This window comes from Echeneis naucrates, chromosome 12 (assembly GCF_900963305.1).
Source record: "Echeneis naucrates chromosome 12, fEcheNa1.1, whole genome shotgun sequence".
Classification (NCBI taxonomy): Eukaryota; Metazoa; Chordata; class Actinopteri; order Carangiformes; family Echeneidae; genus Echeneis; species Echeneis naucrates.
Window position 1 is genome coordinate 14,250,523 of NC_042522.1, and position 142,834 is coordinate 14,393,356.

The window sequence follows — 142,834 nt, forward strand, 5'->3', positions numbered from 1 at the left end:
CTGAGTGATCGATGGCCTTCAATATTTTTGGTTTCTCTCCTTTGGAGGGAAATGGGTTCGAACTGTGGAGGCCCTCTTACAGCAGGTGGCACTGCATTACATGACATAAATGGATATGAAGCCTTTGTGCCAGCATTGGTAATGACATTAGTGGTGTTACAGGTGGCGCTCAAATTGTTCTTTTTATTTCAGTTAAATAGATTTATCGCTTTCTTTGCTACCAGCCCCTTTCCAATGTCAGTCGGTCCATCGTTAATGAGGCCAGACTCAAAGAAATCAAGTTTCAAAGTGACACTGTCAGGTTCTTTTGGTGGTTTTATTTCATCAGCACCAGTCGGGTTTGAAACTACACCCACCCACACATCACACACACACGCACACACACACACACACACACACACACACACATCACACACACAGCAATTACTGTGTAGCCACTGATGACACCGGAAGAGACTGACATTTTGATGTGTCTTTATTCATGTAAGCCTCCATCTTTATGCACGGCTGGTCACTGTGATGCCCCAGACTGTGTCCTCCTCCTCTCAGACATGCTGTAATGTCCTCACACATCTGTGGTCAACGTCAACACAAGAATTAAAAGATTTTAACACATGAGAAGGGCCCGGAAACCCATTCAGAAAGGAAGAAGGGCAAATCCCTCTCTCAAACAATATCTATCAAAACTTTTCGTCAACACATATTGAAGTACAACCAACATGACTCATGTTATGTTATTTTCCTCCATGATGATTCACTGAGTCAACTCTGTCAACACTGAGTCAAATACAACTTGATGAAGGAATAAATGTGTTATTTTCTGCTCACAATCATTTTGTTTTTTGAATGAAACGGAAATATAATCTTCAGTCATTTGAATTTTTTTCTGGTGTGCTCATTTGTGACGCGAGGTGTCAGCATATTATTATGGATTATTCAAGTCTGATTGATGCTGCTGACGACAGAAACGTTGTAATTGCTTGACGTACTTGTCTCTAGACGTGGCACGAAAGTTCCACTTTGCTCTGCAGCTGAAAACCGTGCAATGATTTACAGCAACAATCCAATCATCCTCTATCATCGAAATGATCTATGATGTCCAAGTGTGTCTGAGAAAATGAGCCCACCATAACGATCCGTAGGAGTCCAGCTGACAGTGAGATAAATTGTACTGTTTTGCTTACACCCTTGGCCTCCCCGACCTAAAAGAGTCTACAGTGTGACTGATTAGTGCAGCATACAGTAGAGTGCTTTCTTAGATAAGCTGGTCTATGATAGAACAGATCAAAAAGATCTTTGTTATTGATAGTAAGAAAATATACATACTGTGGTTTCATGCGGATAGAAACGGTCATTTGAAATCCATATTTCGCTATAATCACTTATTGCGAGGTACTTTGTGTCAAATCTGTGTGATCGTACAACAGGAACTATTTCAACAGACATTAACAATGCATATTCTGTCACTCACTTTCGTTTTGTTTCTCAAGATTGAATTATCATCGGTAGACTCTAACCTCATGATATCCAGCAACAGCTGTGGAAACACCACTGTGTGTCAATGGCCAGTATAAAACATCCTGCTGTGTGATCTGGATGTCTAACCAGACCAAGGCAGGATAACAGGATTTCTGCATACATTAGTCTGAGTAAAAGTCGATGCTACATTGCTATTAGTGTGGACTCCCTCAGGTCCTGTAATTGAGCCTGTGGGCTGCTGAACTGCCACTGCATCATACTGAGCCTGGAGCTGACAGCACAGACAGTAATGAGCCGGGCGTGTCTTCTGTAGCAAGTGATGAACGACAAGGGGGCACAAAGGCTCTGCTCTCCCTAACATCGGACTGGCATCACAATGAAACAACAGCGACACTGGGATTGAACACACAACATGTATTGGAAAATGTAAATGAAAAAAATGTCTTTGAAAATGCATAGACTTGTTTGAGATGCAAGAGTGGTGAAACGGAGGGGTTGTGGAGAGCAAACGTCTCGCGTTAAAATTATTAGTAAGACGTTTTTGTGTTTCAAAGCAAAAGCAATGCTGATAAAAATCTCTGCAGAAGCTCTATAGAAGTCTGTGGCACAGCTTCTCAGTGGATTTCAACGTTTTGCTGATGAATCTATGGCCTCAGTCTCACATATAAATGCGAACAGTAGTACAAACATTACACTACAGGCGGTGCAGGTGGTTCAGTGATTAGGGTGCATGCCACATTATTGCAGCGTCCCGCGTTTGATTCCAGCCCACGACCTATGCTCCAGGTTATTCCCCTCCATCCCTGTTTCCCATTGGCCTCTCCGCTACTTACTAATTGAAAAAAGGCATAAAAGACCAGCCAAAAAAAAAAGTAAATAAATAACAAATAAATAGATAAGTAAATAAATATATGTATAACAAACATCGACACCAGTAACTGTGCAGGAAAGCAGTAATACAATTTTGGTAACATCAACTCTGTTGAGGCGTGACACACACGGTGTACTACAGGATGTTGAGGTTGTCTGACACACCTGCGGCTCAGACGCTGGGTTTAGTTTAGCTGCGCCTGAGTTCGTTCAGACACCGCAATCAGGCCAGTTTATCATGCAACTGTGTTTCCCCTGCAGGTTCTCATTTTTCTGAGCCCATGCTAAACCACAACTAAGATGCTAAGTGAAGGAGCACTAGCATCATGAGGTTTGGAACTCAGCACAGGAAATACTTGGCTCCTGTCTCCTTTCTTCTCTCTTATTCTTCTTTGTAGTGTCGCGTGAGTTGCACTGTGGTAATGCTGCTCGAGATAATTTTCTTCTTATGTTCTATGTGAACCACGAAACACCTCATCATGTCACAGGATCTGTTCTATATAGGCAGCTGGTGTGCTCAAGAAATTACCCGCATTGGAGGAATTCCTTGAAATGTTAAAACCAACTATTTCAATCTTTTCAGATTTTAACTGGCATACAAGATAAAATAAATAAAGTACAATTTGATTGCGCATGTTGACAGTTGGGACAAATTTCACCTATTAATAATAATATCTGAAGCTTGTACGTCAAAAGTCCAGATTAATGATTATTTCGTATTGATAACTACTCTCTAATAAGGCACTTGTACAGCTTTATAGATGAACCAATTTAAAAGGAACAATTTAAGAGCTGTCAGGCGGTGAGTAAATTACAAAGTAATTATTTATCCTATTTTCTGTTGTTGATATAGATGTCTAAACAAACCCTCATAAGGTGTTCATTTCATTCATTACATTACAACAGTGTACTTCATTAGAATGAACTATTATTCAAGACATAACATAAATTGGTACCATATGGGAATGACATTAATTCTGCTTGGCGACCAATAGATTATCCATATTTAGAGCTGCAGTATATAAACATAGGAAGAATAGTTGGTGAGAGTTATTAATAATGTTGTTGATAATCAGAATTGTCCTGATTGTCGGTAGAAATAAATGGTAAGGTCGATGTTCGGCTACCCAAAACTTGTTCTTATTAAAACGCCTTAAATTAAATGCATCAATGGATTTTTCATTGTAATGCATTACTCACTACAATGAATGTAGCTGTCTGCTACCACTAGGTTATAAGGACAGAAAGTGTTTTTGTTGTTGTTGTTTATTTTGCATGTGAAGAGTAAAATCCAGTGTGTTGTGACGGTTTGACTGACTATGCGCCACCATGGCTCTAGAATTAATTACTTTTTCAATTTGAACTGAATTTACAAAGCAAAATAAAACGTGTTGTAGTGAGCAGCAGTGATCAGTTGTGTGTTTTCTGTTTATAATCACACTGCCTCTAATTGGTCGTTCAGCTGATTGTAAAGAGCTCACTGCACCTACACACTGCTGTGGGCAACCTAGAGCTGCTGGAGCTACGTAATCTGTGTGTGTGTGTGTGTGTGTGTGTGTGTGTGTTGCAAACAGACTGACATCTCTCGCATCAGCATCACGGGGTTTCATCGCTTCCTGTCCACCTCTGAAGTGGAGGAGGTGTCTCCTGTCAAACCTGTGGAGCTGCTTCTACCTGCCTGTCTCTCCCCCCGCCTGTCTGTCTCTCCCCTTGCCTGTCTCTCCTCCTGTCTCTCCCCCTGCCTGTCTCTCCGTCTGTCTCTCCCCCTGCCTGTCTCTCCTCCTGTCTCTCCCCCTGCCTGTCTCTCTGCCTGTCTCTCCTCCTGTCTCTCTCTCTGCCTGTCTCTCCCCCTGCCTGTCTCTCTGCCAGTCTCTCCTCCTGTCTCTCTCTCCCCCTGCCTGTCTCTCCTCCTGTCTCTCACCCTGCCTGTCTGTCTCTCCTCCTGTCTCTCACCCTGTCTGTCTCTCTCTCCCCCTGCCTGTCTCTCCTCCTGTCTCTCACCCTGCCTGTCTGTCTCTCCTCCTGTCTCTCCCCCTGCCTGTCTCTCTGCCTGTCTGTCTCTCACCCTGTCTGTCTCTCTCTCCCCCTGCCTGTCTCTCCTCCTGTCTCTCTGCCTGTCTCTCCTCCTGTCTCTCTCTCCCCCTGTCTCTCTCTCCCCCTGCCTGTCTGTCTCCCCCCCTGCCTGTCTCTCCTCCTGTCTCTCTCTCCCCCTGCCTGTCTCTCCTCCTGTCTCTCCTCCTGCCTGTCTGTCTCTCCCCCTGCCTGTCTCTCTGCCTGTCTGTCTCTCTCTCCCCCTGCCTGTCTCTCCTCCTGTCTGTCTCTCTCTCCCCCTGCCTGTCTCTCCTCCTGTCCGTCTCTCTCTCCCCCTGCCTGTCTCTCCTCCTGTCTCTCTCTCCCCCTCCCTGTCTCTCTCTCCCCCTGTCTCTCTCTCTCCTCCTGTCTCTCTCTCTCCTCCTGTCTCTCTCTCCCCCTGCCTGTCTCTCTCTCCCCCTCCCTGTCTCTCTCTCCCCCTGCCTGTCTCTCCTCCTGTCTCTCTCTCCTCCTGTCTCTCTCTCTCCTCCTGTCTCTCTCTCCCCCTGCCTGTCTCTCCTCCTGTCTCTCTCTCCCCCTGCCTGTCTCTCCTCCTGTCTCTCTCTCCCCCTGCCTGTCTCTCCTCCTGTCTCTCTCTCCCCCTGCCTGTCTCTCCCCTCAGACTGTACTACACACACCGCCCTCAGTAGTAGTTGTAGTTGTAGACATCAGACCGGCTCTACTCGCTCTTTGGGGGGATCATCCCGGAAGGATCATCATAATCTCGCCTCAGAGGAAGTTGAAGCAAACAGGTGCGTTTTCATTTCTGCCTTTCTTTCTTTCTTTCTAAAACGATCCATCTTAGGATGTGAGCTGCTGATTTTCTTTATCGCACGCTGTCATAGATCAGGTCGGTCTCCTCCGTTTATTCCCTTCTTCCCTTTTTATTTGAAATTGATAGTAAATCCATTCATGGATTCCCGGCTGGGCTCGAACCGATTCCTACAGGTGGGCTTTCAGCATCAGCAGATCAGAGCCGCTTAAACAGCATTATAGCGCAGCACTGTGCACATTTAACACGGTGACATCGGCTGGACAAACCTGTCACACAGACACATTAGGGCGGTGGCATCGCTTTCTGTTGTGTGGTTGTGTGTCTGTGTGTGTGTGTGTGTGTCACTCCTTTTAATACCGAGCGCCGTGTTCACCTCCACACAGCTGCCCGCCTGTCTGTGTGAGTTATCTGGGAGCCGATCGAGCAGCCATGGACGCCTTCATGAAGGGTTTCTCCAAAGCCAAGGATGGGGTCGTGGCAGCGGCGGAAAAAACCAAGCAGGGAGTGACTGGAGCGGCTGAGATGACGAAAGATGGGGTTATGTTTGTAGGTGGGTGCTGAAGATACATCTGACTGATTCTCCTTTTATTCAACGAGACAGAGAGCTTGGAAAAGTTAGATTATTCTCATCATCATCATCATCTGCTTCATTCTTATTTTTGAATAACTGAGCTCCACCTGCAATTTCTTTTCAGGTACTAAAACAAAGGATGGAGTCACAACAGGTAGGCATCCGTTCCCCTACAATCCCTCACAACCTAAATTTAGACATTTTAGCCCCACAAGTAGATCTTTGAGGCTAGATCCTCTGGTGGTCAATAAGAGAGATGTACTGTAACTCTGCAGGTGAGTAAATGTCATTTTTCACCTCCTGACTCAACACAACCAACTCCCGGTGGGCCTGCATGCAGGCCATCAGGCCATGCCATTTCTCACAGCTACATAACAAGCAGAGGAGCCGGGGGACGTTATGTTAGCTGTGTTTTTAAGAAAAATGTTGCAAAATGCTGTATAGAGGCCTCTAAATCTTAGGGGGGGGGGGGGTTAAGGACGATGGTTTCTCTCAGAAGGAGCAACTAAACACAGATATTTTTTGGCCGAAATCAAATTGATCCAATTATTTGCAAGAAAAAAAAAAGGAGAGATTCCAAAAAATGAATGAAGAAATAAGGATTATTTGAGGCCCTGATATCTAGGTTAGAAAACACCTACACAAGACATCCGACCAGCAGTCAAATACAGCATTGCTTGTGATGGAAAACTGAATATGTGAAGAATATCAATGTTGATTGATATTTTTTGCTGCTGATGTAACCAAGACTGTGAACTAAATTTGAGAATCTCTACAGTATAGCTGTTAGACGCAAGATTTATAGGAAATTCAGTGGAATAAAATGTGAAACTAGACACATTGCCATGTAAATCACAAATGAGCTGACAAAGCAACACTCAGACAATACAGGGAAGGGTGAAACTAGAAAGAAAACGCCTCCGGGCAGTTCCTGAGGTCTTCCACTTTACCAAATGATATCAGGTGGTGATCCTGCTTTAAATATTTCTGTTGGGTGTTTCAAGAAAAGGCACCAAAGTGTTTGACAACACCTATAACTCGGCAGAGCCTCCACCTTTTTTTGAGGTTTTTGCAAAAAAAGCAAAATGACAGCAAATATTTTTGGAAGCTATTTAGCACGTTCTGATGTTTTATGTAGATTCATCCCAGCGCTGCATGAAGATAAAACCAAGTTAAAGTATCAGAATACGACTACTGAGCAGCACCACATTATGTTTCCATCTGATCACAAAGGTTTGAAATCCGCTACTGTGAGATCTGTGTTAGGTTTATGTTTCCATACAAGCCATTCCTCACAGGTATTGTAACTCTAAAGGGACGCGCCCTCTTAAATGGTCCCTCCTTTTGTCCCTTCAGTTGCAGGTAAAACTGTGTCTGGAGTGTCTCAGGTGGGAGGAGCCATGGTTACTGGGGTAACAGCCGTGGCCCAGAAAACCGTGGAAGGTGCAGGCAACATCGTGGCTGCCACCGGACTGGTCAAAAAGGATCCAGCCAAACAAGTAAGACAGATGGTGATGAATGAAATCCATTTTTTTGTTGGACGTATGATTTGTGTTCAGATTGGATTTAAAATGTTGTTCGATGGGGCAGTTTTGATGATGGGAACGCTTCACACAACAGTGTTCTCCAGTAATCCCTTCGTACATTACCCCCTGATGTTTCTCTTATAGTGTGATTAAACTCAAGCTGCATTTGTGTAACTTCAGGACACTGACAAATAGAGTCGTTAGCCTGAGCTGGTTTTAGAGACATTGCTAACCTTGCTTTCACATCATACAAACAATATTTGCTGATTTTATTATATTACGTATTTACAATTTGCAAAATGAAACATCCGGCACACCATATGCTCGGGTCTTTGGTCCACATCTGGGCTGATTGCGGCTGTCATGCTGCAATGTTGGCTGGCAGCCAGATAGAACTCAGAGTCTGTATGTGGACCAGACTTGGACTGAGAACCCGGGAATATATCAACAGGTCTATGTTTGCTATCTAGCTCCTTTAAATGGAGTGTGTTAGTGTTATTATTGGAGAAGACGATCCATCTTGACAACCCAAAGGAAGTGAAGGTTCTATAGATGAACCTGTGCAGGGATCATTACCTTTTCAACAACTGGGAGAGTTCATCTATGGCAGCGTCCTGATGTATTACAGGACTATTTGTTGCCATTAATTCTGACAGAATTGTCATTCACCGTCAACGCAACTGGGCCATGAAAGAGAGATTGCAAATGCTAGCTAGCCCGCCTACAGTGCAGGAAGAACACAGTACTCGGTCTGAAGGAACCAATGATGGTTCGGCAAGCGTTAAAAACAACATGCAAAAGAAGGAACATCTGTTGGGAATCAGTGCTAATATTAGCAAGCTAGCATCTTATAACACGTAGCCTACATAGTAGGCTATACAGGCCTGTGACACGATCCAATAGTCCGGCACCATGAAAATTGACATTGTATTTGGCCGTCGTGTTCACAAAGTCAGCCGTCACGTATCAGTCTACTGTTGGGACGGAAAACATCCACCCAAAGACTGGACACTTAAACTTTTTCAGCACAAATATATTGATAAAATATCTGTGCAGGCCTATAACCACACTGTGGGACACACTCTTTGGAAATGGTGTGCAGCACACCACATCCCTCCATTTCACAGCACTGGCTGCGAATTATTACTCTTCATAGTGCCAAAATGGCCTCCTGACCTTGAATCATTTGTCATCACTTCTCACATCTGCTGTGCATCTTTCCTCTTTCAAATGAAAGCCGTTACACGTTGACAGCTTGTCTCGGATTGTTCATCAGTCAGTCTGGCCATCATTTGTCCAAAACAGGAGGAAAAGGCAGTTTACTGTAAAATACTATTTACTGCTGCGACACACACAAATGAAAAATGATTCCTCCTTCCTGTTTTCATTTGGTTCTTTTGGTCTGTATTTTGCTGTCAGCATCTTTCTATTTCGCTCTCGCCTTGTGCTTGGCTGTCGATGTCAATGGCTTTATAATCAGATTTTTGTTGTTATAGTCAGGGTTTTAGCTAAGTGTGCTCTGGAAATGTGGAGCTGAAACAATGAACAAGTGCAAGATAGATTAAATCAGCGACAATACTGATGATTTTTAGGGCACCGTATATCCATTATTAAACGTAGAGACATGTTTTGTCTTTTTTCACCCGTAGAACTGCAGAGTTATGTTTTTTAAAGTAGGTCTTTTCTGATTAGCACCAACCGAAAAAAGTAATGTTTACTTCATGAACACTTTTTACATTTAGATTCACAAAGACCTGTTGTGTGAATGTGTCATGAGGAAGGGAACATCACTTCTTCTTCTGCATTAATTACACCCTCCAACGTGTCAATAGGTTGCCTGTTCGTGTTTTCTTTTTCTTTAATGGGAACATTTTTCATTTGTCATCAAACCTTAATAGCTGCACCTGCCTGTACTTCCTATCCTGGCACACATCTGTATTAATAAGGTGTTAAATTTGGATTTAATGCTGAGGAGAGGACAACATTTGCCTGTAATTATTCTCTTCTCTCATAACGTCACCATCAGTAGCAGGAAATGATAAGCCAATCAAGTATTTCCCAGAGCAACGTAAACACTTTGTTGAATGTTTTGCTGTGATGCTAAAGCTCGCATCCCTTAATTAGTGATGAAACATAGGGGAATGCTTAACAACACACACACAGCTCTGTTTTAATTGGCTGTGATTAGTGAAAAGTGCAATATAAAAAAGTGAAGATACCAAAGAAATGATGTATGTTCCTGCCTGTGGCAACAAATAACAGCGAAGGAGACGTTTCGCATCATCTTTCACTCAAGCAAACAGTTTCTGTGTTGCTGGAAAGAGGAGTGCGCTTTATTTCATTTTCAAAAGATGAAAATCTCTCACAAATATCCAGTCAAATTATTTTATCTACGGTTGCAGTTGTGTTTTCAGGCAGAAGGATCATTATTTGTGGTATAGAACATGAAGGATAAAATAGGAATGGAGTTCCACCTGGAATGTGATCAGGCTCATTACGACGACTGGCAACAAGCCGAAAGCCGTCAAGACAGCCAGATGGACAAACAGAGACTTTGTGGACTGCCTTATGGAAAGATGGAGGACTGACAGACAGATTTAATATAAAAAAATCTTGCTATTCCCGGCAAGAGATTGACAGGCAGACAGCAGCAGATTGTCCTCATTTAACCACTATTCCCATGTGGCTCAGCCATTAAATATCATTAATATTCGATTTTATTTAAAAATTGATGCCAGGTCGAGAGAGCTCATCCAAGATTGTCTCCTGTGACACAGACACACAAACACACACGCACACATGCCAGCAGATAGAGGACAGCGGCATGCTGAGTCTTGATTAATCTCTTCATCTGCGCGTTTCAACAATTCATCACCTGCTGATGAATCATATCAGGAGGCACAAATGCCAGGAAGGTAGAAGGAGAGGAGAACGACATTGAGAAAATGGAGAAGACAGAGTGGTGGGCAGCAGGAGGAGGATGTATGACAGAAAATAGTCTCAGCAAACACTTCTTATTGCTCAATTCTTCTCTGCAACATGCAATAAAAGAGAATGCTGTATTTCATTTCCCCCGGGAAGCCATTTCTGCTTGAAAATTGCCCCGAAACAACAGCGTAATTGCAGGTGAGGTACTGCTGTGATTTCGCTTTGTAAAGATTATGGTTTGCAGGTTGGATTTGTCCTAAAACAACCACAAACTTTAAAATTTTGGTCAAAGTTTAATCTGACCACAGTGAAAACAGAAGGTTTTGTCTGTTTGCAGACTGTGTTCCATAAACACATGTGCATCTAGCTGTGCTGGATGAACAGATGGGATGCTTGATGGGCGGCGTTAAACGAAAACAGCAGGAGAAGTAGGTGCAATAACTGGGTTTAAGGTTATGTCAGCTGCGACTGTGTCCACTCCTCATTAAGGAAGGTTATTTTGGTGGCACACTGTAATCAAAGCCTCCTCTGAGCTTGGCCAGAGAGACATCAGCCACCTCCCTCAGTAGGCCTTCATGCCTCCTCTGTGTCTCCGCAGTCCGCTCACTCAAAACGACCACCGATCATAAAAACCACTATGAAATGAGTGCAAGCACTGTTTTAATGTATAAGGCAAAGAAGCAGACATGGGGTCAGTTCTGGGTCGTTCCAATTCTAACTGGGGTTTTTCTTTTTCTTCTACTGAATTTAGCAAGCCGATCATCTGCACCTTGTGCTTCTCCCTGCGTTCATATAGTGACTCACTGTAACCTCGGATCTGATAGCCTCCTGTTTTAATGCAGAACACAACAACATTGTCAAGCGTCAATTTCCACAAACTTCAAATAATCCATGGCTTGGTTAGTGTCAGGGTAATATTATAGTTTATTTTAAAATAGATGTTACATCCATGGTTCATTTTTCCAGAGAGATCTCAGGAATAGTTTTCCAGTTTTATGTTTGAGTTATGAATCTGATGGCACCAAATGTTCCATCTTTTTTTGTCGACACAAGATTGTTGAAAAAGGCTTCCCAAACGGAAAAGCAATAACAGAGAAAAGAAAGAACGGGTGTGAAATAAGAGTGAAATACTTAGTATGTGCACAATAACAAGCGCTTATTAACACTTTTCATTGTGTCTTCCGTTCAATCGAAAGCCTGTATAACTGCACGTATTAAAGTAACTCCTCTCTTCTGGACTCAACAGCCTCTCCCCTTTCTTCTGTTGTTTGTTTCCACATGACACATTCACACATTCACCCTTTGTGTGGTTTTACAGAGCGATGATGCCTCGGCAGTAGATAACGTGGCAGAGTCACCGGTTGATACTGACCCTGCTGATGCCACAGAGGTAAGACTTGCTTTAGACAGACGTTTATTTAATGAGGAAAATTAGCACACCTTCAGCTTCAGCATTTTAGTGTGAAAATGAATATGTAGGTTGTGTTTGGTTACAATAGGGATTTAAAGGTCCATCACCTGTTGTGAGATAATGGGGAGAGTAACTTAATTTCTTAAAATATCCCACTAACTTATGGCTGGTGCTTTTATGTTTACGTCATTGTTAGCTTGTCACTTCAAACCAGATTTGAGAATTTATGAATCTCATTAAACATGAGTCGTCAAAAATATTCCAAGAAGATTAAATTTGATGTACAAATTCTCTAAAAAGGATTTTGTCTATGCAGTATCTTTACTAACCATATGTAAATTAACAAACGCTGGGCCTTGACAAAATATTATTACGCTTAGTTGAATAGCCCTCTATTGAAACTAAGTCAGCTACAGTGATTATACGATAGTGAAGCATTAGAGAAGCACAGGAACACACATTTTAGAAATAAATAACTGAATAGTGCTTTTATCATCATATGCACTGGTTTATAGTTTCTGAGGGCTGATATTGAAATGCTGTAAGATGTTTCATCGAAGGTTTTTGCAGCTTCTATTAGAGGACAGTGAATTCACAGCCACCTCTCGTCCTTCTCTCAGGAGGACACCGATGACTAAACTAAGATCTTCACAGTCAAAGATCAATGACCGAAACATTCCACGTTGCTCTGCCAAGTCCCGTTGTGCCTCGTTTTAGTCCTCTATGGAGTCTGTGCCCAGCGTCTGTGGATGTGTGTATGTATGTATGTGTGCGTGTGTGCGTGTGTGTTGTTATGTATGTCTGTACAGCAGTATATGTGTAAATGTAGAGAAGCAGAGGTGTGTACATACGTGTGTGTTTGTGCCTTCAGTCCTGAAAAGGGCCTCAGGTGTGTGCTGCCCTGACCGGCTGTCATTTACAGTGACTCCCTCCCACTGAGAAGGCCACCTGGTCACATGTGTGCATGTGTTTGTGTCTATATGCCAACTTTCCTCTGTAAACTCTGTGGTTATGTCAATAACTCAAACATGGAAATATACCACAACCTACCACTTCGAACACCTAAGTGTCTCTATGTAAATGAACAATTTACAGTGATCTGGTTGAAATTGATATTCTCTATTTTTGTCTGTATACTGTCATTGTTTTTGGTGACTATAAAGTGCTCCGAGCTGTTTGTGCATTTGTATTGTGTTTTTTAAGTTATCACTGCTATGAAAAATGTATCTCATACTGAGTGGACTTTTGAAAACCAAGAGCATGTAAACCACTATTCAGCTGAAATGCTGTGGTATGGATTTATTTGGATTTAAGTGTTGAATAAAATATGTGAAAAGAGAGTGTGACTGCTGAATTTGCTCGTTTGGATTTATTTTAATTAATTTATATTAAGGTGAGTCAGTTAGACTTTTTTAAAAACAAGCTAGAAAACCTAAATGAAACATAATAAAAATATAAATGTTATATATTATTAAATGGTATTTTTCAGTTTTGTAAAATTTGTAAATCCTCTCAATCTTAATTACAAGTAAAAATCACAGAGGAGCTCAACACATTTAATTAAAGCTCATACTGTTATAATAACACCAACAAGAATGTGTTTGTGCGTGTAATGCTGCATGTGTCACCTGGTGTGAAACAATAATCTGGGGGGGGGGGGGGGGGGGGGGGGGGGGCAACAGAGGACAACATGTGCCTTTGCACCAATAATAACTTCCTGCTTTAAGGATTTTGATTTGAGTAATATACAGATGGATGATTAGATGTGCTATTATTTTTGGTACATTCTCATCAGAGAAAAATGTGTTTTTAGGGATTTGGTTTAAGGGATTAATTCTGCCTGGGGCCACAATGTTTTGACAATAAGGCATATTGGCATTGAGTATGCGCTGTACACAGCTGTACAGATACCAGCCGTATGATGTGTGTAGTAAGACAGAAAGGGGAGAGACAAACATGCACTTACCGAGGTCCGTCCTCGCCTGCAGCTCCTTCAGTATGTCTTCTCAGACAGTTCTGCTTCATTAACATCACGACCAGCAAATGTATCAACAGCTTCTTCCTGACAGACGTCCACATCATCCCACCACCTGTGATATGACACACTCCACATCTCTCTACAGCTGATGTAAAGATTTTCTTTAGATTGTGCAATATGCACATCTAGCATTTTAACCCAAGACAAATCCGGCACAAAAGGCACACAAAAATATTCTACTCATTACTTAATTCACTCAAAATCTTTCTATTCCTTGGTTATTGCTGTATACATATTTTTTTCCATCCACTGTTGTTCACAGCCACACGTCCACAGATGTTTCCTGGAACATCCAAACAGTCTCAAAGTAGCTAGTAGCAGCACTCTCTCCTTGATGTTCTTCATGGTTTCCTGCAGAGAGCAGCTGTGATGACAACACAGGTTTATTTTTAACAGAAAAGTCCTGATGTGGTTTGATTGTTAATTCCCAGCTCAGCAGCAGCTTCAGTAAGGACAGTGACCGTATCCACTACGCTGAGGTGTTTACCAAAGATTATAATGTGGACCCAAAGCTCTGAATGTTGCTCCACAAGATGAGTTTGATACTCTGTACACGTTTGAATCTGCAGAGAATTCATTCATGCTGGGGTGAAAAATGGCGCAAGACTTGGATGAGCATGTGAGGACTGTCACACGTAAGAAACAGCTAGAAGGGATAAGCCCTGATATCGTCACTGAGGCTGCAACAAGTGACGTTTCATTTGTTAAAAAAAAAAAAGAGAGAGAGGGAGGGAAACATAACAGAACTCTGAGTCCACTCTCTCTCACAACAAGCATGAACTGAATATCACAATAGCACGTATTGTTCTATATGTCTAAGTGCCAGACCTTTAAATTTAGGTTGGGACTATTTTAGCACTGAATAAACCTTTGAGATGATTGTTGTGTAATGAGACCTTAACAGAATGTTTTGTTCTGGGCAGCAGACGCCGCATTGAAAACCTCAGATCTTTTAGAACAAATGACTAAACCAAACAATCTTTAACCAGTTCTTCCTGTCAGATCAGTCCAACAGTGCACGTACTTTGTGTGTGCCTTCTTGCGTGCTTCCTGTTTGATTTGTGGATGATGGAAGGTGCTCATATTCTCATAAGGTGAAATATTTGACCTCATTTCTAAAATCGTCCAGAATAAGAGGAGCTAAAGATTTTTTTCTTTGGCTGTAATTTTTTAAATCTCTATAAAGCATATTGACTGAACATAAGACAACATTAAAGATAAAGGTCTTTATTTTTCCTGTTTTTTAAGCCCGGTTTAACGACGGATCCTGGTAGGAAAAAGGGAATAGAAAGCACATACTCACTGCTTTCTTGACTGACACATCCAAAAACAGTATCCACAGTCACGTCAAACGCCCACATCACAATATCTGACAAATTGGTGTGTAATCCTGACAGCTACTTCTCAAACAGTATAAAATGTGTGACAACAAGTTAAATTTGTCTTCATGATATGTATATATATTAAAAAAACATCCCAGTTCCTCTAATTTCAACCTTCATCAGGCTGCAGTCCATTTAAGAAGGAACAGATAATGGAGACAAATTCTGCACCTCACTTCCTCTTCTTTCTCTTTAAGGCCTTCCACTCTCCCTCCTGAGTGGCTAAGCTGCCAAAAAGCTCCTTGACCTTCCTCTTTCTCTCTGCGTCTCTGCAAAACACAATGAGGAAAAGGTTAGAGGCTTTTACCAACAACAATCTCACTTCACTTTCACATGACAGTTTTCATTTTTTCCACACCTGTTCATGACTTCATTGAGTTTCTCTCGGGCCAAGAAGCGCGAGTCCTTCCTGATCTCCCTCAGAGCACCCTTGAACTCCTTCTTGTATTTGTGTTTCAGTCGTTCCTGCTCTCTCTCCTCTCTGTTGCTGCCGCGCTTCTTTCCATAGTCCAACCTAATACATTTCAAAGATTTTTAAGACGCTTGCACTATCGGTAAACATTTCACATTTCAAACAGAAAACATTTGACTTTAGCGGTGAAAAACAGTCTTTTCATTAAATTTGCTAACTACATACACTTCAACAATCTTGGGTGTGAGCAGCTTCAGAGGAATAGGCTTCTTCTTTTCAAAAACCAGCCGACTGTGAGTCACAGTGGCAACACCGATGGCCTCCAGGATCTCTCCATGAAGTTCCTGCAACAAAGAAAAACAAATAGTACAAACAGCAAATATCATACAGGGAGAGACAGACTTTATCAACCTCACATGACACCAACCTGCAGAGGCTCTGGTAATGATTGAGCTGAAAGATGTTTGGAAAGCAGTGTTCTGATAGGCTGAAAGATGTGCTGAAAGGATATGAGGTCTTTGTAGAGCAGGCAGCATCGCTTCACCAAGTCAAGGCAGGTAAACAAGCACATCAACCTGTGAAACATGTCCCACAAATGGAGTGCATCAAGTGCAGGCTTCAAACATATTGATTTGTTTTGTCATAAAATGTTGGAAATCATAGTCAGAGGATCAAAATTATACTTGATGACATTACATCCCAACAACAAGAAGATAAGCGTCCCCTGATATCCTGCTGCTCGCTGTTACTGCATCAGTTAATTTTTTTATGTTCAAACACATGAAATCATCTTTACACATTTAGACACACTTTTGCTTTAAGTGCACACTCACTCTGCCCCCTCCCTGAGGCATGTTGTAGCTCCCTGGCAGTAATTACACATCTACTACACTCTTCACACACTGTCAGTGTGTGTTCGTGCATCACTGTACTGCCTGAAGGAACACAGAAATTAGAATATAGCGAGGCATCTGTGCGAGGGACAGGAAACTCAATGGTCATGTAGCAGAGACCAGACTGAGTCAGGCTATGGATATTTAAGGTATTAGAGGGCTTTAGCGCATCATTATAGTTAAATCATTATGACTAATTATGAATTTTTGTAATGGATATAACCTTATTTTTGTGACTCATTTTATTTACAACTGTAGCACAATTACAAATTAAATGTGTGACATGAAATGTTGTTTCAAACATAAGCACTCTTGAGTCCACGTTAGTTTTCAGGTATTAATTTTAGTCAAGTACAAGTAGAGATGTAATTTTTACAAAGTGTGCACAAGCATCGTCCGCTGAAGCCTGTTTGCAAGCTTTGCTATGTGCCCACACACCAGCTGCTGCGTGAAACCACAGTGGCAATGGTACAGAATCACACATGTAGATCGATCAGCTCTGAACCATAGTCTCTCTACAGGTAAACAGGATGGTTATAGGGGAGATCTTTACTCCGTGTATGTTTTCATGCTTCAATATTGTCTTTACAGAGAAACAAACAAGCTTGTCTTTCATCACTTCCGCTAATTTATCAATATTTTGCTTCTTGCAATTTCACCTTATTCTATTCTGAACAACGAGAAGCTGTGAGCTCCCTCCCCGTCTTCCTACTGTGTTTTTAATTGTCTGCAGGCAAGTGTTTACTCCCGTTGTCATGTGATATTGTTACATAGGTGCATTCTTCTGCTGTTTCTGAATGCCAAAATTCTAGAGGTCACAAGTATGTATGTAAACAAGATTTTTGCAATCATTTTGGAGCAAAAACTTCTTTAAATAAACTTAGCAGACATCACTGCACTGAGATAACAAGATCAATTTATAGTTTAGGGGTGACACCTGATTATTTCCCTCTATGTATATACCCACATACCCACACTACTACCTGTGTTGGTCTCTGTCCATCTCATTTTTGTGTACCAGGTTTTGGGTAGCAGACAGTGGAAGCTCTTTCTTGCTCCAGTTCTTGCAGGAGTCAGAGTCTGACACCACAAGCAGATCAGTGTTCTTCCCTGATGGCCTGAAAGGTGGCACCACGGTGTAGCCTGGAACACAATGTCCAAGTCCAGCAGATCAGTTTCACCTTACGAACTCTGAAACAAAACTGGTAGTTTTGTGCAATTGTGCTGTGACATGTGAATGTGTTGCTACCTAGAGAGGTCTTGTCCTTCACGGCCAGATGTAACGTTCCGGTCAGGAAGTTGATGAGCTCAGGGAGGAAGCGTTTTGAAAACGAGACATACTCCAAGGCCAGACAGCACAGCACTAAACCTGAAGTTACATCCTGTAGCGATCTCACTGGACACTGATGAACAAATCATAGCCAAAAAGATTTACCATTATCTTCACACTGCTTTTGTAAACAGAAAATAATGATATTGAGTATATGAGTACTAGTATTGAGTACTTAAATGTCTGAAGGTTATATTAAGAAGCACAAAAGGAATAATGACGAATGCAATTTGTGTGTAAATTTTAAATATTGAAAAAAGTGACATTTAAAAAAGGCCAATAATGAAGCAATACAGACACACACACACACACACACACACAAAGAAAGAGGGGGGATGCTAGAACATCCAAACAAAACAAAAAACAGCTTTGACAACAGACACAATGTACAGTATGTACAGTAAATAGGATGTACCTTGGTAAGACCCTGGCTCATATAAAGCAGTGCTGGAGTTGTAACTGGGTGTCTGAAATCTGAGGTAGGAAACAGCAGGGCTGTCACCTTCAGGTAGATGAGCTTCAAACACACAAAAAGTATTAAAAGGGATTAGTGTGTGAATATGTGTATTATTACAACTTTTTTCTATTCACAGCGAATAATCCATACCATGTCCAAAGTTGGGAAAGCAGCACGTCCTTTGACCTCAAGCACCTCCTCCATGCTGTGACCAGCATCTCCGAGGATGGTCTGCATCGCCTTACAGGCTGCTTCAGGGAACATCTGACAGAGCGCATACAACTCTCTAGAGATAAATTAAGACAACATCAATGAGAACTGAAGCAACACCTGGCTTCAGTTACTAAATATCTATATTTTTACACATGAAAGAAACTTTGCAAACTCACGGTATGAGTTTATCTATGGTGATGAGTTCAGGGGGAGTTCTGTTTGCCAGCTCTCCAATGTACTCCAACAGAAAGCCAAAGAGTTTCTGTAACAAACAGATGAAATTCTAAGGTCACACCACTGAAACTGATTTGAAAACTGCCACACCTCTTCATTAAAATAAACCCTTTCCCTCATTGTACCTGCAGTTTGAGCTTATTGCCAACAGCCAAACTAGGGTGATTGCACTTCTGAGTTCTTGCCACGATGAGTCGCTGATTGTCAGGGTTGTGGCCACAGAGCAAAGCTTTCAGGTCGCTGTAGGTCTCTGGAGCTGGAAAAACACAGGAAATAGTAGATTATAATGATGTGTAGGGAGGCTGATGTGGATTTAAAAAAATAATAAATAAATAAATAAACCTCAGCTTCATTCAAGATAAAAAAAACTTAAACTGGATTTACTGGATTTACCAGTAAATGTGTATGGGAGCTCTGCTTTCGCTGCCTCCTGCTGAGCCTTCACCTCCTCTTTGCTCAGACTCTTCTTTGATTTTACACTTGTGTCTTCATTCTCCTGTTTGCTTTCCCCATCCTCGCTTTCCTGCTCAGATTCCAGGTCAGAGTGGCCATCTTCTTCCTCTTCGTCCTCTTCCTCTCCTTCTTCTTCTTCTTCATCCTCTTCCTGCCCGCCCTCTCCCTCCACTTCATCCTCTTCTTCTCCATCATCTTCATCTTGCTCCTCTGCTTCTGATTCATCATCCTCACCACTCTCCTCCTCTTCATCTACATCTTCAGACTCCTCCTCAATGTTCCATTTTCCATCCTTGACATAAAAGATAAATGAATTACATTTTTTCTGCATGGAAGGAAAATATCTCAAATATTGAGTAAAAATGCACACTATGTTGTCTCATACCTGATATGACAGTGTCTTCTTGTCTTCTTTATCCAAGATGAAGCCATCATTGAGGTCATCAGCAGAGATGTGGATCTGACTCTGTGCATTGTCCCCAACTTCATCTCCCATCATCCTCCTCAGTCGGTCAGCCTGGACAGAGTACAGAGCAAAAGAAATGAATGATGACACACAGCATTAAAACATAGTGAAATTTTATTTTTATGGCAGAAATATTTTCAGGGGTAAACTTCCATTGCGAACATACCTCGAGCTTCTGCAGCTTCTCCCTCTCTTCCTTGGCGAGCTCCTCCAGGGTTTTCATCCTCTCTGAGGGCTGAGCCTTCATCTCAAAACCGAGCTCTCTGACCATGATGTCGTACTCATCCAGCTGGATCCCCAGAGAGAGAGAGAGAAAGCAAAATAAGAACAAATAAATACCAAGCTCTCGGATCGATAAAAAGAAACATTCAGCTGGTGGACTAGTTTATCTCTACCTTGGGCTTCTCCTCCTGTTTGTCTGAATGTTCAACTTTTGGGCTCTTTTTCACCATGAGTGCTTGGATGCCCTTCCACTCCTGATCCAGCTTCTCAGTCAGCTCCTGCGCCTCTTCTCTCTGCACCTGCCGTTCCCGCTAATGAAGAACCCAGGTATTAATCATCTGGACCATGACAAACTCCCACCACCATAAGTATTATCCAGGAAACAGTCATCAGGCTTAGTGATTAAAATGAGATTTCAGCAAGATGAATAGTTCAGTTTACTTACTAACACATACCAACTAATTACCCTCAATGAAAAGGTCAATGTGAACTTAAGCCAGAAGATAAAAAGTCTCCTTTGTGAGGGAGCATTGCCAGCTCACCTTCTCCTGCTTGGACTTCTGGATGAGCTCTTCAATGAGTTCCTGTCTGGATTTGGCCCTCTGGTTTCCATCCTCCTCCTGCCGCTCCCCTGATGTTTTCTTTCTGAGGAGCCCCCCCCCTCCGCCTCCGAAGTGGGATGCAGTCAGCTCAGCTAAGTGACAACGACAAAGTTTTTCAAATTTTTTATGCAGCTCCGGCCTCAACAATATGACTTAGCAAATACAGCTCTAGACTGGGATTCATAAAAAACAGAAAGCCTTCATTCTCATGAAACTGTGTTTTAATTATACAAACTATTATATATTCATAAATTCCATTTCTGTTTTCCCTTTGGCCTGGAATTACTTCAGTACAAAGTCATCAGTATAAAAAAAAAGAACAAGCATTACACAAACATTTTGATTTAACTTTCATTTACTTAATGAAAAGTCAATTTGGCATTCAGGCTTGAATAATACGCACCTGACAAAAGTCCTTTCTCATCTGATTCATCATCGCTATTTACTATGTCATTGAATTTCTCAATTTCAGCCAGTGACTGGCCATAATGTGTCAGCTCTTCCTCCTCGTTCAGATTGTACACATCCTTCTTATCATGGGCCCGCTGAAATAAATGCAAAGTTAGTACAGGCCCAGGATTAAATCGGAGACGTTAGTCACGCAGCAAGGCACACAACTTTATGTCTTTTTTACCAGTAGCTGTTGTCTTAGCCATGAAGAAGAGGTGCACAAAATCTTTGCATAGTCTTAGTCGTTTCTGCGTTTGCTTTGAATTCACTTTGGAGCCGTAGCCTTCTGAAATTGTACAAAGTGAACATGTCAAAATATCACTGACCTGTCTCTCCATTGCAAACCTCTTCAGAATTTTGTCTTCTGGTGCCATCTTGGTGTCATACTCTCCAAATCGTCTGTCAATGAATTTATTGGCCTTGTTCTTGTGTTTGTATTCCTTCAGAAGGGTCTCTTTTCTCTACAGATAAAAAAAAAAAGAACCACCATGCCTGTTATTCCTATTCAAACAATCATACTCTCACACAGAGATATAACATACTGTAAACACGAACAAAATTTCACTGTCAAATATTCACGTCTTTTAAATGATCTTATAAATTAACATGAAGTTGTTAATATGCATATAAAGTTAAATTAAAACGAGGGGGTAAATTCAGATACTTCTGGAAGTTTTAAGGGACTAACCCTCACCCTTGAAATACACATTGTATGTATTTCTGCATGTAACATCTGAGTAAAAGCAGCTATCTGAAATGTGAAGTGTTCTGTTGTGAGCGAATGGCTGTGTTGTGAAGCTGCAAAGTAATCTTTTTTCTTTTACCTTATTATCAGCTTTGGATCGAGACACACCAGGCAGGCCAACATCATGCTTGGATTTTCTCCCCAGGATATCAAATTTCTTCCTGTTAATTTTCACCTCGAAGGGATTGTTCTTGATCTCCGTGGAGGTCTTGGTCTTGCGAACCTTATCGGCAAGACTCCTCTTCTTTGGTGCCTTCCCCATCTGTGGTACAGAAGAAGACTAATGAGATCACAACACTGATCAGAAATTACTGTATTATCATGCAATTCACAATGACAATTTATTACAATCACTTTCTCTAATTAACAGGCTATAATTATACATTACTATGAGTGTGTACCCATCACATACTATAGTGTAGTTATGGCTCCATCAACAGTATGCACTCAATTTGTTTTACTGAGTTTGCTTTTCTAATACTTTCTAAATAATAATAGAATTTTACTTTTTAATGTTGGCTTTATCTGCTCTTTTGTTTTTTGTGAGTTATTGACGTCTGAGTGGCTGAAAAGAATCAGATCACGTGTTTTTAATAGAGCTGCTGAATCAGGTTAAATAACAAATAGCATCCCTCCTAGCTAACATTAGCTGAGGTAGCTTTTTATCGGTCACCACAGATGTCTGGGTCTGCTGTCGGCTCAAAGACAAAAGTATGAACTTTAAAAACAAAATGTATTCATTAATCCTGAAGAGCTGATTTGAGGTTTTCATCCTTAATTGTGAAGAGACATTTTCTAAACACAGTATCAAACCTCTGCTGTTCGCCTTTCAGTCGAGTTCAGGAGCGCTCTTATTAAATCCGGGCGGCAGTAAACATAAAGTACCGAAGTTCTGCCAGCGATGAATTTAACAAATAATGCTTGGATCTTTTTCTATCCACGTTGTTTTCACCGAGTTTCCATTTCCAGCGTGCACACACTGAGGTCAAAGTTCAAATCAGACGAGAAGAAAGCAGCTACTTCCGGTGAGATCATCCCTACAGCGCCCCCTGTCGCTTTTCCTCCGTCTACTTCTGTGTTTGCAGGATTTTACAGCACCTTTCTTCAAACATGTCACATTGCTGCCACCTAAAGTTTAATCCTCCCTCAGTATTCAACTATTTTGCTCTGGAGGCCATATTTCCTTGAGCTATTCCTAAACACTTGTGTTTTTGTTGCTCTGTAAGATACAAAAAATTATCTGAATTAACAATGTTTTGTATTCTCATAGCAAACCTCAACCCTGCTTTGAACAAACTGCCATTAAAGACTGATTACGCAGGGATGGAAATGAAAAATAAATGATGTGCTAACAGGGCTTTTTGTGTTTATTGCTTTTGCAGTAAAAACTGAAACATATCAGATTGAATTTAAAAACACACTTATTACAACTGACTTGTTAAAGGATCTTTTTCATCATAAACACATGCACATTTAACATAACTGATTGTAGGGTCCAAATCGCTTGTACACACAATGTTGTTCAGAAGCTGTTCAAACATTCTATTGGGGTTAAATTTCTGCAAAATTAAGAAAATGTTTTTGGAGCATTTCAGAAGGGTTGTGTGTGTAAGAATATCTGGATTTACTGGGAGCAGGCTCCATCTTTGTTGCAGTGTGCCCAAGTGGGACATCAAGCTGGTCAAAGTTTGAAAAAGAGCTCTACCAAAAAAAAGCAGAGGTGAAAGCCACTGTTGTGGTTTACTATATTTAATGTGGCAAAATATAATTTCATGGGCTTCTTTTCCTCTGGGTTTGAAATTTATTTATTTCTTTTTTTTGTAATCCAACAATTGCTCTTTGTGCTGGTTGGGCCTTATTTGGCCCACGGGGCATCAATGTGAAGTAACTTGTGGCTCGCAAAGCTTTCCCTGCAGCTTCTCCAACACTGAATACATATTTATACAACCATACAGCTCCAAAAATAATACAATCACACAGTACTGGTTTTCAAGGTAGTGTTTTTTTTTTTTTTAATTCATGGTTGTAAAATAGGCAGAACCATGAGAAAAGAGAGGTGGAAGTATTAAGTCTGTCAATGGTATAATGAGACATTTAAAATAGAAGTAGCTCAGACAAATAACAAATCAATGTTGCAGTGGGATAAAAAAAAAAAAAAAAAGATATAAATGTACGTTAGGTTGAAATAAAATGTGCGAATACACGGACCTTAGTATTATCATTAACACACTAAAGCTAAAATAAAAGAAATAAAATAAAGTGGGTAGTTACAGCCATTTAAAGGACACACTTTAAGCTTTACACATGCAGTCCTTCAAGACTTAGACATTCTTTTCTTATATGTAGCTCTGTAGGTAAATCACCTGCAGTAGACAAAGCCTAAGGTTTTTAAGCATTTCAGATTAGGTGAAGCTTCCTGTCAGTGTTTCCTTTTGGTCCAACGCTTGTTAGACAGACGATGATGAACTGAAACAGGATGAGTAAACACAAATTAGGAAGCAATACGTGAAGATGGCCTTGGTATTAATGCCCTGCAACCTGAAGCACAGCTCTGTAATGAATACAAATCAATAACATAACAAAAATGTAATTGCTTCTTCAGTGTGTATTGTGTTTTTTCTGAAACTGAAGAACCCTAGGCGTTTGCTCAGAGAAAATCCAGGCTGAAGGTTGTGTAATATGAGTGATCGTGCAGCTTTGCAGCAGGTATATTATCGTTTACATGTTCCATGACGACTGTATCTAGTTCTATGACAGACCGTAACTACCTACAAGCAACATGTGGTGCGAGTTCCCATAAGTGGTTTATAAGAGTGGAGTTTCACAGTGCTCTCTCACAACAAGTCATCATGGCTCAATCTTCTTTGTGAGAAAAAGCAGAACAGTTAAAAAACACACAAAAAAAAAACTAAACAAAAGAATTGATAATATGTAATCTCACACAAGCCATAGCATAGCATGTCCTTCTGTCCATCTTTCACAGCTACAGAGCACGATCAAAGGGCAAATGCAAAATAAAGCCAAGAACAAATAATCCCAATAAATGAATGCTGACATTTTGTTTGTTTGTTTACACATTCCTTCATATTGACTACTTGCAGCCAGTAGCAAAGACATTATCAACCCCTGGGATTGATCAGCAAGCACAAGCCTAGCTTCCACTTTCAGGGATGACTCACCCGATCAGCCAATATGCAGCACTGCAGGCGAGTCTTTTTAATGAAGTGGTGTGAGGGCGATTAAATCAAATTTCAAAAACACGGCTATGATGGGGCTTCGATACTAATGATTTAATCAAAATCTTGGATTATGGAGATATTGATGTGTATGAATGCATTTTCATAGCTAAATGACACAGAAAATATCCCAACTGCACTGGCCTCCTACCACATAATTACAGGGGCGCACAGCTTCAGAGGTAAAATTAGCAATATGCAATTTGTAGTTGTTACTGTCAGAATTTACCACTGCTTACATGAGACGGTACAAGCTTCTCCTTCTGCATTCGCTGCATTTTAAAAGACACTTTGACAATTTGATACAATCCCAATACATTCTAGTGGTTACAACAGTTTAGTAATAATCTTTTTTTTTTTTTTTTTATGAGTATGTTAAACCCTAAAACCTCACATCAAGCATGTGGGCCTAGTAATAGACATGCACAAAAGGCCAGATGGAGTGGACAGGACTGAATGCATCACTCGCTCATAACTAAAAGCCTCTAATAATTAAAAACCTTTATGCAATCATTTTTACACTGTATACAAAATTGGCACACACTAACGAGGAAAAATAGGTTAATAAGCCAGCGACAAATGATATCAAAAACAAACAAAAAGCGTAGCTGTGTGAAACTGTGGCTTGCTCGAAGGGTGCAATGACAGCAGACAAATAGCAAAAACGGAAAAGAGGCAGAGGGCAGCCTTGAGGACCGATCCAACATTCTCCAATCTAGGACTCTGTCTTTTTTTTGTTTTTCTTTAGAAAGGAAGGAGTGCGGAACTTCTTTTTCTTTTTAGAGGGTGACTTGCTCGGAGATTCGTCGCCCTCCAGGTCACCAGCATCAACAGGCTCCTCCCCCTCAGCTGCGTCTGTGCTGGCAGGGACAGAGGCGGAGTCTTCCGTAGGAAGTGCTGGGGCATCTGAGGGGTCGTCGGGTGTTAAATCTGGAAGGGTCTGTCTCAGGGTGGCTGCGTCGCTCTCATCCTTATAGGTTTGTTCAGGCAAAGATTCTGGTGGGAGGAGATGGTGAGAGTTATTGATCTTGGAGGACAAAATGATGGATCTGCGCTGCTGATCATACACATTAGTAAGGAAACTACAACTTAACGACTGGGTAAGCCAGACCAATCCACATGATTTTCAACCTAAAGCTTTGACTTATTCATGGAAATGGGATTCTTTAGTTTATACTACTGAGACTCAGGTACATGACTCTGTTCCATACCTCAGTTCTTGACTTTAAGAAACGCAAAAATTTAATAATATACTCTATAACATACTCTACTGTTCAAAGGACAAAATTCGACGTGATCATCTCCACACACAATGTTCCTCCTAAAGAGAACCAAGCAGAGAACACTTCACAAAACAGACTCTACTTGAGTAACAGGCCTAACACCCTAACATGCACTTTGCCTCTGATAAACCAAGATGCTTTTTAAAATTTTGACATTACATAAAGAAACTGCGAACTTTCTCTTTACGACTCATTGCCTTTTCCTCTTGCTTCATACTGAAGGAATTACCAAAATAATAATAATAAAATAAAAAAAATAAAAAAATCCAAGACATTGCTCTTATTAGTCATTATTACCCCTTTTTCTAAAATTGTGATTGATCTTACTCTCCCTACTCTGACAGACCAAAGCTGGGGCACAGCATTTTTGTTTTACCTTCATTTAAACAGGGAAATCTTAACGAGTGCAGTTCCCTTGTTCATTTGCACCCTGTGTACAAACAAAAAAAAGTGAAAGTCGAAAAGATGGTTGCAGTGTTTTCAGAGATTTTAGTGCCACAACCACACAGTGAGGTTACATAAGAAGTCAGCGGCTGGAAAACTATAAATATATTCAAATTTGAAGCGATTCTCAAGCAGCAAAATGGAGTTAGTTTGGACTGCTCGTCTTTTTAAAACCAAAATATAAAAAGCAAAAATTCACTTAATTAACCAATATTGCTTTTTTATATTTGATTACAGTCAGACTAGTAAAAACAAAGTTGTTTTGTTTTTTTTTTAGTACAAGCTCTGGTTTCTAGTTAGGCTTTTCTAGTATCAATCTACCTCCTCATCCATCCTCAATGGCCCACTTTGCATTCACACCACTGGTACAGGCTCAAACTGTGCAGTAAAGCACAAAACAACTACAGCTGTGTTCATTTCTAATGTCACTCACATGCTGCAAAGACTAGCGTGGGAAAGAAAAGAAACCCTTTTGTCAAGACCCAAGAAAAGCCTTAATTGTGACATCTCTCATGCCTGTCAGAACAGAGATGAGCCCAAAAAACAAAGACAATCCGATAACATGGAGACTGAACACCACACAGCCAAGCTTTAGGCTTCAACCATCTTTGAAGCTAAATCGACAGCATGTCTCAGCAAAGCCAATCAAAAGCAACACCCATATTAAAGCACTGATGTACCTGGTAAAGGACTCGTCTGGAAGACAAACAAGACATTTTCAAAAACATTATTTAGATTTCTCCATGAGAGAAAAATATACAAAGTTGTAGAGCATTGATAGAATGTGCACATGTGCCAGAGACGTCGGTTAGTTTGGTTGTGAATCGTAGGCAGGAAGAAGAGTGTTATCTATCACAGAAGGTTTGGTAGGTTGTGAGGTTTACTTCAGAAACATCCTCCATTTTTGTTTCAACCAGGTCACTAACATTACAACCAAATAACAGTGTAAAAATTTCCTATAATGCCATCATCATTTTAAAAATGATTAAAAAGAAATTATGATGATTGGTGGCAAATGGATAAGATGAAAAAAAATGGAGGAGCCCTGAAATAACCCCCATCAACAAAGAGACAGATTTAGGAGAGTTCACAGAGTCGAGTTAAGACCGACTGGACAGTCTCAAACCCTGGCAGGCGGGTTAGTTCAGACCACAGAGCAGCTTTGCTACAGAAGCCATGCAGAAGAAAGAAAAAGGGTCAATGACCAAACACAGTCGTGGAGGGTGATGGGTAATCAGGGGGATGGTGAGGAGGTGGAACCGTACGTACTTACTATGGCAACAGGTACTCTTTTGTATTTCCATCTCCTGATTGTAATCGCAGCCACAAAGAAGAAAAAGCACAAGTAGAAACAAATGTCTATGCAGATCAAACCACAGGCACTGTGTTAAAATAAAAAAAAGGAAATAAAAACGTGGAAGAGAGAGAGGAGAAAAAAAACCACCAGAAGAAATTTGAAAATAAATAAATAAAAGAATGGTTGGTAGCCATTCTTAGTACACCCCAAATGATGGAGAATGGAAGTGGAGGGGTCAAGGAGATACTGTACATAGAGACATGTTATATCACACCATTTGAGATATTAGATTACACCTTCGATCAAAACTGCCTCCCCTTCTTCCCTCATGCTGACAGTCACTTAACTTTCTACAGATTGTAACTCGTATAGAAAACCCTGATGTGCAATAAAGCCAATTACTGTTTGTATAAGCATAAAGGCATCTTTAGGGCCAGGTCTAGTATCATCGTGGATGATACTTATGCCACAGGTGTAATCCAACGGTAATAAAGGCCAAGAGGGAGAAAATAAAACTCAAAGAACAAAAATAGACTGAATGGTCTGCATTGGGGTCCTTCAAAGTTCTTAAAACATATCTTCCATATGCCACTGATTATCAAAATGTTTCCTGGTCTTGTTAAAATTTTCAGACCCTGGATTTATCACTCTCTTATGTCGTGAACCTGATGAAATACTAAAAACCTCTTGGCCTGTTATTACAGAACACACAGTACAGCATCTGTAGTAGTATTATTAAAAGACCACACCAACAGACCCCGAGACAGACAGGCAGATGTATAGACATAGCATTCCCACTGCAGACTCAATCCACCCAGCCAGAAGACTGAGGGAACCCATGCTGTAGGCTGAGTCAATAAGTCAAACACTTCAGGCTAACCTACCTTCCTCTACTCTGACTGGGGTGCTGGGTGGTGTTGAGGTGGGTTTCTGCTCTTTGGACTCCTCCTCAGGTTCTACTAGTTGGTCTGAGTCTGTAAGAAAACCAGCAATTGAATTAATCACTAAGAATCAATATGGATTATAAAATCAAAAGGCAAACTGATTTAAATGATTTGAAATATTTTGCAAGGCTAAAAATCTCTTTTTATATTCATTTTAATTTAGTCTCACAGAAACCCTGCAGAATTTTGCAACACAAAGAAAAAGGAGAACAGCACAAGAATCAAACCAGGGAGGAAGCTTTAATCAGGAGAACACTGCAAACCCTTTCTGAGAAATCCCAGTAAAAGTCAACCTTAGATAAAGTATCCCAAAGAGACTAATAAACCAACGCTATCAATAGTTTGAATGGAGATCAGATGTATGAGAGGGAGAGTGGGCATGACTGGGCAAAAAAAAGAAAAAAAAAAGAAGATATTTTCAGGACAGGTTAGCAAGAGGAGAAGGGGCACGCTGTTATTCATGTCCTCATATGGGACAGCCTGATTGGATGACTGACCTCAGATACAGCTTCCTCAAAGGTTAGCACAACACTCCACTGCACAAGCGTTTGTTTGTTAATTCTTTTCTTAAAGAGTTGAGGAGTGAGCATCCTGAAAGAGAGGGGATGGCTTTGAATCTCAAAAGGAGCTCTTCCTCCTCAGCTCCTCGTCCAATCAATCTGCAGAAATTTATCTGATGCCTTTGGACAAGACATCAGAGAGGGGTCGGGGGGCAAAATAATCAAGCAAAGGCTTCAGAAATTGAACTGTGGGTAGGGAGAGTGCTTGCCAATGGTTAAAAAAAAAAAAAAAAAAAGGCAGCAAACTCCACACCCCCAGAAAAAAGAGGAAGACACAGCAGGCAGGGATCCCCAGACTCCCAGTGCAGCGGTATGAAGTGAGGCGGACCAGGGCTGAGCAGGGGAGGAGGGAAGCGGGCGGCCATAGTTTAGGTATGACCGTTGCTTCACCTGGTGTACCTGAAGCCTGATCTGCCTTAGCAGCCTCTACGGCTGATGACTCGTTGAGGGCCCGCAGAACGGCACAGTGAAACTCCTTCTGTGGGGAATCTGGAGCTGAAAAAACCTCGTCCACAGTCGAAAAAACATCATCTGCGATAGTCCCTGCAGAGTCAGTGCCTGCCCGAGTTGGGCCAAGAGAAGAGGAGACCTGCTCGGAGGCTGGTGTGGCCGCTGGAGGCAGGACTTTCTCTAAGATGGGCGAGCCACTTGTAGACTGCAGAGGTCTGGAGACAGAGGCTTGACCGCTCAGTAGCACTTCAGACTCAGGGCAGGATATGGTGGAGGCTGATCCCTCACTACTAGTGCCTCGCCTCTGCACTGTGAAGTCGTGTATGTGTTTGTGTGGAGAGATAACATCACAGTTTGGCTAATATGAAGTTTTTTTTTTTGTTTTCAAATATTGTAGCAAGGAATGTCTTCTGTTTAACACTTCATTGCAAGTTGGTTTTTCATCCTATAATTTTTTAACTCTTACCTATACCATATAATTTGCCCCTTTGACAGGATATTATTTTATTTTATTATTTTTTATTATTTATTTTATTTTAAATTTCTTGAAAGAAAAAAAAAAAAAAATCAAAACCTAATACCATTCAAAACTTTCAGAGCAATGCCATTGCAAAGAGAGTTTTGAACGCATATTTTTGTTTGCTCCACGACTTTCTTCATCTTTACCTTCAGGACCTTTCTGTTTCTGCTCCACCTCCTTGCGATACGCCTCCAGCTCCTGGTCAGTGAGTTTGGTAAAGGGGTTGGGACCCTGCTTGCTGACAATAACCTTGGGCTGGTACTCCTTCTCAATGATGGCCTTGGACGCAGTCACTAGCTCCCCCTTCAGGACAGACAGAGCAAAGGTGGAGGAAGATGAGAGTGCTGCAAAATGGACATAAGTTATTCTAGTAAGCATATGGAAGGATTCATATAGTGACAACTAGCCGAAGTGTGAAATGCTTGCCGTAAATCTCATATCTTAAAAACTTGAAAGATATATCTACTATGCAGCAAAAGCAGAAGTACAAGCTGTAGATGAATGAACAGGTCTACAGAGAACCAGCTAGAACCAACAGGCCATTTCAAAACCCGAACCCAAAAAGCAAACCTTTTAACATAGAATAAAAATTGACTTATAATAGGATATAAAAGGCGTTTTCCCTTCCCTTCTTTAAAATAAGGGAACTCCATTAAAGCCAAGAACTGACACATATGAAGCCAACTGTACATTCATTACCAAGCATAGACCAAATAGTCAAAGTGAAGCAAATAAAAACATTAATACAGTGAACTATTACTTTAAAAGCACATTACTATTTATTAGTTCACTTCACTTCAATGTATTTTTACTTTTAACTGTATGCAATAGATGCTGTAAACACCCCCTCCAATGGATCTAGTGTCTCTCCACCTCCACAGATTTTGAAACCATCGTGTAAAAAAAAAAAAAAAAAAAAAAAAATCTCATATCTGGCACAAACACAGATTAAACATGTAGAAAATATGGTGTCGCATGACCATACACACGAGAGAAAACTGCCTCATCCTATTGGTACTATCATCTGTGCAGGCCAAAATATCTGGCGCCTATGTGCAGGCTCAGAGGAATGACTGCAGGATGGTATGAAGTACAGGTGAATAGTATTGTGACTGGAGCAGTAAGTACCTTTCTAATTGATTTAGCAGGACTATAGGACCCCTCGGACACATCAAGGCCATCAATAGTGTCTGTACAGTCAGACAGAGGGGCGTCCTGCAATAGTAAACCCAGTGAGGTGGGGGAGGGGAACAACCCAGCTCTTAAAAACACCAGCACATTCAAATTAGCAGATATGCAGTCTGTCAGGCAGGTGCAAATGTGTGCAGACTTTCACAAACACATCAGGCAAACATCGCCTCTCACACGAACACAAAGGTGGAAAATACCCCTGAAAATGTCATTCAATGAGAAATACTATTACACAAGTGTTACTCAAAAGAAGGGGTGTTGAAAAGTGTTGTACAAGTAGCTACTTTGGGCAACAGATATTTAACAACCCCATCTTTATCAGTACAAGTGCATACTGATACATTTCCAAAATGTCAAGTCCAAAGCGACTCATTCTCAGAATATTAAGAAGTGAGGCTCAGGGAATGAGCAGCACAACTGTATCCTTTGACTTGTCTTCTCTAAAGTACTTTTCTAACCTTCTGTGTGAGAGTCAGTGATTGGCTGGTTGGTTACTTTCCACCTCTGCATATACACACACACACACACACACACATACAATACATACTAACGCACTGGATATGCATGCAGAGAGGTGAATACTGGAAGGAGATGGGGAACTGTGGTAAGCATAGCAGTGATGGAGCAAAAGGCCAGAGGCATGCGCTGTAGAGACAAGCTATTCCCAAAAGGAGGAGGGGGCTGTACAGTATGTAGTTTCTATAATTTGATTTTTAGCAAAACAGCAGCTAAGCAAGGATTCTTTTGGTTGTATAGCAAGCATGCTCGCATAGTTTTGGGTATTCCTAAAACTAGATTACCGGCTCTACCCCTTAAAAATGATCAACAGCTCCATTTTAATTAACCTTTGTTCTGCTCCACATGACATTTAAAAACGGAGCACCTCTACAAAGGAAATGTAAACCATGCAAAGAACTCAAACACTTTAGCCAACATGACCAGTCGTCTAATGTTGAGACAGGTAACAGCCTCAACTCTGAACATAAAAGATTGACTGATTAAAAAAAACATAAGAAAATGAAGGAAAAAAATGTATGGTGATGGAGACAACCTGAGCTGGCAGGTCTGGAGAGGAGAGTGAGTTTACCTCTCCCACATACTACTCACCTGCCAGATTGACATTCTCTGTGGTTAAAGAATAATGTCACGGTTATAAAGTGATGGAGAACATGTGCTTGCTCTCCATTGTTAGTGGTGAAGTTGCTCAATCTGAGACTGAGATCAGATTATATTTTACATTGTGTCTGATTTCTGTCCTGTCATCACTGCTCAGTGTCAGGGACAACTTCACACACCATATTCACACTGCGTTTTGGTTTCAGGGGCGAGTCCAGACCTGGACAGAATACTAACAGATTTTTTTTTTTTTTTTTTTTTAGCTCAATAGGGGAGACCAAACTACACAAACTAATATATTTCATCAGCTTGAGATACATATTCGTCTCCAGGTCAGGAAAGCTTTAGCAGGGATGTGCTGACTTCACAGACTGACCTGGGTAAAGGTGCGTTCCACCACAGTGCTGGCACAAAGAACCTGAGATTGGGGCCCTGCTGTTTTTATGTCCTGCAGGTTCTGCTCCCGGATCTGAAGTTAATTCAAAATAATTATGTAATTAAAATGATTTGATGTGCAGAGTACCAATAATAACAAAACCAACCAAGAAACTGGATAAATACAAATATAAATGAAAAACTGCAATACCTTATTTCTCATTTCCAGGACTTCCTTTGGGTTGGTGTTCAATGGGATGAACTGATTGGCTACAGCAGCCTGGCGGAGGCCGTCTTCCTTTGTCCACTGTAAACACCAGACGCCATGTTAAAAAAAAACTACTAAAACCAGATTAATCGACTCACATAAGAACCCAGGCACACAAATAGATCCAGACAAAATACTATGCAGGCTTCACAATACAGGAGTCATGCTGAACTGAAATGGATGAATATAAAAAGGTTTAAATATAAAAAGTGAACCAATGATGATGAGGCACATTTAGGAAAATATGTGTCACTCATAAATAAAGTTAACCTGCACTAATGACAAAATTATCTTAGAGCCTAGAATGAATGCAACAGATCCTCAATTATCTTTATCATTAGGACTGTCAGGGTACATTAGGAGTACATTTTTGTGTCTGTGTGTTTTCACAGTAAACTCAGACTCAAAAAGCTGAAATATAAAAATTAAGCCCTTGGAGACTCCGGCGATGATGCTCTTGGTGAAATAAATTTGGGGTGCTGTACATTTCAGACAAAATGCAGAAATCAGAAATATTTTATTGCTCTCCAATTAATATCTGGTAAATTTATAGCTGTGTTCTGTAATTGAATAATGTCTTAGCAAATTTCTTGTGTGCTGTGTTTTATAAAAGTACTGATCAGGGTTCATGATTTTATTGGCAGCTTAGAAGAAAGCCTTGTATGACCAACAAAAACAACAGGCCTCTAGCAACAACCACCACAGCATTTCCTAAAATTAAGGAGGCTGGTGCTCTCCAAAAGATTTCAGCTGAAAATATGTAATGATCTAAATGAAACTGCTCCACAATATCTCTACTTTTGAGATGACCTGCACCGGCAATGCCCTGTCAAGAAGAATCATGTGCGTGACAATATTTGTCATCATCATTGATATACTGTTAGAATTAAAAGTAAACAAAGAGAGCACACAAGAGGTCAACTGAAAACATCACAGAATGGAAAGAAACAAAAACTAGGTGAACTAAGTGAATAGGTAAGGGAGGGGGGAGGTGAGGGGTGGGTGCTGGTGAGAGGTGAGGGGGGAGTGGCTGGGTGGGTGATTGAGACGATGAGGCTGGCTTACGAAGCGAGGGTGGCAGTGAGGGGTGAGCTGGCATCACCAAAGTCATTTTCCCAGGCTGATACACAACAACAAGGACGACAGAGATAAGAGAGAAACACACCCGAAGACAATCGTCCACACTGGGACCCCCCCCCCCAAGAAAAAGCTACAATATAAGACAAGAGTTTATTGGTCCTGCTGAGGATGAAACCTTTCTGTTGTCTTGTTAAATATGTTATTCTCAATGTGAATGAATATCCCATCTACTGTTCATAAACCTGGTAATGCTCAGCATGATTGAGGGAAGAAACAAAAGTCTGCACCATTTTCTGACGCCAAATTCAATGAGCAGCAGTGTGAATACACAAATCAAATCTTCAGCTTCCATGCAAAATACTTCATCTTCACAAACTAAGCATGTCATTTGCTGTGGTAAGCGTGAGCTCATGGCTTCATTCCCACGTTCACTCGAAGCCTGGCTGGTAAGCTGCCAGACCAGGGGCTAGATGAGGAAGGGTTTCTGGATGGAAGCAGCTGGGTTGGGTTGGTTGAGTATGAGATGAACATGTAAACACGTTATACTCACTGAGATTGAGTCTCACAACACAACATTTCCTACTTTCCCAACAGGAGATAATTGATTCAAAGGTCAGGTCAAATTTCATGGCTTTGGTTTCTTTTCTTTTCCTTTTTCTTTTATACAAAATGCACTCATGCAGGCCTTGAGGTATTGAAAAAACATTTTCAGACAAACTGAAAATGAAACCAAAGAAGCCAAAAAAAATAGAGGGAACAGAAACACAACTGAGAGCAGTTGCAGGTGTTTGATAAAAAAATAAATTAAAGTTAGAAAGGCAGGCTGCATAACTCTTAAGCTAAGAAGGCTTCTACTTTGTTGTAATGATCTTAGTAATTGTTTCATGGTTATCAAAAGGTCTATAATGTATCTACCATTACTTTTCAGGTCTAGCTAGATGTGCTATTCCCTCAAATCTCACTCAACTTACTTTTTCTTGATCCACCCGACTCACTTTGAGCAACAAAGTTAGCTGACTTGCAGAGACAAAAACTAAAGAGCATGTATTACAACGTGAGCAACAATGTGGTTGGCAGTAACATCATATTGTCTATCCACGTTCACCTGCCCACACTTGAGGACTCATGCCACACCCCTGCTGCTCGCTCCTCTGGGAAAAACATCAACACCAACAATGCATTTCACTACTACACATGCAGTGGGGCATGCTGTGGGCAGCTGGCCTGGCATCATGAAGCGTGAGGAGCCCAAGAAGGACAAAAGAGCAGAGAGTTAACGGTGAAAGTAATTAACCAAGCCTTAGAAAGCTGGGTTAATAGGACATCTGAAACTGCACTGTGCAAAAGGTTAAAGGTAAAGATCCCCTATTTTTAGGCTTCAGGAAATAGTGATCAGAATAAAAAGCTTTCAACTTTCAGATAAACCTTTCCTCCTCGTCTCCTGGACCTCAGGATGCCGACCACCTACCCATTTCCACCAACAAGGTAGCTGTAAAATCTATACTATGAACAATAAGGTAGGCACAGACCAAGCAGTTGGTTATACAGCTTGGCACGCAGACACCGGACGAGAGAGACTGCAGCAAGGGTTTGACGTGATCGTGTGTTATGTTCGTCCACACCTTAGGCTTCAACTTGGGGCTGCTGCCATCGGGCCCGTCCTCGTAGGGCTCATCGGGCCGGCCACTAGCATTGAGCCAGCGGGTCTTGTCACGCTGGCCGCGCTGGAAGCTGTGTTTCAGCGGGGAGCGAGCACCTGAGTCACTGTCCTCCCCGTATGAGTAACCACCATGGGCAGAGGACGCGATCTCCACATCACTGTACTTTTTACCTTTGTCTCGCAGGGCCGGGCAGCGGTAAGGATAGCCCGTCCTGTAGCCCTGGAAGACAAGAACACAGGGGGTTTAGACCGATGAATGAAAAAGGAGAATAAAAAGAGGGATCTTGTACTTACTGATGAAACCATTAGTAACAATTTCATCTGTGTACTTATTGTCTTTGTAAACACAGTAAACAGTACATTTTCGATTCAAAACATTTTGTTTCATAATTTTTGCTTCAATTTATAGGTGTACAAAGGATGAATAAATAAATAAATGAATGAATGAATGAATGAATGTGGTGACTTGAGCATAGTTGGCACGGTTCAATTCCTGGTGGGGGCACCTGAACATGTCTAGGTTAATAAAAGTTTAGGTGGATTTGATATTTCCAAAATTGTGGAACGTGTGCTTGTATGTTTTATTGTTATGTTTTTGCTTAAATGCGTGCAAGCATTAAAGTTTTCACTGACTCTGGGTTAAATTTGCATTAAATGCTAAAAACCAAATTCTCAAAAATGAACCCCCCCACCCCAAAAAAAAAAACCCCACAAATATGGGAAAAAATTAAACAGATTTTATTGGGCTTTAGGTAAAAACCAAAATGTGTCCAAATCTAAACGAGGAGGCGGAATCTCTCTTTCCTCCATTTTTTTCCTCCTTGTTTTGGTGCTTACCACGCACGCGTATGTTCCAGAACTGGCTCCGTGGTGACGTCAGGACGTCCCACATACAAAATGGAGGCAGACAGCCTGCTGATTTGTTTTATTTATTCTTTTTAATTGATTTTGGGACATTTATTTCTATGAATCTTATATTAATTTTTGGCACACCCCTGGTAAACAGGAATACAGATGTTAAGTCATCCAACATATGAAGTTATATTATAGTCCCAGTCTCCTGGACAAGTTTTCCCCCCTTTCTTTGTACGCACCAAGTTGTCGAGCATTCTCATGAGAGCCTCAAACTCCTGCTCCCCGACTTGCCACTTGGGGTGTGTAGATGACCCATCCCCAGCTGGCTCAGGGACCCTTGGACGTGACTTGTATTTCTTTGGGTCCAGCATTACCAGATTATCTGGCCCTCCAGCGCTGGCCAGTGTTCGCACCTGGAAAAAATTAGTGGGGTGGTACAGACAGAGAGAGTACACACAGATCCAGAATACAGAAGGAAAAGAAAATGTGGACATGTGTTGACATACAAACATCCAAGATAATGCACACAGACAATAATGAAGACAGTGAACATAAAGGAAGATGCAGAGACACAGAAGACAGAAGCAATTTGTTATGAAAAATACATATGTATTTGTGGCTGCTTGGTATGTTGGCTGTTTTATGTTTGTATTGAAGGAACTAAAGTTTAGCAATGACCATCATCTCAACTTCAATTCCATATTGGAAGAAAGGTTGCTTGCTTGTAAGTCATTTAACTTACAACCGCGTTCTCTCTGCAGAAATGATGTGACCTACCTGAATCTCACAGGCAGTGACCAAGTTGTGGATGTAATAGAAAGCTTCCTCCACTGTTTCACCAACAGAAACCAAACCATGGTTCCTCAGGATGAGCACCTGGGACAGAGGAAAAATAGAAAAATGAGAAGAACAGTTAACAAACCATAATTACATCAGAGTTGTATGTCTTCGCCACTCAGATTAACGTCAAGTTACATCCTTGCTTATAAATGGTCTTATAAATTGTCAACCGTTTGTTTTATGAATTCCTGAGTTATGGTTAAAAATGTATTGTTAGTGGAAACCATGAATTCATATTTACTTGTAGTCATCATGTCATTACAACATTTGACCATTAACCAGCAAATTCTCACACACACACACACACACACACACACACACACACACACACACACACACACACACAAATGTTACCTTGCTGTTCGGCCCCAAGTTCCTCTGTATTAGAGTGCTCTCTTCCTCATCCACCAATATACCATGGTAATCATGATAGGCCACCTCGCCCAGAGACAGAGCCTCAGGTGAGATGGGCAACAGGCCACATTTCATGGCTGACACCTGCAACCAAAAAAAACAGGGCCAAAGACCAGAAGACAATGATGTGCCTGCTTCTGTGAAAGTATTTGATATATAGTTGTGTGTATTTGAAAGCACTTACTGCAGCACCCGCAGGTGTGTGTATATGTATAACACACTTGACATCGGGCCGTGCAGCATAGATAGCAGAGTGGAGCGTGAAGCCAGCCTGGTTGACTCCGAGGTTGGTGCTTCCCCGGTCCACTATCTCACCTTGGAGGTTTATCTTCACCTGAGAGGCGGGTGGCAGACAAAGTGTTGGTCAAAGTGATTTAAAGGTTACGGTTTTTAAGTGAGCTAATGTAAAGGAAAAAAGAGGAACCGTTTCATTCACTGAGAAAATTATGAAGAGTTGATCTTCTATTAGGAGTCAGCAAAGATTCTTACCAGGCTAGATGCAGTGACTTCACTATACAGGAGCCCAAAAGGGACAATAAGGAAACGCTCTTCGTCTGAATTCACCCTGACCTACAAGAGAAGAAAACATTCACATTAGATTTCACCGTTGGATGGATTCTGGGAAGCAATTGAGCTAAGTTGGCCATTTTATAAATACTAAATGAAGTCCTTTATGGCTCATTTCAACCACCCGGCATGCCCACAGAAACTCAGTTTACAATACATTCTTCTATTTCAGTGGATCAGACATCAATCTAAAAGGTTTATTGTGACTTTTATCCTTATTCTACTTGCTGAAGAAAAATCAGCTGCCGTGGTCCGTTGTATTGTAAAGGATCTTACTGTCAGGTGGTTGTAGATGAGCTCCGACCAGCCAAACAAGTCAGCCAAGCGATAGAAAGCAGCCAGCTTGCATCGGAGTAGCTTCTCGCCCTTGTCGTAAGAGATGGAGTCTGAGCCTCGCAGATCATTCACAGGAGTCACCATGCCCAAACCTGAGATGAGGAGATGAAACAGACAGGAGCTTCCAGTGATTGCAGAAATGAATGCAATACAGTTCTCTATGTACAGCAAAATAACTAGCACTCCCGATTGTTTGACAAATGTGAAAAAATATTCCACTTGCAGGAAACAACAATTAGATGGAGTCTGCCTACGGAAATACAACTGCACTCTTTGTCGGTTAAAACAGTCAGGCTCGCCATCTTGGACAGCCACGTACTGCAAAAATAGCAGGAGACTCAGTTGAGTCTCCTGCAAAAGTAGCAGGAGACTCAGTTGTGAGAAGATGCCTTATACAAACTTTTTACACTTTGGCAGTAGAAATCAAGTGGGAATTTGTTCAAATCCCAGAGGAGACAATCAAAACAAAAGCTAAATTTCTTTTGAATAATGTGTGTCCTTTTAGTTTGTTTTTAAGAATAGGAAAAAAAGCACTAAAAGTTACACATCGAGTTTGGTGTGAGCCATATCACCCAGCCCTAACACTGCATTACTCATTGTGAGCAAAGATGTAGTATGGCTTTGTCAAAATGTCACACACTAAATTCTCTTCTCTGCTTACTCATGTTGAGTGCTGCCATGCCTCCCTGTGGAGCAGCGGGATACATGGAAGGCATGCTGGTGGTCATGAAGTCTGCAATCTGCTGCAGAGCCAACAGGCTTGTGGGCGTCTTCCCCTTCTTCAGCTGATCCTGGATCATTGTCTCCAGCTCCTCACAAAATGCCTGCCAGCCATCAATGTGGACAGAGAAACAGAAAAATATGTTTTGCAAAAATGTGGCAAAAAACTAGCAGGCACAAATGCCCAAAACATGAACAAAAGGCATATCTTTGCCATTTATTTTAATGTTATTACCACACTTTTGTAATTTAGATATTTTAAAGCTGTCACAATATTTTTTTTTTTCCCCCACTTTCACATGAAATTTGTTGTGTTCTTGTGCACTATTCAGGGACCAGTTTTTCAGAACAGTGCTTTACAATAATACAATAGACCTTTACACAGTGCAGTTCTCTGTCCTGAGCATTCAGCTCTGTCACACTGCTGGTGGAGAATAAACTAGATTCATCATGTGATGTTGAGGACTACAGTCCTTAGACTAAAACAAGCCTATTCACTTTTGAAAAGGCTGGTTATGGCAGCAATTATGACCAATGCAATTGTGAAATAAAAAACACTGAATCTGCAAACATGAAGAAAAAATATCCACCAACCGGGCTCTGCAGTATCATGGAGACCCTCTTCTTCTGCTCCATCATGTTGAAGTCCTGCCGCAGGTCAGGCGCCATGTTCCTCTCCCTCTGGTACTCCGGGCTGCTCTCATCCACCCGGTCGAAGTACCGCTCCTTGTGGGGGGCTGTGGTGGGAGGGGGGGCCGTCACTACTCCAGCACCTGACTCACCGTTCATCCTGGGCTGTCCTGTGAAAATGAAGAAAGACTTCACTTATTGACATATAAGTCACAAATAAGCTTAAAAACAATCATCACATCTCTGTGTGTGTTTCTAAATTCATGATCAGGTTTCATCTGTCTTACCGTGTCTCAGCTGATCACATCTATTAGAAAGCTAACACTTGTAAAGAAGTCAGTATTTATCATTCAGTAATCATGAAATAATATTAATATTGTAAAATGAGACATTATTTTCCTGCCAATGTACGAAAGAGTGAGAAAGTTGTTCCTGGCAAATGGTGAGAAAATAAACTTGTCAGTTGACAGTCCAGAAAGCTAATCAGACTGACCACACTTCCTGCCATGGTCAGTGGTCATGTGACGTCCGTTCCCAGCACAGAAAGGTTTCAATTGATTTCCACCAACAGTTTCCTGGGCACAGCATCACTCAGCTGTCAAAGGCTGAGCACATGAAAAGAAAACAAACACTGGAAATATAGACTCAGGTCTCTTTACCTTTCAGCCTAAAAACATTAGAGAGAAGTGATTTTTTTAACCACTTCCCTGGACCCTCTAGTACTTTATTGACTAAATGATTAACTAGATAATCAACAAAATAAATAAATACTAAAAATAAGTGGGTTAAAATGCTCATATTTTAACCCACTTTCATTAAAATTACTGCCCCAAAACAGTTAAGTGACAACAACTAGGAGAGATTTGGAGCCATAAAGAGAAGATAGAGACAGATTTTCAATAGATCAATGCCCATCCAGCTGGCTCAGTGTATGTGAGGATAAATAACCTCCACCTGTCTCTCAGAAGAACAGACTACACAAGCTCTGGCTCTGAAGGACGCTGACAGACCTTTCAGTGTGGGGAAATGTGTGTGCAAGCATGCATGAGTAATGCAGGGGTGCTCTGGCAGAAACTGATGCAGCCCATTAGGCCACATCAATACAAATGTTCAGCCAAAACTGCCATGACAACTGCAGACCAAACCCAAAGCATCCAGTATCACACTGAGAGCTGACGGAATCCCTCTCCGTTTCTGTCTGCTTTTATGGGTGTTGTGAGTCTTTCCACAGAATAAAACCCGACATTTTCACAAATCTCCGGTCACCTGCTCCGATCAAGTTTCCCCTGTGTTCATGCTGTTTGGCTAATGCTGGGCAGACAATGCCATATTCTACAATCAACGAATGAGCAAATCCAGTGATGGAGATAAAATGATCCCAAACAAATAAACACTGAAGGGTGTGTTAACTTTTGTAATCGACCACAGACAACATTTAAACAACAATGGGTCTTAATTTTTGTATCGACATCTGTGTTATAGTAATTAGGAAAGAAAAATCTTACACTGCAATAGAAAACAAAAGAAAATAAACACAGGCAAGGCAGCTTGCTCTCTTTGCAACGACTCAGAAGAAACCTCGGTTGCTGTCTCTCGCTTTATTAGGACATCAGTTACTGACAGAAGAATGGACATGAGCAATTAAATCTGGTGCCAAACATGCTCATTAACGAGCAAGAGGGAGTCCCTGTCCATGGCCTGGTATTGATACAACTGTCCCTTCAAAAGTTAAGATAAACAAAAACCTACCAAATGCACATCCCTAAAAGTCTCAATAAAGAGGTTTTACTTTTCCCACAAATTTGACATAGTACATGGCATTACACAGGGGTTTTCAGCTGACTGACAAGAAAAAGGAGCTTCCTCCCTTTGGTTTGACTTGTTTATGCTGTCTTGTTTTGTTTACTGAGAGAAGCACTGAGGCAAAACAAACATGTCTTCTGCTGACAACAGGCCAAATGCAAGCAAAGAACAAACTCACTGAAGGATTAAATGCTCATGCCCATCTTCCACCTGACCTTTTCCATTTACTGTAGAGAATATATTAATACAGAAATCCATTTATGTGGATCATTTTTAACTATTATCAAATTAGAAACTGTTAACATTTGTTTTAAGCATTAGACAGCGATGTCGTGAACTTATTAACATTTTCAACATTGATTAAAGTTTCATTAGTTTTCCTATTAAATTTATTGGGTTGTTTTTTTTTTTGTCAATAGAACAATGCTTATGCTCAAAGAAATGCATCAGTACATGTCTTGTCCAACCCAACAGATATAACTCAAAGATATTTTTTGCACAAGAAGACTGAAACCATTGCAGAATAAATAATAATAAGTGCAGATGATCTTCTTGGTAACTTATTTATTCATTGACGCTTTAGATCTGAAGCCATTGTAGAGATTATGTGGTTTACATGATAACATGGACATTTTCTGGAGATGTCCACTATTTCTACTTCTACACAAAAGCAATACACAAGTCTTAGGTAGGTAGGTAAAGTGATGTATTGCAGTTTCCTCTAGAGCTCAGAATTGAGGTTCAAGATGAGTGCTAATCTTGCTTACTCACTAATACTCTTCTCTGTGTGCAGTAAAGCACTGCAGGGATGGTGTAACAGGATCCGTTAGTTTGCCGGACATGAGTCCAACACTGCAGAGCTCACTGCCACAAAAACTGCATACACCTGCAAATAGATGATGAATGAACTATAAGTGTTGTAGTATAAGAAAGATAAGAGGAGTAGTTGATGGACAAGCAGACAAAGGATGAAGATGATACAGGCTGCATTCACTAAGAACTGATCTTAAGCTGATCATTTCCACCGTCATGTACGGAAGCGTTTGCTTGAATGAACTCATCTCCAGCTGCACTCTGCCTCATAAAAAATGTCAAGTAACTCCCTCCATTCGTTCAAAGCTACACATCCCACTGACATCAGGGACGTCTTTTTCTGCTGTATATAAACAAAGTGTTCAGAGTTGTTTGTTTCTTCTGAACGATGCAATAATAATGCTCATATATGCAGGAAGCCCCCCGACGTCATCGACCACAGACGCCCCCGTCTCACCAGAACCCCCAATTCTCATCACTCTCCCTCAGAAATGTAGGTGCAGGGGCTCGGCTAGCCTCCGCTCCTGTTCAAGAGTGCAATCACTATGGAAACCAAACCATTTCCATGGCAACACGGGACAGCCTTTCAGAGATTAGTGTTATGTAAGAACAGCTGTAGGCCAGCATCTCATTGCAAGCCAGTCACAAGTCTCATGTGCAAGTCATTTTACATTAGATTCAAACATCTCATAGACTTTAGGCAAGTCTTATTTTTGCATTTTTTAAACTTTCAATATAGACTGATTTTTTTTTTCCCTTCAAATGGCATTGAATTTCTATGATCCATGGAACTAAGTAATATTTAGTAATGTGATTTCCCGGGGTTCATCAAAATAACACTTGCTCTGTTATCCAGATACAAACCGAAGGCTCAGCTCGAGACATGTCACTGTGCATCAGAAGTATCATCTGGCATCAGTAAGATAGCGTCATAATGTATTAGGGTGAATCATGTCAAGCAGAAAGTGCTCAGCTCCTCCACTTGAACCTGCTGCTGTTGGGACGGGGTATGAATAAACCAAAGAAAAAAAGTTCAACAAACGTGCCAATAGAACATCTTGTGGGGTTTTTTTTTCCCCCCTCGCTAAAGTAAAATTCCTTCCTTGGAAAGTATCACATACTCGATCAGTGGATACATGGGTGTTGTCTGAAGCTGCAACTTATAAACCACCCTGCGAAAGTCTGTTCTGGCCAGACCTCAGGGCCTTTCGAGTCGGAGACAACATCCGGCTTCTCCGAGCTCCGGCTGATGGCTCTCATCAACCAGTCTCTAATCTTTCAGCAGCAGCAGCAAAATCACTGTTTGAGCCTCATCTATTAGGAGGCTACTATAATTTCTGCTATGACAAACCAAATGAAGACTTCAAACACTCACTGAGGACTGCCTGTATATTGAGGGCCACTGATATGCAGAAGGTGTGATAGTGTGCACATTAAAAGCAGCTATTTCTGCCTCAGTATTCACTCTGGATGTGCAAACCCCTTAGACTGTGTGCAGGGTTTTCTTCATCTCCAAGTAACAGAATGGTGTTGTGATCAGGAATCAAGTGTCACATTCATAAAGGAAAGCATTTTGATTGGTCATTATAATAATTGAGCATTTTTATGGTTGGATGATAAAAATAAATAACAGCCAAACACTCGAACCTGTTACACCATCTCCCGCAGGACACTACATTTTATGTGCTCTTTCTACCACCTGCTATAAATTTGCTGGCCAACAACAGCCAGTTAGAAATTTCTTAATTTCACCAAAGGTTGTATTGGTCATAGGTAACTACTGAGCTTAATTGAAAAAGATAGAAGCCGCAGTGTGAGAATGGAGAGTATCTTAAATACCACAGACACCAACATGGAATGCTAACATTTTCTAAACGCAGCCAAAGACAAAGCACAGCTGATGATGATGGGGAAATAATTTCTGTTTTACATATATTGTTTTGGACCAAAATTTCATTTTAACTTGCCAAATATTGTTACATCCTAACCTGTAGGAAAATAGACGGCAAATGAATGAAACAACTGACAAATCAAGGTTATCCATAACCTAAATGCTGACCAGGGTAATGAACATATATAACCCTTATAAAGGCAATGAACAGAATACTGATTCTTCTGTGCTGAACTTACGACACCACTAATACAGAAGTTTCCATTCTTTATGAAGCCATCTATGACACAATGATGGGAGGAGAAGGAGGCAGCAACTCTGAAGGGAGCGGAGCATCACAGTCTCTGCTTTCTTCCAACACAGCAATTCTCGTTAAACTGCTCGGCATGTTGTGCATATTTCAATTTTATCATTATTCTCTTTTGAAAGACGGAAGCTTTCACTAAAGAAACTTCATTTTCTGCATGACTAAGCTCTATGAAAAAAAAAGATCAATACGGTTCCATCCAAAAACATGTCAACCAAGCAATTGCCTGTGAAAAGATCATTGTATACATAAAAAAAACAACAACAAACAAAAAAAACAAGATTGCCACACAGTCTGCTGGTCTTTCTGTAACAGTCTCAGTGTAGTCTCTGTTTTCAGACATTCAAGAGGAGCACTTAGCTCAGGCTCTTTATATCTCTGAGCAAGATGCCTATCATTTCTGGGTAGGAGGAATCCATGAGCAACTGCTCTTTAGTGTGTGTTTCACAGACCTCTACTGCTACTACTACTGACTAGTAGAAATGCCTTCGCACTACCCTGTGCATGGTGTTATCTTTGGTGCAACACTGCACAAACTACTCAACAATATTTAATTGCTAACATATTTCCACAAATGTTAGGCAAGGCTCACAACTGGCGAGACTCCTCCTGGGAAAGGTATTATCTGTCACCAGGTTGAGTTAGCATGTTAGTACAGCAGTCTGGGGTTTATCTGGCTGTCACATGTCATATGGGGCAGAGTGTCTGAAACAACAACAATGCCCCTCCCTGTACAGCTTCCTCTAGTCTCAGACTCCAGCGTGTCCTGTCATGTGCATCTGTGTAGCATTATACTGGCTCAATATTTGTCCCAAACATAACTACATATACTGATATGATGTTTAGTGACCTCCGTAGAGGGAGCTCAAGTTCAAGAACAACTGTTTTTACATATTTAACTTTTTAAAAAAGCCTCCTAAAGACCAGCTAACTGATTACATATGGGGAGGAAGGAAGCAGGGAGTGAAATAGAGAGAAAAAGACTTGAAATGAGGAACACATTTTCAGCTGCAGTGCAGTAACGGGTGTGGGTGTGGCGAGTGGGAGTAAAACAAACACAGAGCTTTGGATGTAGAGTGAGTGTACATGTATGATTGTAGTAGTGTGGAGCATGTCGAGAGGGGCAACGCAGCAAGACTGACGGAGCCAAGCTGCCTCCTCCTATGGGGGTTTCACTCATTCTAACAGATTACCAAATCCAGGGAGTGACCTTCCCCTAAAACACAAACAGACACACACAATTTATCCTTGCAGTTTGGCTTTGTTAATCTTCATACTGTGCACTTTAGAATATAAGCCAAAGGCATTTTGTTTATCCCCATCAGTTGGGGTATGAAAATAAACAGCAAATTCTCAGTCAACAGCACAATGATGTACATTAAAAAGTTCCACATTAATTTCAAATCTCCTTCCTCTAAGATTATTTGATTATAGACCAATCGGCATATTAGTCATTCTACTACACCAATCCTTAAGGCTGTTAGAAAATACCGAAAACCAATGACAATCACCAGCCCAAATCCTACAGTTAAATAATTATCTGATTCAGACATGTTTGTCTGTCACAACAGAACAGAAATTTTACTGTAATACAACGTAGAGTATCATTGTGGAGTAAATTCTAATATTTAAGAAACTTTAAGCAGATAATTTTTGAATGTTTGCTTAATGAAGGACTATATACATTTATTGATAATTTAAAGGACTATAAAGGCAAACTGTATGTTAAGATGTCCAAGTTGTTTTTATCTCGTAATTTTTTCCTGTCTAAATTGTGCTTTAAGTTAAAATGATAAAATGTGGTCATTGTTTTTTCCCCGTCTCATCTTGAGCTGATTCACAGAACTCTTAATAAATAAATAAATAAATAAACAAACAAACAAACAAACATGCGGGGCTTGGATGATGTCTGACTTCAGACAGGATGAAATCCCCGACCGGAGGCAGCATCCATCTGGGGAACTGGATCAGCCTGAGCAGCTCAACAGTCCGCTAATAAACGGCTGCAGCGGTGCAACCAGTGCAGCGCAAAATAATGCAACCAGGGCCCGAGTCGGCCGGCAGCAGGCTAACACACCGAGCACGAAGTGTGCGTGTCTTTGTGTGTCCGGACTGTTTTTAAACACACACAGGAAACCGTCTGTGCAGAGGTGACGCCATTACAAAAACACACACAGCCGTTTGTATAGTTATAAAATATAACGAATATATATAATTAATATATAAAAACGTGCTGGGCCGGGACCAAACAGGAGCAAAACAGAGAGACTGTGGCACAGCACAGCACAACACAACACAACACACATCTGGGCCTTGTTGCATCGGACAAACACTGCGGCTAAAGACGCAAACAGTGCGGCTCATTTCGGAGCTTACCCTCTCCTTGACGACGTGGTAAAACGTAAGATGGTGCTCGGTGAAAGCTAAGCGGAGGTTCCCACGGAGCTGGACCCGGAGCCTGCTGAGCTCAGAGCGGGTTTATCTCCGACGCTCGTCTGCCCCGCGCGGCCGCTCCGCCCATCCGCCATCAACCCGCTTGGGTGCGGCAAACGGGCTAATCCGCGGCCTCTGATTGGCCCTCGAGGGGGCGGCACGTGACACCGTCGGGAAGCGTGATTGGTTGAGAAGGCTTTGAGCCCGCCCCTCAGACGGGGCCTGTGGGTTTATTGCTAAAATCTAATGCAATGAAGCTGAGCTGAAGATCAGCTTACTGTCATACACATGAAGCTGTCCCAAATGATGATCAAATGAACTACACTGTTTGAGACAGTAACAACAATACAACATGTGTCTTCAGTCGTTTTTTTTTATTGTTTGTAAGAAAGCATCACAGAGCCAAAGGTTGTTTGGACGTATCTTTGAGGACTGATGTTGAAAGGTACATTACAATTAACTAGCTAGAATACGTTTGTTCTGATTTGTTTTGTTTTTCATTGTTAGCTTTGTGAGAATACACAAAAGCCAAAATTTGAATTGAGTTTAGCCAAATCATCACAACAGCCAGTTGTTGATTTGTCATGATCAATAAATGGGAAAAATAGGTTACACCTGTTCTGAGTGATACTCTCTTTTGGAAATCCAGGTAATTTGTTAGCCCTGCACAAAGTCTCATGGCCAACCTGTGCTTCATCTCATGGTGAGACGATGTTGCTGATCCATCAAAAATTAGGTCATTTAAAGACAAGTGCAAAAGCAAAAGGTTGTGGTGTAAATAAAAAAAGGAATTTCTTATCAAACTGAAGTTCATGTTCCATGTGTAAACTTTTTATTTTCTGATCCATTATTTTTTTTTAGAAACCTGAAAGAAACTGGTTGGAAGCTAATATTTGATTAGGATCTATGCGAGTCCTCTTAAATCTTATTAGGGAATGTCTTTGACAAACGAATAGATTTCTGACGAATGAAATCGTCTGTTTATATTATATTATACACTTATTATATAACTGCACAAATGGGCACATTGATGGATTTCATTCAATGCAAGGATGACTTGGTTGGTGTTCACCACAAGATGGTGCTGCTTTGACACGCTATTTGCAACACTGACTGCTATGAAATGGAAGCTATGGATTAACCAACCTGCCCAGAATTTATACAGTTTGGTGTCAAATTATTGGCACATAAAACTAAAGTTAATGCAACAGTCCTCCTATGAATTATACCCTCACCATGACGGTAATGCTCAGTTGTTGTTAGGTAATAACTGTTTGCGTGGTTTTATAATTGCAACTGTTTCTAATAGTTTGTGCAGCCCATTTACTTATAAATGATCAGAAACATGTCTCTGTATAATGCAATAAAGTTCAACAGCACCACAATGTGCAGTGTCCAAAAAGATCATACAGCTGAATAAGCTTGCAGTTGAAATAGGCTAATGGTTAAGTTCCAGTAAAAGAAATGGCCATGCATTTACCTAAAGAAGGAAGGGTTGAACGTCAAAGTGGCAAGGAAAGGTCATTCAAAGATCACAGCATAAATGAGATGCATATACAACTCTTGTCTTTTTCCACTTTTGTATGTTTGTGAACATGTCTGCTATGTACAGAGAAGGATGTCCTGACACCGCCCCTCAGGAACTATTTCTATTCAGTGGGATTTAAACCAGCTGCTCAACAACAATTTCAGCAGGTGCCTGAAGAAAAAAACATATTCAAACGTCTGCTGCGACCAGTTAAGATATTTCTGCATGTTAAATTTTGGTTTCTTCAGAATACAATAAATGCAATGGTTGCATAAAGGAAACATCACAGCTCATTTCGGTATATAAAAACAGCATCAGCTCTATTTAATATCTCTTTATTGCTGTCAACTCTTGATTCCTCAGAACTACATATTAAAAGTATTCTCTAGTTTCTGTGTACATCAAAAACTAGTGCCAACTTTTGGCAATATTCAAAGTGGGATAGTTAATGTTCCAAACTCCTGAGTTTATCATATGCTTTTCATTTGAGATGGCCTCCGGCCCTGACCTCTGACTCTTTTACTTTTAATCCTGTCCCGTACCAGTCAACTCACATGCACTCAACCCTTGAGTGATCTCAGACCAGGGTTGGCCCTTCCACTGTTGTGAATAATTGTGGCCTGCCCTGTAGCATGGATACACCAGCTCGGGACTCTAAATATATCCAACTGGTGTGTCTGAAGAGTTCAGGCATGAAGATCATATACTTACACTTGAAATCCACACCTCACTCTATTACTTCCTCATCCATTGTGCGTGCGTGTGTGTATGTTTCTGTCCATGTTACACTTTCATTTTGTGCATTAATCCAATAATCTTGTCTGGAGTCGTATTAAGATAAGGTTCACTGTAAACGTGTCACGTTGTGTCCATGTTTTCTACAAAAATCGACAATTTCAGAATTAAAATGTCAGTGTTACACCGAGCAACAGTCAATCAGCTGCTAAAAAGTAACACTTGTGTCTCCATGACAGAGAGATGGGAATAAGAAGAGGTGTACCGACAGGAAAAAAAATACCTATATGGGCAAAGAAATGCATTATATAAAAACTAGATGAGTAAATAAAATGTATTTAGAAATACAGGCCTGGCTAAGTGGCAACAAATCATTTGAGCTCCAGTATTATGTTTGGGTTTCAGCACACATTCCTCGGTCACCTGTTTTCTCTTAGCAGCACATGTCACGAAGTGAGTGAAGATAAACCCAGCTGCTTTTCGTATTCATTTCAGGCAGCACTTATCGTCTTCTTTTAACTGGAGCCAGCCCTCAACTCCAAGCTCTCAAATCATTGGGGGGCAGATATGGATATAAACAAATGGTAGTGTAGCTGACGATGCCTGGGAGTACTGGCATAGGGGTACGGCCTCATTCTTCCTCATCCTCATGGACATCAATACACAGAATAGACTTTTTCAAACTAAATTGGCAGGTAAAGCAGCAACTATCTCTGTGGCAGCGCTGTCTTTCACCAGCAGCAATCTGTCTTTCACTCAAAGATGGTATTGTATTCAGTCTGCAGTGCCGTGGAAAGTCCCACTCCCTCCTCCTCTGCCCTACACAATGAGACAAGGGTCAGTCTGTCTTTCCTCCGCTGTGTTTTTGATTCACTTCTCCTTTAGGAAAATGTTGTACAACCTTTGACCTCCAGCAATGACCTTTTATATCCACTAGCTCCACCTATAGAGTCCCCTTCGTCCAGGGTTTCAAAGTAACTGACTACTCACCAGGGCTGTGGCTAGAAAACTCAGAGGACACTGAGATCAAGTCTTCTGCGGTCCTGCATCACTGTTGGAAATCTGGGCATTTAAATAACATAAAAAAAAAATGAAAGTATGATTACATACACACTATATGTTTTTATATTTTCCAGATTAAAATAATGACTTGGACCAAATTTGGACTCAAGACTTGGAATCACAAAATCAAGGCTGTGACCTTTTGTTCATGTGAAATACAAAGAAGGTCACTGACGAAATAAACATGCCAAACAGCATTTTTCTTTTATGGTTTCAGTTGGTATGGTATGTGTAGTCATTTCTTAAACCTCAAAATTTAAGATCAGGATTTTCATTTAGTCAACATGTTTAAAAAAAAGAAAGAAAGTAGACCTCATGCAGGATGTAGAAGAACTAATTTCCTACAGTTTAATGGCATTGGGTAGTTTTCCATAGAAATGCATCATTCTTTATGAGCTTATGTTTTGGATGAGAGTGATGCAATCAGTCAGGAATGGAGTAAACAGTAACCTGCAATATTTGCCCTTCAATTGTAAAGGAGCAGAAGTATAAAGAGTTTCAACCCTAATCCTAATCCTAAAGTAAACAAGGAAATAGTTTTCCTTTTTACCACATTAGTTTAGGTATTTGTAAATAACCTGATAAATGCACAATATTGCAACAGGTCTAGTGTTCTGTGGCCAGATAAAAAGAAAAAAGAAAAGTATACAAAAGTCACTGCTATGAATTAGTTTCAACAGGTCTTTGGAAAATGCACGCTTTTATTGATCTACTTTTCTATTTCTATTTATTTAGTTTACACTCACGAATTCAGGCTTCCATAATTCAAAGTTTCAAATTCAAACTCAAGTCTTTACAAACAAACAAACAAACCTGATCTTCATTTATAGGATAAGTAGGAAGTCCTGCCTTTCATGGAAGTAGGGTAGTAATAGTAGTTTAATCTCTAACAATGAATTACTATTTATTTGTTCATATTAAATATACCAATGACCTAAATTAGCGACAAATGCATTGGACATGGAAATGATAATAATAATAATAATAACAATAATAAATGAAGTTACACTGAAGCCCACCCCTCCCTCACATGAGCCCTCCCCCTGTCTGTTGATATCAGAGCCCGGAGCGGTTTGAATCCAGTCTGTGGCTCCGGCCGCCGCCATGCTGAGCTGAAGGAGGGCTGCAAACCAAACTCTGATCTCCGCACACACCGTGGAACAAAGAGGAAACCATCACATTAACCTCCCACAGTGAGTAGCTGTGCACACTTTAACTCACGAGGCTGCCGCAGAGACAAAAGTGCGACATTTTTGGTTTTATTCCGCTGCTCGGACTCCGCTCTTCAGGCTCAGCTGCACTTGTTGCACCGAGACACGACGAGAGAAAAAAAAACTGGGGGAACAATAAAGAAATAAATACTCGGTGCTCGTTTTCTCCTTCTCGTTGTTTTGGCGCTCTTCTTGCACTTTGCCACAGCCCGAAAAGTTACAACGAAGCTCTGACTCTCGACGTTTCAATGCTCAACTTCGGAAAAATAAGGTGAAAAAGTTGCGCTGTTGAACCCCCGCAGCCGCTGTCACCGTCCTTAGGGCGCAAAATAACTCGTGAATATAATATTACGTGCAGCAGACGTGCTCGCACAAATCTTTTTAAAGATTAAACTCTCCCCGACTGCACTTTCAAAATGCCATTCTGGCGAAGCAGGGGTCATTCAGGGGTTTCTACCATTGCATGCATAAATCAACGAGCTCTTTCATTGCAACAACAAAAGAGCTTTATTGACAGCAGAGCGCATATCGACACAACCACAAGAGCTGCAACGTGCAAACCTGCAGTGCATAACAGCTCACTGTTATGTCTCGGAAGGTGTGTGTGGTGTGTTTTTTTTTTTTTTGGGGGGGGGGGGTCGGTGTTGCAGTTCTGCAGGCATCTTGTTCCTGGAGAAGGAGGCTCCTGGGGGTTGCAGTTCTGCAGGCATCTTGTTCCTGGAGAAGGAGGCTCCTGGGGGTTGCAGCTGGGGTCCATCAGTGCTTTGTCATGAACTGTTTACTTTCATGCATGTTTAGTCTTGGTTTGGCTGGATGGGGAAAATAAGAAGTTATGGGCCCACTGGCTGTCCGCCTTGCTGCTTGCACTCTGGCTTGGTGCACTGAACCTCAGTGTGACTTTCTTGGCTCTTTGCTGCGTAATTCAAAGTACACGCATCATCACCCTGTTACTGCTCTCGACCTTTTTTGACTCTGGAATTTAATACTTCTGAGACGCAGGTTGAAAGGCGACGTCTTCACCGATGCCAATAATTCTGCTCGTGATTTGAGTTAAAGCAGTTATCTGGGGCCAGTCAACAAATGGCACCATTTTCAGTTTTTTGTATAAATTAGATGTTTTAGTCATTTGTCAATAAGTTGTTTTGCTCTGAAAACGGGGACAAATGGGACGACTACAGATGGCTTCTTTTGATCAACCAACAGGCCCAATCCATTTTAAAAGGAATTTCACAATTTTTAGATATTTCAAAGAATAAACATTCTCCTTACTGTTAGGAAATGCACTTCATTGTATGCAGGCTTAGTTTACTTTGCATAACAACTGTGGAATTTTGGAGCATGCCAGATATTTAGATTGTCCCTAAAGACAGCTGTTGGGTTTTCTAAATCAGTTTTCCCGCAGCTTCATTGTTGACATTAGCCATCTTGTCTCCCTTAACATTTCACTTAAGTGCGTGGGATATGCCAATGCTTTCTGCACGGCCCCAATAAGTAATTCTTCTGCCTCATCTGATTTGATTCCACAGGTCCTCTGCTGGGTCACTTCGGGTATCGGCTCTAGTTGGGGGACATCCACCCGGATCTTGTCAGTGTGATGGGCTTATGGGCTAGCTGGCGCTTAAGTACACGCGGTCAAGCCAGACTCATGTCAGTCAGACCCTCGGGGGAGCGCCAGAGAACTAGCCAGAACAGGATATTGCTGTGATCATTCACCGGCAGCAGACAAATCATTAAACCACTGCATGCTGTTGAGCCGTTCAGGCATCATTGTCTGTCACACAAACTTTCCCTCAGGTTAGAGGTTGTGTTTGTGTTGCAAAATTGTCATTACAGCAGGTTTTGAAATTGCCGTTAGAAAGAAGGGTGACTCTATTTTACATGAAACTGCAGTTATGAAGCAGAGCAGAGTTTGGGAGTGATGGGGGTCTTCTTTTTTTTTTTTTTTTTTTCCAAGGTCTTTCCAGCATTCAAATTGTTGCCTTAGATGGTTTTAGATGAAATAGAACTTCATTTTCTCCTGAAAGAAAGTCAAATGGTCAGGTGCTTCCATTCACACACCATAAAAACAGAGAAGTAAAAGACAACAAGAACATTTTGGCGATTTTCTGTGACGTTTATGCAGCATGTCTTGGCCTTAGCTCCTCTTTATATGAGAAAATCTTGCACACACAAAGCTTTCCCAAGACTCCCCCATTTTAAGAGGTCCTGGGAAAGCTGTGTGAAATTAATATAAATTCTATTTATGGAGAAACCAGTTTTCTCTAAGTCTTTTTTTTTCTCCTCTCCATGTCCATTGAAAGCACGGGATTCACATGTGCTCAGTGAAATCACACAGAATGCTTTTGCTTGTTAATGACATTTACCCATGGAAACCCTACATTGATAATCAATTTAGAATGAGTGGAAAACAGGAATCCAATCATAAAGCCTGTGGGTGAAGGCAAGCTTTGTTTTAAACCTGAACTTTGCAGAAATGGTGCTTGTTTTGGATATGAAGGGTTAGTTATTTGGATGACTTTTAGGGGTGCAGAACCAAGCTTTTGCTGTTTGTGAAAGCTCTCTCTTGGTAAAACACTGAGAATCTGTGCTTACTGCGTTCAGCGTTGCATATTGGAAGCCTGCATTAGGCGCATATGTGTCTTTCAAATCTCAATGCAATTGACCTACTCAAAGGAGACAGCCCCCCTCCTTAGCAGAGACGTCCCGTTTCTTCACACGCTTACAGCGGTTAACTGTCAGGTAATTGAATAAAGTCTTAATGGATTTAGAGGTGACCATTCATGAGCTTTCTTCTCTTTCACTCTGCTGCGTTTGGTCGTCAGCCAGCTCATCTGGTACAAAAGGCTAGAATACCTGCAAATGGTCTGGGCAGCAGCACTCCACCTCCTGCTGTGGAGCTCACTGTAAAAGGTGCTGTCTTTGACACAGGCACACAGCCCCTTACTGGTCCTTTCTCCTCATTAGCAATCTAACAATCGGTGGTCTCCTGCCTGTTCCGTGAGTGAGCCATACCGCTTTGTGAATGGAAATAATGGACACTGCGTACTGAAAGATGAGACACATGGTGCGCACAGTTTTCTCCTTAGAGGGTTTATGAAATAACGTGTAGCTATATTGATGTGCGACTTGCAGAAACCTAATTGTTATGGTCCTGCAGGAGTTAAGGGTGAGAGGTCACGGGCCAGTCTTTGGTGCTCTGGTGTTGAGGTTGGCTGCTCTATGAAACAGACATCTGGGGGAAACCCCCATCTCCTTTTTTAAACACACACCTCCCCTACCACACCCTAGCACCCCAGCTACCTCAGACTGGAATAATTGCCTATTGGAAAAACAGAGTAGCATCTGGTCATGTATGGGCAGCAGCCAGTGCCATGTGTAGGCACTTTTGTATGTCCACTTGTGTGTTACTGGCCATGCACAATGTATTGCTGCATTTCAGAGAGTCTCAGCAACTGTCTCCCAATTTAAACATGGCCAATCAGCTGGCTGATATCAAGGCAAATGCTGGATGTGAAGCTTGGTTTCCTGTTTGTCTTTATTATACACGTGAGGTAATATTACATGTGACAAGCAGTCCACACCCTAGAAGCCTCAGTCGCTTCAGTTGCATTTGTTGACCAAAATCAGCATCCGCAGTACAGCAGCAGCTTTGTTATTCATGATAACTGGGCTTTTCACTGTTATATGGACGTCACACTGTACAATGAGCTGCACACGAATTCTGTGAAGATTCCAAAGGTACTGCACCCATGGCTATGAGTGATTATAGCTGAGAGCGCAGGAAGCTTACTGATGCGTTACTGCAGCACTATTGATGTTTTGAAAAGGTTCCCAGCGTTCTGTTGCTGGGAGCAGGGAGCTGGAAGGGAATGGAGTTGGGAGAGGTAGCCTGCATACAGTACATTCTGTGACTGTGGAGGATATCACCGGGTGACACAGCTGAACAGTGAAGGTGTTTTCTGTCCTTATCCGTCTTTTATCTGTTACGAAGGGGTTCAGCACTTGCAAAGTCAGTGACATTTGTTTACAGGTGCAGTGAAAGGCGTTGCATGACAGATGTCTAACCTGCAGTCAGTAGATTTTAATCAGTTCTGCTGACTTTAGATTGACTCTCACTGTTTTCCAGTGTGTTCGTAGAGAAGACGTCCCAACATCTATCTAGAGGAGATTTCTGACCGTCTCTACAGTTGCGTGCGTGTGTGTGTGTTTCGCTCCGGGTTAAATGCAGTGCTGAGAGAGCAGCAGCTGGACCAGCAGTCCCCATTCATTCCTTAAAGAAGAGACTGAGTGGGGGGGAAAAAAAGCATCCCTACAACAATAGACACACTCCCATAGACGCACAAACAAGCTTCCCTAACCTCAACCCCCTTCCCCCTTCTTTCCTCCCCTCACCCGCCACCCTGAATTCCCCCTCCCCCTCCTCAGCAATAGTGTGTATTGATGCTTTCCAGGGGTATGCTCTCCACCAGTGAGCAGCGATACACTGCTGTGACAGTGAGAGGCGATCCTCAGCGTGACGTTGCCTGCTCAGACGGAGACAGACTACACTGCTGACATGCATTATGATGAAACGACCCTTTAATGCAAGCACCGTCTCTCCGCCCTTTGCAGCTTCTTGTGCTGTTTTTTCCACTGTTGATCATGTCAGGTAAAGAGAGGCAGACCGAAGGAGGGATAGTGAGAGGAGCATGACCAAGGAGCAGTGAGGGAGGAGGTGACAAACTGGCTTGCATGACACATGAGGAAAAAAATTAAATGAGGGTCTAGCAATGGTAACATTCCCAGTAATGACAGAGTGACTAAGCCAGGTTGGAAGAGCTCTCTCCGACGGCGTTGTTTTCGCTCCGTCTCCCCGCCTGCAGGATCTTCTCACTTATACTATGGTAAGATTCGTGTCACAGACATCTTTTGTGGACACCCACAAGCGTGTTGGCTGCTGTGCTCTCCCGATGTCAACACCATTTTTGATTTGTAATAGGAATCAGGTATGTTTTGTTTTTTAAAGATTTCTGCATGCTATTTTTACTCAAAGCTCATCTGGTAAGTAAATAATTCAGTGTGGTGTTGGGCAGGTCATCAGGATGCAGCAAACAAGACTCTGCTGTGCCATATTTGAGGCAATACCCACCCAGTTCGTTAAAACTGGCTTCCTCTTGCATCTTGGCTGTATGAGTTGAGAGGATGAGAAGATTGCAGTTGTTCTTGTTGTTTTTACAAATACTGATGGCTTTGTTTACAACATAAAGCGTACTCCCATCTGGAGTTTATAAATCTCCCTTCAGAGGGGAAGGAGTGGCTTTACGCACAGCAATATCTTGGACACTTCAGATTTTCCTTTTATCATACAACTAGTTGGTATCTTAAAACAGATATTAAAACAGTTGAGAAGAGATGCAGGAACATCAAAGCCAACTAATGGGCCTTTTCTACCGAGTATGGCTATCTCCACTGTGCACTTGTAGAAAGCACACTTTATCTGGCAGTAGGTTGTTTTTTGTTTTTTTTTTTGTTCTTTTTAACCAGCTCCACATATACTTGGAGCACAGTCTTACTGTTCTTTATTGCTTGATGCAGTCAGTGTTGCATTGATTATTCAACCAGGCACTTAATGATTGTTTGCATGTGGATGAGAAGGCAGTAATTTAATTTTGGGTTTTTGTGAAGAAACTTCTCTTGTTGCAAAAAAATGCCGACAAAAAGAACACCACTCTGCAGTTTGCATGGGATGTTTTTATCTGAGGCCTACATACTCATAGCTGTAGTTTTACTGAATTGGTGAAATAACTAAGTTTATGCAATTCTGAAGTGGACTGATTGTGCTTCTGGAGAGAGAGACTGATATTTCAACCCTGAACTTCTTTTTTTTTTAACTTGTCAAACTACAAATAAATTAAGCTGTGGCAGACCCATTTACCCCTCCAGACTCATCACACAAATGAATTTCATAACAGCCACACTTCTCCCCCATTTGTTCAAATTTCTTTAAAGGTAACTGGGTTTTATTTTAGATTGTTTGGTTTGTATATTTACGATATGGACAAGGTCCATAAATGGCTGTTGGGCAGCAAAATGAAAGTGGAAGAGGACAGTTCAGAATTCATGGGTGCAGTCTGGAAAAGGTCAAAGGAAAGAAGGCGTATGTACCCATTTAGACCCACGCAGACAGACTGCCGCTGCCTGGCTCCAGGGTTACTGGGTGTCTTGTCTGGGTCTTGGGCTGATAGGACTGGGTGGGGTTGGGACCTTACCATCACTCCCATGCCCCTCCAGTTGTAGCTTTGTAAGCTGGCAAAACAATAAAACCACAAAAGTCCCCTGTGTTTAACCAGTGGTGGATCATTAACTGAAACAGACACTTGATTAGAATAGAAATGTGAGGATTTAAAACCTGCTCCAAGTCTATTAAATATAGTGTGATGCTTGGGAACTGGAATCTAACCTTTTTATCTGCTTACAGCGAACATAAATCCATGTCAGTCTGTTTTAACCGGCTGCTGCTGTCATTTCTTGTAGGTGAATAAGCTTTGGAGATTCCTCATCAGCCTCAGGATGTGTCTTGTTTCATCACTTCATTAAAATTTCAAAATCAGAAGGCTTGCAGTAAACATCTGCTAATTTTTATGTGAATTTAATAGCAGAAGTGTATTTTAAGGATTTTAGGAAATGCAATGGAATTTGTTGGGATTTGGTTATTTAGAATTAATTTCATAATCTCTTCATTGGAAATGGTAGATGGTAATCACCTGGTTGCGAAATTGCTCCTCAGTAAGACAATGTATCCTCCATCTGTGAGCGGCTTCACATTGTCTGCTGGAGACTCAGAGGGTTTCTTGGTACGCTCTCTTTATGCTAGTTAGCTGGCTGGTTGGCTGCCTTTGTAACTATGGAAACGGTATCCCTCAGAAAGCCGAAGAGACACGGCCTTCCTCGGCTAACTGTGAGCAAGTGAAGCATGTCTGTAAAGTTCGATGTTGTCCCAGGCTGTTGGATGGAAGGTTGTTGTTGTTGTTGTTGTTTTCCCCTCATTGTCTTCCACAGACAAACAGTAGCTGTTGTAATAGTTGTCAGCTCAGGCTTTTGCACTGTTTACGGACCATTTTGCTCACGAGTGCAAATCAAGTGGGTCAAACAACTACTTCAATCTCTGGTTATGAAGATGTGCAAATTACTTAAGTTTTGTAAAATGCCTACTGTAATTGATCTATCAGCGGACAGAGGGGACAAAATGGTTTCTGTTTTTCAAATTTTAAGATTTTTCATTCTTTCGAATCAACAATGAAAAATAACCAAAATTATTTTATGTGATTAACCATGATTTTATTATCTATCTGTCTGTCAGTCCAAATTACTGAGTCATTATTCTAAAAGAAGTTTGTTTTCTTTCTCCCTTTTTTTGTAGACTGCAGCTATAACATTAACCCCAGGCTTGTCCTTCAACGATTTCCAACTGTGTGAGGAAAAGTGAAAAGAAGTTTTAATGCATCAGTACTCGCTAGCCGACGCCATGACGGACAAGTAAGTGGTTTGTCTTGTGTGTGTTGTGTGTTCGTGTAAAGAGCCCACTGTACTCTGGCCTTTTGTTTCAGCCTGAAGTAAGAACATGATGTTGTCTCTTGTGATTACACTTCTGTTGCACTGTGCAAGATTGTCTTCTGGAAGTGCTTGTGCGACTTTGTTTCAGTGCAGAGTTGGGGGAGAATTGGGGGGAGGGGGAGATGCGTTGTGGTGGGTGCTGGTATAAAGACAGTCTGTTTTGCCCCTGAAAACCTATGACATTTGCATCAGGAATTATTTGCACTCTCGTTAACTGTGTTGGTATGTTGCCGCTGCTGTTAGTCGCTCTTTATGTCCCTGACAAAACTGAGTCATTTATAGGGGTTGTGCGTTTACCACATTACCTCTTCTTTGCTCCCTTTCTGTATTCTCCTACTTCTTTAATTTTGGACCCCTCCTCTGCCTTTTCTATGCATCTCTTTTCTCTTTTTGTTTCTTTTATTAACTTTGTCTCTTGTGTCCAGTGTTTGTTGGATTTGATCTGTAGAGGTTGGAGAATTTGGGTGCAGTAAGCAAACTAATCAGCTGTCAGCGTTCGTAATAAGCAAATAAATGATGCAGGACAGTCAGCTGAAAGGGATAGGAGCAAACACGGCAAAAGCCGAACAAGGCCAGGCCTATTATGTGCTTGCGTTACAGAGAATTTAAGAGTTTGAAATGAATGTTTTGTGCAGGAAAGAAAACAACAATGAAATACATTTTAACGGTAATGAACAATTCTTGCAGGAATCAGGAGATTTAGATGCATAGACTGAAGTTGCCTGTATAGTCACGGAAGATGAAATGAGGTTGATGCAATTCAGCGTGTATGCACTCTTCACTTCCTATTAACCCACTGGCTGACCCTTTCAAAGAGAAGTGGAGAGGCTTTTTATGAAACAGGCTTCAAGGTAGCAGACTATATATCTAACGTCAGCACAAAATATTGTATTATCAAGCTGGATAATAGATAAGGCTGTCTTTGCCCAGAGCAAAATTTCTCTTGCAAATTAGAAGGTTCTCCTGCTTTTGAATTAACTTCAATTTTTGCAGATTCAGACATTCAGCTTTGGAAGCTTTTAAGTATTTTGGAGGCGACATTAACATCAAAGAAGAAAAATATGTGCTCATTTTATTAAGGCTCAGCTGGAGCGAATCAAGTGAAGTGAAGGTTGGGAGTTTCTAAGTAAGTGATGATGTTGTTGACAAGCTGTCCCATTGGATGAAAGGTATCCAAGCAACCTGAAAAGGCCAAAAGGGCAGTGGAGAGTGGGGGTGGTAGCTTATTGTGTGTGTGATGCTAGTCTGTGTTATAGAATGATTGTTCGTCAGGGAAGAATGATAAATGTTATGCCCAAAGGAAGTGAGGGGAGAAGTTGGAGGACGTGCCCCCGACAGTGATGGTGAACAAAGCTTCCCTCAACATGGAACTACTTAAGATTCATACAAAGGCAGAAGGCTCCTTACACATGCACACGCACACACAAAAATGCCTTCTGTTTTTCCTCTTGTTCGCTAGTAAGCAAACATTTCCACATAGCAGGATATCAGTGGACATTCCTGTAGATATGTGCATTCCACTTGGTATTCCCAGGCACATGGCCTGCAGACACATCCAGTACAAGTGGCATACGGTCTCTGACATTTTCGCCAGGAGCTGATAATCCATCTGCAAATGCACTCCGACATCCTCAAAAATTAACATGTTTAAACTGCAGGATTTTTGGTTCAGCCCCTCTATTGTACCAGGATGCTCTGGGATGAGGAAAGTTTCTAAAGCCAGATTTGCTCTGTGGTGCTCGCAGACAGGGGTTCTTTCTGTTGTAATTCAAGCCTGCATAATCCTCTTCAACACACTGCTTTGTGTATGTGTGCATGTGTGAATGTTTGTGAGCAAAAGTACAGAGTGCATGCAACCTCCATCTGGGATTAGAACGGACATGAATTTCACCTAGTTGTTTTTATTCTTTCAGGGCTTTGCTGTATTGCATCATAAAAGAGTAGGACACAAAGACGATGTCCCGAATCCAAAGAGAATGTCCGTCTTTAATGGAAAAAGGCACTTTACACATAAATAGATGTTTTATCTGCTGAAAACATGCAACTGTCTCTCAACTTGATACCTTCATTCTTTAGAGAAAGACAGAAAATTGGGTGGAAAAACGTGTTCCCTTCCATGTGCCCTCTAACCATCCTGTCGTATTTCTGTATGCACTGGGCTCATTGTTGTTTGCCATAAACAGTCCTCCTACTCACTTCTCCTGGTTTTTCCTCCCTCTTTCTCCAACCACTGTGTGAATTTGCACGCTTCAGTGTTCTCCCTCATGCTGAAGCCTGTTTTCTCTCTTCCTCTGTTGCTCTCGTTCTCCCTCACACCTGTGGTAGTGCACACTGCCAGCCTCGTCAGAGACTTGGGATGTTTGCAGATGGACAGCAAGGTCGACTGTGTGTGCGCGCGTGCGGTGAACTCTTATTGGAATGGCTGCACTGTCATAGATGAGTGGCCTTTTGATGTCTTTTGTGTATTAGTGTGCTCCGTGTATGTTTACCAGTCAAGGTCCCGGCTGGGAGTGTGTATGCATGTGTCTCATATGAATGAAAATCGAACACTGAAGCTGGTTGAGAGCTTCACTTGTATGAAACTGCAGCACTTCCACGTGGTTAGAAACCTGTTAAACACCCAAATCCTCCTCCTTATGGAAATTTGACTGTAAGTAATAAGTGAATCTTAACCCCCCCCCCCAAAAGAAAACACTTTGGTATAAAAGACACAGATTTAAAATGGTCCTTGGTTCAATAGTCCTTTTTCTTGCTGAAACCATTTGCGGTTTTGAGAAAAATCAATAGATTACCGTGGAATTTTCTAAAGATGATTAAAGATTCATTAATCCTTAAGGCACTAGTGGGTCAATGTGGTCAATATGTCCACATATACCCAATGAAATAACTCAACATATGGCAAATTATTTTTCAGAAGACAGCATCTAGAGTTTTGTGGTAAATACTTCTGCAGGTAGGTAGTTATTGATCTTGACTTTTCATATACCATCATCATGGCTAATGTGATGGTCTGTAAACTAATCACACCAGAATTGACTGGAGCAATTCTGAAAAAACTGACTGCATTTTTGCACTCTTCTCCGTTAACAATGACATGAGGGGAAAATGTAATTGCTTCAAGTTTTTGTTGTGATTAATAATAATGTGAAAAATCAGCACTTCTGAGTTCAGTTTTCTAATGGTGAGAATAATGGCGTTTTTGGATAAAGGGAGAGTGACTGAAGCTCAAGTTCGCCCCCCTCTCAGTGGTTTTTGGGGGAAATCAAATGTCACAGTGGAGTGTGCTCAATAGCACATCCTGTCAGTATGTTTACCATTGACTGAGTTTCTGAAGTAGGAGCATTAATACATTTGTTCCGACTTCAAGAACCTTTAAAAGGCCAGCTTTTCCCTCTCCTTATTCAAGTTCACTCATCAATTTAAAAAAAAAATAAATAAATAAAATACCATGACATTTTCGCTTCCTCTTTGTCCTTTCTCCAGACCTTTGTGTCACCAAGGGCGTGGTTTGGGGCACTGCTTGGGTCGTACCCAGGCTCGACACCCACTCGGGACATCCTGAATTGAGACGTCTAAAGGCATGCTGTCTTCGGTGTCATTGGGATTCGTGGGTGCTCTGAATCAGCTGTCACTGGGTTTTGTGGGAGCCAGGGGAAGCCAAATCAAAGTGCTTCCTAAGGATGTCAAGGGGGCTGCCCTCTTTGCCCTTGAGCTCATCAATCTTATGCAATTGTCATTTTCTCCCAGTGCTCCATTGATGCGGTCAGAGGAGTATGAGAGGCAGGGACGAGCTGTGTTGGTTAGTGCTGGCTTGCGTATGTCTTTTACTTTTATTCGTGTGTCACTGAGAGAAAAGATGACAAGATAATGAGGACTGTGATTAGAAATTGAAATGTAATAGGCATTTGTAGCATGGATAACTCATCCCCACCACAACAAAATCATTACACAATAATGTGGTCATCAGCATAATGTGCTTTTTGTGATCAGGTGTAAGTGAACTGCCCATGTTTGTAGTTTAGTGTGCGTCATCTCTATTTTAATATAATCTGATTATCCTTTTTATACAGTAGAACAGGAGGCTCTGTTACAGTAGTTTACCCCAACAAATGCTAATGAATCTGCATATTTGGGTTGATTTGGGTGACCTGAATTCAATTGTCTGGAAGATTTGTCTCCTTAATTGTTCTGGCACAGTATTTGTTGCCTTGCCAACAGGATCCATTGTGGCAGTTTTAGTGAATGACTTATTTTATGAAGGTTTTTCAGGACAGAGTGATGATCAGAATCAATTCAGTGTCAAACTGTAACTCATCAGTCTCTGTCCAGGTAAAGTAAATATGTATGGCCATGTTTTGCTCTCAAACAGAGCTGGATTGCAGCACACTGTGGGAACAAAGCTTGTGCACTTCTTCAGGGAGAATGTATTCAGCCATGTTGTAAAGGTTTTCATGTCGCTCAGGGAAGCACTCTAAGGGAACAGACTGGTTAGTGTTGTGAATAGAGGCCCAACCATCTGTTACAATGGCAATAAGATTTCTCTTTTCCCTCCCTATGACTTGTAGAATCCTGTTTTCATGCACTTTCATGAAACTCAAAAGCTGACTGTGGTGTTGGTGCTCTGATGCAGATTATTCTAAATATCTTTGATTACTTCCTTGTTTTATTAGTGATGTTTAATGCTGACAATACATATTTATAAATGACCTGGAAAATAACATTTCTCATTGAGCTGCATTTTGGGAAATTTTACTTTTATGTGAATTATTTATTTATTTATTTTTTAACTGTTTGATTTCGGGTTTGGCTGTGGCTCATGTCTGATGGGATTAACAAACACAACTCAACAGTGTTGAATGGAGAGTAATTTTACTTTGTTTACATTTGGTACATTAACTGACAGGGTTGCCCACAACCTTACATTTGTGCTCACAGCATGGAAAATGCCAGGAGTGAGAGATCCGTGGTCAACAAAGAACAATAGGACCTGAGGTGGTATTCACACAGGATAATGTTTGTCATTCATTTGCCCTTGGTTATTAAAAATTACCTCAGTTTCCTGCCAGACATCATGTGATCTCATCAGCTTAGTGCTCAGGAGATAATTGTCGTGTGTGTGTATATGTGTGTTTAAATGTTATTTAATGGAAGTTCGACTGTGGTATGTGTTTACATTGATTCAGCTTTATGACTTACCATGGTCTAGACGTCAGACCACACAGTCACACTCAGCATGAATATGCTTCCTCCTTTTTTGTAGGGACGCACGCACACACCACATAACTTTCTTGTCTGATCTTTCTGTCTTCTCCCCCCTTCCTAGCTTGAGGATTTTATAATTCTCTCCGGAGGAAGAGCGTCGCGTCTTGTAAGGAGCCACAGGTCAGAAATTCTACTCCTCTCCCTCCCTCCTCCCTTTTCTTCTGAGTGGACCAACACTGAGCTGCTCAGAAGTCTGCATGCTTCAGCACGACTGCTGCATGCTTCTCCAACACTCCCTGTAACCACCCTGGGGCTTTACTGCTTTTTTATTTTATTTAATTTTTTATTTTTTGTTACCCCTTGCATGACTACACCTGGCCAATCCAGCTTTGATTTAATTCTGCTTGGCTTTGATGCTTTGGAGTTTTTTCCTGCAGTGATACTTCCCTTTTTTTACCAATCATTTTGTTATGCACCCTCACTGTGTTATTTGGTCTTCTTTCTTTTCTATCTACGTCGACTTGCAGCTGCCTACTTCCAGTGGCCTCTCTGACAGCCAAATTTGCTCTGTAGCTTTGCTCAACAGTTGTTTAATCTCCTGTGATCACTCGTGAACAGTGATTGTTCTGGCTTAGCAACCGTAGCCAGGCTCGGCAGCTCTGTCGAGCTTTGAATTTCTCTTAATAACTAGTAAGACCAATGCTTTGTATCACTCGTCAAACCCCTTGGCATTCCCACAGAAGTCTAAGAAAATGTTTGAACACTGTCTCCTGTAACATAAAGTATGAAATTTTGATATTTGGCTATAGTAGAAATGGTACTCTGAAATTCAAGGACGACATGATTGGCCAGCGATGTTTATGTAGAGCTTCAATTTATATTACAAAAACGTATTTTCTGTGTGGGAATCAGGACCCTGCTGTATCCAAATGAGTCCCTGGCCAGATAGAATTACACCTCACAGATGCAGTGGTTAGTCCTCATCCTATTTCCTGTCTCTTGAGAAGTAAATTATATTGTTTGAAAATAGGTAAACTCAATCTAATCTTCCAAATGGTGGTTATCACCGTTTTAGAACAGAATGCCAACTGAACAGGGGTCAGTACTTTTATGCTTAAAATTGTGGCCCATGCTATTTTTTTTTTTTTTTTTTTTCCTTCCGTCACTCATAAGATGATTTTTCTTTTCTTTTCTTTTTTTTTCCCCACATGGATTTTGTTTGTTCAGCTGCCTGAATGTTTAGTGACCTCATTTTCTTAAATGCCTTCAATTATTTTCATGAAAGATGGAGGTCCGCCAGGAATCTGTGCAGTGTGTACTAAACGTTTTCAGCTTGGTTTGGTGTTGTGTGCCTAGAAGGGAATGCTGAAATCAGTGTTTTATCTCCTGGTATGCCAAGTTCAGGAGGACACACTGTTACTGTTGTGGCAGCCTGTGGGTGATGGGGTGAGTTTTCACACACCTCTCCAAAGGAGGCTTTTGTCTCTGCCGGCCAAAATTACCACCATGAAATCGGTGGCTGCTGAAGACTGTGTTGAGAGAAAAGCACAAGAGAAAGGAGACCTCCTTAAAGGCAGAATGGTGCGGGGAAAATATAGCAGGGATTTATCGATGGTTACAGGCCCTTCAAATGTCCCAACTGGTGGGAAAGATGGCTTGTTTTGTTTCTTCATTTTCTACTGTTGCTTGACAAAATAAGTGACATGTGACTCAAAACATAGTGGATCAGATTTATATTTATATTACATGTCAGCTGATTTGAAACCTAGAGCTTTATTCCACTCTGAGACTTGAAGTCAACCGGCCTTGCCTATTGCTGTTTAAATAACTAGCGCCAACTACTGACTACCATTCACTAAACTGGGACTGTACGGCCTTCAGCTGGGCATTCGCAGCTTCCCAAAATAGTCCCACATTATTTGCCCCAAGGCCTGCTGGGCATCACTGCAGCTGAAGGAGGTGACATCAAATGAAAGATTTATGACTTTACTGTAAGTGGTGGCTTCCTTGGGACCTCAGGGTGTTAAAAGTACCCTCCTTCTCCCCAAAACAGACAAAACTACAATGGACAAACATTTTTTCAGGAAGTACCTTTTCATTCTTTTTCTGTGATGTGTACATTATTGGTATGCTGCAGCAATGTGGAGATTTACTCCAGAATCCATTTTACTGTGTCATCTGGCATAAATGCAACATTCATTCATGCAAAAGCAGAAGCAGCACTTCCTGTTTTGTTTCCTTTTTTCCCCTGGGGTATTCCTCAAAACCAGAAAAAGATTATTTATAATATTTTTATTTATTAATTTGTTTGCTATAAAATTCCTCAGGTTTTCTTAAAGGAAACTGTGTACAGAGATTGTTTTCATGTCAGACTACCGAGGCACATCCAAGACCTGGGTGGGGAACACCACTCAGCAACCCCTTCGTCCTCTTGTTAGCTCACTTCACTAGCCTGTAAGTTTATAGAGAAGTTTTTCAAATCTTCTGCGACCGTGTGACCCAGAAAGGGTGTGTTGTTTTTAAAAAGCATGCCATCAACAGACTAAATATACCCTTTACAGGACCTGACCCCTCATTTGCCTTTGCTGTGGCCACTTTAGGTCGACATGCTAGCTCAGCAGGGGCCCTACAACTAGTAATTATATAGGAGGGTTTCCTTTTTACATGCCCCATATAGTGTTCCCTTCACAAAAGCTTTTTTCCTCAGTTTAGACATTTGACTTGTTGTTGGTGGTTTAACTGCATTTAATTCTACTTACCTCCCAGTTTGTTCCAGCCTGTTGCTCCATGTACATTGTGTCTGTCATCATTCAGCTTTAAATATGCAGATGTGAATTTGCATTGTGCAGTAGATCATGATATTAATCATCCATCTGGCGTTTTTAGAAGTTGAATGCCATCTCCCATCCACCATCCGGTGAACTCACTGTGAATAATGTATGTTGACAGCTGCGTCGTCTGTTGCAGCTTTTAGATAATTTTTTTCCACATGAGAAGGAATCAGCTGTGCAGCGGAGGTCATACAGCTGTTCTCTGTGTTTCAGATGGTTAAACGTTAACATGATTTGCTTTTGACACAGCCCCCAGATGGTTTTACACCAGAGCTGCAGATTTAAGCACTGTCTGTTAATGTGTCCATATAATTTTGGGAAGTTGAGTGATTAAACAGATTTTGAAAGTAAGGGGGACCGAGAATTTTTACACTCCAAGTGTGTTTACAGGTCTTGGCATTCTTCTGCACTGATAAAAACAACTTAGATAAAGTTTTTTGGCTCCAGAAGGAGATAAACTGCCTTGGTGATATCAGCTGAGTCAGTTAGTTGCAGCTGTAGACAACAAGTTTGAAATATTTTCTAAAGTCTGGTGGTGAATTAGAGAGAAGAAAGAAATGAGTTTACTAAACATCTCTTCTGCTCTTTATCTTTGCTTGAGCCTTGAGGCTAGGTTAGGTGCCATTAGCATAGAAAGCCCGAATATCAGACCAGGCTGTCTGTGGCTGAGGTCCGTTGTGGGTATTATAGGCTCGAAGAAGAGGAATGTGACGAAAAAAAAAAAAAAAAAAAAAAAAAAGACGATGGTTATGCTGAATCATATTTTCCTACAGTGTCACAGGAATGAGATGATGAATCTGTGGAGCACTCTTTTGACATGTTGGCTGTGAGTAGGGATGCAACAATTACAATATATTTTGATTATATGATTATACTTTGAGGAATAATCACGGTTTCACAATTATTATGGATCAAGTCATTTCACAACACTAATAATGAACTAATGCATAAAATCACGAGCATTCTTTCGAGATTTTAATTTATTTATTATTTATTGCTGAAATATCACAGTAATAAAATAATAAAGAGCCACTAACATAATTTAACTGTTGTTAAATATAGGTAACTATGTTGTTACCTTTGGCGTGTAAAGGTGGGTGGTGATCCTGCAAATGCTGGATCAAGTTTGATGTTTGAACCTTTAACCGCAACTTTCTTTGAGCAGGTTTAGCCGACGGGTGATCTTTAATGACTCCGTGGTCATTCTTGCTGTATCTGAAATACTCCCACACTGCCACTTCACTTTTTTCTCAGGTGGAAACTAAGCTTTGCTGCTTGGTCCTTCTGCCATTATTTAACTAATGTAGCGTAGCCTCCATGCCCTTTGATATGCACAGCACTGAAAGCAGCTGCACCTCTGGTGTAACTTTGTTTTTGTTCCGTGCAGGTTGCGCCTAAAAATTGTACCAGCATAGTGTCCGTTTTTTGGGAGTGAGAACAGAAAAAGTCAGTGTGGTGAAGCCTTTGGGATTAAATTAACAGTGACATTATAAAGTGCAGTTAATAGTAAAATCAGTTAATCCCCACATCCCTAGCTGTGAGTAGAGGAAGAAAACTGCGGACAGAGTATCCCCTTGATCGTCATATCAGATGGAAGTATGATAGCTGGAATTGCAATGCCAGTGCTGAGACCATAAAGCCTTGGCTGTCTGTATTCGGTGTCGAAAGCCCGAAGTCAGCCTGAGGGGAAACGCAACCCAAAAATCTGATGCAGCTGACAGTATTTTAAGATGGGCTCTTGGTCTCTCTGGTCTTATAAAGGGGATTTAATGCTCGCAGTTGGCAATATCATGGACACATGCAAGTGTGCTAGAGTCTCTAATCTGTAAATGACATTGGAGCAGACATCTGTCCCCATCAGTGTCATTTTCTGTGGTCTCAGTGTTTCAGCTGATGGCTCTCCTGCTCCCTGCTCACTGTGTCCGACATGGAAGGTCCATTTTTTGCAAGAACAAAGCCATTGATCTGTATTTTCTATCTAAGTAATTTTTTTGAGGGGTGCTTTTTAATGCCTTTATTTAGTCCAGTAAGTGGCGGAGACCCTAACCCGGAGATACGTGAAGAGGGGCGGGGAGCGACCTTGCTGCATAGGTCCAACCAAATGTAGGACACTGTGCTAATGTGGCAGGAGCACTAACCCCCCCCGACACACACACACTTATTTTCACTTTCGATTTCGACTTTTGTACCTTTTTTTACACTTTTGCGCCATTGCCACAATTATGAAACAATCATGTGGGGATCCTTAAATATAATGAATAATTTGTCTTGGTTGTCAGTGGATTAAACCACTTGCAGTGCAACACACAGCTAAATTAGCAACTACCGAGGCCAAAGTGTCCCACAAGTTGGGTGGGTTATTTTAAAAGGGTAACATCTAGCTCTTTGTGAAAAAAAAGTCATCAGTGAATGCAGAGATGAGTTAAATACACACACACACACACACACACACACACACACACACACACACACACACACACACACACACACACATCATAATATACTTTCATTCGGCCTAAATTATGACCGATTACCAAACTACTAGTCAAACAGCCTGGTTATCATGAATATGCCGGTGCCATGTTGTCATTCTTCCCACGGCTGGGTGGGTCCAGATGGTTCTGGTGATTAAGTCAGCAGACGACTAAGAAAACATGTCATCTAGTTTGCATTTCAGAGGCGAAACAGACTAACTGCCACTGGTTTTACCAAAGAGGCTCAGCAACTTTCAAACATGTACACAACAGTCAGATAGAAGAGTAACTGGTGACTTAACAATAGCAGATTTTTTTTTTTTTTTTTTTTAAAGAGCAAAATGTTTGTGTAGCATCATGTGGAAATATCATCCATTGACAAAGTAGTTTTTTCTCCACAAAATAAACCACATCACTTTTTTTTAGTATTAGGCCTGTTGGTATTGAGCTGTAGACATGGAGCGGAAAAAGCTGGGCTCATGGCATGCTGCAGGAAAAGGAAGAAGAGTATCTCTGTGCATTGATGCTGATGATGAGTGAGTGCATGGAAAAGAGAGCCAGTGAAGGGAAAAAGGAGTGTGGGTTTGGAGATGTTGGCAGGCAGTGAATGTCCAAGTCCCTCAAATCATCCTCCATCACACTCACTGTATCCTCACTGTGCTTTGTGCTCACAGGATGTGGGACTTCGTGTCTGAACTCTTGTGCATTGGAAATGAAGTGACAAGTGGTGAAGCTGTAACAAGCTATCCTAACGTTTCAATTACACTCTATTTTTGGGTCTAAATTTCTCTTTGGCTCTTTTCCATGTAGGTTTGTGATTCCAGTCCCACAGATCCATCTGAGTTCTGCCCTGCCTCTTTTCCATTAAAAGTAACAATTTAATTTACAGAAATGATTGAGAAAGGCTTTTTAGAAGTGTTTGTCACATGCTGGTTAATAAGCTGTCATAGTAGTTGTGCAGGGGGAAAACAATCGACAGGTGTGTGAACAGGACCAAACTCTCCACCCAGAGATAAATGTGCTAATTGAATAAATAATTATAATGATCACTCAAAATGAGATGGTTGGCACTCCCCGTGACAACTTGTTTGTGCTGCACAAAGTATGCACTCCATATATACCCAGAGATCTGTTGCACAGATAGGCAGAGGTCCAGTTTCCCCCCTTCTCTGTCTTCAGTGGGCAGCCTGCCAGCATCTGTGCCCAGTTAACAGCATAGTGCTGGGAACCCTAAGGCCCCAAGCAGGTGTCAACCTCCCTGCCCAGCCAAAGGAGCTGAGAGGGGAACACAAAGGGCTCAAAGAGACCTGCCAGCATGGCCACCGTCTTAAATATCCCAGGCCCAGTATGGCCACTCCTCTAAATCTCTCAGCAGCATAGGGTAGCTGCCAGTAAGCTCTTTCTGTGACTGTAACACTGACTCTCACAGGGGTTTGAAGCTTTTTTTTTTTTATTTTATTTTATTTTAAAGCTTTGCCCTAAATGGTGTTCAGAGTGTTGAGATTGACAGAGGCCATCAGGAGTCCACAGATAGAGGGATGAGCCTCAGTTAAAGCTGATATTTTTACTCTGTGCCACCAGGGGATTTTTCAGAGGATGAAAATGAAGGGAAATTTTGTCTGCCTGGATGTTTTCATCATGGATTCTATGTTATCGAATCCATTCACACTTTGTTGAAGTCAGCCCCTTTCTTTGTTTCTATTTTCTTATTCTGTAGTTCTATACATCGGCCACAACTTACACTGCTGTCATTGTTGCACAGTTTGAAGATCATCTTTATAAGATCTTCTAGATCCAGATCTCTTGGCCTCCAGTGTGATCTTTGAAAACACTGCCTTGGCTCAGGGCTTTCTTTATGGCTAAGCTGTGCTGGCAGTGAGATTGGCAAGACTGTAAAAGAACTGGATGAGAGGGCGAAGGGATGCTCTTTGCTCTCTGTCCTCTTTCTCACTCTGTTCATTGTAGATTACTGTGCAGTGATGATGTGGCTGTGAGTGGGGGAGGAGTGGAGTAAAGGCTCCCCTCATCTTCAGTAAACAATAGGTCCTTGTGTATTTGACCCCCTCTGCAGCAGAGTGGAGTCCATGGCTGAAGCTGGGGTGGAATTTCAACTTTGCTTGTTTTGGGGGATTGTGAGCGTTTCCACCAATTAAAATCAAGCAAACAAATACAAAATAAATTCCAGCATTAACAAGGTCAATTTCTGGGGGTCAGTGTTTTTTCTCCCCCTTTTACAAGTAAATCAATAATGAATTACTATTCTCCCCTTATTTTCCTCAAGTTGTTGTGGCCCCCAATCATTGTCTATACAAGCAGTGCCATTTGATACATCTCCCCCTTTGCTGGGTAATTGATTGCTAACCTATATTTGAGTGGGATGACCCACAATGTTGCCACTAGGTCATTAAAATGTGGCTGACAGTTATTTATGTGTTCTGTGACCTTTGCATTTGTTATCTAAGTTTGGTAATGAGGACAAATTACGTGGTAAAACAGCCAGAGCAGTTTAGGTTTCCCCTGTAGGGTTGTGTTTTCTGTGCACATCATTTTTAGTCACAGGTTTTTCCCTTCAGCCATTGTAACACATTTTTCTTTTCAGGAGCTTGGGTGCTAATTAAATCCACGTTATTCAGGCATGATGAGGCAGCGTTTTGGTTCCTGTGAGTGAAGAGTTTTATCTCAATCCTCATCTTACGAGACATCCGATAACCTTTTATCCCCTCTTTGTGTGTCTCTTTGTGGGCCCACCCATTTTGAGGAGGTGTGTGCTGCGGGTGCTTCAGCCGGAAACCAGATTTACCTGTTTTGTGCCAGCTCACTTTACTTGGCAAAGTGAAGCTAAGTCATCCGAGCAGTCCGTCCCCTGTCAGTTTTTTTTTTTTTTTTCTTCCCTTGTCCTTCAGGCAGCAAATGTTCCATCCATTAGCAATTTACAGACTGATATCGTAAAAGCTGAATTCATTGGTCAAAAACATGAGTCAGGGCAGAGTAGAGAGCTGCTGTTCACATGATTGGATGACGAGAGGAAGCCCATGAGCCTTACAAATAAATTATGTGAGTTAATCATTTTATAAGTTAATACGATTTCACTGTTAATAATATTTACAGAGTAAATGAAAGTAACAAGTCCTTCCGTGTCAGAATGAATTTTGTTGACCATCATGAAAATTTACTCCATGTTTGTTTTTGCATATGCCTTTCATTGCAGTAAATTCTGCTAACATGGCGTGTATTACAAGCAGGATTGAGAAGAGATTTAGAGATTTATTTTAATATTTGACTAAAGCCGTAAAGCTTGTGCTCTCCCCTGGCTTTCCTGTTGACCCAAAACAGCTGACTTTATATGTTGCTTGTTGTGAGATATGAACTATTTTAGATTTTAAAAATGGGTCCCTATTTAATGACATCAAAAATGCCATTGCTGATTGTAACTCAATACTCTACTACTTTAGGCACATTACTTCAAAAAGCTGTTGTTCTAGATTTCACATAATTTCATGGTTATTTGAGACAGTAATTCAGCAACCATCATCTCTCCATATGTCTAATTAATGAGATTTTACCATAATAAAGAATCTTTGCCAAAAACAAACACGACATCTTAAAGTTTAATTCAGTGTGACAAAATTAGCCACCTGTTGTACGTCTGGATAAATTTAACACTCACACTGATGACACAGAGCACCCTAATGGAGTTCTTATCATACATATCCTGAGGTGAAAGCACAAGGACAGACCTGATAAAGGTTCATAATGCTCCACAAATTGGAAAATGGAAAACAACACCTGCATCTGATAAGAGCTGATTGTTGCCAGATACAATGTCATAATTATGGTCATTGTTGTCATCATTGTTGCCAGCAGCGGAGTAAAATGGCTACTCCCATCACTGTCTCAACAACAGAGCCATGCAGAATAACAAGTTTTTAATGAAAGCCGGAGCTGTGAAGTTTTGGCATAACATAGACCGAAGTAAACTGGGGTGTCATGCAGCGGTCATGATAGCAGACATGCCAGTGTCATCACAGCTGTGCGTTTGTGTTTTTGATTCAAACTAGACTGTGTGCTTATCCACTGCTGTGAAGTCATGTTAGTTCAGGACCTAAACTTCTGCAGTGTCCCACACTGCCCCCTCTCTGGGGCAAAATTTTGACTCCACACCCATCTGTTCTATTCTTTACTGTTATTTAACCTTACAAGAGACGATTAGAAGCCTTTTGAATAAAGTGAGAATGGCTTTGCAGCTACTCTTGCAGTGCTTATGTCCTTTTTGTTTTGCTCTTTCAAAAACTGCTGATTAGTCACTATGAAGGTCTGACCAACAGTAAAATATTTAAGTTGTCATATTTTAGCTAGAAGCAGTAAATGACCAGAAACAACAGAAGCAATGAATGGATCAATTAATTATCACAGTTCTAGTGTGATAAAACTGCTGGTGTATATTTAGTTTCATTTGAGAAATATCTGTAAATTTTTTCTGTCTTAGGGGTTTTTTTTTTTTTTTGGTTTATTATTGTGCTGTTTCTGTCCAAAAGATCATCTTTCATGCATGTGACCTGCTGTAATGTTCTGACTGATACAAAAGAGGATGAATCAGTTCTGCCAGCTTTCAGTCTGAGGGAAGTGGACTTGATGCCTGTCCCCTGCTTTAGTGACTGTGCTATAGATAAGATCGAGCTGTGAGGAACTCACTGTTCTGTTAGTGCGTCAGGCTAGAGTTGCTTTACTCTTGCCTGCGTGTGTTTCTGTTTCAGAGGAAACTTCACCGTTCCAAAGTTATCAGAGTCTAATATGGGGTTTGGCGTGCTGGGAGTGTTTCTGGGGCTGCTGCTGGAGGTCTCCACACATGGACCCCATGCTGTGCCCCGCATGTCCTGGAGACACCAAGGTAAGATATTTTTTTTTTTACATTTTTAAGTCTTAGTTACTAATGTAACTTAAAGGATTCTATTCATTTTTAACTGCTGTTTTTCTATTTAATGCAAATATGTTCTGTTTTCAACCTGCCTATACTTCAGTGTTACTTTTACAGTGAATTCTAAACCATGTCATTGTGTGTGTGTGTGTGTGGGGGGGGGGTTGAAAATGTGTAAGTTTGTGTGTACTATGTTCTTTCCCTCATACATTCGATGTTTCTGTGATGTGTGAATTTCCCCACTGAGGGTCTAATAAAGGACCATCTTATCCTAAATGTAATTGTGGTGCTGATTTAAATTGAAGCTCTAAGTCACTGGATGAGTTGATATATAATCTCAATACATCAAACAGGAGATGTGAAGCTCACTAACTTTTCTGGCAAAGAAAAGAGAAGTGAACCCTCAGACAGTAGATATTTGGTTGCCAAACCTGTTTCCCCAATTTATCTAAACAGGCGGTCTTACCATAGGTTCACATCATTTTCTTTCAGGTGGAAGTTGTATTTTTGCACAGCAGTTTTCATAAATAGTTCCGGTAACCGAGTCACTGTGTGAGAACCAGTGCAAGTACACACTTGATCAAAGTTTCCAGACTTCCTGTCTTACAGTCACTGTTGCAGAGTATTTGCTTTCATTACTGTGACTTTCATGTCAGCCACCAGCAACTTGAACCCACCACTTGCACCTGGTACAACTCAAGTCATCACAACAAAAATTCCGCACTAGTTTTGCCTTAAATCACAGAAAGAACAGATAAACTCACATTATGCTCACCTGTCTTCGTTAGAAATGTGAATGAAATGATACTGAAATATTGAATATTAAATTATATATTTATTTATTTATTTTTCTTTTTCTTTTTAAGAATATTGTTGAATGGAGATTTTGATTGGTAATGATATGCATGTTTAGGATTTTGGATGCTGAAGTGACAAAGTCCAATTGTTTTGTGCTCAGATTTAGATCTGATGGAGTTTTCAGAGCCAGGGATCTTCAACTACTCTACACTGTTGCTGAGTGAGACAAGGGATGCACTGTTTGTGGGAGCCAGGGAGGCCATCTTCGAGCTCAGCAAGAAAAATGTGACAGTCAGAAACAACAAGGTATGAGGGGGGAAAAAGCAAAAACGGATGGTATAATAATGATGATGATGATGATAAATTGTAATATTCTTCACTCTTTAAACATTTTAAGGTTCAGTGGACAGTTGCAGAAGATCCAATGTTGATGTGCACGCTTAAAGGAAAATCACAAGAGGTTAGTTGTGTAATTAATATTTTAATGTCATCTTTTTTCTGTCTATGCCAATATGGTGTCGGCATAACAATTTCTAGAGTTAAAAAGTAACATTGTGCAGTGACAATGTTTCTGTATCAATGTTTCTCAATTTGTTAATCAAATGTTGCTTTGTAGAGGGATTGTCTAAACTACATTCGAGTCCTCCAAGTCATAGACGATGACCGGTTGTATGTCTGTGGCACGCATGCATTTCAACCTCAGTGTGATTACTTGGTAAGTTTAATGTTCAATCCTGCCTTTGCTTGGAATATCACACTGCACAAATAAACACGTTTGGACTTGTCAATCAGCGCAGCAACCCTTTAACTGCAGTTTAATCCCCTGTCTCAGAACCTGGCTGACTTTTCATTGCATGGTCAACCTGAAGATGGCAGGGGAAAATGCCCCTTTGACCCTTCCCAAAGCTTCACCACTGTCATGGTTGGTGAGTTGAGGCCAGTGTATTTCATTTCACAAAAAGCTCTTTTGGTTGTCAGCCTGCTGTAAACATGCACAATAATCTTCCCTAATCTCTTATTTTGGGAGCAGGGGCAAAATGGACCCCACTGGACAATAAATTTGATATTTTTGTTGCTTCATTGTCTTTTCTGTCAGACGGGGAGCTGTACTCAGGGACAGCTTATAACTTCTTAGGCAGTGAACCGATTATTTCCAAATACTCCCCATTCCAGTCCCTGCTGAGGACAGAGTACTCCACATCATGGCTCAATGGTGAGTTGGAACATGTCACATCCTGAATTAACTTAAATTTAGTTTGGTTGTGAGGTGGTATTTTTTCTTAAAAATAATGCCTGAGATCCTAAGTGTTGGTGTCTGGGCTGATCTGGTACTTTTAATGGATGTCTGTCTTCTTATGGAAAGACTTTGAAAATCCAAATCACTTCTTTTATGAATTCTATCATCTCACTCTGCAAGTGCCCAATTGGACTGTCCATAAAGACAGAATATTAAAAGGCTCTGGACATGTTCAGGATCAAACCAAATTCAGGACAATCTTCAGTGTCTCGTTTTTCAGGTTATGAAGATGTTTCTAACTGTGGCTGCAGCCTAAGGGAGCCCCTTGGGAACAGGGACACAACGATGCTTCCTTCCTTTATAGACCCTTCTCTTGTTCTCTCTCTGTCTCTACCCTTTAGAACCTAGTTTTGTTTTTGCTGATGTGATCAGAGAAGGGAGAAACAAAGCATATGGTGAGGACGATAAAATCTACTACTTCTTCACTGAGGTGTCGGTGGAGTATGAATTCTTTGGCAAGCTGCTCATCCCCAGGGTGGCCCGCGTCTGTAAGGTCAGCAGCATGTCATGTGCCATCTGTACATACCAGCAGCATCCATCTTGAGCCCTTATCTTCCTGTTGGCTCTGTATGTGAAAGACTCTTGTCTCTAACCTAAGCTCAGCTAGTGTATTGAATGAAGTTATTTACTTGATTGTGAAATGCTCATACATGAGCTCAACCCACATGGACACCTAAACCTACTGTCACACAATGAAACTGTGTCCCTGCCATTCTCCCTCTCTCCTATTATTCAGCATATTTCCTCTGCTTATTGTCTTTGATATCCCTCCACAGGGGGACCTCGGGGGGCAGCGCACGCTGCAGAAGAAATGGACGTCGTTCCTAAAAGCCAAGCTGGTGTGCTCCATGCCTGAGCTCAACTTTGTCTTCAATGTGGTACATGACATCTTCATCCTGAAGGAGTCAGACTGGAGGGACACAGTCATCTATGGCGTCTTTACCTCTCAGTGGTCAGTGGTTTGAAGATGTTGAATAGAGAGGAGGGAAGATAAAAGTGGGGTATCACAACATTATGCCGGTCTTAAATGTATTTCTTTTTTCTCCTTTTTTCTTTCCAACTTCGCCATCTCATCCTCATCCACCAGGGGCAATGTGGGCTTATCAGCAGTGTGTGCGTATAACATGACCGCTGTAGAAGACGTCTTCTCCAAGGGCAAATATATGCAGAAGGCCACAGTGGAGCAGTCCCACACGAAGTGGGTGCGGTACAACGGCATCACTCCTTCACCACGTCCAGGAGCAGTAAGCACCTTGAACACATAATGAATTAAGTTTGCCTAATATCTTCCTTTACATACATTGGATGCGAACATGCGTTGTGATCTTTCTTCTCCACCAGTGTATAAACAACCAGATGCGAGAGCAGAACATCAGCAGCTCTCTCCACCTGCCGGACAAGACCCTTCAGTTTGTTAGGGACCACCCCCTGCTGGAAGATCCTGTCCTGCCAATGGGCAACGGGCCTCGCCTCATCACCAAAGATGTCAACTACACCCAGATCGTTGTAGAGCGGGTCAGGGCGCTCGATGGGAACATTTATGATATAATCTTCACCGGAACAGGTTAAAACACATCAGTCAATTCTTGATAATACTATAATTAATGCAGATATGAAATCAAAACTATTATTAATGTCCTATAATACCACTGAGACTGGACTGGGCTATTTGAAGTACTTAGGTGCTGGTACATAATTGAATATTTATTAGTTCAAGAATGTAAGGAAGTATATGAAAGAAAAATTGTAGTTTGCATATGGAAAACAGCTTCTGTGTTTTAAGTCTGATCTACTTTTCTACTGGATTCTACTATTATTGACTCATATTTTTATCTCTAGATAAGGGAGTCCTGCACAAATCGGTGGTGTATGAAGAGGGCGTTCACACTGTGGAGGAGATCCAGCTGCTGAAGAACTCTGAACCCATCAAGAACTTGCTCCTGTCCTCAGAGGTCAGTGACTTTTGTACGAAGACACAACTGATGCTCAAGAAACGAAAAATAGGCTTTCAGCTGTGAAGGATTTGAAGGACACGGTGAAGGACGTTGTGTCGTGTACACAAGTGAGATATGATTTCTCACTAAAGGAAGTTGCCAAGAATTTCAGTCAAAAGCAAAACTAACAGTTCCTCTGAAGACAGCACGACAGTAAAACTATAATTGTCTGGAGTTTTTGCTTAACTTTTACAGAAATGCTGATTTCATTTGTGTATCGATGTGTGTTCATCTTTGTGATCCCAAAACTGAAAGTCCTTAACAGTTTCTAAATGTCCATATGCCTCCACAGACACAGTCGCTGTATGCTGGTTCAGACTCAGGTGTGGTCCAGTCACCTACAGCCTTCTGTGGCAGGTATTCATCCTGTGATGGCTGTGTCCTGGCACGAGACCCCCACTGTGCATGGGACCGCCACACTGCTGCCTGTGTCAATATCGTCGATGCTGTCGGGCACCAGCCAGGGTAACCCACATTTAGCTTCATTCTACATACCAGTACTCCGCTCATGCATTACCACACCGGTTAACAAAACGAAGCCACCATAGAGACACACCTTTACTGATCCTCCATCCAGTAATTGTTTCAGGCTAGATAATTTTTTTTTTTTTAATTCCAGGCATATTTGAGTGTTGTGAAGACAATCTTTATATTGTTATTTTTGTTTTGTTTTTTCCAGCAATCTAATCCAGAACCTGCATGGTGACGCAGACAAATGTCCTTCAGGTAACACAAAGGAAATTTACAACATGGAGTAGTGTGCTTATTGGCTACATTTAAATCTTTCATATCAAATACACAAAAATGTCCCAGGGCCAGAATAACTTGGTAGCAACAGTATTCCCAAGGTATGTACCTTTTTTACCAAGGTACATTCCAAACTGTGACTTTAGCATACCTTTACACCCTTACTGCTCACACAAGCCTATATCCACCCATTATTCATTCTCTCTGCTTTGCCTTGCAGTGTCACCTCCATCTGTGAAGGATTACCACCATGTGACAGTGAAACCAGGCAGCTCTGTTGAGCTACGATGCCTGGCACCTTCCAACCTAGCTCAGGTGAACTGGAAATCCAACAAAACAGCGCTCACTGAGGCCTCTCGTTTCCACCTCATTGGTGAACAGGGTCTCCTCATTTATAGCGTCGGTCAGGAGGATCAAGGTCACTATGAGTGCTGGTCTGTGGAATGGGCCCCTGCTGCTAGGAAGAACTTCACCCGCCTCTTGGCTGGATATATCCTTACTCTGGATCTCCCGCCCACACCCCCACAGCAGACGGGCCAGATCACCACCACCACCACTCTGTCCAGCAAGGAGACATCTAGCACTCATGCTGCTGAAGGTAATGGTAAGACAGACGGTGCTCCACTAACTTCAGCTCTTGCCCCTCCCAGCTTCACAACCTCAGTCCTCTTCACCAACCCACCCCAAGCTGATTCATCACTAACCCCGCCCCCTAGCAATACAATCAAGATCCAGCCAAGGCATCATCTTCCCCCAAGCTCCAGTGCTCCCCGCCCAGACAACCGGGACCCAGCAGCTGAGTATTTGCAGCACAACAACAGCATTGCCCTTCTCTTGCTCTTCCTCCTGTTTTTCCTCCTCTTCCTGGCTGCATTGGCCTACAACTGCTACATGCAGTATCTTCCTGCTCCCTGCCTACGCATGCGAGCTGCTCTACTGGGCAGTCAGAAGACTGTCCATAAGCCTGAGTATCGGGCCTGTGAAGCAGGTCTGATTGAGGGATCAGGACCTGACAAAGTTAACGTGGCAGAGGAACCAACACAGAATGGCAGCCAAAGCACCCAAAACCTCCGGGCACTCAGGGACACTGGCTATGAGACCGAGCCTGAGTGTGGCAACGGGCAGATCCCCTCGAAGGATGACAGCCCGTCACAGGAGAAACCCTTTGATGTGGACTGTGAATCTCAGCCCATCCAGTTTGCAGATGCAGATGAGCCTTACTGCTAGCCAAGAGCCTCTGCTCTGCTTTTGTTTTTTGTTAGCACAGACACAATTTATAGGGTTTATACGCTCTTGCTGCATCTTCCCATGACTCAAGTGGTGTTTTACGTCCTGTCTTCTATAAGGAGGTAAGCTGAATGTGCAGCATCAAGTGAGACTGGAACATTCTTCAGTCGGGTGACCTGCTTGCCCGTAAAGATTTAACTCCTGCTGTGTGATTTAGGGTTTGTGATCAATAACCAAACCTTGCTTTTGCAAGCTGCACCCTCTCGATTTAGTCCAGCAAGTAAAGCTATTTCTTTAATTCCAAATTGGAAACATTGTTTACCAAATTGGTAAGTTAGTGTGATGTTTTCCAAAATTGGAATCATGCTTTTGTACAGTCTGGGCGAAAAATTTGCTCAAAGTTTTTTCTTTTTTTTTTTTTTTTTTTTTTTTTAGTCTCTAGGCTATCAGACTTGGCTTGGGCACATGCTTCAACATCATAGTGTTTTTCTCAGGGAAGATTTGCTCAGTTTTGTACCCTTGCTTTGTTGTACAGTGATGCCACCTGCTGCAGCTAGTATGCTGTGCGTAATCTCGCCCAGTAAGGTGGCCATGCTTGCATTGAAGATCAGAAAAAGAGTGGGGGGACATGAAATAAATGAAACCACTGTTTTGTGTAGAGTCACCCTGTGTGACAGTGTCTCTGTATTTAATCTTTTCCTCACTGTGACATTTGTTCGTGCATTCGACTGGTGGTCATGTGTATTAACCTAAGTTGTCCTCCCTCGTGTTTGTTAAGGACATAAATATGTACAGTGTGGCATGATGCTCATTAATATTAATCATCAGTTCTTTTTCTCAAACAGCCCTGGAAACAATCTGAAGATTTTTTTTTTTTATTATTTTTAATTAAACCCTCAGTTTTAGAGCATTTTCAGAGAATTATTATTTAAGAAGAGTCACATCTGTGATTATATAGTTTTATTCATTGTACAATTAGTTGTGATTTTTCTCTTTTGCTGATTTTATTTATTGCAACAGAGTTGGTTTTTAGATCCAAGCCTCATTCATTAGTCTCCCTTGAAAATGTTTTGCATGCTCCTATCCCACCATTTCCTAGTTTCCTCAATGCTCTCTTTTTGCATCACTCCCTCCCTCACAGCCTCCTCTCCTGTCGACACTTCATCTTTCCTGTCCTCCTCTGGAAGCAGCACTCACTCTGCACTCCCTTCATCCACCTCCTCCTCCTCCTCCTCTTCTTCCTCTACTTCCACCTCTTCCTCTGCAAAGCCCCACAGTGTGGCGGCACGAGAGGCAGAGGTGAGACTTTTGCCTCCCCTGCTGAAGGACCAGGCCTGGGGGGTTCATGCCCAGGAGGCCTTCCTGCTCTTCTGCCTTGCCTTGGGTGAGTGGTGCCTCTGACAGTGTCTCCGCTTACACCCCAAAAACCCGTCTTTCCTTGGCTTGAAAAACTTCTCCCCATTTTTATTTTATTTTTTTTTTTTTTAACCTTTAATTTTCTGTATTCCATTTTCATTGTTGTTCATTTCTTTTCTCTTGTTTCTATTGCATGCCATCATTTCCCAAAACTAACAGGGAGTGTGTGTGTTTGTTTGTCGACTTACTTACCAGACTTAATTCCTTAAAGAGGTCTAACCAACAGAAGAGTGTACATTTTAGGTGCGAGAGAACTGTATCATGAATGAATGTTTAAAAAGACAAGACTGGGATTCAGTATTAAATTGTCCACCTCAGTGATCTAGTTATCTCCCAGTTTTCACTTCTGTCACTGAAAGTTTTCTTTTGTTGTATATTATTGTGGAACAGAACTTACATGACATGTAAAATCTAGAAGTGGATCCTTCTCATCCAGCGTGTTGAGAATCTATCCTCAGTACCAATAATTATAGGCTTAGTCATCCTACATCTCAAATTAAAAATTTTTTGCCTGTAAAGAAGTATAAATATATTTGTATATACGGAAAGAATTTTGAAACTGTACATAAATATAGGAGACATTTTGGAGTCCTGGCTGTTGGTAGGGGGAGGCTTAATAAATCTTGTCAAATGTTTTCAACACTCCCTTGTATTTAAGTTATTTCTGGAATTTTTATACACTGGGAATAATTGAGTGCTGCAGAATACAAAAAATGTGGCTGAACGATTATCTTTCTGCATTTATGCAAAATCTTATCCCACAGAGTATTTTAAATACTAGTCAAACATCCAAAAATAATTGTACTGCAATGTAAATTTGCATTGTTTCTACCTGTTTAACATGCACTCTACCAGACCTGATCAGGTATTGTGTACATATGCACTTCACTCAGCCTTTGTTTATACAGAGAACGGTTGACACTCTATGCATAGTACTCACAGCAGAGTTAAAGCAAAAGATGAATGTAAAACATCACAAAACTGCAATAAAGGAGAGGTGAAATATTTAGAAAAGGTTAAAAAAGAAAAAAGCTATCAATTCAGAAATCAATAGTTATTCAATATACTTATGACCATGAGGAAATTGCTCTTGGGCATAATGTAGGCTGCATAAAATGACAGAAACAAACCAACCAAACAAACAAAAATCTGTAGATTTGAGAACTATTAAAACTGATCACCACAAACAGACCAATCAAAGGAAAGTATGCCTGTCTCGTGTGCAGTGCGTCTCTGTGGATTATCCATGTCTTGACCTTCATAGGTCAAAATGAAGTTCGATTCTGTCCCTCAGGTCCCAGTGATCTCCGCATTCACTGGTTAATAAATGGACACAGTCTGGACATCCCCATAATGGAGCACCGGCTGGCGGTGGGTCAGAGAGAGGTACTAGTGAGCAGCTGGCTCCAAGATGGGCCTCTGATCAAAGATGCTCGTTACCACTGCGTCGCTGAGGCCAGCACAGGAAATGACATGTCCGAGGTGGACCTCCACCTCAGTATCGGAGGTACTTGGTGTTGAATGGCTGTAACAGTTATGTTTTTACATATTAAAGCCTCTATTGTCAACCAAAATTCAAGCTACATTGTTAGCACAATATTGCATGTAGAACAGTAATAGAAGGGAGTGAAGGTCCAGACCCTGGGATTGTAAATTCAGTAGTCTGGAGACATTTGACGTGGTTCATGTCCATAAAATGTTATGTTATTTGACAGATGAAGAGAGCATTCCATCCAGGGATTTGAACCATTGGAGAGGTGCACTCAGTGAACATAAGCAGCTGCTAAAAAGATGGGAAAAGGCCTGGGTAGGTCAAAACTGTTGCACACAAGTTTCCTTTTTGCCTGAATGGCATTGTGCAGTTACCCGGAATGGCTTAGGCCATGCACACCAGTGTGTTTAAAAAATGCATGTTCTTTCCAAGCACCAAAGGAGCCCAAAGTCCAGACTTATTAGACCTCTGGCAGAAAATTCAGGGAAAAAAAAGGCTATAGTACGCCATATTGTTCTTTTTCCCCGCAGTCCAAACTTTAAAGTTCAACTAATTCCATTACTAGCTGTTCCTGCTGCTTTTTTGTCATCGACTTTGGCCATCACATTTAAGTTCATTGCATTTAAATACTTCTTTGCCTCATGACTAACTACATTCAGCCAATATGTTTGTAAAAAAATTAACCACATAGATGTTTCTTTAAGATAATTGTTTATTAGATTTATTCAGACACATGAGAACATGTGACATTTCTCACCAAATTGTTGATTATCTCGGTAGGAACTTTCTGGTTCAATTTTTTCTTGTTTTCCTATTTCTACCCTTTTTTTTTTCATGTTTAGTTTCGGGCTTAGTGCAAAGTATTTGTACTTCCCTTCCTTGGACCAGAAAAAAGTTCCCTCATTGCAAAACAGTTTCCATATGATGAACAAGTTTAACTTTGGCTTATATTTGATTTAGATGATTTATTTATCTTTTATTGTATATTTTTACTTAAAGGATCAGTCCCAAAATACTTCATCTACCGCTCAAGTTCAACAATCCTGTTTTTCCCTTCACAGGAAAGCTGTGATGGCCACCAAGGTCTGTGAGGATGTCACAAGCTTAGTTTGTGTTGGCTGAATTGAGGTTTGAACATGGTCTTCAGTCCACGTGGACCACATTTTGACACTGAAAAGATCATAATAAAAAAACGTCTCAGTGTCACTTCTTATGAAAGTGCTTGGTGGGCCGCGAAGTGAGGAACTTACCACACCTGCTTCTTGTAGGGGTATAATGGATGGCCCCGGGACTCCTGCCAAACCTGACAGAGATTCCGCTCATTGGTTGCCTCAGTGTTAGAAATTCATTTATTTATATTTAATTGTTGATATTAATGCTCTGAAGGCAGTGCTTATAAGGAGCCATGTAGCAGGCGGTACATAGAAACAATGAAAAATGTTTTTAGATGATGCACCATCTGTGACAGGCCAGGCCTTTTTATAGAGTGATTTATTTTAAGATGTTGGCATGCTCACTGCCTCCCAAAGCCTCTGTTTGGTCCATCACAGCTACTTTGAAGTTTGAAATTTTTAATTGAGATGATACTGTGTTTTTAATCTTTACTGGGTGTGTATTGTTTTTTCCTTCACAGTCAAAGCCCAAGTTTGTTGAAAGATTTGATTTCAGGAATGAAGCAGGTTACTGAGTGGAGCCTTTTGAATCACAGTATACCTGTTTTGTTTTATGTATAGTAAGGCTGTGTCACACAAAGCAAAACTGAGATAAAACCACAGCATCCAAATGGACATAAATCCAGTGATGACAGTGGATTTGTTAAAACCACACCTTACTCCTTTCTGTCGGCAGTTACTTTTTCTTTACTTGAAAACTGTGACCTATTCGTCATGACACAGAATTAAATGGAAATTGTCTTATTGTATGCTTCTCTTGATTCATACATTGATGCAACTCAGTTTTTTCGAGTTTGAATTAAGGATGTATTTACTAATGATATATCACTTTCCATATCAAATGGTAAATGAGTTATTAGTCCTGAAGGACCAAGCTTACAGAATGACAGAATGACATGTCTTCCACAGCAGCTGCTTCTACCATCTGAATTATTAACCAGCCTCCAGCAGCTATGACATTTACAGAGGACACACTGATGTCCTTGAATGAAAATGAATTTCTGTTACTGATACATATTAGTACTTTAGTAAATCTGACAAAATATATCTCACAGATTTATATTCTTCTGTGTGTTTGATAACTACTTAACTTGGAATATCCATGGTCTAAGTAGACCTTCCAGCTGGTACATCTGCAAACTGTGAAATTCTAAGGAAAAACCATGTTTGTGTTAAACGGTAAATCACTGTATGTCAGCATATCACTGCTAGCACTTCTTCCTTGAGTTGTCATCGACCACAACTGGAGTCACAGTACCCTCTTGTGCTTAAATAAAGTATCACATGCAAGAAAGGGAGAAAATCCTAGTGCAAACAGATCACTTCTTGTCAACCTGTTCATAATAACCTACCACATAATAATAAATATGAGTCAGACAGAGGGGGAAGAAACGCTAGTGTTCGAAGGGTTTTCTATCTGCATCATCGACAGATCCAGTCAATTAGCAACTTGCTGGTTCCCTTCCTCCTGAATGTATGAAATCAATGCTGACAATTTCAGGTAAAGCGTAATTCTATAAATTGTAATTTGGCAAAGAGAAGCATAAATGTCATACAGTTTAATTAAGTCAAGAAATCAGACATGTTGGATATAATGTATAATAACAGGACTTGTTGGTTTCTATGTGCTACACTGAACAAAAGACAAAGTCCACACCTTCATACAAACTGTCCTCTTGATTCTTGAAAAAAAAAAATGGCAGGATCGTGTCAGTGTTTTGGTAGAGGAGGATGTGGGGCTCTGAACGGACAATTGCAGATACGATGATAAAACTACAACTACACAGCGATTTACTGTGCACACATAATCTAATGTTATCATGAGGACCAAAACTTTGTTCAAATTTCTCAAATAATTTTGACAAAGAACCTAAACAACAAACAAGCTCTGCATTTTGCATAAGCAAAGCAACATCATGGAGCCAGAAGCAGCATGCTGTACCTGGCCCATGTATCATGTAGTGGATCCATCCTTGGGACTGGCGCACTCCACTCGTCCTCAGACATCAGATGTGATCTTGGAACATATTTGGCCATTTCTTGAGGCAGATCAACATGCCTAGCAGTTGGAGGTGAGAGAAAATCTTAGTCTTGGTTCACAGTAATGAGAAGTCAACATGTTGTGAATTTAGTGTGTTAATTAAAATGTACTCCACAGATCATACTATTTTCATTATGACTCATTGAATAAGCGGTCTCCAACTCCGGTCCTGGAGGGCCACTCTCGTGCATGTTTTCGATGGTTCCTGCTCCAACACACCTGATTCAAATGATCAGCTCGTCATCGCGCTCTGCTGAGCCCTGATAAGGAGCCACTGAGGAAGCATCTAAACATGCAGCACAGTAGTGCCGCAGGACTGGAGTTGGAGACCTCTGGTTTACGTCAGTGCAATTTTCACAATATTTATATATTTAGAGCAAATCTCTCCCTCAAAATTGATTCGTAGGCAACTGGACTTAATACTGGACTGTATTACTCTTTGGAGACGTTTTGTCTCCATTTAGTCTAGTCTACTGTGGACCAGTAGACCAACAAGCATGAACTCTTTGTAGACACATACAAGTCCAGCTTCCTACGACTCAATTTTGAGAGAGAGAACAATGACCTGGATGAATGAGAATATTCAGACATTTAAAGCAAATGAAAATTTTCCCAATGATGTTGCTGTGTTGGACTGCACGCTTTCCAAAAAAGTATTCATCTTGTTTTGTTACTGTTGGAAACACCTGCACGGTCTCGTGGAAGACTAAAAAATAATAATAATTAATACGGCAATCTTTGATCTACACAAAAAAAAAGAACACCGGACTCGAAAATTTTCCACCATAGTGATAAATTGCTTTATTAATCCAACACGAATGAGCAGTCGCTGTCGTTTAAGTATTTTCTTTGGAGAACCCGATGAATAATACCTGGAAAACTGAAAATCTTTCCCCTCTCGGACACACGGCCAGGTAAGTTCTTTCTTCTTCGTCTCTTTATAGCGAAACAGCAGCTCGTTTCCAGCCCGAAGAAGAAGAAGCAAACTTCCGGTAGATTCCGACGGTTGGCGGCTTTTCCACAAACGGTCCAGAAGGGCAACAACGAGCCAACTTTACCCTTCACAACGACGGACACATAGGTGAGACTTTGTTTAAAAAATGTATTATTTGTTTTATGGAAATGGTTAAAATTATTTTTTGCCGTCTTTTGTTCCGTCTGTTTCAACATGGCGAAGTCAAAGAAGCCAACATGGCCGCCAAACGCCAAATTTGCGAACGGTTAATGATGTGCGTGACAAATGTTGCTCACCTGTCCTCATGGAGGTCGTCACTGTACCTGTCCGAGTAGTATAATTGTGGACAGAATGTAATCATTTAGGACAAAAGGACAAAGAGCCCGTTAATTGGCAAATAGCTCCAGCTAACTTCAACTTCAATTAAATTTATTGAATTAATAAATCCTTTTTAGATGTAACTGACATTTTGTTAGCCTCATAACATAATTGCCTATGTAATTTTTTTGGCCAAATTGTGATATCTGCCTAACTTTACTCTCCTACCACTGCTGCATCACCCTGCCTTATTTCCCATGTCCTCAGCCTATCAGAACACTTGTTAAGAGTCTAAAATCATTGTCTGACTGGCATTTTTGCTGTACCAAAAACAGACCAGTGTGCTGTATGTATTGGCGCCAAGGTAGGCAATATGGATCAGGAAAGATGGGTATTGTTACGTCCTATCCTACACTGAAAAAAATCATAGTTTGGAGTGATGGCAGCAGCTATCAAAATCGGTGTTGTACCATCACAAATGCGTACATTAAGCACAGTGTCACAATAGAACAAAAGTTTCTGGTTGCAGGGCACACACAAATGGATTTTGACTCCATGCATAGCCTCATTGAATGGCGCACCATCAAAGATATTCACACTTTGTGTGAGTTGGATTTTGGGTCTGACCCGGAGGACCTGGCTCAGCGACTCAGCATCCCCAAAGAACTGTTCTACTGGGTCCCACTCTTTCCTGCCCAACTGCCAATTACTCTCAGGAAATTCAATGACTTCCAGGTGATGAAAGCAGTACTACCAAGAGTGTCCCAAGTTCACACAGCACCTGAGTGGGACTTTGGTTAAGGTTAGACATGTAAAGCAACTTGCTTAAAGTTAGAAAAGTAACACAAGTTGGTTATGTGTAAAGCAACGTTGGTTATGTTATCGTGTTTATATGTAAGAGGAAAAATTGCCTAAGTCACGGCATATTCTGCCTAAGTCACTTTTATTTGTTATGCAATCAATGTTGTCTTACTTTTTTTGTACATCTGGTTGAACATTCTGTTACAATATCAATAAAAAATTCCAATGTGCTTGCTAAAAAATTTTTTTCTTATTTTCCGACAACGTTCAAATATGACTTAGGCAACTATGCTTTTAGGCTAACGATTTGGAACATTGTTCTGTATATTTTTTTATCATTATAAAAATTAACACTTCTTGATCCCCTGCAAAAATCATACTTTTTTGGAAATGATTGGTGGCCCACTTGCAATACCTACGCGGCCCACAGGTTGGGAATTGCTGCTCTAGACAGTAGAGTGGAATAGATCTTTTGTTTCCAAGGATTTCTTCTAACTCCTTAGTCTGTCTCTTTGCCCGCAATTATAAGGGCTCGGTTCGATTCCCAGTAGGGGCACCTGAACATTTCTAGGTTAAGTAGTTAATTGGTAACAAGTGGATGGGCTGGGTTACAGCCAGGCGGTGATCTGCAGAGAGTAGAGACTGGATTAGTACAGCCCAGACCAGAGAGCGGACCCCTGCTTGGAGTAGAGACTAGACCTGATCAGACCAGTGTAGACCAGGCACCACAACCCCAGAGACTAGACCAGTTTAGGTGGATTTGATATGTCCACCAATGCTGTGGAACATGTTTTATTTTATCATGTTTTTGCTTAAATGTGTGGAAGCAATAAAGTTTTCAGTTATAACTGAAGTACTTGTCTATATTTCATTACTTAAAACACTGACTCAGGGTTAAATTTGCGTAAAACGCTAAAAAGGCGATTTTTAAAAATTGAAAACCGAAAAGAGGGGGGGGGGGGACATTTTATTGGATTCTAGGTAAAAAATATCGATATATAAATATCGAAATATCGATATTTGGGACATTTTAAATCGATTAAATGAGAATCGCGATTCTTATATGAATCACTTTTTTGGCACACTCCTACTGTAGAGTACAGTATAAGGTCAGTGGGTCTATGCAGCTACAGACACACTAACACAGAAAGCTCAAGTAATGCCCTAGATGTGATGATGAAAATTAGCTCTCAAGGCTCTAGACATTATCATCCACACAGGAAATTCTTACATCACTCTCCTCTTCAAGTATGATATCAATATAATTTCCTTTTGCTATTCATTTTGGCTGCAATTGTACAACCACAGACAATAATGGTTTTGAACTGTGGTAACAAACACGCTCCCATTAGGTCACGGATGTAGGGCAGGAAAATAACTAGATATTCCATTTAGTGTCAATATAGTGGAAACCAAATGTTGTGTAACATTTATTTATATATTCATCAAACATAAGTGTCCAAACCAAACAACCTTCTCATTACAATAACTTAATTGAAATGCCTTGAAGTGCCGTGTGTGTGTGTGTGTCTATATATATGTAGAGAGTGTTAAATTTGTATGTGTTCATCACTACAGCGACCTCTTTCATGCTACCATATTTCCACATTGTGATGTCAACCTACAGCTCCAGATGGCCTGGTAGCCAGTCTGTTCAAAGTTACTAAATGGAAAAAATAAAACCTTTGTGGAAAGCTATAGTGCGATGAGAAATCATAAGTATAGAAAAAAGTGATTTAAGAGAATGAATTTAAGATAACCTCAAAATTTAAGTTGTTATAATGTTGAGTTTAAAATGTCTGTATTGGTATAACTTTCCTGTAATTCATCAAAATTGCAGTTCATTCTTATGCCTTAGTGCCTTAAGTCCATGATCTATTGCTGACATTAAGAGTCCTCAAACTTTACAAACATCAATTTTGAACCAAATCTCAGCAGCCTTTCATTGCTGTTGGTGAGTATTCAATTAAAAAAAAAAGAAAGAAAGAAAGGAAAAAATTGCCACATTTTACCAGTTGCTTGTGTCTGCCCTTCCTGTAACATTGGTTATTTTGCTTCTAGTTAGTCTTAAAATAACTCTAGCTTTTTTGAATGTTTTCAGTAACCTGGCAACAGTAGTCAAGTTGAGAAGTGTCTGCTGCCTTCCTTGTCAATGGATGCTCTTTTCCTCTGTCTCTCCCTTCTCATTTGCGCTTAATGTATGTCTAAAATGGAGAGAGAAAACTAATATTAAATCGTATTTAAATGTAGCAAAACTTGTTGTTACTTACTATAAGATATTATCTGAACTTTAAGTGATTATCTGAATCACCTTTGAATTCAAATTATTTAAGAATTGGTGTAAAAAACATTCATGTTTACATTGTTTAGAAATTATTACTTACTCATCTAAGTACCTGATTACTTAGATTGGAGAAGATGACTCAGGACGATTTTCTAAATTGTCCCTTTAGCGCTTTGTTCTGAGTAAGCACTTGTACCACTTAGTTATCTTTTGGATACGGTGTGACCTGTCCACAGTCACACCATACATTCAGCAACCAGGTCAGCGTCCATAGTGGTCAGACGTCATTCTCCATTTCAATAGCAACAGATATTCCCACCCCCAACCCCAACCCCCTTGTCTTTCTCTCCACAGTGGCAGAGGGACAATGGGTGGGCAGTTAGTGCCTGAGGATCTGTGTTATTGGACACCTGCTTACAGAGCACTGCAATGCATGAGCAGAGCTTTTTGCGCCTCTGTCCCCATGGCTACACAGACTATGCAGCCCAGCTCCTCTGTCCTTCTGTAAACTGCAGGACTCTATCACAGAACACATAAGAAGAAGAGCCATAGGAATTGAAAATAAACTAACTTTTCATGGACCAACAAATGCAGTTCTGATCCAGTCAATAACCTGAAAATATACAAAAATTGTTTAAAATTGACATCATTTTTGCAGAATTTGCATGTTACAGATAGCAGGTCTTGTAATGTGTAAGTAAATTATGGAGCACATGCACCCTAACCCTTGTATAATTAGGAAGCCACACAGGCTTTAATATGATAGGATACAGGGTAATATATTTCTTTTCACCCAATCACCCAAATATCGTGTTTTACTCGTTACCTGTCAACAATTTCAACAATTCCCATTCAAGGTGTGTGGCATGCATTTGTAATCTTAATTTGTGACTTGAAAGTAGAGCCTAAAGTCCCTTTTGTTAGGCAGACATGGTCATCTTGAGCAGAAACTCAGGAGAATAATTTTCTTTGACAAGTGTGTGTAGGCCAATTAACCTATCCCTTATTCCGGTCCCTTTTTAAAAGGCTACTAATTCTATTTCCATTTGTTTCTTCATTTTTTTCCGTTTCACTTCCCGGTCTTGCATGCTGCACAAGCTTTTAACAGAGATAACAGATTTACTAGTAGTTTCAAAAACAACTGGTTCTTTATTTCACAGAGACCTGGTTATATAAGGCAGAGAAGATAAATACTCAAAAATTATTTATTTTTTTTTTTCCTCCAGTAGATGTATTTTATTTATTTGTTTATTCTGCATGTATTTTCAAAAATGTTAAAGTAAGCAACATTATTTTGATTAAATGCTTTCTTAATAATATTTGCATCTCAGACCTTCCGTACAGTACTGACTCAGCTTGTGGAGTTGCTACATCTCATCATATTGTTTTTTGTAAATTAATGGAGTAACTGCATGATAAGACCATAAAACTGGAGGATGGTGATGGGATTTAGTGTAGTACTGCAAATTATTCAAAATAATGAAATACTTCAGCAATACTAGTGGTAAAATCAAAACCAGAATACTATTTAAGCTTTTTCTAAACACAGATATTTAAATTATTAGATATATATGTCAGAGCAAAATACATTTATTCTTTTACTTTTGTACTATATGCCCTTATACACATAAACAGTAAATTACTAATTAAATGTGTAGGTGGTAACAGTTCACATGAATGTGAGGGCAAATAAAAGCTGACAAAGGTGACAATCAAAATCACGGGGGTGGCATTTTTACTTCAATCTTCTGTCAAGGGTATATTTTCTTGTTTCTCATCCTGTTACCGGAATATGATTTTTTTTTTTAAGTGTGCAAAAATCTCTTCTTTGATAATTTACATAGCTTTTTTTTACATGTTAGCTAAGAGAAAACAAAATGTACACCTGCATTTGGAATGGTCTCTTCCACTATTCTGCAAACCTCCCCTGAATGAGTCATCCAGCTGGTTCCTCATTGGATAAGACCATGCCATCCCTAGGGATTGCCTTGCAGAGGCAGAAAGGCCTTCGCTTCCATTCACAGAAACATTGGTATGCCGTCCTGCTATTTCATTCACATAAAAGACTAAATATTGCATGCTTTTTTTTTGTCCTCTGCTCTTTTTCGCCTCGCTGTTTTTCCTCCTCTTTTGATTTGTGAAGGCCTGCCTTTTCTTCCTTGCTTTTGTGTTTGCCTTTGTTTCTGAGGAGAGAAGGCAGACACGCAGTCTTTTTTTTTTTTTTCCTTCTTCTATATTTGCCAGGCAGGAACGAGAGATGTTGGGAGGGACTGCAGTGCGAAATCTGCAGCAGAGTGAGAGCGGAAGCTGCTTATGAATGAATGTCAGTCTTTCAGCTTTGCTATATGCTCCTGAGGACATTTTACATGAATGGTGTCTGGCTGAGTGCTTTCTGCTACCAGGGAAACAAAGATGCTTCATTGGTGCTGCTCTGCTTTTTCTGTAATGCTTTTGGCTCTTTCATACAATCATCTGCCTAAGAAGTATGTTGCTCATACTGTGCCTCTTTCACTTGTATCATTCATGTAGTTTTACCAGGACCAAGTACTGGGAATTTTAGACAAGCTCTGAATCTGTATCTGATTCCTAGTAGTGAAACAATTTTTTTTTTCTTTTTTTTTTTTTTTTTCCCCCCCTTTTGTTGCAGAATGCTGACAAACGAAGTCAAAACAATTTTACGCATTATGTGGAGAAGGCTTTATTCCTTTTTGCATTAGTGACAGATTATAAACATATTTTGCAGAAACAATAAGTGAACTATTCAGTCATAGGTTTTTGAAAATATAAACCTGAGAACCAGGAGTCTGTCTACTTATATTCAGCAGGTACTATAAATTAATATGGACAGTATGCTAATGATTTGACTAATCTGTAGTCATGCTAAATTCATACTGCTTGGTTACTTTCAGTGATTGATAGATTTTGTTCATATATCTGGTGGAAAATTCAATTTTTTAACAAATTTAAATAGAGGTTTTATTCTTGAATCAAACATGTTGGATTTATTTATTTATTTATTCTTGATTTTGCCTGGTGATGTGATTGTAGCTGTCATCTAAGTGGATGCGGACAATATTTGTTTATTAATTCTTTGATTAGTTCATTGTGGCTGTCTTCCTTCTATCGCAACTTTTATCAGTTCATCTATCCATCTTGCAAGACATTAATTGTTTAAAACACAAATTTGTGAAAATTAGTTACTAAGTTAAATAATCAAGCTACCTCTCATTCTTAATTTCCTTTTCTCAGAAAAACAAATAAGCGGGAAAGAATTATGGCAAATTAATATCAGACTAGGGAATTTAAAAATTGATTTGTTCCAGTGTGCTGTAAGTGGGAGGTTTTTTTTCTCTCCCTCCAACAGGAAGTGATTTGCAGTGTTCAGCAAGCCTTTTGTTGAGAAGGTTTTCTTAGATCAGTGAGTCATGCTTTAGCTCTGAGCCGGCAGGCAGGCAGGCAGCAGTCAGTAGAGAGTATTTGCTCTTCCCTCGCTGTATCTGTGATCATCGACAACATAGCCCTTTCTCTATTCTCTTACTTTTTGGATTTTTGAGGCTAGAAATCAACAGCAGTAGCAGCATCACCACTGGAAACCAACCAGCTGCATCACAACACTGGCACCCTTTTGGAGACCTTTTTTTGTCTCTCCGTCCCTTCCACCTCTGCTTCAGTGGTGTGTTTTCATGGATTGTGTGTTTATGTTCTCCTACGGATTGGATTGAAGCTCTGGATTTTATTGAGAGCAGATTGGACTTTGGCGACAGCAGCAGCAGCCCAACACAACCACCACTGTAACCTCAGTAGAGAAAATTACTGTCAGGTGGCCTGTGATTGCTAAAAGGCGTTTGCTGACCGTACTGCTGCTGCTATGTTAGAGGAGAGGGTAATCAGCACGGCTCAGCCACGTCTGCCAGCACACTTGTGAAAGAGGCAGGCTGTGCATGTCGGTTGGTGGAGAGAGGGGAGAGAGCAAGAGAGAGAAGGGCATGCTTCACCGTACCAAATACAACCGCTTCAGGAATGAGTCAGTAACATCCGTCGATGAGCTTCTCCACGGCCTGTCCATGAACCCCAAGGTCTCGGCCACCCCCCAGTCTGCAGCCGAGACATCTTACACACCCCCGACTGAGGTTCAGACCTCCTTGACCACCACTGCTTCCAGCACCCCAACCAGTCATGGCTCTGACCACCTGGAAGATGGAGGCACAACCCTCTGTACCCTCATCAACAAGGTGTCCAACCTGAAATTTAGCAACTCGGGCAGCTTGCTGGGCATCAAGGGTCTGCCCTCAGCTGTCAAGGACCTGGCTGTGTCTAAGCTGCAGGGGGGTGGGGGATCGGGCTCGGGCAGCTTCAGTGGCCCGAGCCCCAGCACGGCGACAGCAGCAGCAACAGCGGCAGCAGCCTCTGGTGTGGGTGGCTCTCTGTGTAGCTCAGTCTCCCATTCAACCCCCTGCTCACAACTGGAGACAGTTATCAGCATGAGCAAGAAGAGTAGGCTGGATGATCTCCAGCCCGGTGGAGAGGACTGGAATGGTGGTGGAGGTGGTGGACTGTTGAGCAAACCCTCCAGAGGATGGCTTCATTCAAGTGAGAAGATCTCTGGTCCAGGAGTGACATACATTGTGAAGGTTAGCGGTCTCTAATCCTCCCATTCTCTCCTTTTGTGTTTTTGTCCTTTCCTTTTCTGCTCTTTACCCATTGTCTCTTATGTTTCAGTAACTCAAGATACCTGCGAGTTTAACATAAAGAGGACATAATATAGTTTTACTTGCACATCACAACATGCCCTTGAGTGGGTGTATGTAGGTTGGCTACAGCAGGGCTGAGCAAAGAGAAAGCGACTAGAAAACAGACATTGAATAATTCAGAAAATAGAGAAGGTCAGCATTGGGGAAAACTAAATGAAAAAGCTGTGATGGTAAAATAAAAATAATCAGTGCCATTTGGAGTTTGCTGTTAATACTTAATACTGTAATACTTACACAATATTTTGGTCTTGTGTATGTGCCCCCCCAGCGTATTGTAACCATGGTGATGCGTTATTTCTGTACATTGTGCATCTGTATGAGCTTTATGGCTGTTTCACTCTGCGATAAAGAAATGATAGAAGAGGAAAGAAGACACAGTACATGGTTGGCTTGTCACATCTGTATCTCACGTTAACACTGTTCAGCCACCAAACATTATTTCAAGCAGTATTAAAGTACGCACAACTACGAGAGCTGTGAATGTCATCATGCTGGCAATGAGTCACTAGGATGAGGACTGATGATGCCGAGCCCTGGCTCTTCAATGTGGGAAGTGAATGAAGAAAATGGAGCAAACCATATTCACTGAAAACACAAAGCGTCTGGAAATGAAACATTTGCTCAAGGTGTAATCTTTCTGCCTTTCTTTTAATTATACAGCAGATGAAACAATTCAGTTTTGGAAGGCCAAATCAACATACTAAGCAGCAATGCCACAACGTTTTATATTCCAAATCAAATTACACAGTATGATTGGCATCATATGATTTGTTTTACAACTTGCCCAAACAAAGTCCACAGTATCTGAGACCAATGTGACATTCCATTAATCACATTAAGGCCAAGAGTGCTTATTTGTCTGGTCAATGCCACTGAAAGCATCCATACTGTGAGAGGGGACATGGGTCCAGTCTGTGCTGCCCCACCCCCTGCCTAGCCTATGTTTTGAGTCCTGTGTGTATTGAGATCAAAGTGATGTTCAGCTCACAGCACTTTTAATTAGCATCATGTGGTCACTCCTCTCACATCATGTGCAATTACTCTAACAGGACATTGATTGACAGTGACACTGTTTACACTTACCCTTTTAGCCTGTGTATGCAATATGTGGTAATATTTTTCTTAATGTAAGTTTCTAACATAATTCATTCGTTTTTGATCATGGCGTATGTGATAGGATGTTTTTTATTAAGAGTGGTAAACACTAACTTGATCTTCCGTTTGGTGATGTGCAAGTACTGTGTAGTTCATTTTTCGAACTTCTTTTATGCTGCAAAAAGATGTCAGCTGTATTTGAAAGTTATAGCAAAAGTGAACGAAAGCAGGAATCATATGACGACATTGACTTGACTGCTAAAACACAAGTTAACTGAAAGATGCCACAGTAATATGGGGAACTCCATATTTGGCACTGATATTAAAAATATTGACTTCAGCTTCTTTGATCATACTAAAAACCAAGAGAAGTTGAATCAAGGGGAACTGGACTTGATTGCAGACACTTGGGAGGATGTTTCACCTCTCATCCAAGAGGATTGTTCAGTTCAGGAGAATTTGAGAGGCCACTTGGATGACGGGTGAAATCTCTCCAAGTGTCTAAAATCAAGTCCAGTTGCCCTTGATTCAACTTTTCTTGGACAATCATGACCTGAACGAGTATCTTTGCAGACCCCAGAGCCCCAGATAGAGTGGAATATTGGAATAACCTGTTCTTTTAATGGATGTATTGTAATTATGTCCTGCACTTTGTTGTCCATTATTCTCCATATGATTAAGCATTAGTTAATACCCATTCCATTACTCTATTTCATTTGGCATTTTTACTGATTAAGTGTTTTAGACTCTTGTCAAGGTACAGAACTAGACTGTGTATGATGAATAATTTCTAATGTCAGCACTTAAACATCATAGCATAGCAAAAGGTTTTATTAAGTGCAGTGCACTAGATTGTCTTTACGAGTTTAAAGTTAATCAAGCATGTGTTTCTGTACATTATAATGTGCTAATCATGAAAATATTAATATTGCCTTCAACACGATACTGAATACTTATTTCACACAGGTTTCCTATTCTTACTTTCCAGTATCTGGGCTGTCTAGAAGTTCTCCGGTCTATGAGATCCTTGGATTTCACCACAAGGTCACAAATTACAAGGTATAACACTAACAGTTTTCTAACTTGTCACTGTTATGAATTAAAGGAAAAACCAACAAAAACTGTCTTAGAAAGGCTGTCATATTCCAGATGACAGATGTTCCATCCTGACGAAATGCACAGCTTACGCTAATGCTTGTCAGCAAGAAAGATTTAGTGCAGCATACATACAATGTCAGGTGAATCACTGACAGTTACTCAGTAGATTGTAATGAGAAAAGAAGTTGAAGCCAGAGAAGAAAAAAGAAAATTTGACATGACCTAATCTTATTGTAGAAAAAGAAACTACCACTGAAACGATGTCTGTTTTCAAAGACATTAATTAGAATTTATACATATATACATGTAGTTAATAGTCAATTATGGTCCTACCTTAGCATAATATGTACTACATCAGAAAATATTTAGCCAGCCTGTCTGCATGGGCTTTTCTACAGCTCCATGTGTATCTTTAAAATCATTGACCAATGTGCAGTGAGGCAAAGGCCAATAGTGAATCGGTTTGTGTCATGTCTACTTTTCTGCTTGACTTCCTGAAATCAGTTCAGTGTTAATGTTAGCTAGCAAGGCTGCAGCAATGGCGAACCTTCTCCCCCTCCCCCTCTTTTTCTCTCTGTGTATGTGTTTTTCATTCAGTGTAATAAAGATAGAGATATAGAAAAAGATAGAGAGAAATCTGTCTCTCACCATTGCTATTGTTAGATTTCTCCTCTTATAAAAGAACCCACTGCCCTGCATGATTTATCCATGTAGAAAGAATACAGGGACGAACATTTGTCACCAACCAACGTTCACTTTATCTCAGAATTTGACTTTTTGCATCAAATCAACTTCAACTTCAAGCGCTGTTTGATCCATGAATTGTTTTCTTCCACAATGAAAATGATGGGCCAGTGATGTAGATAAAACAGATCACCGATCTTTAAGACAATTTTAGATTTCATAGATGACAGATAAAGGAAATAGCGTCTACTACCTCATGTACCCTGAAATAAAATTTTGATCACTGAAAATTGGATCACTGTCAAACTGTCAATACTGAGTTGATCACTGGGCAGGGAAATCACTAGATGTTAGTGAAGGTAGATTGTAGGTCAACACTTTTGTGTGTAGTAAAATATCTCAAAATCTGCTTGATGGATTACTTTTAATTTTGTTTTGGTAATGGTCTTCATAAGATGAATCCTAAATGGTTTTTAGTGATCCTTGTCTTTCATTCAATTTCTACCATTAGGTCTTTAATTTGCGCAATACCTGTTTTATGATCAAAAATTGCAAAAACTAATGGTATTTTCATTGCCCTCAAGAGTACTATGTGTTAAGTGCCAATCAGCTCATTTCATGATGTTAAAGTAACATAGTGGGCATGATAAACATTTATAACATCAGAATGTTTACACTGCCATTGTGAACACTTTAACATGCATGGGCTCTCACTAACCCTAGTCGTGTTCTTTCCAAGACAACAAAATGCATTTCTTCACTAAGTATATAACACAGTTTAACCTTCATGCCAAAATATCAATGATTCAGTGCCTGTCTGTGGTCACCATCTTGGCTTCATCATCCTCTCTTCTTCCCTCTAGGGAAGCCATCAGCCTGGTGTGTGAGGCTGTTCCGGGGACCAAAGGAGCTCTGCGGAAGAGAAAGGTACATGAATGGACGAAGAGGGAGTAAGAGAAGGAGGGATATAGACACAGGGCACACTGGAAGAGCTGAGAAAATGTATGTTAGTGAAATGTACAGTAGATATAAAAAGAGGAAACAGCATTCGATATTCATTTATCCCCCTAGATTCTATATATAGCATCGTCTCAGTAAGTTTTTTCTTTATCTCATCCATGCTTAATGTTAAAAGCAAGAGAAAACAGACAGATAGAGAAAAGAAGATATGATGTGAGTGAGCTTGTACTTTGAGAGGAGAGAGGGTTAGGGGAAGGGAGAGGGATGAAGAGGTATGGGACTGTATGCGCGTGGGTGTAGCTCCAGCCCACGATGCATTGCACACCGTGCACAGTGCTTAGTGACTCATGTAGTGCACAATATCTATGATCAGGGGGCTGAGCTAATGTGTGTGCATGAGTGCATGCTTGTGTGAGTGTCTGTCTTCTGTGTGCATGTGCTTGGACATGGTGTGTGTCCACAGCGTGTGAGGAGACTGTCTTAATGTGGGGTGTGAAATGAAGCATTACTCTGCTCTCTAGAGCTTGTTCAAATGTCAGGGAAGAGTATATAACACAAAATCAGTGCTGACTAGTTTCTCTCTCAGAATAGATATAAGGGATAAGATAATGTCATTTTGGCAAATACACACTGGTGACATCAGCTTGATACTGAGATTTCTGAATGGCTTTGACTTTTTGCCTTTGCCTCTTCATTAAAATCCCCATTCACAACATAATTTGAAGTAACTGAATCTCAGTGTACATTATTAGATTAAATTTGTGTAGCCCAATCTTCAGCCAATGCAACTGCAAACTGCACAAAATACTTAATGAATATTCATTTATTAACACTGAAATGATGATTTAATGAGCAATTCTCCTTAAAGGTAGAGTTTGCCATTTTGGGAAACTGACTAATTCTTTCATATTCAGACAAGAAGATAAAGACTACAGCCAGTGTTGGTCATCTTATTTTGGCATAAAGAAAATAAAACTGAGGGGTACAGCTAGCCTCGTTCATTCCAAAATTAATAAAACTATGACTAAAATTTAGATTTGGATTTAGATGTTAATTAGATAATAAATTAGGTGGATTTTGGTAACTTTGTACATAATCATGTTAGCTGTTTCTGCCTGTTTCGAGTCCTTATGCTAAGTTAACTGGTTCCTAGCTGAAGCTTTATATTATAATCTCATTCATAATGCTATAAAGTGCTATTCATGTTTTTATTTAGCCCCTGAATAATAAAAAAAGGAAAAATATTATTATCATGATAATCATATATACTGTATTTTGGTTAAAAATTAGTTTTATGTGTGTCTGTCTGATCCTTTCAGCCACCATCCAAAGCGCTCTCCAGTATTCTGGGCAAGAGTAACTTGCAGTTCGCTGGCATGTCCATCAATCTAAATATCTCCACTAGTAGCCTCAACCTGATGACCCCTGACTGCAAACAGGTGAGTTGACAAGCTTTATTAACACATAAAATTATAAATCTTAATTATACTATTTTTATTTCAAATTAAAGGGTATTAAAAAGGCATAATTGTGCTAGAGTGTCTGTCATAATCATCTCAGGAGTGACGGTAATATATTTTGCACTCAACCCCAATGCCTTTCTTGATACTAACAGCAGATGGCGCAAAAGCAACAAAACAAACCAAATCACTTAATGCCAAGCATAGTCATAACATTTTTTTGGTATTATTTTAGAATAAATAAAAGAAAGACCTCTTACCTTTAAATGCATGGCAATTCCAAAAAAATAAAAAATAAAAAATTTAGAAATCCGTAATGAATACGTGAAACATAGCTTATTGACCTTGTTTTGATATATAACTTTTATTAGTAGCAGTAGTAGTAGAATTATTAGTAGTATCAGTAAAGCAGCATGTTTCAGATAATTCATGTACTGCGTGATTTTACTCCTGACAGATCATAGCCAATCATCATATGCAGTCCATCTCCTTTGCATCTGGTGGAGACCCTGTAAGTAACTCCTTGGCCTGGGATTGTAATTGCACTTAAACATTTTCTTTTTTCGAGTATTCAATTTATATTTTAGATTTTTTAAAAACATGAAACACATTTCAAACTTTTCATGTTAGTATGGTTATGGTGTTAAATATGGTATTTTATGGTTGTTTGGTGTATTGGAAGTTTTTCCAACTGTTGTAGAAGGTGTGTCTTTTTATCTTTTTAGGACACAACAGATTATGTTGCCTATGTAGCAAAGGACCCTGTGAACAGACGAGGTAATCCTTCAGTCCACAAATACTCTGTAGATTGTCCCATATTTCACATGCAATATGTGGTTCATCAAAATGTGTTGCTATGACACTCATCAGCATGTCACATCCTGGAGTGCTCTGATGGTCTGGCCCAAGATGTCATCAGTACCATCGGCCAGGCATTTGACCTTCGCTTCCAGCAGTATTTGCAATGTCCCGCAAGCAAGAGTTCCTCCACACATGACAGGTGAGGTGTTCAGGATGCATGCAATAGATAACACACTGATGAGCATTGAGCTTCATGGTGAAACCATGGTTTGTTTGTTTTTTATTTTACTAGGGTATTAAACATGGAGGAGGTTCCATGGACAGAAGAAGAGGAAGAGGCAGCAGAGCATCCTTACTATAACAATATCCCTGGCAAAATGCCACCGCCTGGAGGATTCATTGACACCCGGTTGACCAATCAGAATGCAGCGCCTGATGGATGCCAGGTACAACCACAGTTATAGCTGCAGTTTTTGTTACTCTGCCTAGAGTAATTTGCATACTGTTGCATTTCAGTATATATTTTTCTTATTTCAGAAATATTTCATGTATAGCATAAATGTGTACTGTGTGTCTGTATGTCATCAGATGGGCCCTGGCTCAGTAGATCAGACATATTACCAAGGGCGGCACTGTGGAGAAAACTGGGGAGATGAAAGAAAACCCATATTCATACAGCAGGGTAAGAAAATCTATGCTTCCCTCTACTTGAATATGAACAGCATGTTTAATTTTGCTAAATTTTATCAGATCGTCACACTGACACTGACACAACTCCCCCCCCCAAACGTCTAGGTTCATTTGAAATAAGCAGTGTGCCTGACAGCAAAGGCCAGGCACCAAAAACAGCAGAGATGCCCACGTATGTGAACACCCAGCAGATTGATGCCCAGGTACTTGCAGCACTCCAGGCAGAGGCAGAAAATGTGACAAAAGGCATGGCAGCTGCAGCCAAAGAGAGCCCACAGAAGGATCTGTTTGACATGAGTGAGTCATGGTTGGCATGTTTTGAACTTTTGCTTTCTGTTGTATTGCTGCTTTGAATAATGGATTTGGAAGTGCTTCCTTATTTTCACTATGGCAAACATGTTTTGAGGTGCAGTAAATTTAAAACACACCTGCTGAAACATTGTAAAGTATCTGAACCGTATCAGGGTTGGCTTCAGAATACCATTATTAGATCACTTCTAATGAGAGTTTTTAATTATAGGGGTTTCATAACTTATGTTTCCCAGTGACTTTAGTGTGGCATTATAATAATACCATGTCAGTATGAAGACAATTGAAAGACGATGTTAATGTCTGTGTACAGCTTTCCCCTTTGTTCCTTCAAACTTCTACCTTAGCGCCGCTATTATTATACATGAAAGATTACTTGCATAAAGATGTGTGTACTACAGTATTTATGAAGAATCCATGATACAAATTACATGTGAGCTGTTAGCTACACAGTGAAAGCATTTGTTATATGAAAATTAGGTTTCTGTGCTCCTGTTCCTGCAAGAAATTCATTGATCAGTGGAATTTAAAGCAGATCATTGTTTAATACAATCAAGAAAACAATGTTAATGGATTCTTAAAGCCATAAATAAGCTATGCTTTATAGTATTGTCAAAGGTAAACAATTTTTGTTTTTCAATTTATCTTTCAAAAACATTCTCTGTATTCTTGAGGTCACCAACTGTGCGAAATTTTTATAAAAAATATCTTTTTGGGACATTTTTGAAATATGTATGTTTATTTTCTAGTGTTTTACTTCTTCCCTGCTTAATGCTGGCGTCTCCTCAAATCATTACCAAGCAGTGGAATAGTGTGAACCATTGACAGTAATGCCTTTCATTTGCAAAAGTGGGATCCACTCTAAGATTATTTTACAGCACAATGTAGTGGTTGGAAAAGCCACACTGGCCCAGTACACTGACAATTCAATTACAATCTTTTTACCATAATGAATAACTTACCATACATTATGAATCTTCTCAAATGTTTAGTTAAAAGCTGTGCCTGTGATATCCTTCATATCCTAATTAATTGTTTTGGCATTGCCCTCACCTACACCAGAGCCTTTTGAGGATGCTATTCAATCTCAGTCGCATCCGCCATCCCAGTCTCAAACCCAGTCCCAGATGTCAGGTCTTCACAAGGCAGCATCCGTGGACAGCTCAAGCCCCCTTCTTGTGCGCTCACTGGCCTTCCGGGCACAGGAGGAACTGGAGGGCCAGACTTGGTACCATGGCAAAATGAGCCGCCGTGATGCTGAAAAATTACTGAAGGAAGATGGGGACTTTCTCGTCCGCAAGAGCACGACCAACCCAGGGTCCTATGTCCTAACGGGCATGCACAAAGGACTTGCCAAGCATCTGCTGCTAGTGGACCCCGAGGGCACGGTGAGATGGGGATAGATGTGTAAAGTGTTTTTCTAAAGAGATACCATAGATTGATACTTATGCAGCGAGGGTGTCAGCGAGTACATATTCATAAAGTGTGCAACAATAAGACAAATTTTCTCTTTCTCTTCTCAAAGGTACGGACAAAAGATCATATATTTGACAGCATTAGCCACCTTATTGGCCATCACCGTGACAACAATCTGCCGATTGTGTCAGCCGGGAGTGAACTGTGTCTCCTGCAGCCTGTTGGAAGGAAACAGTGATGCATTCATTGTGTGATGGGAAATTGGAAGCTCTGAAGAGTCACTCCCACCAACCTGAAACTTGAAGACGATACATGAGGAGAAGATTGCTAAAGGCTTTCTACGCTGACAGTGTTTTTGGGAAAATTGGTTACTTTGCTGGAGTCACCGGAAGACACAAGATTTGTTTAAGATAAAAAAAATTTATAGAACTGTTATTATTTTGTTGTGATGACTGAAATGCTATATTTTTGAGAAGACATAGGTGCATTTGGACATATGATCTTGATTTGGTGTTTTAAGACTAAAAAAAGAAGACAGTTCTTGTAGTTTAGATTAAGTGCAAATCAAACCTCAAAGAGGTGTAAACAAGTATTTTAGAATAAAAACCTGAAATTTTAGTTTTGTCTGTCAAGCACAACCACATTTCTACAGGAACCGTTGGCTAAGAGGACGGAAATAAAAACAGATGGACGATTGGACGACAAATGCTGTTTATAATGAATTGCTTTAGGAAAAAATGTTGTTTAATATTACCAATAGCGTGACAGCTCACTCAGTTAGTCACTATAGGAAATCTGCTTTTATTGGGGGGTTAGAATATGAATGTGTTTGGCTTTGCAGTAGTCACAAAGTGTTGGGGTGAAAACAGACATCCTTCATAGTGCTGTCAATGGCTTTAAAGATAACCATTTTTTATAAAGTATTTTCTTGTGTCACAGTCGCATGACTTAAAATCAACTGTTCTTGTGGACATTGTTCGTAGATCTTGATACCCCTTTATTTGAAAGAGGTGCTTGTGTATGCTGGCACTGTAAAATATTTATGCTTTTCAACCGGGGATTCTTTCTGAATTGGTTTTCTCTGGATTCTTCTTTTAGGTGTGTAGTCGATGATTAGTTTTGGGGCTTGAGTCATTCAATGGATATTCTCACATTTTTAATTAACTTTTTTGGCTTTTTGTGAAGATTATTATATTATGTAAATGATCTCACATGAATAGCACAATCAGAAAAGTTTGATCATTTAGATCATCTGTCAGTTGTACCAAGATGAATTACCGATCCTTGGAGACGTAATTTACTTGATTTACTTACAAGGCTTATTTAGATCAGTGTTACACACACACACACACACACACACACACACACACACAGTGCACCCATACAGAATATCCAGTAATAGATCACCTTCACAAATAGTTTATTTCACATTTCGTAAGATGTCTTATGGCAAAATTCCTTTATTGCCACGAGATATACTCACAGTAGAACTTGTTTTCCCCAGTCAGGCACACTCACTTCCTTTATCTAATTTCCTCACTTAATAGTAGTGAAGGATGCAATCCGAGTGTCTATTGCTTACACTACTACAGGAAATTGAAACAACCTTAAGAGTTTTCAACCACCGTAGCTTAACAGTTCATACTTAATTAGCATTTTTCAGTCCACTGTACACAATCGTTCCTCAGAACAGTTTACGGTATTTAGGTTATACAGACTGTTTTTGTAGCGTGTGAATCAAAATTTTGAAAAGGTTTAATAGACATAGTACACAGCAGTTCTGGCAACAGACTCTAAATGCTCTCATCCTTACTATTGTCAGTATTCTGATGGATACCAAATGAATGGGGCATTGTATTTGATATGCACTGGACCACTTCAGTTGAACCAAAATCAGCATGAGTTCAATGAATTTGACAAGACAGATGCAATGTAATATAATGTGCCTGTATTTTGCTGCAAGAGGGAGTGTACAGTACATCCATCTCACCACAACACATGTTGAGCAAAAAGCAGTTTTGGGATTGATATGAAAAAAAAAAAAAAGAAAAACTCCACCAGATCTTTTTTTTTTTTTTTTTTTTTTGAAAACCAATTAAGACTTTCCTTGATTCTTGCATCCCACGACCCAGTTTGCTTCTCAGGAATTCCTTTGAGCAGGGCGCATGAGCCGATGAGCCTGATATATTGATATTTTTGTGGGAAATGGGAGAAGTAAGGGTGCAATTAATCACTAAGGAGTGTTTTTTTGTCGTTGTTGCTTTTGTTTTGTTGTTTTACAATTATCAGCCATTAGCTTTTTATTTGTTCAGTTCGTTGTGACATAGTTTAATCAAATCTAATATCTTTGGGAGATGGAGTAATGAATAATCCTTTTTTCTTTTTTTTTTCTAAAGCACTACGCTTGTTTGAAATATTTTCACAGCAGTGTTTGTCTCAAAAAGGCAAATTTCTCAAGTCATTGGCGAAATGTGCAATGTTTTGAACAAAGCAGATATACAAAGACACGTGTGTGTGTGTGTATGTGCATATATATATATATACACATACACACACACACACACAAAGAGCAGGAAAAACTCCATACTTAAATCTCTTTAATAACATGATGATTAGCTGTGAGTCACTAAGGACTTACACAACCAAACACACTGGGACACAAATAAGAACATGGCTTCTCTCCAGATTTCTGTTGATGAAAATGTGCCTTTTATTTGTACAAATGGTGTTTTTATTTCTCTTTCTCTCTCTCTTCAAAGTGCAATAGCTGATCTTCAATGGGGCATGCCTGTTCACTAGAGGTTGTGATTCGCCCTGCTGCGTGTTGCTGCTTGAGACTCCTGTTTTCTCTCTCTATCTCTGTCTCTTAATCTCCCTCCCTCCCTCTCTATTATATATTATAAATGTATAATTTCCAGATTCTAAGTATAAATCTTTGTCAAAAGGAATCACACAAACTCACTATTTTGGAACAGGTAAAGAAAAAATAGAAATAAAAACAAAGAGACGAGTCCAAATGATGTTTACAGATTTAATCTTTTGGTTGTATGAGTTTATCATTATTCTGTATGTATGTTGGCAATAAAACCGTGAATGTGTAATATCTCTCTGGTATGTTCTATAATAACCATTAACACATTTCAGAGTTTGTAGACACAGTCACTGCAATATCATAAGAGTTGGTTCATTCAACTTATTTTTAAGAAGTGTTTTCTCGCTTGTGTTGACGGTACGTGGTCGTAAACACAGTTTACATCCCAGTAGAGCGGAGTTTTGTTTTACCTCCTGAAAACATTGAAAAGAAGATCTTAAAAATACATCCATCAATAATGTCCTTGTTATTCTGGATAATCCACAGAACACAAAATCAAAAGTTTTATTAGAATGCTAAAAAAAAAAAAAAAAAAAAAAAAAAAACTCCTCTGAAAAATGTTTGATGTGAATTATTTGAATGCACAACAAACAATATTAGTGTTGTGCAGCTAAATTCTATTTAGTAAGAAAGAAAGAAATATGTTCCTTTGTAATTTGCTCGAGCCATGACCAGCGAAGCTGCGCTTCTCAAACAAGGCAGCACTGTGCCCTCCACTGGTGAGGTGGTCCTATACTGTACGTTACTGCGCCAAAGTATTGTATATAAACGGCTGCAGCGAGCTGACTAGTTCAAGTTCACATGCAGCATTCACGCCTCTCAAGTTTCTTCAGCTTACCAGTTTCATGCTTTTAGAGATGATAATAATCTTTCCCACGTCTGGAAAAGCAAGATTGAAAAAAAAAAAAAAAAAAAACGACACATTATAATACGTCAAGTCAACATCGAAGACATCCTGTACTGAACATGCGGAAAATTGTCGAAAGTATCCAAGAAGCATTGAGGACTACCGTTACTAATCAGCAGATGGAGCCATGGCATCGCTAAAAAGTGCAGCTCCATGAATTCTCTGCAGAGCTGTAACAAATGCAGCTCCATCACGTTGAACACAATGCTGCTGATATAACGAAAAAGGTGTCACATTTGGCCCTTTTTTTTTTTTTTTTTTTTTAGTCACAGGTGTACTGTTTGCTGTACGCTGCAGTTTTCGTTACAGTAACTGCACAGCATTCTGTATTACTGAGTACAAATTCACACAATACACTGCATTGAATAATAAATTACTTCAGTTGTCTATCATTACACTAATAATTGTCTACAATCATTCATCGTTACATCGGTTCTGCGTCATCATAGTTGCACTTCAGAAATCGCAGTAACTTTTCTTCTGCGCTTGATTTGTCTTTACTTTTCCACATCTATCACCAAACATGTAATTTTTTTCCATCAAGGTTATGAGCTCAGTTATTTCTCTCCCAAACAGTTTTCCAAAGATCGAGAATTTTTCTCAACCAGTATGAACCTGTTTTTGACAAAGAGGCAACACAGAGTGAGCCGTTGATCAGATTGGCCTTGTAAGTCGGTCTAATGTCAAGTGCAAACATTTTAATGGGTTTTCTGATTATGGACGATGCAGATACATCAATATTAAGCACAAAAGTTAAGCAGCTGTCCTGCAGCCAGGCCTCGAGTCCACTTTCCACTGTGATCACCGCACAGGCCCATTAACATTTAATATATATACACATATTAAGAGCACCCCCACCTTCTTACTGCCTTCTTTCAATTTTTGGCCTCACTCTCCGAGACGGCCTTTGCTGCCCCTCCTGCCACCACTGACACCTCGCCGTGGCCAGTGTCCGCCTCCTGTTCCTTCCCCTGCTCCGTGTTCCTGGATCCATGTTGGTTCTGGTTGGGATTGTTCTGGCTGCTCCACGACTTGCTCCTGCTGCGGCTGGGCTCCAGAGACTGCCTGTTCCCGCTGCTGTTTACAGAACCCTTCCCCCTGTAGCAAACGCCACACACCAGACCCAGGAAGGCCCGTCTCATCTCCCGGCTGGCCAGAGTGTAAATGACCGGGTTCATAGCTGAGTTGAGCACAGCCACCGCAACAAACCAGTCACTCTTGTAGAGGATGGGGCAACGCTGCTTGCATGCAACATCCACCAGAAGCAGGATGAAGATGGGCGTCCAACAGGCGATGAAGACCCCAACTACAATTATAACGGTTCTCAGCAGGGACAATGCATGCTCAGAGTTGCTGTGCTTGCTCACCTTTTGGCTGCTGGACTTGACCAGGATGTAGATTCGGGCATATAGGACCGACATGGCTAAGAGCAAAACCATGAAAACAGTGATGCAAAAAGCTACATATTTCTTGGTGTAGAGAGGGAGGACGGTGGAGCAGTCTGGGAGGTTGTTCATGCAGTTCCATCCAAGAATAGGCAAAGCTCCAAGTGATATGGCAATCAGCCAGCAGGATCCTATGAGCAGAAACACTCTGTAGTTCTTGGTGGCATCATAAGGCCTCATTTTGATCATAGTCAGGTGTCGCTCAATAGCAATAGCCAACAGGCTGAATATGGATGCACCAAGTGCCACGAACATGCTGCCTTCTCTGACGAACCACAGAGCAGGAGACAGCTGCAGGGTCTTCTCCCCCGACAGCAACAAGTTGACCAGGTAAGCAACTCCGGCCAGCAGGTCGCACAAGGCCAGGTTGCCGATGAAGTAGTACATACGGTTGTGGAACCTGTGGTTTCTCCAGATGGCCACCAGGACGATGAGGTTCTCCAGGACAATGAAGCTGCATATGACGAGGAACACGATGGTTTTGGGGTCCACCGTGCTGCGGCGGTGCAGCCTTCCTGTGTAGTTGTAGTGGAGGTATATCTGAGGGTTGGCCATCTTCAGAGCGCTGGCTGCTGACACTGGATGTCAGAAGAGAGCAGGGAGTCCAGGAGAAGATCTGAGTTTGGTGACAGAGAGCCAGATTAATGCTCACAGTGTCGACGTTTCCCAGAAACACAGCAGCTCAGGCTTCTGTCTGACTTAAATAAAACTGTTCAGTTTCCCCGTTTTCAATGAAAACTAAAATCAAACTAAAACACAGGACACATGCTGTCAATTTAATAACAACAACTGTGCTGTTTGTTTGTTTGCTTGTTTATTTGTTTGTTTACACTCAATATTGGCCCATTTCCCAAAATGAAAAGCATCAAGAGAGTGGATTTAAACTGATCTGTGCGCTTCCCAGACAGGACATACCTTTGATTTGGAAAGATAATCATTGTCTGTCCTCTCAGGACTCATCTGACTGAGTCAGTCAGTCTGCTTTTGATGACTTAAGTCGCCCCGTTTTTCCGAAATGACAGCTTTAACGCAGCTTACCGTCAGATGCTCGGCTCCAGCTCCACTCACAAGTTAAAGCGCATTTCACTGCAAAGTTGTCCGTATTTCCCAGGTTGGCTTGAATTCCTCCCCGGCTGGCTCAGAGGAGAGGAGCAGCTTCTCATCTTTGGCTGATGCCTGAGACAGTCGGCTGGAAGTCCCTCCCTCCCGGACAGGGGGAGCCCAGCAGGCTGTGAGGACCAGGAGCTGCAGGACTGATCACACCACTGAGACCCGATTTTTATTGTGACAAGCACAATTTTGGATTTCTTGTAAGCTTGTTTATTTTGTGTTACATTCCCAACACAGCTAATTTCGCAGTTTTCGTGTGAATTCAGAGTATTTCAAGTCCCTCAAGCTTTTTGATACTAACAGAAGTATTAAAACCAACACAATACACAATGAACTGTTTAAGGAGGTATGATGCAGACCATTTCCTATCTGTTGTCTTCAAATGTCTGTTACTACAGAGGAGCTGTTCCCTTCTCTCTCTTTCCTTTTCTTTATTATTTTTTGTGATGCATTTACTCAATGAAGCACAATATAAATATTATTCATTCATGCCTTCATGAAGCCCCACAGTCACATGTTTTAGTTCTAAGTAATATGTAGTAATGCAGGTAGTTTAAAAAACAAAACAAAACAAAACAAAACAAAACATGAGTTTGGGGTATTTCTAAAATTAGAATATGCAGCTTATTAATTTAATTATACATTTTATTATTTTTATTTTTGTCATTAGTAAGGTATACATACGAGCCAGTATTTGTGAAAAAATTTGAAAAAGCTAACTGATTTATAAAATACTTAGATTAATTTGGTTTGATAGCTAGCTGGCTAAACAGGAAGACATGCTCATGGACAGAATACATTATTCTTTATTAATCTTAGGAGTTGTAAGTAAGAAGTAACATATGACAGAAGTAAAATGTAATCTGCAAACAAAAGCAATTGCTAAAATAAAATTTGGCTAACTGCTGAACTAAATATACAAAGATCGCTTTATGCTTGGTTAATCTTCGGAGTTTTAGGTAAAAGGTAACACACACACATACTCAAATGCAAACAAAATTAAGAAGTTAATAATAAAATTTAGCTAACAGCAGGACCAATTACTTTCTTTGCTTTATAATATTACAATGAAAGTTGTAAATGTATTTGAATACAATGCAACAGAACACTTTCTCCCAGATTTTTGTGTGCTGTGTGGTAACAGATTTTCCCGACTTTGAATTGACTTGGCACAAAGAAAAAAAGAAAAGAGAGAGAAAAAGAGCATAGATTATGCTGTAAGTTTGGAGCTAAAACGGCTGCAGCCCATCCTTTGTTCTGCTCCTTCTGTCGTGACCTCATATCCAGGAAGGATGGGCGGGGCGGGCAGCAAGAAGAAGGACCAGGGCGTCCAACAGGCAGAAAGACTGATGATGACTCTTGAAAATAGATGTGACGAAATCAAATCTAAACTGTGGAGACTTAAGACTTCCCGCACCGAAACTAAAATGAACAAAAAGTGACTAAATCAATAAACTTAAATTCCAAACAAAATCCAGAGCTTACACCAAGAATAACTGAGTCATAAGCACTGTGCGCTGCATGTGTGCCACAATGACTCAAACGCTTAAGAATCTTACTGCTTTACTTTATACAATGCCACACATTCAGCTGCGTGCAATTTTCCCCCAACGAAGCACATTACAGTCTGCATTACAGACCAAATCATTAAATAGTAGATCTCTTCCAGTGTTTGTGGTTATTAACCCAGAGGAACGTTCCTCTGTGGTTGAATAAACAGCTGTGGTTTGGCTTTGGTCCATTAGTATTGTTATAGTCACAATTCTCTGTCATTTCCTGCAGGTCACACTGTGCCAGCAGCAACGGGAAAATCTCAGGGAAAAAAGCTGAACAGTTAGTCCGGACCCGCAACAAATCTGGGACCAATCACAGCGTGGGTCTACGTAAGGGCAGCTGGATTAACAGAGCAGGAGCATGGTTGGAAAAACCTTGGGTTTTTTCAGCAAACTGCAGTGATGTGGGGCTCACATCTGCATTTACATAAACTTTGGGCCAAATATGAAACCATCGGCAAGTACAAACCCATAATGTGTGGTTAGAGTGAGTCCATGTCTCTGTGTATTCATAGACTACTGAAGAAGAGCAAGGGTGGAGGGTTTTTCACTTCTGTAGGACCACCCTCACAAAGACCTCACTTTGTGGGCAGGCGCTTCTTTGGTTTGAGTGAGACTGAATTTTCCTGTCAACTTCGCTCGCAGGACGGTAATTAAAGTTCTCTGTAGGTGTCATTTTCCAGCATCACAAGCTGCACGTCTGGCCTGAATCATCAATGCACCAGATGTGCAATCTCCTACTATTACAATGCTCTATCATTTAAGTATAAACCTACAAGCTGCAACCCCTCATTTGAAAGCCCTACTGCACAGTATGACCTTCCTTCCCTCAGAGTAGCTGGCCTCACAGCTGCTAAAACCATTCCTCAGGGAAAGTTTCCACTGCCTAACTACAGTACTGGAACTTATACGGTATACAGTTTCTGTGTGACACATGAAGAATTTTCATCCTTTATGTTGAGCTACTTTCTTGCAAGCAAGAGTCCCACACACGTCCTGCGTTAAAACTCTAGCACTACATACAATAAGCAAGGTTTGCTTAACAATTAAAAGTAAAAGTACTAATTAGGGTTAGGGTTATCATCACATAATTAAACCAGTGCATTAACATCCATCCATCAGCTACACTGCTTATCTGTGCAGGGAAACTGAGGGGCTGGAGCCAATTCTAGAGGGCGGTAGGTCGGTCAGCAGGTAGAGCAGGTCATCGACTAATCAGAAGGTTGTTGGTTCAACATCTGGATCCTCCAGGCTGCAGCTCAAAGTGCGTTTAGGCAACATGCTGAATCAAATGCTGACCCTGATGCTTGTTTCATTACTGCGTGATTGAATAGGTGAATTAGGGAAGTACTGAGGGGCTGATACAATTAGAATATATAATATATTTTATTTTAAAGTAAATAGAACTTGCAATCGACTACAAAAATAAGAGCCTTGCTTTCTATCCGGTCATCCTCATTTAAGCATTAGCTGTTTCTTTTGAGTGAGATGCTGTTATGTTACCAGTCAAATAAAATGCATTATTATGAATTATTAATGACCTTAAAATACTTAATACACATGCATTAAATGCTCTACGTCCACATCAACAGGCAGCAAGCCAATCCTGGACAAGACTATTTAAATTGGAGAAAAGTCTATGTTTCACTGAGGGTTAGGGTTAGGGTTAACCCTAACCCTCTGTCTTCGACACCTCACTGGTATATCTCACTGGTAAATCATATTTTTTGTGTGAACAACCTTTGTGTCATGTCCTTGGTAAATGATTTACAGCTATCAAGTAAATGCAGTGGAGAAGGAAGTAGTTGTGTTTCTGAAATGTGTTTGGATAGTAGAATGAAGTTGTATAAAATGAAAACAATGAAGTTAAGCACAACTACAGTGTTTGATTAATTGAACTGCTTTCAGCCACATGATGGTGATGCTTGATGCTGCTCATTGATAGGGAAAATAAAGACACAACAGGGACAGAAGACAGAACACAGACATGGCCGCTTCTCTTATTAGTGGAGTGGGTTTGTTGCCTGATATCGTTATGCAGCATTTAATTCTTGCATTTGACAACTCAGGGTATAAAAATGTTAGAAACAGTCAATCATAATGCTTTATAAAAACTTACATGTTACTTACATGTTTAAAGTCTTCTCAGAATATTTATAATTGATTATGATGCAGAATATTTGGCTGGTAAAATGAAAGCCTCTCCGGCAAAGCAAGTAACAAAAAAAAAAAAAAGAAAAAAGAAAGAAAGATAACAGGCCTGTGCTGTGGTAATATAAGCGCATTACAAAAACTATTTGGCCAGAATCCGTGTATTACTTTGCCAGGGTTTGCCTTGTTCAAGCTTTCAACCCTTCATTAGAGTGCAAGAGCTGGGGTCAAAGCTGTGGGCAGCAGGCACATTCATGTGCAATTACATGAAAACTCTGCCTTTAATTTCACCCTCGCCATTTTGAGGCAAAAAAACACCCGTGAGGCTGGGCAATAAATCTGAGGCGGAGTCCCCTCCTGCCCTGTGGCTTTGTGGCGGCAGTATTTCTAGACATGGCAGTCTCTTATGTTGAACTCAACAGAACAAGGCCTGCGAGACGTTTGTGAGGCATAATTTCAGCTGCGGCACGGTTTAGTCTAGATCGGCCAACTATAGAGGGCCACACAAACAGAAATAGGTCTGAAGTTTCATTTCTTTTTACTGCAGGGGCATTTGGTGCTCTTACTTTTAGTTCATTCAACGTTAAGTGCAGCACTTTTAATTTTCCATTTCATTTATTTCCAGCTGAGAGATGAATCGGATGGTTTTATTGAAGTTCTGCCAATGAGTCTGACTTTAATAATAATAAAGAGGCTCTTCAACAGGCTATCGAGTGTCAAACTGGCTGACATTACTACACAAGCATATATTTTATAGATTGAAATCACTTAACACTGAACATGAAGCCACAGTTTTTCTGTAGTAGACTCATTTTGAGGGCTTCCGTGATAATTGCATGGTTCCCTTCCAAGGTGATGGGCTGGTGTGCTGCATGTCAGTGCATAATATTTTCCCCAAATCAGCATACTTTCAGACAATTTAATATGACAGCATGGATACCGGACTCAAAAACGAAATATTTATATTCAATTTTTTTACTTTTTGGAAGTTATTAATAAGTAAGCCTTTGTTTTCCCTCACGGAGTTTAGAAGTTGTTCTTATTTATTTAATAAATTATTAGCTTATGCTTTATATTTATGTTATATGTAAATCCTAAAAGTAAAAAAGAAATGTTTATATTCAAATTTAAAAACAAAAATACAAACACCTGATATAGAGTCACTCCATCAACTGACCAATTGCTAAATCTGGCCACTGTATAGAAAAATAAACCTACAAGAGATTTTTAACAATCCAGAAGCTGTTTCAATAAATGGATAATAACTTTGAATGACTTATTCAAAGTTATTATTAAGGTATTAGGTATTATTAAATGTATTCATTATAAATCCTGTATAAAGGATGGATCATGGCGCGTCATGGTGATTTATTGTGTTGAGATAATAAAGAGGTCGTTCTCAGGGAAATCTTTGGACTTTTAGTTGTACTTATGACCCACACCTGAGTCATTTCTCTTCGTAATAGTTGTAGAGATTGTTTTCTTAACAGTGTTTAATTTTGTAAATTCAACTTGTGACACTTATTTGAATACCTTTTTGAACATATGACGAGAAGTTATTTTAGTCGTGATAAGCAGTCACTCTGGCTGCTTTATGTCAAGTGCATTAGGTTGCATGTAAAGCCACTTCCTCCCCTTCCTTTTCTCTTTTTAGAGTGCAACTGTATTGGCCTCACAGAGTTATTGTGAGCGTGCAGCCGTAGTCCATTTATCACAAGGTTGAGCAATGCATGTCTCTCTCAGACCCATTAGGTCTATAGCACTCAGAGCCTGTTGTATTGATGTCCAGTGTTCACTGGTCACTGCCTGCCTTACTGCTGAATGGATGGCTATTATATTGTTAGTAACTAGAGCGGAGTCTGAGTTCTATGGAACAGGGGGCAAAGTTCACACAGGGCACCAATATCAGGGTGGGTCACGGTGTATATTTATTGACATTTCACTTAGCTGCTTTCCCCCACGTCTGAACAATGTGCAATAGATACAAGAGAGAAGTTTACTGCCATAGTTTTGACAATCATTCATGTAGCTTGACATTAAGAGAATAATCTATATTTGTTAGCAAACCTACACTATCTGTCATCTCACTGAACTCTTATTAGAACTCTTCTGGGGCTTTTGCTGACTCAGAAGAAAACACTGCTGCCATTTCACCCACTAAAAAGTTTCTGTCATCTGTAGGTGTACACCACAGGGTAACCACATGAAAACAAGGCTCAGTTACACTTGAAATAAAAAAAAAGGCAAGTTTGAAGCATTCCTCATTTTGTATAACAAAGTCTTTTAAATAATTAACTTCTTAAAATCTTTTTACACTTCCGCTCTCTTGTTGCTGGTGAGGGAATAACAGGGAGCTACATGAAGCTGTTTGTTTGAAAATGTATTTCAAATCCATGTTCCTGTCATCCCTGATGTTTGTTTTCATTAATTTCTTATAAGCTAAGTGCTGGCACTATAAGAATGAATCTGAAACCAATGTTACACTTACGATGTACCAGTGAAAGCCTCAGTTAGCATGTCTGAGTTGCATATTGTGAGTAGTCAGACATTAGTTTTAAGATAATAAGATTGTCTGAAGATGAGGTTCGATTGGATCAATATGCTCTATCCCCCCTTATGGCTGCTGGATGTCTAAGGTGTGGCTATCCAAACCTGTTTTATTTTCATTTGAAATTTTCTTTCTGAGAACAGATATAATCATGTCACAGTTGAACGGGATGAAATGTACTTTTAATTTGAGATGGTAAAAAACATAATCTCAGGAAATATCTCATATCTCTTTGCTTCCTGTTGGTAGAATCAATAATGTCTCTTTAACAGGTTAGGTGCTTACTCAGATGCATAGTAAAGTGTACAGGAAATCATTAGAGCTCTTCAGATTAAAAGTAAGTGCACACAAAGTCATGCTCCAAACTTTGAGATACATGTCAGTGGAGGTACGTCACATATCCGCAGTTTTCAAAGAAGACTTGACATAAAAACATCGTCCGCCCACCCTACAGTCCCTGACGAGTTACATTTAGGAGCTATTGGTAAACGAAAATCCTGAAAGAGATCTTCATTAGTCTCATGTTATATTCATTTAAATGGGGTTTAACTTGTGAGGCAGGGTTTCTGGTTCATTGGCCACATGTTGGCAGTCCCGACAGCCATGAACATTTTCTACAGCGAAACAATGGCAGCCCACATAACACATTATTTTTTTGTTTAAACCCAAAGTATTCAAATCCAAATCACATCATCACATTGTTAATCTTTTATAACTTCTATTTCAAGTGTTGTTTTGAGGTCAGCCTGTGTATTTTTGCCCTTCTGCTCCTCCATTATGCCCATCAGACGCCAGACCCACAAACACCTTCTCACCTGTGTTTTTCAGATAATCTCACCTCAGCTGTTTCCCATGCCAAAATCAGCTCATTTCGAATACACCAGGCATCAGTTGCATGCTCTGTATTTTGTTGTCATCATCCTGTGGCCTGGTTTATTCCAACCACCTGCTTGGCTGCATCACAAACAATTAAAAAAAATAATAAAATAAAAAGACACGTTGCTGCCTGCTCTCTCTGTCTACATTTGGATCTCCCTTCCTGTTGCCTCGTATAAAAAATGATAATTGTGATGATGACGATTGTGCTTGACACAAAGCGAACAAGTCAGGTAAACAAATATCTAGACCTTTATTGACGTGCTTATCTGACAGTCTGATGTCTCTCTCAGGTCTTCGGCTGTGTGCATGTGTCATCTTGTTTGCAACAAAAGGTGGATCAAAAGGAGAACCAAAATGGCCAATAGTGCTCAAAATCCAATTTTAGCCATTCAGTAGGTGCCAGCTGCTTGAACATTACCTCAAGCTTGTCAGTTACTATGGCACTGTCACTTCTGCATTAAAAATAGATAAGAAGAAGCAGAATCAGTCCTCACGAAGATGTTTCCTGTTATATGTCCACATGAGATATGGACTTGAATTGACTGATAACAACCATGAAATGCTTTGACCCTCCAGTACAGTGTTCCTGTATACATATTTCATTAGAAGCCATTCGGCTGGTGCCTTCCTGGCCCCATCGTCTGAATATACCTCTGTGGGAGCAGCTGATAAGAATCACTGGCGCTCCTTATGATAAGTAATTTATTTAACTGTCTGAGGCATAATCTGACAGCCTTTCCCTTTAAGTGGAACAGCTATAAGACACAAGAAGTTCAAACACTTGTCAGTTTCTAAGAATGTGTTACTACTCTCTGTTGAAAGTCGGCGACTTAATGATAACCCAAAACTCCACCTCCAATTTCATGTTACTGATTAAACACAATTGACTGTGTGATTGATTCATTAATTCATTCATTTATTATGAATGAATTAATTTATTATTATTCATTCTTGAAACAACAAATCTACAAATTAAGAATCCTAATTTACTGGCTTATGTCATGTCAATGAAATGTCAATGACGAAGGTTAACAGTTTTGCCATCGCTCTCCCTCTCCTGATTTAGTCACTGGTCTTTCCCCATTTTGTGCCAACACAGTAAAGGCATGGCTAAGAGGTTTAATTTATTGAATCTGCATAGTCAGATATAACCTTTTATTTGACCTGTTTTTAAAGTGATGCAACTGAGACAAAAAGTGTGCTTGAAATTGGCACGCGATAGACGGACGCCTCAAAGATTTAAAGGTGATCAAATGAATACGTAACAATGATAGAAATGATCTCAAAGAAGATTTATTTGACTCTGTGTTTCCACTCTACTACTGCTACTGGCATCCTTCAGGCAATTGTACAACTTCAGTGTTTCAGTGTTAATAGTTAAAGCACTGTACCACCTGCTCACCTGTTAAGGAGGGAAAATCACAGCTATTTGTAGCTTTTCAACATCAACCACATCAGCTTTTCAGTTTGGTAATAGTTCAGTGGAGAGAGTTTTTCTGCTGCCCTCAAGTGGCCCAAAAATTTGTTCTTGCAGGTTTAAGAAATTGTGATGACCATGTAAAGAAGTATATTGATGTTTTTTTCATGTGATTATCAATTTAAAGTTTGTTTCTTTTGAGCTGTTTTGTTCTAAAATTGTTTGAGGTGTTAAGACCTGAGCTCCAAAACATTTGCAACTTCTTTTATAAAACATGAAAGAAGATATTATTAAAATAGAAGATCTTTAAAATAGAAATAATCTTGGGCTGAAGACTAAAGTCATCTATCAACAGCGGGGTAGTCAGTAGCAACATTGGGATCTACTGATGTGTTTGTCAGTTGCTCTCTTGTGATGTCACATACATTGTTCGTTGTATTCGAGATCTTGTCACAGACTGTGGCTTTTTCAAGGTCCTTTGTTTTGAAGGTGTTTCCTCACTGGCCCCTCAGAAACCCCGCAGAGCGCACAGGCCGGGTTACCTACTACAGTCCCTGTGGTCTAACTTGCATTTGCATTGTGTAGCTGCATTGTCACATAACTTCCTAAAAGGATGTTCCATTAGAAATGCTTTGTGTGTGCGAGCATTATGCACATGCACATTCTTGTATTTCTATTTTTATGAGGACGTTTGTGAAACATGATGCATCCCCAACCCATTATCCTAACTTTAATCCCAAATAAAAGCTAAAACCAAGCCCTTCAAGTTGTGTAGTTGTGTATACACACATGTGCACGCATACATGCACGCAGCCAGAGACGGCAAGGCCATTGTGTCTTAAAACAGTGGGCCTTAGAGGTTCATCAGAGTAGTTCATAACAGAGAGAGGAACTCTGAAAGAAATGCAAGTTAATAGGTCAATACACCTCAGGGAGGTATTGGTGGTGGGTGCGAAGGCGGGGTGGAGCCGCTGTGGTTCAGGAAGACACTGCGCACACTGCAAACTCTTGTGGCTTTAAATATTCCAGCGTTTAATGTTTGAGCTTGACTTCCACTACAAATAGCACCGTGGTGCAGCTGTACCTTTCAGGTTGGACAAATTAGATGAAGACAAATTCATTTCCACACAGTATAAGTGTGTATGTGTATAATTTAATGATATATATCACACATGTTTTGTAAGATGCAACAATCGATGTTTGTCATGGGCGACATTTTAAAACATTCTTTTTTCACCTGCAGTGTCACAGATGCTGCTAACAAATTTCACAAAAATGTCATCCAACATGAGTGTTTACAGCGTACGGTGGCCATTATTAGCGTGTGCATGGGCATATTTGGAGATTATTATTGGCATTTCCCTAAAGTGACAAATCAAAAGGTGAGCCCATAAAGACCTGTTTCTGTCTGTCCTCACAGTTATTCATCTTTCACTTGTGTACATTTTGGCCAAGCTTTGTCTCATAAACTTGCTTTTAATAGATTTTTTTTTTTTTTGTTGCTTTGAAACATTATCATCTCGAATTAGATTGCATTTTTATAATTAAAGCCAGATAAAGAAGCACAAAAAAAAACAAAAGTGGATATTAAAAGGGCAAATATCAGTATGAGAAAACTGAGTCAACCTTTCAGACAGGATCTTTTCACCTGAATTTTGAGTCAGGGGTTTTAAGTGGGCAGCACATTCCCGTCAGTCAGCCATTGAGACATTTGTCATCATTTGGTGTTATACAATTTTAGAGGAAACAGAATGAAGGTCCTTTGACTTTGTTCCAAATGGCAAACTTAAACCTAAGCACAGGCTGAGGCATCCATTACCGTAGATGCGCAATATATCACAATAACCATTCATCATATCAATAAATCTTGTGCAAAGGAATATGTGAAACCTTCAGAAAGCAGCTGCTGCAGACCATCATTTCCTTAATTGAAAGGATGTGGTTTGAGCTATATGTGCACACCATAAAAAGCTCTGACCACAGCCGCTTTCTTTTATTTTGATGGCTTCATTTGAACTTCAGGTTTTTCCAATGGAATTTTGAAAAAGAAAAGAAAGTAAGTCCCCGAATAATCATTTTGAGATTCATCCATGCAGCTACCTATCAGTCAGTCTTTAATAATTACCTGTGAAATGACGTCCATGTCTGCTGTATTTCACTGAGAAGGTCTGAAGTGTGATGCACTAATTCTCCAGTCGGGTCAAACTTAAATCTTTGGCGCCCTCCAGAGGGATGTAGAGGAACAAGGATGGTTTCAAACAGCCAATAAAACTTTTAACACACGCTACCAGTCAAAGTTTGGACACGCTTCCTCTTTCAAATGAATAGGTAAATGTAGGTAAGTGTCCAAACTTTTGACTGGTAGTGTAGATGATGCAAATCAAAATGTACTCACTCATCTGAAGTATATATTTAAAGTTGTAGTCTAATCACACCTCTGAAGTCTGGAAATATATGTCAGTTTAAGAGCGCTTTATCAAAATCCCATATTTGTATACATAAAGCGCCAAAATCTATATTACATCCATCTGTTTGGATTTTCCAATTCATCACTTAAGCCTGCAATTATCGATTTTCTGTTCACTTTATTAAAACATAATCTAACACATCAACACTAAAATGGATCACCAGCTGTTCACATATATCAGCTAGAGAGACAGAATCATTCAAATCACATCAATTGTTTTTTGGAGCATTTAGTCGATAATTACATGCCACCAGGAGCATGGCACATAATTTCCAATGAGCTGAATGTTTATGCAGCTCACCACAGTGGTTTAAACACTAAAGCGGGACAGTAGTCAGTGCAGTCAGAAAGTTCTGGGTTCGATTCCCGGGTCTCCACAGTCCAGAGCACGTTTGGGTTCATTCGTAACTCTAAACTGTCGATAACGAGCCAAGAAGAAGAGATAATGACGGGAGATATAAGTCTACGTCATACAAGCCCCTCCCCCTCCCAGTCGGACCAATGAGATGTAGTTGATTTCTGCTCAGCACGAAGGGGCGGAGTCTGAGTCGCTCACCTTGATGACGCGGACCGACAGTTAAGCAGGCAGCAGGTATTTGTCAGGAATCGAAGATGGCGGCTCCCAGTACTCCCAGTTTGTTTTTGGAAATAATCACAGGTAAGAGTGTATTTGTTTGTTTGTTTGTGTTCGTAGTGTATTTGTGTTTGTTGCTGCCACAACTGTTTTTTTTTTTTTCTTGTTCATTTTCATATGACTCACAATGAACTTTTGCTATCTGGGCCAACTCATAGATGATAATAGTGTGCTGTGACTGGTCCAACCGTGACCTTTACCACTCCAACAACAGCCCACACCCTGAATAAACATCAATTTCCTAACACTTCGCCCACACGCTGGCTCATCCTACAGAAAACCGACTGCTCTTCTTATAAAACTGCCCCTGATTCACTGAAATGAGTGTTCACATTCTAATGAGCACACAGATTAAACTGACATACATGAATTAAAGAAAAACTTAAATTGTGAATGAAACAAATTTCATACCCCTGACCTAAAAGTCAAGGAATGTTGAGTTAAAAAAAAAAAATCATGACATTTTATCAGCAGGTCAAGGTCAATGGCTATAATGAATTATAGATTCAGGTAAAATGCAGTTCATTCACTTGAAATTAGTTTTTTGCTTAATGAAAGGCTTGAAATAAAAAGTTAAGGCTGTGTAAACATGATCAGTCAGTAAATCAGGTTAATCCAAAGACAATTCAAGGAACAGCACAAAACTATTTAGACTATTTTAACTATTTCATAAAATAGTTAAGTTCTATATTTCTTACAGTGATGAATCTTGACAGTCAGTTACAGTACCTTGTTTATCCACTAGAGGTCAGGCCAAAGAAACAGATGACTGCTGTACAGAAACTGTGTGAAGCACAACCATTGAAATCTTCACTTTAAGTCCCGGAAAAGCTGTGTGAGGAAAATTACCATCGAAATGAAAGTCTGAGAAAAAACTTTTAATGGGGCGAATTGCTGATTATCTGTGTTAATCATACATTCGGAAGCAAGACATAATGGAAAAGCTGTACAACACACTGCACAGGGTTACCTGAAAATTATTCCTGTGATGTGCACATTTAGTGAAGAGAAAAAATACTTTTATTGTTTTCTAGAATTTGTGTAATATGTATGGAATTCTGTTGGAAACGTTTGGGGGCTTTTATAAAACTAAAAAAATGGTGAATTTTGCAACATAACATGACTAGTTTACTTCAGGGTGGAGGCGAAAGGGGAACTGGATAATTTAGTTAAAATTTTATCTCTGTTATCATAAATAAGTTGATGACCAATCTGTATTTCTTACATACTTCTTATGCTACAAAACCAGAACTGACCACAGTGGGGATTTTTTTTTTCTTTTTTCGTTCAACCAAACATCACAGGAAATAATACCTGCAATTAGTCTCCAGCTGAGGGTGTGAGGAATATACAGCCGTATATAAATAGTGCTATTGGAGAATCTACTCATTAACGTTCCGCTGCGGAAAGAACATCAGCTGTATGAAAAACAAAATTACATGAAAACCTGAATGTATTTTGCGTGTTTTTGTAACTTTCACTGTATTGTATAGTTACTATCAGTAGTACAGTATATCGACAACTGACAACCCGTTTCAACATGCTTAATTCCAACTCGTAGCTTCATCTGAACCTTAAGCTAGAGTCCTTATTTCAATTTACACCATTCAAATATCATTTTTCTAAATGGTCTCACCAAATCCAAGGCTCTAAAGACCAATCACAAAGAAAGAGGGATAAAAGCACGATCACAGACACACACACACACACACACACAAAGACAAGGGCAAAGTTCAACATTTAGTGTCTTTATAAAACAGATTTGCAAAATATAGCCAAGGCTCATTCATTTAAATATGCATAAATAGCAAGAAAATACTTTCCCATTTAAATTCAAATCGTTTTTGAACTTCTTTATACACAAATCAGAAAGGAACATTTTATGAAAAAGGGGCCTTAAACCCTCTTGATTTTGTTGCAGCAGAAGGAAAACACAAGCGTACTGTATAGCTAAAGCGGCAGTTTGATTAGTCAGAAATATACAACCTCTGAAGAGACATGTTCATTAACATTAAAACAAAGTCTTTTTCAAGTCTGTGAAATATCAAAGTACACATCTTTGGATGGATGCCTCAAAGTCTTTTAAGTCTTTTAAGAGCTATATATATATATATATATATATATATATATATATATATATATATATATATATATATATAACATAATCGGCAATACAACCGTAACTAACAACACCATGGCCAAAAAGTTTGTTTGTATGTACAATAGTGCAGACGAGGAGCTTAAATCAGAACAAGGCAGTGGAGGGATAGTAACATGTTGTCAAATATCCTGATTTAATAGACTTCAAGTGAGTTTCGTATACTTTGGAATATGATTCATTGACCATGTTGGAATCAAATGTGCTTGCAGGACGTGCCAGAGTATGCACTGCTATAATAAAATAATTTTAATGCTTTTTTGATACTATTAATCCCCTTTTAAATCATAAATACAGCCCTCAGAAATCAATCACTGTGAATAGTTTGGGAAAAGGTTTAAAAATATATTCAATTTGGATGTTATTATTAATCTCTACTTAATTTCCCCTACTTCATTACCAGAAGGAAATGTATCAGTATTACAAAGCTTTTTCTACTGTGTACGTTTGATTTTGTTTGTCACTTACTATAAATCCTGTTCTGAGTGGTCAGTTGAATGTTGTTGCATAAGAATAATTTTCAGTAGAAAGCCTCATCTTATCTTGCATTTATAATGGTGTCCTGATGTTTTCCTCATTAGCAGTGTCAAACTTTTTGCCCCTTTTCAAATGCTATGAAAGCATTTGAAAACATTTACAGGGCTAAAACAACTATTCAACATGAGAATTTTGAAATTATTAACTGTCCAAATAATAAAAAAAAGTTTTTGTTACCACTGCCACATCAGCAGGATTCACTGATTTCATGCTTTCTTTCATTTTTTACTTTTTCTTTTTTTTTTTAGAAAGGTGCTTTAGCTTCCTGGACCAGAACAGACAGAGATTAAAGATTTTCTTTCTTGTCTTTTGTCTTCCTTTACAGACCGAAGTTCATTTGGCCGGCTCAGAAATAGGTGGAGCACGCTCCAGTCTCATGGTCCAGGGGTCAGAGGTTGCCGCATAAAAGGGAGAGCGGGTAAGCACTTCTTCTCCAGCCAGAGCAAAGGCAAACACTCCCCTCTGCCGCCCCTCTCCTGCCTTCTCCTCCTCTGTGCGTTGCTTCCCCTCTGCTCGCCTTTCCTCCCTGCTCTCCCGGCTCGCAGCATCCACACTCTTAAATCCCAGGCCTCTATTGCCAAGGGCGAGCAGCTCCCCAAGTCCGTGACTCTTGACTCCCTGGTACGCAGGGCTTAACCGGTTCTCCTCAAACCTGTTGGTGGCAGCGTTGGGGGGGCACAGGAAGTTGCCGGTAGGTGCGGCCCGCCAGGCAGCTGGCTTTCGTCCTCGCCTGGGACGGGAAATTCGACAGCTCTGCCTCTTGATGTGTCGATGTAGGTGGTCAGATCGTGTGAAACTTTTGTAGCAGTGCTCGCACTGATAAGGACGTACGCCTGTGTGGATTCGCAGGTGGTTCTTCAAATCATAGTTGTGGACAAACTTGGAGTTGCAGTGAAGGCAGATGTAGGGGCGCTCGCCTGTGTGCTTCCTCATGTGGATCTTAAGTTTGTCTTGTCTGAGAAAAGATCAAAACCACATCTTAAAAAAAAACCCAAACCAAAACGAACAAACTTGCGCATTCAAAGATTGACATCATTGAATTACATCTTTGTGCTTTCAGACCTCATCTCCGACATGTGCCTCGCTTTAAAACACAATATTTAGATATGCATTTAAATCTGATATGATCATCAATAATTTCTTCTCTGACGGCTTTTGGATATTAAGGTGGAAACTATGCCAAAGAAAAAGGATGTAGGTGAGTGAGATTTCATTAATGCAAAGAAACAAGTGTAGGGGGCTTTCCACTTTCTGCTCTTTGATACTCAAATGAGGTGAAAACAAATTAACCTCAGCCGAAAGCCTGGGGTACTTTTTTGTCAACTGTGTTGTTTCGTATAAGCTCTGTTGTCAAAACATGTAGGAACATTAAGATCTTAATGTGGTTTGTTAATATTATGTTCTTAAAGTACTGATTACGCATGTGGCTTCACATACCTGGTGAATCGCACTTCACAGATAGTGCACATGTATGGTTTCTCTCCTGTGTGCGTCCTCATGTGTCGAGGCAGTTTCCCAGCTCCTTGGATGACCTTGTTACAGATGGGACACTGCTGTGATGCTTTGGGCTTCATTTTCCTCTCTTCCTCCAGCTGCCAGGGAGGGAACAGTGCCCCCAGGTGGGATGCAGAGCTCAGGAAGCTCAGGTAGGACCGGAAGTCGGCCTCATCCTTGATCTGGCCCAGACTGTGGCCCTCTGAGGGCACAGACCCGGTGCTCATCGTGCTCCCTAGGCCCGAGCTGACAAACTCCTTCAGGAAGTCACCATGAAGCAGACTGGGTGGGACTTCCTCTTTCATCTCCTCCTTTATTATCTCTCTTTTCACAGCTAGATCAAGAGGTCTGGAGGTCTCAAGTGGGGCAGAGGTGGAGAAGGTGTGGGGAAGCCTGGTTTGCAGTGGAGCTCCTGCATGGGGATGCTGAATGTGGCCGGGGTCCAGGAGCTGCTGGGTAAAGGCCGGGAACTCAGCAGCCCACATCGAGGGGTAGAAGCCTGGGAGGAGAGGAGAGAAGTTGGCCCTCCGGTCCAGTGTTGAAATACGGGGATACAGCCCTTCCTGGAGGAGGGACTCGATAGAGAAATCCTTCAGAGCTCGACTCTCCATACTCTCCTGCAACACACACACGGCACCATCAGCCTTTCCAACTTAGGAACAGTCATTTACAAACTGGTTTTGCCTCGAAGAGATTAGTTGGAAAATGTGCTGTGAACTTACCTGCTTGCCTCTCATGTTATCCAGAGACTGCGACTGGGTCGACTCTCTGTGCAGGTCAAACTGTTGATGGTGCGTGGACGTGCTTGGAGGCAGCAAATTCTCCGTCCCTGGGGGCGTCTGCTCCCCCCTGCTCTCCGACGACTGCAGCGACCTCTCACTGACGTTGTCCTCCTCCTCTTCTTGCTCATCCTTCCTTGAACCTGCATAATCCTCTTCGTCCTCCTCCTCCTCCTCCTCATCTTCCTCCTCTTCGTCATCGTCATCTTCTCCCACCTCCTCTCGTCGTCCTCCACCTCCTCCGCCCCCGCTGTCCATGATCTCCAGGCAAACATTGATGATGCAGGGTATCTCTAGCATCTGAGCTGCTTTCAGAATTTCCTTGACATTGGACGCTGTCACCGTCAGAGTCGAAGTGTAGGCGAACTCCAAGATGGCCCTGAGACACTCTGGAGCCACAAAGTCAATTTCATACACAGCAGCTGTGGGATGGTGATCTCTGCCGTCAGTGGTCGCCACTGTGAAGAGTTTCTTGAAGTACTGGCTGCAGGCCGCTAGAACAGACCGGTGGGTTCGGTACTCCTGGTCGCGGACGATGAGGATGACATCACAGAGCAGCCCATCACGTCGCTGCTCATTGAGGCTGCAGAGGACATCGCTGCTGTGATTCGGGAAGGGGATCCCAATCAGGTCCTCTTCTCTGTGATGAACCATTCTCCTCTCTCTCCGTCTCCCTTGGTTATCTAGATAGGAGGCAGTAACATTGAATGGTTTAGTTGAGTTGAAGGACACTTGAAAATTCAAACTAAAAAAAAAATTGTGGGGCTCATGTCTTGCTCTCAAAAATGCCATTAATCTTCAAATAACTTTATTTAAATTTTAAAGTTCCACCTCAGTTTTTCCCGCTCGTGTATTGTCTCTGAATTATAGCGCATCAGGTTTTGTGAAAGAGAAATTCTACTAATGTTTCAAGAACTTGAAAGGTTGTTCAACATTTGGGAGATATTTTCAGACTAACGGTCTGTCAGGAACAAAACATTTTGATTTTGGCGCACAAAGAAAGATCATTTTAAACAAACATCCTGAGGTGCATTTCCCAATTCCAAAAAAAGATTAGTGTCTCGGCTAATTAACATGGATAATATAATAAAACTTTTGAATTTTTGGTTTATTTGTAATAACTCCTGTGGTCTGTCTTATTGAAGAGCTCTTTAGCACAGTTAGACTTCCTGTATCAATAAATTAAGAGACAATGAGCTGAGGATATCATATTTTCATTGCCTGTGGAAGGAACTATTGTTAAATGATGTGGGATTTTTTTAAAAGATCACCAGGGACTCATCTTTCAAAGAGACAGATTAAATGAATTGTGAGAAATGCAACTCTGGGGACGTTTAAGTGTGATTGATTTGAGTTAGTCGTGCTGGCATGTTAAGCCAAATAATAAAGCCGGACCTGTGATACTGATTTAAAGAGAGCCCACAGCTCAGCTCACACCTGCACTGCAGCTTGAAATGGACTGTCACCGATAACAATCAGCATCCATTCATCAGATGAAGGATTTTCTAAAAGCGGTGATGTTTGAATAGTGGGGAGGCTCTTAACTGAAGCTGATATTGTTAACACAGTGAGTGACAGTCTAGCTTTATTGAAATATACTGTAGGCATGCTTGTTTGTGTGCCATCTGTGCAGCAAACAACAAGTGGTAAATACAGCATGTCTCATTTCGAGCAAACATCACATTGGGTAATATTTATTCTTGAATGTGTTATCATGATTTCTTGTAGGAACGTGCTGCTACTGTGCGAGTTAGGGAAACCCATCATCTTGATAAGATTGTCTGACTTTTTTTTAAATTTATTTTTAAATTACAACTTTAGAACTTTTTTCTGCTTGACACATAGTGAATTTGTGATGATAGATGCGTGAGAGAGTCTGCCATAATGTTGCTAATGTCCAGCCTCAGCCACCACCCTGTTCTGTCTCCTACAGATATGAACGCAGAGCACGCTGATGCTGTCGGTTCAACAATACTGCTTATGATTTTGGATGTGGTGAGAAATGATGAAAACAACAAAGGAGGTCAGATTGTACTCTAGATTCTGTATCCTGTCAAAATGCTTAGTTTGCAGCCACTTTGCTCATTTGTGTCAGTGCAGTGACAGCACGTAGCGTTTCAGTGCACACGCGAAAACCTTCATCCCACAGCTGCTTTAGTTCCTACCTGTTGATTCACTCTGCTGTTGTTTACACTTACAGTGATAAAACTTCCTCTGGCAGAGTGCTCATTCATTCGCATCTATGAATAGAGCTTAAACTTAGCTGTCCACACTTGGTGGTCACTGGAGGCATGTGTAGATAAATACTTTGAAGCAGCTCCACTCACCACAGCTGCATTGTTGACTGGCTCTAAATGGGCCAGGGCTGAAGCCACACACACACACACACACACACACACACCCTTTCTTGATTCCTGTTTCTTGTGCTGCAGTAGATCACACCACAGGAGAAAAAAAATATAATAAAATTATTTCAGATATTCCTTTAGTTCACCTGCAGGCATACAACTTGGATACCAATCTTACATGTAGTTTATTCTTGTCGATCTTGTTGCTAGGTAACTGTTGCTATGTTCATGCCATTGATAGTGTGGACATAATTAAAATGTCTACAGAGGGGGTGGTGGTATAGGATATAGGCCCATGATCCTTTATCCAGCGGAAAAGGGCACTAAAGACCAACAGAAAGTTACAGTGGCCTGCTTGGCACTGCATATTTACAAATGATAAATAATAAATAAGGAAATGAAAGAACATTCTATCTAAAGTAAAATAAATATAAATCCCACAGTGGAGTGCAAGTCCATTACAAAAATCTCAGGTAACACATTCAAACTTTGTGCACCGATTCTGCCACGTCCTCCACAGATTAATGTTGCAGAATTAAACAATATCCTTTTTCTATTATGCTTCACACCACTTATAATGTTAATGAAAGCATTATCCTGGGTAAAAGGTGAGAGAATCGCCGATGAAACAGTGAAGGAGAGATCAGATGGCCCTAAAAGTTCCCAAACAGGTTGCACAAACAGCAGCGGAGGGGCCCCTCCCTGTAACAGCCTGCCAAGGCAAACAATAGAGCAGAACTTGGAACAACACTGAGTGGATAAGAGGGAGAGAAAGACAGTCTGACTGGGAGGGCTTGGCGAACTCACTGTCATTCGTTTGCTCTCATCCCACCCACTCCTGGAACTAAGGGACACGTGCTGCTGTTGCTGTTTGTTCGCCTGGTGTCCCAGCGAGCACCACTCCCCTCTGTTCCCACTGTTTGCCTGCCACTAGCTAGTGCTAGCTCTTAGCGGCCGGCCCCTAATTACAATGTGGAGAGGATCTAAGGAGGATGTGCCACATAGACAGGGAGGGGAGGAGGGCACAGCTTTCCCACCACAAGGTCCTGGAGCGACATTTCATCAGCCAAACAGCCTTAACCCTTTCCACAGACGCTCACCCCCACCCACCCATCAGGCCAGCCAGGGTGGAGACGTCTTGTGAAAGGACTCTGATAATCACTGTTTAAGTCATTTGGCCCCACATCCATCTGACTCTTCTAGTGGAGTCATGGAAGGACAATCAAACTTTTTTTCCTTTAGAAATAAAGCTGACGTAGTAAATGGTTGTCAGCCTAAATCAACCTGCCATTATGAAGTGAGACAATTTTTAAATATATAGCAACAATCTTGTTTTGATACAATTATGAGTTGTTGCACCGCTTTGTGTTCATCACACAGTCATCACTGAATTAATTCACTTCACAGGAATCTCAGTCCCACGTGTGACCACAGCTTGGAATCAACTTAATTATTAACTTGACCTATAATGGACGGTCTTGCCTTTCTGCCCGTCTCTCCTTCTGCCTTCCTGTCCCAGCCACGTCTCATCTCATGCCTCACTTAGTCACGAACACTTTCAAATCAGCACTCCCACCCCAAATTATGTGTCACATTCATTCAGAGTTGTCTTTTTCCCGAAAACTTCATCTGATTCCCGGGCTCTGACCACTGGGCGCCACCGCCACCACCTTCACCTCCTCCTATTAATTCCCCTCTTCCTCCTCCTCTCACTGTCCCTGTTGGAGCTGCATCATCATTATGCCCAAAGTGAAGCGACAAACTTGTCCCCAGCCCTGACCGCTCAGGCCACAAATCAGCAGCTAATGTCCATCTCAACCCTTGTCACGGGCAGACACTCATTTGGCCTATAAGCTACACCCAAACCCCCAAAGCCTAGTTTATCCCTGTCAGGCCATTGCATCCACCTGACCCACATGCTAAATCACTGGCAGCAAAAGTTTACCCCTGTCACCAACTGCCCATAGCAAACACCTGTTAAACAACTGTCACACATGGACAATAGCATGACCAACAATTTATAATAATGACAAGCAAAAATAACCCCCTTATTAGGAGAAGACATTAATTTGACCTGTGTAAGGAAGTGCATTATCTCCAGTTATACACCAGCGCACCTGTTCTGTGAGGAGACTTTTTCTCGGCCGATGTTTTGCGGAGCCTATAAGACCACATAGGTGGAGGTTGTGAATTTGATCCTAATTGCTGTCATTTGCAGCGGGTGACCGGTATGAAATGGCAGAAACACAACATGGGATGTCTGCTCATGATTACGTTAATGAGGAAATATCAGGGCAAAAGTTGACCGTTTAACTGCCCAAGTTTGGGTTTGGATGACTTGTAGCTAATTTATGTGAAATCCACCCAGTTTGAGAATTTGATGCACACATTTACACTGTTACAAAACAAATGGGGATGAAGGAAGCTGTGTGCTGCTATACACATTCATTTTGAGGATACTCTTATTAAAAAAAAAAATTATAATTTTTGTTAAAAATTAGCTTTTGTTTTCAACCGGATTCCAAAAAACTATAATTTTTGTTTAAATGTTTCAACAATTCTCCCAATAACACCACTAATGTATTTGATTATCCTTTATTTGTTTACTTTAACAACACAGTTAGACCAAACCTTTAATGATGCTTCATTTGTATTTATTAGTGGTATGATAAAATTTAATTATTTGAGATAAACACTTGTTATCATTTTAAGAAAACTGGAGGCTAATTTAATTCTGTCAGCTCCTTAAAGATCCTCTTTGCACTGAGTGCCATCTCTGGAGCCTTCAGGGTGGCCCACAGCTACTCACCATTATCTCTATTACCCCCAAAGTAAACAAATCTTCTAGTTTTCAGGAATATTAGTTCAATGAAGAGACTCACTTTTAGACGACTGACTGTGAAATGAAGGACAGAATAGTTATTCTGCAAATTCACTTAATGTTTTTCTACATCTTTGTTTGGCCTGAATATTGCACTGAACAATAGAGGGTTGTATTCAATAGCACAAGCAAGGTTGAAGGATAATAAAAAGTATTAAAGTGGCATATTATTACATTAGCCTTGGGTAAATGTATAATGTCCTTTATTTGTATTTTTTGAGAAGGTTGTCCGGTTCATATAAATATTACCGTAATGTATAAAAAAAAAAAAAAGGCTCAAGAATAAAAGTGAAAAGCCTTTATTACGCCGCTGCAGGTGTAGGATAAAGACTGAGTGGAGCTAATGAGACATAATCACAGTAAGAATAGGCGATTAAGCAAACATGTCCTTGGTGTGACATTGATCTACATTAAATTTCCTGTCACAGTTTGTGAGCCTGTTAAGTAGGTGTGCAACCACATGAACTCTCTTAAAGTGGCTTAACATAATACACCTACAACAACAATGTTTTATATCAAGGCCTGCTTTTATTATTTTAATTTTTCACATACTCATTGATACACACAGTTCTGTGTTTTTGGACAATCTTATTTTTCTGCTCTTAAACGTCGAGTGCGCACAAACAAATATTAACACCTGAATGAAAAACAACAGCTGGTCAACACTTCTAATGGTTTTACTGGCCAATGCATTTTGTAACTATGTGAGGTAAGATGTCTATGAGCTGACTGGCTGTAAACAATAATTTGGAGCTTAGCCTGAAATCCATAACATGTTTTTTATTTTGGCCGCACTCCCAAACACCTCCTTTAACTTTATGAATAACCTGACTACTTATTTTGGATTTATGGAGAATGTCATATAGATATGGAATATCCAAAAGAGAACGGTATAATTACTGCTGGAGACAAAACACATACTTAAGTCTGCTAAAACGTTTCAAAGATATGTTGTGATGCTATAAACACTCATGCTATTTCCAGACTTTTATAGCACAATATTTACACTACAGCCTAAACAATTACACAAGTCATCAAGGGACTTTATTGAACTGTTTGCACCTTGTCAGGCCTTTATGATCCAGAGCAGAAGGCTGCAACACTCATATAAACTAAGTGATGCACGTGCGCATGCCGTGCCGTAACACATAAGTGGAAGCTTGTTCTTAAACACACACAGATTCTACAACAATGTGACAAATTATTACAGACATATATGCACAGACACACACCCAAGTGCACGCTGCAAAAGTCTGGCACTCACATCAATTCACACATGTCTTGATACGTTCACCAGCATTCCACAGCTCAGCAGCCTTTCACCTACCGTACCTGCAGTTTCTCAATTCCCCTCACGTGTCTTTGTATTTCCAGACTACTAAGATGCTCTGTGGCTCCTCGCTTGACCTCTCAGCATTGCCCTCTTTATGTGAAACAGAACTGCCTCTCTCTTTTTTTTTTTTTGTCAGCCTGTCAATCAGTCAGCCAGGCAGTCTGTCCATTCAGAAGCTCCTCACACCGGCCACGGTTTCCCATTCACAAAAATTAAAAAGAAGAAGAAGAAAAAAAAAAAGAAACACCCAGGGGAGGAATATCCAATGGAAAGAAGCAAAAGCAGCGCAACAGAGGCGAGCAAAGTGTGATTCTTGGGTCTGTCTCTGAAGCAGCGTGGCTAGTGTGGAGTTTAGAGTCAGGCTCACTGTTGTGTGTGGCTCATGTAGGACGAGCGAGAGAGTGAGAGGAAGGGAGGGAGGGCAGCAGCACTGCGCTGTGGAGATGTCGCACCACTAGTTTTTATAGCAGGGTGGGTAGCTGGAAGATAATAATACCCCATCCTCCTCCACAACACAAGTTTAAGCGCACTGTGTAATAAGCCCATGGCGCAGACACCCTCTGATTTAGGTCAGACAAAATGAATTTTTAGTTGTGTTAGAGTGGATTTTGTTATAAAGGGACCGGGGCAAAGAAACTCGAAGGGGTTGTTTGGGGAGACCGAGGGAGGGTAAAAAAAGGAAAGAAAAAAAGAGAAAAGTTGGGAAACTATTTTGTGCACCTCTGTTGGTTAGTCTCAAGCTGAGATGAGGAGATGTTGAGAGAAAGAATTACAACTGCCTGTTAGTTTCAGTTTTACACCTGCTTTGAATTGTGCTATATTCATTTCTCCCACATACCATTGCACCCAAAGCCGGTTTTATAATAAATATCATTTAGCAAACCCTTTAGACCTTACAGGTGACAGAAGGTGCAGTGGGAACATGCAGCCGCTGTAATTGCTTCATCACAAGCCAGTGAAAGAGGCAGCTACAGTCAAAGGTCTTATTTAAGAATAAATTCTACAAAAAAACAGACCCTTTCAGAGACTAGATTAAACCACAGACAAAGAATACCACAAGTGATTATGTACAGGCTTATTTTATAACCAACGTTTCTTTAACCAAGGTTTCAGAAACCAAGCTGAAGTGAGCAGAGGGCTGTTTTGAGTCAGAAAGCGCTGAAGCAAGGTAACAGTTGGTGGGTACACCACCGCCTCAGTCTTTGGCGAGGAGGAGGAAGTTTATGCATAAAAGTGAAGAATAAAAACAATAAGATGTTAAAATGTAAAGGTGCAGAAACTCTGTTTTAGCAGGACATTTTTAGGAGAAATACAGAGTCAAGAAAAGGAGAGTGAAGTGACATGTTGCAAATTTTCAGGACTGACAATATCATAAATGGCACAGAGAACGGCTGACGAAGCAGCATCTTGTATCAGAGTGTGTTTGCGTGCGTGTCTTTGTGTCTATGACACTGTGAGAAAGAGAAAAGAAAGAAGAACAAGAGGAAGAGTGTTTCCTTTGCTTTCACTGACAGACCAAACATTTTACGATGACATAGCATATTCACGGGATCTGGGCTTTTCCTGTACGATGTCATAAAGCCACGCCTTTTGTTCTACATTGTTTTATTCAATTAAGTTTTTTCAGGAAAACATCAATACCTGAGGGATATGGTTTGTCAAGAAAACCTTTTTAAATTTCACACAGACACGTTTTCCAGAGGGGAAAAAAAACATTGTTGTGCAGATAATAAAACAATCTTAGCAAGTTTTCATTCATAAAGGTGGAATATGCAATGAGACATTGTTGTCTTAGTGTTTTCTGCACCTTCAAATTGACTAAAAATTCCTCACCATCCATAAATCATACCCATAATCAAACTGTGAAAACAGTCAAATTATGTTGAGTTAACCTCTGCAAACAAGTAGACATCAGAGTGTACATCAGACTGCTATGCCCACTTCCCCCTGGGGAAAACATGGACCAAAGCTAACCACAGCCCATGCCCTGGTGGTTTACACTGTTTTGTACAGGGTGAGAGCTTCAGCCAGCTCACATTGGCATCTAGTATATATAAACAGGGTTAGCCACTAACTGCTAGCAGGCTATCCAGAGGTCCAGAAAAACAACACTTGCCATCCTGTAAGATCATCTATTCTAAACATGTCACTGCCATCACACTGTGAATGGTACCTGTGAGGACTGCTGCGAAGCTGCTGGCTGTTGCACTGCAGACAGTCATGTCAGGCCATGACTGATACAAACCAGTGGCCTAATGGCCGCAGACCAACACTGGAAATTAGACCGCTTCATCTAGTGGTGTCATTTCCAAAGTTTCTCAGCCTAATTGATGTGCTTAGAACAGTTTTGTGTATTGCAATAAAAAGAAAACAGTGTAGTCTAAAGTTTATCCCGGCGCTTCAGTCCTTGACTTCTCTGTAGATCATCAGGCTAAATATTGATTATTTTCTTCTGCCTGTCCTCGAGTGTTAGGCTACACCAAGAACCGGTGAGTCTTGCTGCTCAGGCAAAGAGTCATACTTACAAGACTTGAGGATTCAAGAGCCTGAGTAAGAGTCATCTGTTTTGTCTGCCTGTCTGTCTGCCTGCCTTTCGCCTCACTGTACTTGTTTACTGCCACCTGCTGCACCCAGCAAGAGAAACGTATCAGGGCACCAGATTGGCACTTTGTGGGGTGGGGTGGGTGTTTGATGTATCATTACCTACAGTTGATATCATGTAGACCTTGATGCTGTAATCAGCTTGGCTTATATTATAAACACTGTAAGCAGGCTTTGAAGAGAAATATACCTTGTCTCAACTGAGCTCGACAGAAAGCTCTCAATCAGAATATACAACTGTGGCTGCAAACTGTGCTGCATACTGCACCATGTGTATGCCACTCACAGGCTCAATCAGTCCACACACAGCCCTGTTGAAAACAATAAGTTTATACCGTTACTGTTTATTGGTGTCCAGTCATGGAAGAAGCCAAGCATTCATTTTGTTCCAAGTGGCCAGGCATGAAAGTGTGGTGGAAAGAAAGGAAGAAAGAGGAAGTTTATGTGATAATTGTTGAAATATTGGAATAACAGATACTGCCCTCTAAAGGAAATTGGAAACATCAGTTTTATCAGCAAGTGTCCCAGTTGGAAGGGCCTTCCCTGAATGGTTAGATTGGCCACTTAAATATTTCTCAGGGATTTTTTCATGCTAAATAAAAATTTCATATGAGGTTGTAAATCCCTGTTTGCTGCCACCTCTGAAAGCTTTGGCTATGCCCAGCTAAAATTTCAGTGCGTATATGTCAAATGAATTTAGGAGAGTACTTTATAGGCACTCTGCAGATTAAGAGCTATCGAGACAGACAAATTCATTCAGCCCAACTTGTGTCTTGGAGGCCAGCTGTGGCCTGGTGTGGGAGATGAGCAGGAAAGGGAGGCAGCTATCTCCCCGTAGTGCAGAGATAGAGCATTGCAACAGCCTCCCATTTCTACATCCCCTGCCTCCTGAAGTCCAAGGACAGAAACAGATTATTGAAAGAGAAACAGATACAACACTGCTCAAACACAAAAGGGAAGCACCACTGTACATGCTGCCTCTCTCAGTCCCAGGCAAAGGCTTGCAGAGAAGCACACACCCATCTGTCATTGTACTGAGGTCATTAGAACTCACCTTGGAGCATGCCATTCGGGTGAGTGAGGTGAGGGCGTTTACTTACGACTGAACTGTCTGTTTGTGCTTTAACTTTCTCCTGCTTTCCATTCAAACATCGTGATTGGTATTGGAAGCTTTGCAAGAAGGGAGAAAAGAATGCATCCTCTATGTTCAAAACTCTTTTACGGGTGGCCAATTAATCGTTGTATGAACTCACTGCTGTGTGTGGAGATAACTCAGGGGTCTTATTGTTGTTGGTTGTAGATAAATATGGTTATTCTACATGTCTGACACTATTTCATCCACTTTTACTTTTGTGTCCTTGCTAGAATATGGAAATTTATTCCGAACTTCAAACTGCACCAAAATGCGCATGAAGTCAACATCCTGACCTCGACCACCATATTTCTACATCTGAATGCATTCCAGTACTGCGCTGTGTTCATTTCAATGACTTGATGTGAATATTTGTGTGTGGGCATGTATGGAGGGTCGTGGGGTGAATGAGGACAAGTCCGTATGGTGATAACGAGAAGGAGGCCAGCCTTGGTGGGACAGCCTCTGTCTGCCCTCAGGTAGTGCATGTGTGTGTATGTTTGTGTGTGTGCATGTGTGTGTGTCAGCAGGAGAGCCCTCGGGCACTCTGGCACCTCCTAATTAAAACCAGTCAGGCTGCAGGGCAGGGGAGACAGATGCCTGTCATGAGACACACACACACACACACACACACACATGCACACAAACATGTGCACGAGGTGCACATTCAACCCCATGCATGCTCGCAAATACCCCACTGTGATGTGTGGGTCAGTTATTTTTGAACAGTCTCATCCCACCTACTCAGGTATCGCACAGGTATGTAATCTGTATCCGAAGCAGTGAAATCAACACAGCAGGAGTATGATTAATGCTAATAAAGCTCCATATAAGCAAAAACTGAAAATTTCTCCATACACCGCGAGACGTTGTTTGTTACCTGACCTTTTTACATGCCAGTTTCATGATTTAATCCATTACTTATTTTTAAAGATTAGCCTGAGGTTAGAACAAATTAGGCTAATTTGGTTGAAAATTCATCACTGAGCTCCCATTAGTTTTGTTTCTACCTGAAAACCTGCTGGATTATGTCCAATGTGTTCACCGGTGACACACACAGAGCGTCTCTCACACTCTCGCACATGCAGTCGTGACCCATAGCAGTTTCCAGATTGACACACCCCCCCCACCCCCCCACCCCAGCACAGAGCGAGACATAATTGCGCTGAATTTCTGTTACCTGCAGACTCTGTCACATTTTATCTCAGCTCCCCCATGTACGGCCCAGGGCTGCAGGCGACCACGTATAGTACTGAGCAGGCTAACTGCTGTTTGTCTGGGGTGGGTGGGTGGATCAAGGCATGCTGCTCTCCTTTCTTTCCCAGTGATTAGATAGTGTAAGCAGGCCAGCTAGCCTAACCCACACACTCATGTCTCCAAAACTGCCATCCAGCCCTGTTTTCTCTCTCGCTGCCTCTCACACATAGGTGGGTGGACCCACTTATTCAACCCAGATCTTTCTTTTAGACATTATGAAATCGTGCTCTCTTTTTTTTTTCCCTTTCTTCTTTTTATCTGTCTAACTCCCCAATGCTGAATAACATTCGACTCCCTGATGCTGAATGACATCTGTCGTCCACCAGCTCTGTTCTATAAAGTCGAGTTTTTATTTTCTAATTTACCAGGTGATAATTCTCCCTGACTGTCAAGCTGAGATTCATGTCTCTTTGCACTTGTCACCGTACCCTGGCTAGATGGGTTGCCCATGGTTACAGGGGCCTATTCTCTATTATCTAGGTAACATCCAGGAAACACCCACAATTTTTGTGTAAAATGGTTCATTGTGCAACTGTGGCTTCCACTGACATTTTAATGACGAAATGCATGACAGAAAATATTTCTCTGATAACTTTGACTCTTCTGAGAATGAGAATACAGAAACCACTGCAATGGACACACACGCACACACACACACACTCCAGTGCTGTAGGCTCTTCACAAAAGGTAAAATAACTGGTGAAAGTCATGTAGAGAGTGGATAGTAATTGTGCCTAAGTGGCTGATGTTATTTAACTAAGGCTAAATAAAATGCACGCTTATATAAGGACTGCAAGGGGACGTCCTGCAAATCAAAAATAATGTAAACAAATGTCTAATATTACATAAGACATGCTGTACTTTCTCTTTATTGTGTCAAGGTGCCAAGATTTATCACCTGATAAGGTGACTATGTTTACATAGTCATGCAACTTTATTCAAAACAAAGTAGAAAGAAACGTGATGGCTTGTTTATGTCGAGGAATTAAGAAGAGGAGAATGGAAGGAATGGAGAAATTGTAGAAAGAAAGTTTGTATATTGCTTGAAAAGCGGAGAGGGTGCGATCGAGCCGACCTCTGGTTAGTGCGATTGCCTGCCTCCATGGCTGCTTTGTCGTTTGAGCCAGGTGCTCTGTTCGTGAGGAACGCAAAAGTACACAAATCCCACAGAGGCAGCTTTTTTGGCAGGGCTCGGGCCTCCCACCCACGGCAGCCTCTTCAAGCCTCCTCCCATCCTCTATTCATCTGTGAGGGGCGGCTTACTCACCCAGCCCAACTCCACACAACAAAACCTGGACCTCGAGCCTACGGAGGAGGTTGGACAAACGCACATGCACACACAAGCAGCTTTTCGGCAAGTGTAGACACAAAAACATGTGCGCGTTACCCTCAACCAACACAAAAATTTGTTTTGATGGCACACGGCTGACTGATCAGGTGACATTTTGCCTCACAGATCAGTTTCTGTGAGAGCGGACTGATTTTAGCCAGCTGTGATCAGGTGACAGGTTAAAGTCGGATTGTGTATCGGTGTAAACACTGTTATGTGGACATGCCCACACACTGTCAGTTGGAAAGAAGGCGTGTGGACTCATTCACTCAGTCAGTCTCATAATGTATACACCATAATTTTTTTGCAATTACGAAGCTACACCCTCATTCACTTGACAGATTCAGATCTCTCTTACTTGGAATTAAGTAATGTAGTGGCTTCATGACCTTACATTCATTTCCAGTTTCACTCAGATACATGATGTTTTTATTCAAATACAAAGTCACTTCCTGTGAGCTTTTTTTAATCATATACAGTATGCCATCGATGAGATATGACAAACATGAATGAAATCTGTCTCAAGCAATGCTTGTTAGGCACAACGTTATAAGAGCTGTTTGACTAGTCTTTGACTAAAGACCTATGTGGCTCAGGTTCAATTCAGGTAATCCTGGAGAGAGGAAAAGCCAAACAGTGCGCTCTATGTCTCTCACCTGAGGAGAGTAGGTGTGGTGTCAACTTGACTTTATCCCCGTTTAACCCCCGCTGTGAAGAAGGAAAGAAGAAGGAAGTGAGCTCTGAAGGGTCTGCAGTTTGTATTTTGTTTTTTTCAATATTGATAAATGCCGATAAGCTTATCAGGCACAAATATGTGTACATCCTGCCTCAAAGCTGATCTTTTACAAGAAATTACATAGGAAGTTCAATTTATTTTGTTTAATTATCCATCATGTATCTGATAACAGAAACATAAAGGGTGTGTCTTGCTAAAAAAAACAATGTTTATTTAAAGATTTTAGCGCTTCTCCAATCTCAGCCTGTTACTGAGATCAACTTAAATTTATCTCCATGTTTAATGAACACCAATGAAACGCCATTAGTTCAGGTACCGTTGTTCTCACTACTGTAGAGCAAAAGTATAGTGATGGAACATTACATTGTCTATATCTGGTAGATCAGCCGGTCTGTCGAATGATCGTATTTAATAATACTCCTAACAGTTAACAGACAGGAAGAGTGGAATATTTCTGAATGTCTCATTTCTGCTCCCACATCTTTTTCACAGAGAATCTGAATCTACTTTTTAATTTAATGTTAAATCGGATTGTGTGGCTGCTGACTGATTAGATTCCTGTACGACAGCTGTTTCCCCATGCATCTTATTAGTGCCATGTCAAATTAGAGACGGGAAGAAAAATTAGTATAAACTGAGAAATCATGCACAAAAATGCATTATGCTGTTATGCAAGCCGCCTCAACGATGAGAAGCAAAAGTATAAATGATATTAGTATTTCAATCTGTTCTAGCTTTGTCATGCTTTCACTTGCTTCCTCCTCAGTTGTGTGACTGTTACAGTATGCGAAGGGGGAGGCTTTCATTGCACGCAAAACTAGTGAAAGATAAGCACAAACAGATTTCTGGAGAGCACTGAAAATGAATGCCCCCCGCCCCTTCCCTTTTTTTTTTTTTTTTTTTTTTTTTTAACTGTATATTCCGTTTCTAAAAGTTTGAGACATGGAGCCATTTGCAGCTTAGAATGGGAACACAGAAGAACCTGATTCTTCAAAAGGTCAGCCATCCTTTAGTCTGATTCTGGCGCTCAGTGGGTAGCAGACAGCTCTTCGCACGCTTTCAAATTTTGCGACAACGCACAGAAAATATGAAACTCTCATTATCACTTTTTTAGGACATGGAAATAGCAGTACGATGAAAAGAATCAGAAAAAAAAAGTGAAAGAGACAGTGAGCTGTTACTGACCTTTACGGAAGAGATGTTTTGAATACAGTTCCTCTCTCATGCACTCAGACCCTATCAAGAAAGTCAACACTGTCTCAGTACGTTTAGATGTGTGAAAGTGAGAGTGGGTGAGATAGAGTGTCAAATTTGCTCTGAAGGTGTGTCAGTGATTTGGGGGAGTGAA

At 40.7% G+C, this 142,834-nt stretch overlaps 7 protein-coding genes across 21 annotated transcripts; 3 read left to right on the forward strand and 4 right to left on the reverse strand.

Annotated features, from left to right (window-relative positions):
* Positions 1–5,017: 5,017 nt before the first annotated feature.
* Positions 5,018–12,970, forward strand: LOC115052441 (alpha-synuclein-like). Of its 2 annotated transcripts, none has more exons than XM_029516541.1 (6): positions 5,018–5,171; positions 5,578–5,744; positions 5,890–5,919; positions 7,122–7,264; positions 11,538–11,609; positions 12,251–12,970. In XM_029516541.1, exons 2-6 carry the CDS (start codon positions 5,624–5,626, stop codon positions 12,266–12,268), a joined length of 384 nt encoding a protein of 127 aa, XP_029372401.1. In that variant the 5' UTR covers positions 5,018–5,171; positions 5,578–5,623; the 3' UTR covers positions 12,269–12,970. The 2 variants fall into 2 exon arrangements, with proteins under 2 accessions (XP_029372401.1, XP_029372402.1); XM_029516542.1 differs by lacking the exon at positions 5,018–5,171 and adding an exon at positions 5,247–5,269.
* A 1,921-nt stretch (positions 12,971–14,891) lies between these two features.
* On the reverse strand, positions 14,892–22,506 carry nop14 (NOP14 nucleolar protein homolog (yeast)). 2 transcript variants are annotated; one of them, XM_029515913.1, is made up of 19 exons: positions 22,341–22,506; positions 21,607–21,789; positions 21,109–21,243; positions 20,736–20,877; positions 20,273–20,424; positions 19,904–20,041; positions 19,675–19,797; positions 19,428–19,559; positions 18,983–19,334; positions 18,715–18,845; positions 18,532–18,617; positions 18,293–18,428; positions 18,101–18,202; positions 17,605–17,758; positions 17,339–17,498; positions 15,890–16,037; positions 15,688–15,806; positions 15,409–15,564; positions 15,223–15,319 (listed from the first exon to the last, which is right to left on the reverse strand). In XM_029515913.1, the coding sequence occupies exons 2-19, from the start codon at positions 21,787–21,789 to the stop codon at positions 15,223–15,225; spliced, it is 2,646 nt and encodes an 881-aa protein (XP_029371773.1). In that variant the 5' UTR covers positions 22,341–22,506. The 2 variants fall into 2 exon arrangements, with proteins under 2 accessions (XP_029371772.1, XP_029371773.1); XM_029515912.1 differs by lacking the exon at positions 22,341–22,506 and having other exon boundaries at positions 14,892–15,319.
* Positions 22,507–25,048: 2,542 nt separating this feature from the next.
* On the reverse strand, positions 25,049–47,656 carry add1 (adducin 1 (alpha)). Of its 5 annotated transcripts, none has more exons than XM_029515230.1 (17): positions 47,504–47,656; positions 40,278–40,483; positions 39,625–39,787; positions 38,904–39,055; positions 38,550–38,630; positions 38,245–38,394; positions 38,001–38,144; positions 37,584–37,682; positions 37,046–37,219; positions 35,914–36,171; positions 33,155–33,250; positions 32,945–33,037; positions 31,390–31,476; positions 30,408–30,564; positions 29,682–30,050; positions 28,672–28,761; positions 25,049–25,759 (listed from the first exon to the last, which is right to left on the reverse strand). In XM_029515230.1, exons 2-17 carry the CDS (start codon positions 40,470–40,472, stop codon positions 25,479–25,481), a joined length of 2,589 nt encoding a protein of 862 aa, XP_029371090.1. In that variant the 5' UTR covers positions 40,473–40,483; positions 47,504–47,656; the 3' UTR covers positions 25,049–25,478. The 5 variants fall into 5 exon arrangements, with proteins under 5 accessions (XP_029371090.1, XP_029371092.1, XP_029371093.1 ...); XM_029515234.1 differs by lacking the exon at positions 25,049–25,759 and adding an exon at positions 27,760–27,797; XM_029515232.1 differs by lacking the exon at positions 31,390–31,476.
* A 4,318-nt stretch (positions 47,657–51,974) lies between these two features.
* On the forward strand, positions 51,975–86,191 carry sema4d (sema domain, immunoglobulin domain (Ig), transmembrane domain (TM) and short cytoplasmic domain, (semaphorin) 4D). Of its 4 annotated transcripts, none has more exons than XM_029515843.1 (21): positions 51,975–52,078; positions 59,496–59,611; positions 65,013–65,071; positions 74,951–75,084; positions 76,070–76,215; positions 76,307–76,369; positions 76,526–76,624; positions 76,742–76,835; positions 77,006–77,122; positions 77,548–77,699; positions 77,983–78,158; positions 78,294–78,450; positions 78,548–78,770; positions 79,046–79,158; positions 79,493–79,665; positions 79,880–79,926; positions 80,168–80,551; positions 82,316–82,558; positions 83,885–84,097; positions 84,306–84,397; positions 85,144–86,191. In XM_029515843.1, exons 4-21 carry the CDS (start codon positions 74,988–74,990, stop codon positions 85,171–85,173), a joined length of 2,619 nt encoding a protein of 872 aa, XP_029371703.1. In that variant the 5' UTR covers positions 51,975–52,078; positions 59,496–59,611; positions 65,013–65,071; positions 74,951–74,987; the 3' UTR covers positions 85,174–86,191. The 4 variants fall into 4 exon arrangements, with proteins under 4 accessions (XP_029371703.1, XP_029371704.1, XP_029371701.1 ...); XM_029515844.1 differs by having other exon boundaries at positions 80,168–80,545; XM_029515841.1 differs by lacking the exons at positions 83,885–84,097; positions 84,306–84,397; positions 85,144–86,191 and having other exon boundaries at positions 80,168–82,453.
* Positions 86,192–95,639: 9,448 nt separating this feature from the next.
* Positions 95,640–105,155, forward strand: shc3 (SHC (Src homology 2 domain containing) transforming protein 3). Its single transcript, XM_029516060.1, has 14 exons — positions 95,640–95,982; positions 96,037–96,284; positions 98,488–98,558; positions 100,145–100,208; positions 101,561–101,680; positions 102,159–102,212; positions 102,427–102,478; positions 102,572–102,701; positions 102,795–102,948; positions 103,091–103,184; positions 103,298–103,428; positions 103,462–103,489; positions 104,564–104,889; positions 105,027–105,155. Exons 1-14 carry the CDS (start codon positions 95,640–95,642, stop codon positions 105,153–105,155), a joined length of 1,944 nt encoding a protein of 647 aa, XP_029371920.1.
* Positions 105,156–107,970: 2,815 nt separating this feature from the next.
* On the reverse strand, positions 107,971–111,303 carry s1pr3b (sphingosine-1-phosphate receptor 3b). Of its 3 annotated transcripts, XM_029516029.1 has the most exons (3): positions 111,180–111,303; positions 109,555–110,757; positions 107,971–108,202 (listed from the first exon to the last, which is right to left on the reverse strand). In XM_029516029.1, exon 2 carries the CDS (start codon positions 110,694–110,696, stop codon positions 109,572–109,574), a length of 1,125 nt encoding a protein of 374 aa, XP_029371889.1. In that variant the 5' UTR covers positions 110,697–110,757; positions 111,180–111,303; the 3' UTR covers positions 107,971–108,202; positions 109,555–109,571. The 3 variants fall into 3 exon arrangements, with proteins under 3 accessions (XP_029371889.1, XP_029371888.1, XP_029371890.1); XM_029516028.1 differs by lacking the exon at positions 107,971–108,202 and having other exon boundaries at positions 108,940–110,757; XM_029516030.1 differs by lacking the exon at positions 107,971–108,202 and having other exon boundaries at positions 108,940–110,719; positions 111,180–111,258.
* A 14,453-nt stretch (positions 111,304–125,756) lies between these two features.
* zbtb7c (zinc finger and BTB domain containing 7C) lies at positions 125,757–142,783 on the reverse strand. 4 transcript variants are annotated; one of them, XM_029516520.1, is made up of 5 exons: positions 142,672–142,749; positions 141,407–141,458; positions 127,812–128,551; positions 127,033–127,706; positions 125,757–126,550 (listed from the first exon to the last, which is right to left on the reverse strand). In XM_029516520.1, the coding sequence occupies exons 3-5, from the start codon at positions 128,520–128,522 to the stop codon at positions 125,929–125,931; spliced, it is 2,007 nt and encodes a 668-aa protein (XP_029372380.1). In that variant the 5' UTR covers positions 128,523–128,551; positions 141,407–141,458; positions 142,672–142,749; the 3' UTR covers positions 125,757–125,928. The 4 variants fall into 4 exon arrangements, with proteins under 4 accessions (XP_029372380.1, XP_029372377.1, XP_029372378.1 ...); XM_029516517.1 differs by lacking the exon at positions 141,407–141,458 and having other exon boundaries at positions 142,672–142,783; XM_029516518.1 differs by lacking the exons at positions 141,407–141,458; positions 142,672–142,749 and adding an exon at positions 134,430–134,776.
* Between the last annotated feature and the right edge of the window lie 51 nt (positions 142,784–142,834).

Bases quoted from the DNA above. Each gene is read 5' to 3' on its own strand.
- LOC115052441 (XM_029516541.1), top strand. From the start codon at position 5,624: ATGGACGCCTTCATGAAGGGTTTCTCCAAAGCCAAGGATGGGGTCGTG. The intron at 5,745-5,889 runs GTGGGTGCTGAA...ATTTCTTTTCAG, and splicing joins AGATGGGGTTATGTTTGTAG to GTACTAAAACAAAGGATGGA. The intron at 5,920-7,121 runs GTAGGCATCCGT...TTGTCCCTTCAG, and splicing joins AAAGGATGGAGTCACAACAG to TTGCAGGTAAAACTGTGTCT.
- nop14 (XM_029515912.1), bottom strand. From the start codon at position 21,789: ATGGGGAAGGCACCAAAGAAGAGGAGTCTTGCCGATAAGGTTCGCAAG. The intron at 18,618-18,714 runs GTACAATGAGGG...TGTTTGTTACAG, and splicing joins GCAATAAGCTCAAACTGCAG to AAACTCTTTGGCTTTCTGTT. The intron at 18,429-18,531 runs GTGAGTTTGCAA...ATTTATCTCTAG, and splicing joins ACCATAGATAAACTCATACC to AGAGTTGTATGCGCTCTGTC.
- add1 (XM_029515233.1), bottom strand. From the start codon at position 40,472: ATGAACGGTGAGTCAGGTGCTGGAGTAGTGACGGCCCCCCCTCCCACC. The intron at 38,395-38,549 runs GTAAGAATCTTT...CCCGCCTCTCAG, and splicing joins AAGTCACTGCATCTAGCCTG to GTGAAGATAAACCTCCAAGG. The intron at 37,220-37,583 runs GTAGGTCACATC...AATTTTTTCCAG, and splicing joins TCACTGCCTGTGAGATTCAG to GTGCGAACACTGGCCAGCGC.
- sema4d (XM_029515841.1), top strand. From the start codon at position 74,988: ATGGGGTTTGGCGTGCTGGGAGTGTTTCTGGGGCTGCTGCTGGAGGTC. The intron at 78,451-78,547 runs GTAAGCACCTTG...CTTCTCCACCAG, and splicing joins CTTCACCACGTCCAGGAGCA to TGTATAAACAACCAGATGCG. The intron at 79,666-79,879 runs GTAACCCACATT...TGTTTTTTCCAG, and splicing joins GCTGTCGGGCACCAGCCAGG to CAATCTAATCCAGAACCTGC.
- shc3 (XM_029516060.1), top strand. From the start codon at position 95,640: ATGCTTCACCGTACCAAATACAACCGCTTCAGGAATGAGTCAGTAACA. The intron at 102,702-102,794 runs GTGAGGTGTTCA...TTATTTTACTAG, and splicing joins AGTTCCTCCACACATGACAG to GGTATTAAACATGGAGGAGG. The intron at 103,429-103,461 runs GTGACAAAAGGC...GCAGCCAAAGAG, and splicing joins TCCAGGCAGAGGCAGAAAAT to AGCCCACAGAAGGATCTGTT.
- s1pr3b (XM_029516029.1), bottom strand. From the start codon at position 110,696: ATGGCCAACCCTCAGATATACCTCCACTACAACTACACAGGAAGGCTG.
- zbtb7c (XM_029516517.1), bottom strand. From the start codon at position 142,711: ATGAGAGAGGAACTGTATTCAAAACATCTCTTCCGTAAAG. The intron at 128,552-142,671 runs GTCAGTAACAGC...CCTCCTATCTAG, and splicing joins AAAACATCTCTTCCGTAAAG to ATAACCAAGGGAGACGGAGA. The intron at 126,551-127,032 runs GTATGTGAAGCC...ATCTTTTCTCAG, and splicing joins TGTGAAGTGCGATTCACCAG to ACAAGACAAACTTAAGATCC.